Source organism: Haliotis rufescens, unplaced genomic scaffold (genome assembly GCF_023055435.1).
Source record: "Haliotis rufescens isolate VD_foot unplaced genomic scaffold, xgHalRufe1.0.p SCAF_6, whole genome shotgun sequence".
Taxonomy (NCBI): domain Eukaryota; kingdom Metazoa; phylum Mollusca; class Gastropoda; order Lepetellida; family Haliotidae; genus Haliotis; species Haliotis rufescens.
Genome location: NW_025964334.1, coordinates 9,338,509 through 9,450,145, shown reverse-complemented (window position 1 = coordinate 9,450,145; position 111,637 = coordinate 9,338,509). Strand labels below are relative to the sequence as shown.

At 41.3% G+C, this 111,637-nt stretch overlaps 4 protein-coding genes across 7 annotated transcripts; 2 read left to right on the top strand and 2 right to left on the bottom strand.

The window, feature by feature from the left end:
• Nucleotides 1-26,744: 26,744 nt before the first annotated feature.
• On the bottom strand, nt 26,745-57,682 carry LOC124151666 (tectonic-3-like). The gene is made up of 14 exons (XM_046524248.2): nt 57,411-57,682; nt 57,098-57,218; nt 47,945-48,051; nt 46,076-46,215; nt 44,849-44,951; nt 42,444-42,562; nt 38,831-38,912; nt 37,101-37,279; nt 35,740-35,865; nt 34,651-34,760; nt 32,930-33,073; nt 31,132-31,342; nt 30,598-30,738; nt 26,745-29,177 (listed from the first exon to the last, which is right to left on the bottom strand). The coding sequence occupies exons 1-14, from the start codon at nt 57,655-57,657 to the stop codon at nt 28,923-28,925; spliced, it is 2,085 nt and encodes a 694-aa protein (XP_046380204.2). The 5' UTR covers nt 57,658-57,682; the 3' UTR covers nt 26,745-28,922.
• Nucleotides 57,683-57,832: 150 nt separating this feature from the next.
• Nucleotides 57,833-66,891, top strand: LOC124151667 (putative transcriptional regulator cudA). 4 transcript variants are annotated; one of them, XM_046524249.2, is made up of 6 exons: nt 57,833-57,964; nt 59,787-59,920; nt 62,079-62,192; nt 64,190-64,378; nt 64,856-65,031; nt 65,449-66,891. In XM_046524249.2, exons 2-6 carry the CDS (start codon nt 59,816-59,818, stop codon nt 65,549-65,551), a joined length of 687 nt encoding a protein of 228 aa, XP_046380205.2. In that variant the 5' UTR covers nt 57,833-57,964; nt 59,787-59,815; the 3' UTR covers nt 65,552-66,891. The 4 variants fall into 4 exon arrangements, with proteins under 4 accessions (XP_046380205.2, XP_046380206.2, XP_048242350.1 ...); XM_046524250.2 differs by lacking the exon at nt 57,833-57,964 and adding an exon at nt 58,010-58,186; XM_048386393.1 differs by lacking the exon at nt 57,833-57,964 and adding an exon at nt 58,010-58,186 and having other exon boundaries at nt 64,856-65,039.
• Nucleotides 66,892-73,553: 6,662 nt separating this feature from the next.
• Nucleotides 73,554-94,268, bottom strand: LOC124151668 (2-hydroxyacyl-CoA lyase 2-like). The gene is made up of 16 exons (XM_046524253.2): nt 94,118-94,268; nt 92,044-92,097; nt 90,879-90,983; nt 88,926-89,004; nt 85,888-85,979; nt 84,791-84,929; nt 83,657-83,768; nt 82,576-82,676; nt 81,324-81,433; nt 81,013-81,136; nt 80,179-80,273; nt 79,627-79,781; nt 78,564-78,701; nt 75,971-76,145; nt 75,160-75,258; nt 73,554-74,330 (listed from the first exon to the last, which is right to left on the bottom strand). Exons 1-16 carry the CDS (start codon nt 94,256-94,258, stop codon nt 74,145-74,147), a joined length of 1,905 nt encoding a protein of 634 aa, XP_046380209.2. The 5' UTR covers nt 94,259-94,268; the 3' UTR covers nt 73,554-74,144.
• Nucleotides 94,269-94,441: 173 nt separating this feature from the next.
• LOC124151669 (sodium-dependent glucose transporter 1-like) lies at nt 94,442-100,920 on the top strand. The gene is made up of 4 exons (XM_046524254.2): nt 94,442-94,532; nt 95,441-95,590; nt 96,065-96,350; nt 97,571-100,920. The coding sequence occupies exons 2-4, from the start codon at nt 95,447-95,449 to the stop codon at nt 99,511-99,513; spliced, it is 2,373 nt and encodes a 790-aa protein (XP_046380210.2). The 5' UTR covers nt 94,442-94,532; nt 95,441-95,446; the 3' UTR covers nt 99,514-100,920.
• Nucleotides 100,921-111,637: the final 10,717 nt, after the last annotated feature.

The following is a 111,637-nucleotide window of genomic DNA, read 5'->3' as shown; positions in this document are numbered from 1 at the left end:
AGCATAAACCACGAAATTTATCTTTTAAGTCTGTTTTTTTCACCAAAATAATATTCTAATAAGATCCCCCAAAATAATATTCTAATAAGATCCCCTATCTCTAATTTTGAGAGCGCCCTGGGCGCTTATTACGTCAAATACGGTACCCAGTTTTTTTTAGAATCAGGTAGAATCGAACTCACACCCTTCCGATTGTTACCTGCACATGCTGGATGCACTGAAGAAAATTGTGTCCTTTCATCGAAAATATTTGCATATTTTGAAGCAGTGACCAAAAACATATCCTGACTAGAAAGAAAATCCCATGTCCCCAGAATTTTGAATGGCTGGTCCCTCCTTCATAGAATGCTATGGATCACTCATACTTTTATGGGTTGGGATGAATATTTTGATTTGCCTCAATGCTTTTATTTGTTTGAGTCGGTTGGTTTATTCAAATAATGTGACATAACCAACAGTTGCTTGCTGAGATGTATATTTAACTGAAGATATTTGAAGATTGTGTGACCAGAAAAGATTGTTCAGTGCACATGATGAAGTTGGAAAAGATTTATTCATGATAATGTGATGTCGCATGCTATGTACGTGTTGGCGACCTCTCAGGGGTGATCTGGATTTTATTGGTCAAGGCGTTCGCCGCGTGCACTGATCCATGTCAGCCATAGACGGGACATGAGCCTATCGACAACACCACATGGGCTACAAACACGATGGACGTTACACAATAATGCAAAACCCTGAACCAAGGCTTACTCCCCACGCATCTAAATTGAATCGTCCAACCTCAACAGGTGCACAGACAAAGAAAAACCTGTTGAAACAATGGACACAACCCACCCTAGTGGTGTAAATATCTATATGGGTGAACATGTTTTAAGTAAATCACATCACTAATACTGACAAATTGTTTAATTAAGTACCGGTAGTCCTGTTTGGTGTTAATACTGCCTTGCTATTGTCAGTTTCGGGACCAGTCTAATACTCCTTCTCAAGATAGGTATCAGTATACTTGAGTTATGGAAGATACAAAAAGTTTTTGCAGTCATCATGCTAGTGTTCATGACTGGTTAATGTGGGCTTGTTTGGACAGCTTTTTGCAGATTTAGCATCTGCTTCATGATAGACAGTAAGGAAGTAGTTATCACGCTGGGGTGTTTGGGGAAAATGGATACAGAATGAAGATATTAATAAATACATAGTCGTATCGTATACTCAGGTGGGAAATTGAATCAGGACCGCGGTGACGGCTGCAGTCAACACTCTGATCATTAGTCAGCTCTTGGTTGCACAGGACAGACAGGTAACCTAGTGGTTAAAGCGTTTGCTAGTCACGGCAAAGGCCTGGGTTTGATCCCCCACATGGGTACAATGTGTGAAGCCCATTTCTGGTGTGCCCTGCGGTAATATTGCTGAAATATTGCTAAAATTGGCATAAAACCCTACTTACTCTCTCTTGAATGCACAGATGACCAGTCGTTAAGGCTCCGCAAGTCGCCTCACATAGTTGAGTCCCCTAGGCATGCAGAGACCTGTGATCGTGGATTCGTATCATGGTTACCTGTGTAATGTTTCAAGGCTTGTGAAAATCCTTGCTTCTGAGTTTCACCAAAGTTGTAAGGTAAGACCTGCATCACTTTAGGATTTCCTCCCACATCAAGCTGACATGTCGTGATATAACTGAAATACTGTTCAAATCACTGTTGAACCGAACTCGGTCAGTCAGCTCTTTCAACCAGCATGGGATAAAAATGTGGACCTATTCTGCTTCAGACAGCCCAAGGGTAATTTTAGTGAAGATGGCGAAATTTGCTTGGCCATGCTAAAGAACTTACCAGGATCTTTTGTTCTGGTATCCATACATACAAGAAACACAATAAATATTTACTTAATGGAGTTAGACGAACATTGTGTTTTAGTTTGGATTAATTTAAGTGTAACAGATGAATTGATGGTGTTAACAGGAAACATTATGAAATATCACATGTCCAATATAACATGCAGAGAGGGTAAAACATTAAAATGGGATTTTAGTCTTCCTATGCTGATGATCACAAGTGTCGTTGGCAGAATGCGACATACAGTGAGACATTATGATATGGTTAGTATTCATGGTTGCACTGTGATCTTATTAATTATTATCATGTCAAGATTTAGAAATACAACAGTTGTTGCCGCCCCCTTTAGCTTTACTTCAGATCTTCTCTGCGGGACACAGCTAAAGGTTCTGGTTCAGTGGGTGTTTGTCACTTCGGTCCTTTGGAGCACAATCCCATTGCGATAGTGTACTCCCACCAATACTCTTTACATAAGAGTGCTGCTCAAGCTGCAATTACCTGAAGATTTACATAGATGACAGACCATGGATTTGTACTACTCTGTGACAGAACTTTATCACAATAAAGAGAAATATTTGCGAAAGCTATTGAATTCGGCAACATCCTTGCAACTGTGCAGAGTTGAACCTATGATTGTGGGTTCGAATCCCAAGTCGCCCGATCGTGTTTCTAGGTCTGTCAGCACCATAACCGTGCTCATGGGCTTCACCAAAGTGATTAATGTCTGAGCCAGCATCATTTCAGGCTTTCTTCCCACAATAAGTTGACATGCTCTGATATGACTTGAATACTGAGTCTTTTTTCAAGGTTACTGTAGTTTTGTCAAGGATGTGAATCTGAAACTGACGAGATTGTACACAAACTAGTTGGGGGATCTTTTTGAAAAAAAAAATGTATTCCAGAAAATACTAAAAATAATAATTTTGCTTCGGGTTTGGAAAAAAAATCAAAATAGGTATTGTACCAGGATGACTGCGGGCACATGCTGTAGTGGTTGACAGTGTACTGCTTCATGCTGTACTGGAGCTGTGGTAGCAGCCAGCATGGCTTGAATCAGTAGGGTTCAGCATGAACAACAGAATGGGCGGGCTCTGGTAGTTATTCCGTCATGTTGGACTTCCTTATGTTGACTCCTGCAAGATGGACTTTCATCCAACTTTGATTGTTTCTTTGTTACCCTTCCTGTATATTTTGCTGCTGGGATAAGTTATGGTTTATATTTATTGATGTACATTTGATTATTTTGAGGCATTGTTTCTTGAGCAATTTCTATGAATAAACCCATCCTTCACTGACTATGTTGTGTTGTAAATATACTCTTGAGAAAGAATACATAACTTTACTGCATCTGAACATGTGATGAGGGGCGGAGTGGGCAAGCGGTCAAAATTGCCAGGCTGGAAAGTTGCCAGGCTGGAAAGTGCCAGGTGCTGACCGGGTTGTTATTCAGCCTGTGGACCAACAATGTTTACAGGTCTTTGCAGTGTTAAAAAATTGTCACAAGCCTGTGTGTACAGTACATACAGTAAAATACGTTTATAAGGAACACACATATAACAAACTGACTCAATCTCATTAAAATCAGATCTTAGTTCTCGCTACCGCTAAACAAAGATCTGAGGACATCCCATTTGGGGTCATGTCAGAACGACCTTTCATCCGACCAATCAGAGCGTCGCTTACCAGACAGTGACAGTCGGAATGTGATTTCTCATCATGCAGCCTCGAAAACTTTAAAACGGGGTATTCCGAACGATACGGGCTTAAGACTGAATCTATACAATCTAGATCATATGTTAGCCATTCGAGAATGTTCTTTTGTTCAGGTTTCAAATTTTTAAGCAAGAATTTGTCAAAATGTTTCGAAGCGTAGTCGCCAATTTGAAATTAGTGCTGTAAAGCACGAGAAAGCTTCCTTCTGATTGGCTAATGTCGACTTTTTGTCAGTAATTCCATTGGTCGGTCAGAGTTTGCCAAAGGTCAGTCTGACGTGACCCGTAATGGGATGTCCTCAGATCTCTGTATATATGCTTATAACAAACTAAAATTAGTGGTCCCTTTCAATTTGTTATGACCGTAGTTTACTGTACACCCTGAGCACTCATAGGATCCCACACATTCAATGGCAGAAACACGAATATGTACATACACACGAAAGACAAGTGTCAAAGCGTGTGGTGTCATCCTGGGCAAGTGACTTTGTTCAAATGTGCCTCTGTTGATCCCGCAGGGAATGGGTATGAGGTGTAAAACCCCTTTGGCAGCTTGTGTTGTATACTTCCACTACCACATCTGGTTTTCCCTCAGGATTTGCCTATGCCTCTGACAGTCCGTAGGCTCAGAGATATGCCTCGCAAAAGGTGGTTCCCTCTTTGCAGTCCTTGAACTCGAGCTACTCGAGCTATCCCAGGCAATATACATGTGTGAAACGGGATTGTCGAGTGGACCCAAATAAACAGCAAAGTGGCAAGGAAAAGGATAAACTGTTCAGTATGTTTGTGTGTAGTGTAACACAAGAAAAAAGAATGAGCCCATTTCGATCAGATACTTAACACACCAAAGACAGTTATGCCAAGAAACCGGTAGAGGCTGCATGCCTAGACAACGGGAGCAGATCAAAACGGCCTCGAAAGGTAAAGTCAAAACGGCCTCAAAAGGTGAAGTCAAAACGGCCTCAAAAGGTAAAGTCAAAACGGCCACAAAAAAGTCACAATGGACACAGGAAATAAAAAAAAAAGACAAGCTCAAGTATTGTATCACATGAGTTGTAAAATATACATTGTATAACAGTTCATGACACCATATCCACACAGATCTCATTTCAGCAGTAACTCAACACTACACCAGTGATTACACAGTTCTATATCACAGTTCCATATCACATATACTGCTCACAAAAAGTAGGGGATATTGAAATTAAAATCAGTGGCACAAAGACATTAATATAGAGGCCTGCAAATAATTTATGTATGATTGAGGAAAAGCATAGGTCCATCTGAGCATGCCTCACAATGACCACCAGATGCCCTTGCATCCAGGAAAATTGCACCCAAACGTACCAGAGGGTGGGGATGAGAAATCACATCTTGTGTCACACGTGCAAATGACAAAATCCACGTGCCTCACGTGCAAAAGTGGGAGTTAACGTGGGTCTTGGACCAAGTTCATCCATCACTTCACAGGTTCACAGACATGCCACTGGGAATCTCATCTCCACACAGAGGGTACGAAACCGGCTCCATGCTGCAGAACTTCGAGCAAGGCGACCTTACACCACATTACCCCTAACAAACCGTCACAGACAAGCCCGGCGAGAGTGGGTCGTCGTCACCAGAGGTGGAGCAATGCCCGGTGGTCCCATGTGATGTTCAGTGATGAGTCGAGGTTCTCTTTAGACTTCAATGATGGCCGTCATCGTTTTCTGGCGTCGTCCTGGTGAGCTTCATCAGCCAGATGCCATGATTCCACATGATCGGTATGGGTGGGGTTCTGTTATAGTGTGGGGTGGAATCACGGTGACAGGCAGAACCGATCTCCGCATCTGCCAAGGAAGAGTTATGGGTGTTTACTATCGGGACAACATCATCACGCCACATGTCCTGCCATTTGCTCACCGTCACAGACAGGGTTTCATCTTCCAGGACGATAATGCCAGGGCTCACTGTGCGCACGTTGTCCTTAACCATTTGTGGCGGCACCAAATTGAAACTCTTCCATGGCCAGTGATGTCCCCCGACCTCTCCCCTATAGAGCATGTGTGGGATATGCTCGGAAGATGAGTGCAGAGGCGGCATCCCCCATGTCAAGACTTGCAACAACTGGGCATGGCACTCCAAGAGGAATGGGAGAGGATTCCCCAAGTTCACATTGGTCGCCTCATTAGGAGTATGAGACGCCCGTGTAATGCTTGTTTGGCTGCTAATGGTGGGCCAACCCGGTATTAACCCATTTATGACTTTTGGGTTTCTACCCCTCATGAACTTTCCAGTGTCTACAAAATGAAACTGCAGCTTTATCAAAGTCATTACTTTCAAAACTGTTTCTTAACATCCGTATTTCCACATTATTATTGTTTCCCAATGACAATTAAACATAATTCTGAAGCTTTTCGTCGTAACTTTTCAATATCCCCTACTTTGTGTGAGCAGTATATTAAACCCTTGGTCCATGGTTTGAAGTGCATATGTTAAGCAGCTCAGATGGTGTTATGTCACCTTACTTGTACAGTCTCCAGGCCCCAAAGATTTCTTCTGGCTGGTTTGTAGCATTCTTGTTTATGGGGCGACGGAACTTGCCAGCTTGCATCAGGAAGACCTGAAGGCCAAGGAAAGACGCCTCCTTGTGTAGGGCAGGGACCTGTATAAGCCAAGGGACTGTTCTGTATTCTTTGAGCTGATCCTTCTGTTCCAGCATGGAAATGTAAAACATATTCATTAATCAAATAATAGTATCTTGAAAATTAATTTTTTGGTTCATTAATAAATCAAATATCTTTCGCTTCTTGTCTGAGGTTACGTATCGTAGATCTAGCATTGTGGGGATAATGAGGTACATCGATGATGCAAGGTATTTATGTACATTTGTAAACACCTTTCACTCAAACTAACAAGATGTTCTCAGTAATTATTCCTCGATTAATCAGTGTTAACTCAGTTTATTGCCTATTACAGTGATTGACCGATTGGACTATCATGTAGGTACGATGTATTTACAGCAATCAAAACAAACAAAGCTTGTCAGTGTAGGTAATCTTCATTGTGTTACAACTGCAGACAGAAACTGCTCAGTCCTAACTGTTGATCATGTCCGGTCAAAATTTAAGAATGTCCGGACAGAAAAATTTAAATGTCCGGTAAGCAATATTTTAAACCTGACATTTGAGATTCCCAATCGGACATGTGCGGCGCATATGACGGTTTCCGGACCCCTGCTTGTGACTAATCAAATAATATTCTTATATCCTCACCTTCCACATTGATGTTGACCCTGATTGACGGGTTGAAGACTGACCAGCCTGAAACTGGAAAGATACTGCTGGAAAGCCACTGGTGTTCGAAGTAGCCTTACACTTGGTCGTCTTTGTCCTTAAACTGCAGTCAGTGTCAAATGTGTCCGGGTGCAATTCATCACATTTGGACTTGAGTGTTACTAGAAGGTGGGAGGGTGAGAGGTTTCAAAGAAATTTAATCTTCGCTTCCGTTGTTTGGGGTTGTAACCACTGTGCACTAGGTTCACTAAATGTATGGTTGTCCAGCAAATCTCAATAGCTTACTTCACAATGGTGATAAAATCAGGGATAGTGCAAAATGTCCAAAGGTGAGTAGCCCCCCAAATTCAGAAGATAACACACAAACAACCACTATGGCGACTACTCAATGGGACATGACGTACATTGCACTGAGAACTGTCCCAGTAGTTCTTAAAGATGGTCGTCGCAGGATAACAGTCAAGGCGCTTTTAGATGAAGCAGTACACAGACATATATAGACGAAGATGTAGCCGCGGAAGTTGGATTGCAAGGCCATTCTGAATGGTAGAAGGAATTTGGAATCAATAACTGTTGATTTTGGACTGGAAAGCATTGCTGATTCTGTTGATGTTTCAATGTCGGCTCTTACAACTACAAAGGTTACAGGCAAAAGGCACGTTGTAGATTGGAAGAAACATGGGGAAAAAATGGAAACATTTGAATCGGATCAAATTTCCAAAACTTGGTTCTCGTATTGTGGTAGATATTCTCTTTTGACTACCTTGACCTTCACATCGTTCTTATGAAGAGGTAAGTGGTTGTCAAGGGGAACCTGTTGCAAACCTGTCTCCACTTGGTTGGACATGCATAGGACATGTTCCTTGGGTTGGTGAAAATGAGACACGTTTTGCAAGTACATCTTTCACCGATAACAATGAAAGAGAATTACAGAATCTAAACGGTTTAGTGAACAAGTTTTGGAAAGTAGAAATCATTTCATGTAATCCAATGAATGAATTCAATGAAATTGAATTGTCTGCAATTGAAATTGTAAGGACACTTCTGTATAACAGTGGTTACTATGAAGTAGGTATACCATGGAGATATGAAAGGTTACCAGATAACTATAAGATTGCTTTCAATCGCTTTTAGCACTGAGAAGAAGGACAATCAGATTGCTGAAGCTTATGGTTCTGTTCTAGATCAGTATTTGAAGAAAGGTATCTTCTGCAGAGGTACAAGACAGTAAATGGTATCTACCTCATTTTCCAGTCGTACGTCCAGACAGGACTACAAACAAAGTATGCATGTTTTTTATGCTTCCACAAAGTGTCAGGGAGTTTCACTCAATGACATAATGCATCCAGGACCAAAATTGCAAAATGATTGATTCGTTTTAGGAAGCAACCAATCGCACTTGGTTGTGACATCGCTGAGAAGTGAAACCCGAAGACCGTCAATACCTCAGATTTCTATGGAGATCCATGAATTCAAATAAGAAACCACAAGTATATGAGTTTAATAGAGTGGTGTTTGGTTTAAACTGTTCACCATTCTTAGCACAATACATTTCTCAAGATTATGCAAAAGAGTGAGTGAGTGAGTTGGGTTTAACGCCGCTTTTAACAGTATTCCAGTTATATCACGGCGTGTCAGCTTAATGTGGGAGGAAAGCCCGAAGTGATGCAGGTCTGAAACTTTGAAATGACTAGCTGAAGTTGAAGAGTTATGTCATGTCCGAGTACCACACCGTGCTTAAGATTGTAATCTGAAAAATAAACAAAACATTTCATGTATTTGCCGATGCATATGGAGCAGCAATATATGCCGTCTATACTTACCAACGGGCCCGTGAAGATCCGGGGTAGAACAGGTCTTCAGCAACACATGCTTGCCGTAAAAGGCGACAAACGGGATCGGGTGGTTAGGCTCGCTGACTTGGTTGATGCATGTCATCGATCCCAATTGCTCATGATATTAATCACTGGATTGTCTGGTCCAGACTTAATTATTTACAGACCGCCGTCATATAGCTGGAATATTGCTGAGTGCGGCGTTAAACAACAAACCAACAAACCAACGTGGGGAAGTGCCGAGTCGGTTAGTTACATCCAAAAGCAAGTTGCTCCTCTACAATCTGTTAGCATTCCAAGAATGGAACTCACGGCGGCAATCCTTGGTGTCAAGTTGTTTGTTGCTTCAGCAAAGGGTAGGGATGACCACTTTAAACACCAAAGTTTGGTGTGATCGTATGAATGTTCTTTGTTGGATAAAAAGCCAGTGTAGAAATACACATCTTTTGTGGCCAATCGCATTGGTTACATCCAGGGAAATACCAATCCTTGTCAGTGGAAATTTGTTCCATCTTAATTAACCCTTGCGGACATACTTACCAGAGGCACGTCGTCAGAGAACCTAGTGGGTAGTGCATGGTGGATGGGACCAGAATTCCTGACTCTGAAAGAAATTCAGTGGCCAGAACAAATTGGTGGGTTTCACAGTGAGAGTACTTTACAGGTGCCCTACGTCACAGCGGTGATCTGGAGGTAGAGGAAATCGCAAATGCTGAAATGAGAATCATTAGTCAGATGCAAAAACAGAAGAGTATTCCGCACTGGAGAACAGTTACCAAGTAAAAGCAAACTCTTCGGACATTAGCCAGTAACTGATGAAGAAGGAATTATTAGAGCCAGTGGCAGGCTGAAATATGTTGATTGTTTGTCAGAGGCACGGATTCCAATAATCTTGCCACGAAAAAACTGGATGACAAGACTGATTGTCAAACATTACCACGAAGAAGGTAACCATGCTACAGGTACAAATCAGACTTCAGCAGCACTCTCCTCAAGATATTGGATCATCATTGCCCGTGAAGAGATTCATGCATCGGAGACAGAATGTGCATTTTGTCAGAGACAAAAGGCTAAACCAAAACCTCAGATCATGGCTCCAAAGTTAAGAGTACCAGTACGCTACTCAATGAGAGCATTTTCACAAGATGCAGTGGATTATGCAGGACCTTTTTAACAATCCAAGAAAGTTCGAAGAAAAGACAAAACCGATATTTGTGTCTTTTTATGTTTGTCAACAAGGGCCGTACACCTTGAAATGTCATATGGGCTAGATGGCGACTCTTTTCTGAATGCTTTCTTTCGCATGACAAATAGACGAGGGATACCAAAAGAGGTGGTATTAGACAATTTTGTAGGTGCAGTGAAGGAAATGCGAGACTTTGTCAACAAACTTGACATGACTGCTATAAATCTTCCTTAACAAATAGGGGAATCATTTCGAGAGTCAACCCTCCTCATGCACCACATTTCGGTGGTGTATTTGAATGCATGGTTAAATCGGCAAAAAGAGCTACCTTTGCCATTCTAGGTAAAGGAGATGTCACAGATGAAGAACTAACTACAGCATTTACTGCTGCAGAAGCACTCATCAGTTCTCGTCCACTTACGTATCAAAGTGGTAACAGTCAAGATGATGTACCCTTAACACCAAATCATCTTATGCACGGACAAGTTGGTGGAACGTTTGCGCCAGAGAATGTTGACACAATATCATTCAACCCCCAAAAGCGTTGGAGAAGAATACAAGAATTTGTCAGGCACTTCTGGATAAGGTGGTTGAGGTAGTTGTTGTCAACACTTCAAGTCAGTGGAGAAAAGCCAGTCGCAATATACAAGTGAATGATGTTGTGATCGTTGTAACACAAGAGTCACCACGTGGAAGTTGGCCTCTGGGGAGAATCGTCAATAATTACCCAGGCAAAGATGGATATGTTCGAGTGGTTCAAGTCAAAATGGGCAAGTCTATTCTGATCCGACAGGTGACAAAGGTGTCTTCTGGAGTGGAACTCGGAGGTTGGTTGGTTGGTTGGTTGGTTGGTTTTTTAACGCCGCACTCAGCAATATGACGGTATATAAATAATCGAGTCTGGACCAAACAATCCAGTGAGTAATATCATGAGCATCGATCCACGCAATTGGGATCGATGACCTGCATCAACCAAGTCAGCGAGCTTGACCACCCGATCCCGTTAGTCGCCTTTTACGAGAAGCATAGTCGCCTTTTACGAGAAGCATAGTCGCCTTTTACGGCAAGCATGGGTTGCTGAAGACCTAGTCTACCCCGGCTCTTCACGGGTCCCATTCGAAATGGGATACAGTGCAAGACTATTCTGAGGATATCGCAGGATGAGGAAGCACTGTCGTGAGGATGTTATATTCTACATTGAAATGTGTAATATAGTGTAATGATCTGATTCATTGATGTTTTCATAAATTCTGATGGACAGGAGTCAATCATCGAGGGGGGAAATGGCCTGAAGAACTGTTCATAGATTGTCTGGTGGTTCAAATACAAGGACATTGTAATCTACTTCCAGGAATGAACTTTACGGTACACATGATGTCAACGTGGGGAACGTTTAGGATATCTGTTCAGCGACTGTTTGTGTATATATTTGTCTTCAGGAAATGAACTGTGTCGCAAACGCATTCAGCTTCGCGGAAACAACATTAAAATGCACGCGCTTTGCCTGAATGTTTGTGTTATATAAGCATGTTGGTTGATCTCTAAAGGAGTCAAGCCTCAACCATTGTGGTGACTAGACATTAGAATGTATCATTCCACTGACGGGGTTTATCCTAGTGGGCATGACATATTGTTCATAGTTTAACCTTCAGTCATATTCGGACTGATTTCGTGACGGAAATACTATTTTCATTTGGTGTTCTGCCTTCAGTTGTTTGTATTGTAAATATGTAATTGTGGGATATTATAAGGCGAATTGAAAACTTTGGCATTTATTTTCATTCCACTGGGAAACATTGCGCAAACAAATAGACCGAGATATTTTCTTTTATGTTACTTACTTAGTGAACATAGGTGTAGCCATGGTGATGTACTAAGAGTGGTTTGCCTTTCTGTTCGTTTTGACTGTAGTTGGTTGGTTGGTTTGTTGTTTAACGCCGCACCCAGCAATATTCCAGCTATATGACGGCGGTCTGTAAATAATCGAGTCTGGAGACAATCCAGTGATTGATATCATGAGTATCGACCCACGCAATTGGGATCAATGACCTGCATCAACCAAGTCAGCGAGCCTGACCACCCGATCCCGTTAGTCGCCTTTTACGACAAGCATAGTCACCTTTTACGGCAAGCATAATGGGTTGCTGAAGACCTATTCTACCCCGGAATCTTCACGGGTCCGTTTTGACAGTAGGTTTGTGGCCATTTTTTACTTTTTGTTGGCCCTTTTTACTACAACCCAAGACAACGACATTAGTCATGGTCACAACATCACGATTAACTCTGTATTTGGCACTTAGAAAACCTGTTAACCAATACCCTGTTTAATGTATAATTTTTTGTCGTTCATTTCCAATGAAACTAAATAATGATCCTAATTATGTTGAGTACAAAAGAGAGTACTCTAGAACCCACCCCTAGGATGTGGATTTTATCGGTTTTGGGGTTATGAGGAAAGACGAACATCAAAATGTTTTCCATATGTATTGACAATGGACATAGTGTGGCGTTCCACCGATTTTAATACATAAATTACTGACCCGTGAAGATTCCGGGGTAGAAAAGGTCTTCAGCAACCTATGCTTGCCGTAAAAGGTGACTATGCTTGTCGTAAGAGGTGACTAACGGGATCGGGTGGTCAGGCTCGCTGACTTGGTTGATGCATGTCATGGTATCCCACTTGCATGGATTGATGCTCATGATATTAATCACTGGATTGTCTGGTCCAGACTCCATTATTTACAGACCGCCGTCATACAGGTGGGATATTGCTTAGTGCGGCGTTAAACAGTAAACCAACTTATGGATAGAGTATTTAGTATCAACTGTAACCGTTCAAGCACTTGAATATATGGTGTATGTCATACCCAGGAATACATGGGACCTAACTCTTCCACACCGACTTAAAGCGTTGTAAAATAGTATATTGCTGTCATCAGCGGTATATGATGTAAAATATGTAATCATCTGAAGTGTATTTTGCGATATTACCCGTTGTTAAAAACATCACAAGAGACGATATACTTATGCATAAAATAATTATACATGGACCTGTTCAAGCCGAAAAATCAGCTAACAAACTAAATAAACAAAGTGTTGAAATGAGGAAAACTGTTTATTTACATGAACATATGAATGATATAATGCATTTTGCTAAACTTTAACAGAAGGATGTCACATGTCAGCACAGAAACAGGTCTGCAAACATTAGTTCAGTTTGCTGGCCATCTCCATAAGTTTTGGCCTTAAAGTTGACTTCGTTGTCACATTATCAGTTTGTAAAAAGTCACGGAGCCCCGAATCTGACAGTTCACTCAAATTGACATCTTGGGTTAGTTGAGATGTAATTTCTTTAGTGATGTTTGACCTTTTACCCTGTCTCACTTCATTTATCGTATCTTCCCAATACACATGCTTCCTTTTGGTGTATTGGCGCTTTACTCGATTTAGATCGCTATATGGTTTTCTATTCGTTTCCTGACTTTCAGTGCCTCAACAGTTGCATCCCATTTATTTGATTTTTGCTGATGTAATTTTTTTATTTCATCATTAGTTTTTTTCAAGGGCCTGACAACTGAAGTCACGAATAGAGCCATAGCGGTCAACAAAACCAGGGACGTGATAAACCAAACAGTGAATTCTAGTATATGGCGTTACAAATTTGGTACAAATTCATTTTACAGCCAATTGAAATGAATAACTGAACCCAGTCTTTCGACAATGCTGAGGTACCTGGAGAACAAATTTTTGGAATAGATTTCCGAAAAGTTTTGCCAAAGGTTGATGATGATGCTCTTGGTGTCAGGATTTAATTTGCCTCTAAGAGATGCTGGAGATGCACTTCGCCATCAGTGGAACACAGACCTGAACACGTCCAAAACACGTCCAAAACACGTCCAAAGGACACGGTACAGAAAACCTGACTTCACGGTTTTTCAGACGTGCCTGAAATCATCTCTCTACATCTCGATAAAATGCAGATATCAGCAGTGGACAGGCATCTGGTTGGTGGAAGGACTGAATCAAATGACTTGGCAGATTTTCAGGCTCCCAGGTGCAGTCCTCTATTGACTAACCCTCCCACTGCACCAGATAGAGTACACCCTGAAAACAAAATATCGACTATTGAACATGTCAATGAATTACATTGATGTTCGCCAATACCATTTCATTTGCAAATACATATTTGTTTCGATTATATCAGTTCGGTGCAACGTCGAAAAATATATTTGGTTGTATTGTAAACCTTATGTTTGTTTGTTGTTTAACGCCGCACTCAGCAATATTCTAGCTATATGACGGCGGTCTCTGTAAAACGATCGAGCCTGGACCAGACAATCCAGTGATTGACAGCATGAGCATCGATCCACGCAATTGGGATCGATGACATGTATCAATCATGTCAGCGAGCCTGACCACCCGATCCCGATAGTCGCCTTTTACGGCAAGTATGGGTTGCTGATGACCTATTCTATCCCGGAATCTTCACGGGTCGTAAACCTTATGATCCTATCCCGAATATAAAGCCTTTAAAGTAACTGCCGTACAGTAATAAACCGTTTCATCAGTAACATATTTCACAACTAGTTAACTTTGGCTGAAATATTGCCAACGTGACTTTAATTAAACTCACTCACTCACAACTAGTAAATTGTTTCTTTGATTTTAAGCAGGAAATTGTTGCTTTACCCAACCATCTTCAACAACCTTGCAGTCATATTCGCGTCGATACTGAGTCTAGAGGGTAATAAATAAGGCAATGAAGCTGTGACGCTCCGAACGCATTCAGTCAAATATTGCAAAGCTGCTTTTTGGCTATAAGAAGTGATTTCGGTATGTTTACGGCAATTGTTACGAACTTTTTCTGACAAGTGATCCGCACGTTAACTAATTTCAGTAGGATTAGTTGAATAGCTGTATTTCAAATAGCTTAATTCATACACGATATGTCACGATAAATGGTATGTTGGTTGGTTGTTTAACGCCGCACTACGCAATATTCCAACTATACTCAACAACAAAAGTTCCTGACACAAATATTTTACTTTTTTTTCAAACAAGTAAAGTTTGGTTTTCAATATTGTAGTACATGTAAGGAATCAAGTCACAAAAACGCAACTGCTACAGAAAAGCATGCATTCGATGCAAAAGTTGACTTTTATGCAAGCCCCATGCATTTCGATCACTACCCAAGAATGGGTATAAAACATGTGCGTTAACGGGATTCCATATGCATTGTTTAGCCTCGTGCTGACAACCACTCAGAAAAACAACAAAATTACGAAATGCAACGCCTGTCCGAAAATGAGCGTCTGCGAGCCATTGGTATGCTTGAAGGAGGATCGAGTCAACGTGATGTTGCAAGACAATTTAACGTCCACAGAAACACCATTTGGTGTTTATGGCAACGTTGGCAACAGACGAATGCAGTCAGAGGCCATCCTCGGAGTGGCAGGCAACGCGTAACCAATAATCGACAAGACAACTGGATTCGAACAACACACCTACGAAATGATTCCAGCCAGCAACAGTGACTGCAAGAAGCATCCCTGGCCTTCGACGAATATCTTCACAAACCGTACGTCGTCGCCTCAGATGTGCAGGGATTGTCGCCAGAAGACCCGCCAGACGACCCGCCAGACGTCCCATTTTGACAGGAAACCACCGTCAAGCACGTCTACAGTGGTGCAGACAGCGTCTACGCTGGGCGGTCATGCAGTGGGGACAAGTTCTATTCACTGACGAGTCTCGTTTTCACCTCAGCCACAGCGATGGACGGATTCGAGTGTACCGACGTCGAGGTGAACGTTACGTCAATCATTGTTTCATGAAAGAAGATCGGTTCGGGGGCGGCAGCGTTATGGTATGGGGTGGGAGACAGCAAGACAGAGGAGCCGTTTGATAGTGGTCGAGGGAAATCTCAATGGACAGCGCTACCGCGACGAGATCATCGGCCATGTTGTTCTACCGTTTTTTTCGTCGTCATGGCCCAGGCATTACCTTTCAACATGACAACGCCCGGCCTCATATTACTCGACTTGTTCAAGATTCTCTTCAACAAAACAACGTGAAAGTCATCCCCTGGCCGGCTCGCTCCCCTGATCTCTCACAAATCGAGCACATGTGGGATGAGATGGATCGGCGCCCACAGACACTCTAAGAACTTCGAAACATGCTCCAGCAGATATGGACAGATATCCAACATGACTTTGTGCGACGCCTGGTCCATTCCATGAGACGAAGATGTGTTGCTTGCATCGCAACCAGAGGTGAACACACACGCTATTGATTTGTAAATTGACATTTTGGCATGTTGATGTTTTTTAAATGAAATCACACATTTTCTGAAGTCAGTATGGCAAATTAAACCATTTGAACACTTAGAGGAGTCTTTTATCTGTTGCAGACCAAAATTGTTTCAGATTTGGTAAAAAACATAACTTTGCATAAATCTTATTCAATGTCACAGGAACTTTTGTTGTTCAGTATATTTGTTAGTCTGTCAATGTTCTGACGTATCTAGCCTGACATTATGGTACGTCTTTAGAGGTATTATATTGTTCCGATTGCTTAGTATAATACTAATAACTTGAGAGCGGTAGACATTAAAATTGTAAAACGTATAAAGTACAAATTCACTTTAAGTTGACTTACCTTTTGAGTTTTCTTCCTTTGTATCTGTACATGTCGCTCCACACAGAACACTCCTGATTGGTTTGTTGTTTAACGCCGCACTCAGCAATATTCCAGCTATATGACGGCGGTCTGTAAATAATCGAGTCTGGACCAGACAATCAAGTTATTAATATCATGAGCATCGATCCACGCAATTTGGATCGATGACCTGCATCAACCAAGTCAACGAGCCTGACCACCCGATCCCGCTAGTCGCCTCTTGCGACAAGCATAGTCGTCTTCACGGGTCAGAACACTCCTGGAAAGGTAACAGTATTGGTAAAGCTGGAAGATCGGTCGCAGCTCAGTGGTTCCCCTTCATGTAGTTTCTGACCGCCTCCGTGGTCTAATGGTAGAGCGTCCGCCCGGAGAGCGGAACGTCCGGGGTTCGATCCCCAGCCGCGTCATACCAAAAGACGTAAAAAGATGGTACTTGTTGTTACCCTGTCTGGCGCTCGGCATTAAGGGGCTAAAACAAGGACTGGTCGGCTCGGAGTCAGTATACTGTGTCTGAGTGGGGTATTCATGTTAAACTGCGGCATGGTATCTCAGTGTGCTAGCACTATAAATCGGCATCACCCACACACACACACACACACACACACACACACACACAAGTGCAATAATCTTGGACGCGACGTTAAACCCCATTTCACCTCACCTCATGTAGTTTCTTCCAGTCCGTGTGATTGCGGCATTAAAATTATTCCTCTCTTTTGTTAAGTTATCATTAACTGAGCCTGTCTACACTACAACGTTTAAAGGAATATCTGAGAGGTTTATGGCGATGAACCTCGTGCTTTACGTGCGAAACTCATCAGTCACCGGTCTAGCACGTGCAAACTATGACACGGCTCACATCGAGGCGGAATCGATTCGACTTGCCGTTTGGAAAATATATTTATAATCGGTATGTTACATACATGTTACATAGTGAATGTTTTTAGCTTTGAAAGAATGTTTCTTTTATCAACGTTTTCTCAGATTTCAACCTTTGATAGACAGTTATGGACCTCCGAAAAGACTGACGTCATATCAGGTTTCCATATGCGCCGTTCAGCCCAATCTTACTGAAATCAAAATTGATTATTCCTCCCTGTGAAGAGAGGTGTCATCGGAGTAAAAGGTCTGGTTTTAATGAGATTGTGGTAACAAAAATAATTCCATATATAATTGTACTCATAGGATAGAGGGGGGGAGGGGGCACGGGTGGCCAAGTCGTCTAAGGCGCCGCGATTCGCTGTGCAGAGTTGCGTCCCCTGGACACGCCAGAAACCTATGATTATGGGTTCGAATCCCGGTTCATCCCGATTATGTTTCTAGGTTTGTCAGCACCATACCCGTGCTCGTGGGTTTCACCGAAGTGGTAAACGTCTGAGACCTGCATCACTTCGGGCTTTCCTCACACATTAAGTTGACACGCCGTGATATAACTGGAATACTGTTCAAAGCGGCGTAAAACCCAACTCACTCACTCATAGGTTAGAGAGAAGTCTAAAAAAGAAGTACAATTTCCTTTGTTTTAACACAACTTCATGTCACCCTTCTGTGACTCTAGCCCATTTTTAAATTGTGTTGTTGACTAATACTTTCTGCTTTTAAATATTCTCAACTAGTTTTAAATCAAATCTGTGATATTCTAGTTATTGTACTATCCATCGTTGACAGGTTTTTATTTAGTCTAAATATGTGTATTATTAATGTACTTCTTGTCACGATGTGGCTGAAATACTGCCGATGTGACGTTAAATCCTAACTCACTCAATCACTCACTCACAACTTCAGGTGCACATGCGTGAAACCACAGAAAAAAAATTCAAAGTTCTTATAAAATAAAATATGAAATAATTAATTCTGTTTGGTGAGGGGTTATCTCATTGTCACGCTTCATTGTATCTTCACTATAGAGTTGCTTGTTTGAAGGTAAGAAAAACCTAAAAGTTGATTATAAATCTGAACATCGGATTCCTATGGTCAAACTAAGAAAATATGTTTCACCAAACAAATGACAAACGGGTCACAAAAAATACGTATTTTGGAATAACATTTCATGTCCTCATACAGGAAAGTCACAACCCCCTTTAATGATAAATCATAGGTGGATTCAGAGCCCACCCCCTTTTGAAAACCAAATGTAGTATGTCGTAGGCAGTAAAATTTTGATATTTTGGCCCCCTCCCTTTAAAACTGCTGGATCCGATTTTGTAAATAACCGTCCCTTACAGGACTTGGGCCCTGTTCTTTAAGGCTTTTTGACTATGAGTGAGTGAGTTGGGTTTAACGCCGCTTTTAACAGTGTTCCAGTTATATCACGGCGTGTCAACTTAATGTGGGAGGAAAGCCCGAAGTGATGCAGGTCTCAGACGTTTACCACTTCGGTGAAACCCACGAGCACAGGTATGGTGCTGACAAACCTAGAAAAATAATCGGGGCGAACCTGGATTCGAACCCACAATCACAGGTTTCAGGCGTGCCCAAGAGACGCAACTCTGCCACCCGTGCACCCTTATTGACTATGGCCGCTATAAGCCCTAATGTTGCTTCACAACATCTTCCCGAGGCAAGAGAGTAAACTGACTTTAAAAGTGAAAACTGGACTGGAGTCAGTTAACTCTCTTGCCTCGGGGGGCGGTCGGGTAGCCTAGTGGTTAAAGCGTTCGCTCGTCACGCCGAAGACCCGGGTTCGATTCCCGACATGGGTACAATGTGTGAAGCCCATTTCTGGTGTCCCCCGCCGTGATATTGCTGGAATATTGCTAAAAGCGGCGTAAAACCATACTCGCTCGCTCTTGCCTCGGGAAGATGGCTTCATAAGTGCATTGACGTGCATCCCCAGCAACCAGGTTACCGAGTCTTGGGGGTGGCCAATTCGTCTAAGGCGCCTCGATTCGCTGTGCAGAGTTGCGTCCCTTGGGCACGCCAGAAACCTATGATTATGGGTTCGAATCCCGGTTCGCCCCAATTAATACTGGAATACTGTTAAAAGCGGCGTTAAACCCAACCCACTCACTCACTCTTACAGATGGGTATATGTAGTATATTCCTCTCACCCGTTAGAGTCGACGAATCGGGTGGTCGGACTCGCTGACTATGTTGATGCCTGTCGTTGTAACCTAATTGCTCAGATCGATGCTCATGTTGTCAATCACTTGATTCCCTGGTCCGGACTGGATTATTTACAGACCGCCATCACATAGCTGGAATATTGCCTAGTAAAACAACAAACAAACAAAGTTATTTCCACTTAAACGGTTTGCGAAGGAATCCCTGATTCCACAACAGCAACATATTGGTCTTCTTTTTGTATAAAGCGTTTATCATTTTCTGCCGACATATTTCTAAGGAAGACTCCAAACCATGCACAACACAATTATCTAGGGGTAGGGGCGGTCGGGTAGCCTGGTGGTTAAAGCGTTCGCTCGTCACGCCGAAGACCCGGGTTCGATTCCCGACATGGGTACAATGTGTGAAGCCCATTTCTGGTGTCCCCCGCCGTAATATTGCTGGAATACTGCTAAAAGCGGCGTAAAACCATACTCACTCACTCACTCACTCACGAAATAGGGGTACACATGTACTAACACGACACTACACACACTGGTGGGTTTAATTTAATTGCGTACAGTCTATAATTTGACTTACCGTAAACTACGCTTATAACGAACTCAAAGGGACCACTAATTTTAGTTTGTTATAACCGTAGTTCGTTATAAGTATATATACAGCATAACTACAGCAAATTTTAGGGGAAAAAAGTAAGTTCGTTATATCCGTCAGTTTGTTATAAGCGTGTTCGTTATAAACGTATATTACTGTAATTGTGTAAGATTTCAAGATGTGAAAAGGACAGATGATGTTAACCGAAAACGAAACGTATTCGACGCCATCATTTCAAAACATGCTGAAAATAAATAAATAAAATGAGCACAGAACATAAAAACGTTGTTTGCTGAATTTCACAAATACCGAGGCATTTCGAAGAATTATGCCGCGGAATCATTGAGATTGCAGATATGCCATGCATTAACTGACTGAATAAGGCTATTGGATTAACTTACAGTAAACTACAGTTATAACGTCCTCAAAGGGAGCTCGAATTCTAGTTCGTTATAACAGTAGTTCGTAATAAGCATGTATACAGTATATATGCAGCCATTTGTCCCTATGGTCCCTGGTATGGTGGCCTAACTTTAGTTATTGGTGACATATAGCCTGTTTTTTATTGTGTGTCGTCTGTCATAATCTGATCTTTTTATTGTTCTAAAACTAGTTTTAAAATTATAATCTGTGATATAATGCTGGTTGTTGTACTGTACTTCGATGACAGTTTTTAATATATAATATAAATGCATAACTTGTTCAAGTCACGATATGGCTGAAATATTGCCGATGTGACTTTAAATAATAACTCACTCACTACAGCCATTTGCCGAGTCAGTTCGTTATATCCGTCGGTTCGTTATAAGCGTGTTCGTTATAAGCGTAGTTTACTGTACATTATAAACCCTTTAGAGGGAACATAATAACATTCCGATACAAGTAAGTGCAGATAACAGCTGCTGTCACAATGCAGTGTCAATTTAAGTCGGGCGGGAATGCATTGCAATACGCCGTATATTGACGCTATTCCTCATATGACACATATACAGAAGTATGCATAGAGCCCTGACCAGCACTATTTGTGACTCCTACACTGATGCTGAGCTGTTAAAACACTCCCCTAAAACTAATCATACAAATAAACAGAATCACAAACCCAGATCACAGTGAATCAGCCATTATCAGTGGCACCGACACCTCGAGTGTTCAGCGTTAAAGTTCGTATTTATCTCGCCTGCGAATTGTTTGATTTCTGTCTAGGACCGGTTAATATATTGACATTTGGTGAACAACATTTATTCCACTGAGCAAGGCAATTCCACAAATCTATGCTATGTCGGTGTAATGGGGACAGAATGTGTTCGTGTTGACGCTGTTGAAGAACAAAGATGTTTCAGTCCAAACAATGATGTGTTTGTTGAAAGTTTAGAGCAGAATGTGATAATTTACTGTTTTATCTACGCCGTGTGTTTAATTTACTGACACACAACGATACAATACATTTGAGTTTGTGAGTGAGTATGTTTTTACGCCGTTTTAGAAAAATTGCAGCAATATTACGGCGGTGGACAACAGTGAGTGGGTGAGTATGATTTTACGCCGCTTTTAGCAATATTCCAGCAATGTCACAGCGAATGACACCAAAGTGAGTGAGTGAATATGATTTTACACCGCTTTTAGCAAAATTACAGCAATATCATGGAGGGACATTTGAGTGTGGTTTTATGCCGCTTTTAGCAACATTACGTACAGCAATATCACGGGGGGACATGTGAGTTTGGTTTGACGCCGCTTTCGGCAACATTACAGCACTTTGACGGCGGGGGACACCAGAGTGAGTGATTATGATCTTACGCCGCCTTAAGCAATATTCCAGCAATATCACGGGGGACATGTGAGTGTGGTTTAACGCCGCTTTTAGCAACATTTCAGCAATTTCACGGCGGGGGACACCAGAGTGAGTGAGTGTGGTTTTACGCAATATCACGGGGGACATGTGTGGTTTTACGCCGCTTTTAGCAACATTTCAGCAATGTCACGGCGGGGGACACCAGAGTGAGTGAATGTGGTTTAACACCGCTTTTAGCAACATTTCAGCAATGTCACGGCGGGGGACACCAGAGTGAGTGAGTGTGGTTTAACGCCGCTTTTAGCAACATTTCAGCAATTTCACGGCGGGGGACAGCAGTGAGTATGATTTTACGCCGCTTTTAGCAATATTCCAGCAATATCACGGGGGGCATGTGAGTGTTGTTTAACGCCGCTTTCAGCAACATTTCAACAATTTCACGGCGGGGGACACCAGAGTGAGTGAGTGTGCTTGCCGTAATTGGCGACTATGCTTGTCGTAAGAGGCGACTAACGGGATCGGGTGGTGAGGCTCGCTGACTTGGTTGAAGCATGTCATCTGCGACTGTACGTGGCTTTTCTCTCAAGGGGGTTGACGTAGCGTAAAATTATTGTCCCCCTATGAGAGTATGTAAGACCACATCATTCAAAGTATGTTTATTTCTACCTTAGTTTTAATCGTAGTATACTTGTAATCTTAATTGTTGGCTTAACTTTCACTCAATCACCAGTAGCCAGAGGGATGGTATAAATCCTGCTGGAGTTCCATGTTGGTAGCAAAAGTACCGTAAGTCCCCATGGTACCTAGTATGGTGACCTACCTTTGGTTGTTGGTGATCTTTAGCCCATTTTTAATTTGTATTGTTATGAATAGTTCAAATGTTTATAATGACATGCTAGTTTTAAATATACGTCTGTGATAATCTAGTTATTTTACTGTCCTTTGTAGACAGGTTTTATAGTTCAGTTTTGTATTTAATTAATTTATAACTTGATTTAGTCACGATATGGCTGAAATATTGCCGATGTGACTATAAACATTAACTCACTCACTCACTGAAGCATGTCATCGTATCCCAATTGGGTGGATCGATGTCAATCACTGGACTGTCTTGTCCAGACTTACAGACCGCCATCATATAGCTGGAATATTGCTGATTGCGGCGTTAAACAACAAACAAACAAACCTACGAGGGCAACATATCGGTGTTCATGAAAGAGATGAAGAGATTACCCGTTTATATTTATTTAATAAACATACAGCTGTATTACACATTGTGTAACACCAAAACGCGTGCTTATGTACTGTCGGAATAAGTTTCACGAACAAATATTGAAAGCTCTCAACATCCCTCGGCTTATTCGGCGACATTGCGTGTTGTGATGATAGATCACTGAGAGGAGCTTATGCACAGTCGGTGACCCCAGCAACCTTGTTGCTAGCTGACGTCACATGGCATTGTTTCCCCTATGGTTCTTGCAACAAAATTCCACAAATTACGTCATCTGGTATTGTGACGTAATTGTAAACTTTGTTGTGCAGGTCCTCGTTCCACAAGGCGATCGTACTGTAGCGCAACGACAGTCGTTAGTCAGTTAAAGTATGTGAGTTGCGATAGTCTTAGCCCTACGACAATTTTGTGAATTCTAAAGGTGGACCGTTGTATGATATTAAATTCATACGTTTCAACTTTTGACGTGTTTGAAGTAGTATTCTGTTAAACTCAATTGGACTATGCCGTGGATCGTGTAAGTGTCAGCCTATTCATACTCAACAGTATAATCCTAAAAATGTTATAAATGGCAAGTAATAAATAAAATACTAAACTCGCTTTTCACTCGTCAGATACCAGAACTATTCACTCGTTTCATAAAATTGGTATTACACGGGGGCTCGTTTAGTATTATATATAGATGTGTGCCCTCGGGTCAAATCACGTCATGAGACAACAGTGTATTGTTTCCGTCATCTGGACGGCATTGTTGACGTCTTTCGAATCTTATTGTGACGTGAGATCGGAATGACGTCATACTAGAAACGACGTCATAGCTGAAGGTTGCTGACATCATTCAACAAATTGTGGTTCCGCTGCTGTTGCGACTTGCTTTCCTTATAGGTAAACACTAAAATTGGTCTCTGTATGTAGACATCTTCTTCGGTAATAAAGAGAACATTATATTTTTGTTCACGTCATACTATGTTTACGACACTCGTGCCTAAATTCCGGTATTTCCATCACTCTCCCTCGGGAAATACCGCAGTATGGACACTCATATAATATCCTCTCTATATCAATCACTGGTTAACTCCTTCAAACTCGATTACAGGCCGCTGTCATATACGAGGAATGTTACCGAGCGCGGTGTCAAACAAAACAACAGAGGTTGGATGGAGACGGTTCTCTACAACACCAACATCCAGATCCATGTATATACTACTCAAAAGAAGTTAAAGAACACCGGGTTCTTCCATAATACTATAGTTAATCTGTCGTGCCATTTCTGTACATGAATTCCACACGCTATAGATGAAATAAATGCGAGAAAATCGAAGATTGAAATGGTTGGCGTTATTAGACATTGCTCAATCAACTCCTCAATGCCAAACCCTCACATCTGAGGGATACCAGGCGCCCAGATAAACACCACATCACCACAAGGGGTTGGATAGATGGCAACACAACGTTCTGGCGCGACAGGGGAATTCCACACAAACTTTGGATCATTTCTAGAAAGTTTAGCTTGGTTTGGACTGTAGGTAAATACACTGTAGATCTGCGATGGGTGTTTTGGTTTGGAGCGTCATTTTTTCAGACAGAGCAATTTGCTGATTTAATGGATCTGCTTGAATCATTAACCTTTGTGTAAATTTGTATGTGTGAAAGTCAGTTTAAGTCACTTTTGGGGAAGCTATATAGTCTCAATAGGGATTACATGTAGTTGGTTGAGCATATATATATACTACTCAAAATAAGTTAAACAACACAAGTTTTTTGCATATGACTATAGTTAATCTGACATGGCTAGTGGGTATTGCAACACCAATTGCATGTTGGCCTAGCTTCAAAGACAAATTTGTATATTGCATGATATCCCAAACAACGAAAACATTATGCACGAGGATCAGGTAATCAGACACTGTGACTTGGTTGATTGTGTGTCACGAGGATCAGGTAATCAGACTCTGTAACTTGGTTGATTGTATGTCACGAGGATCAGGTAATCAGACACTGTGACTTGGTTGATTGTGTGTCACGAGGATCAGATAATCAGTCTCTGTGACTTGGTTGATTGTGTGTCACGAGGATCAGGTAATCAGACACTGTGACTTGATTGATTGTGTGTCACGAGGATCAGGTAATCAGACACTGTGACTTGGTTGATTGTGTGTCACGAGGATCAGGTAATCAGTCTCTGTGACTTGGTTGATTGTGTGTCACGAGGATCAGGTAATCAGACACTGTGACTTGGTTGATTGTGTGTCACGAGGATCAGGTAATCAGTCTCTGTGACTTGGTTGATTGTGTGTCACGAGGATCAGGTAATCAGTCTCTGTGACTTGGTTGATTGTGTGTCACGAGGATCAGGTAATCAGTCTCTGTGACTTGGTTGATTGTGTGTCACGAGGATCAGGTAATCAGTCTCTGTGACTTGGTTGATTGTGTGTCACGAGGATCAGGTAATCAGACACTGTGACTTGGTTGATTGTGTGTCACGAGGATCAGGTAATCAGTCTCTGTGACTTGGTTGATTGTGTGTCACGAGGATCAGGTAATCAGACACTGTGACTTGGTTGATTGTGTGTCACGAGGATCAGGTAATCAGACACTGTGACTTGGTTGATTGTGTGTCACGAGGATCAGTTAATCAGACACTGTGACTTGGTTGATTGTGTGTCACGAGGATCAGGTAATCAGACACTGTGACTTGGTTGATTGTGTGTCACGAGGATCAGGTAATCAGACACTGTGACTTGGTTGATTGTGTGTCACGAGGATCAGGTAATCAGTCTCTGTGACTTGGTTGATTGTGTGTCACGAGGATCAGGTAATAAGACTGTGTGACTTGGTTGACTGTGTGTCACGAGGATCAGGTAATCAGTCTCTGTGACTTGGTTGACTGTATGTCATGATGGTCAGGTAATCAGTCTCTGTGACTTGGTTGACTGTGTGTCACGAGGATCAGGTAATCAGTCTCTGTGACTTGGTTGACTGTATGTCATGATGGTCAGGTAATCAGTCTCTGTGACTTGGTTGACTGTGTGTCACGAGGATCAGGTAATCAGTCTCTGTGACTTGGTTGATTGTGTGTCACGAGGATCAGGTAATAAGACTGTGTGACTTGGTTGACTGTGTGTCACGAGGATCAGGTAATCAGTCTCTGTGACTTGGTTGACTGTGTGTCACGAGGATCAGGTAATCAGACTCTGTAACTTGGTTGATTGTATGTCACGAGGATCAGGTAATCAGACTCTGTAACTTGGTTGATTGTATGTCACGAGGATCAGGTAATCAGTCTCTGTGACTTGGTTGATTGTGTGTCATGAGGATCCGGTAATCAGTCTCTGTGACTTGGTTGACTGTGTGTCACGAGGATGTGTGTGTCATGTACCCCGAACAATTCTCTCCTGTGTTTTGTGACTGTTCCACCCGCATGGTTCATTATCTACATCCTGCCATGACACAACTGGAACAACTGACACAACATTCACTTCAATATTCCTTCTTCTGTGACTACCGCATAGCGATATATGGACAAAAAGGAGAAAATCAATAATTAATGTAAAAAGTATATTTATTTAGAGATTACCTACATCCAAACACTTTCAGATGTATCCAACTTGGAGTTTGACAGATCACAATGCAGCTACTAGCACAGACATTCATCCAGCTCAAGACAAAGTCCGACCCAACAAATTGTTTTAGTTAAACAGTTTTCTATAATATCTCTATAGATACTTACTGCCAAAAGAAACTTGAATACCATATATGGTGATAAATAGGAATTACTCAAATTCAAGGGATATTATATACTGTTATGTTGTGTGAACCAATGCTAATGAACGCATCACATATGACATCACAGATCCATGACTCAAGATGCACCATTTAAATCGTGCAGGATTAGCGTGTAAAGTTTGAAAATAACATTCAGCATATCGTGATAAGAATAAAGACACTGTGGTAACACTTGACTGATTGTTAGTTTTGTCATGAAGTGGTACACATTGGAAAAATCTCTCGTTAACGTACATACTTCTCTATATGTTTCGCGTTTCTTTTGGCAGTGATTATATCCTAAACTATCCTAACTGTGTTCAATGCCTGATGCTCATGGTGGGCCCTTGCCCTGTCTCCCCAAAGACAAATGCATGTGTTCTGCCACTAACAACACGACAGCTCGTCATATCTTCGCTTTACCTGTGTATTATATACTACTCAAAAGAAGTTAAAGAACCCCTGATTCTTTCATATTACCTTAGTAATTACACAATACCATGAGACCAACTATAGTAATATGAAAGAATAGGGTGTTCTTTAACTTCTTTTGAGTAGTATATCTCCATTCTATTATGCGTGGAATTTCCAATATAATGCCTGATAACACAAGGACTTCTCTCCCCTATCTTAATACTCAGGGGGCGATCGGGTAGCCTAGTGGTTAAAGCGTTCGTTTGCCATGCTGAAGATCCGGGTTCGATTCCCAACATAGGTACAATGTGTGAAGCCCATTTCTGGTGTCCCCCGCCGTGATATTGCTGGAATATTGCTAAAAGCGGCGTAAAACCATACTCACTCATTCACTTAATAATCAGGAAAACCATTCTCTTGCTAAAAGATCATATATAACATTTATCTGATTTAGTTAAATGTATTGAGTGTCCACTCATACAAGCCCGCAATTTCTAAATAGAGAAGTGAGAAGGTCTCTTCAGACGAGTAAAAGATTACTGTATTCATAGTTATCAATAATAAAACTAGGATATCCCACCCTCTAAACTATCCAACTGAAAATATTGTTTACGCTTGATCACAAGCCCCTACAGTGTCTCTGTAAGTTTCCTCATGGTAATTCTCGTGGCTAAATCAATGGACGGAATGATGTGGTGAAAAAGTGAAAAATATATACATTGTACAACTTTTCTATATAAAAACAAGCATACATCCATATGTAATATCATAAAATACATATATACAAAACCAAAAATATATATAACAGCTGGAATGGAAGGATTTCTGATATCTATGAGTGAGTGAGTTAAAATTTAACGTCCCATCTGATATCTATGATTATAGTTGTAAGTGATGATGCACAAATGTAACAAAGTTTATTACATAGGCAGTTATCTCATCACAGTTTCTTACATACCGTATTCGACGTAATAAGCGCCCTGCTCTAATAAGCGCCCACGGCGACAATTGGTGATATATTGGCTAGTGAATAAGCCCAATTAGTAACCCATCCGATTGATCAGCGCTATACGGTAATTCAAAATAATCTAAATAGCATAGCTATTCTGTTCTACAATCATAATTTACTACTCAACTCCGGATAAGGATAATGTGCTAGCTCACACGGTATGACATTCGGGAGACAACGTTTACAAATGTTTACTTGCTTGCTTCAATGTCAGCTTTATGCCCAAATTATATCCTATTCCCATGGCAACATCTCCAATAAGTCTGATTTATCTCAGTTTGTATCATTGTTACCTAAACAATAATTTTAATCTGAAAAATGTAGCTTTCTGCCATAAAACACCCCTATGAATATATAAATACATACAGAGAGGCGAATTTGACATAGATTTTCATTACTTTATACTCAACATTCTGGTGCCCATATCATCATTTGAAATTATTTTATTTTTTGAAACATTGCCTGTGAAATATGAAAGCAAATCAAAAGAGCATCAAACAATCTTTCAATTTTATACACCTTATGATTCATAAATGTTACAATTTGATATATAGCCTACCTACTAAGACACTAACAAAACAGTACACTAACAATGTGACATCCCCCTGGTGTCTCTGTGATGCACTGTCCAGGAACGGGTAGAAGAAGTCATAGGGCACTTTGGCCAGGAAGACAGGTCTCTCTGCTTCGTAGGGGATGGCAGGCTGGGAGACGTCAATGAAGGAGACGGAGCTAGAGATCTCGATCCTCTGGGTGAGAGTGGATCCAGGCTGACAGTAGGGTCCCTCACACTGCAGGGCGAATACAGATCCGAGATTACAGGGGCAGTGTCAGTGTTTGTTTGTTTGTTGTTTACTGCCACATTCAGCAATATTCCAGCTATGTGACAGCTGTCTGTAAATAATCGAGTCTGAACCACACAATCCAGTGATTGACATCATCACCTCGTTACACACAATTTGGGATACAATGACTTGCATCAACCAAGTCTGCGAGCGTGACCATGCGTTCCCGTTAGTCACCTCTTACAACAAGGCTAGTCGCCTTTTACAGCAAGAATGGGTTGCTGAAGACCTATTCTACCCTGGATCTTCACGGGCTACAGTGTGAGTGAGTGAGTGAGTTGGATTTCACAGGTTCTGACATACCCTAGGCACATAACTATGCATACAGCACCTTAGATGACTTGTATTGTCTTAGTGCCAGAGGTAACACATTATGACCTTTGGAGTGAGTGAGTGAGTGAGTTGGGTTTCACAGGTTCTGACATACCCTAGGCACATAACTATGCACAGTGAATTACAGCACCTTAGATGACTTGTATTGTCTTAGTGCCAGAGGTAACACATTATGACGACCTTTGGAGTGAGTGAGTGAGTGAGTTGGGGTTAACGCCGCTTTTAACAGTATTCCAGTTATATCATGGCGTGTCAACTTAATGCAGGAGGTAAGTCCGAAGTGATGCAGGTTTCAGACTTTGGTGACACCCACGAGCACGGGTATGGTGCTGACAAACCTAGAAACATAATCAGGGTGAACTGGGATTCTAACCCACAATCATAGGTTTCTGGCTTGCCCAAGGGACGCAACTCTGCACAGCGAATCGCGGTGCCTTAGACGACTGGGCCACCCGTGGCCCCGCAACCATAATGGTATGTTTGAGCCATCTTCGAACTCTGTCCCCAATCGAATTTGATGAGAAACTGAATAATGCCCATGTGTTTGTACAAGTAACACAGCTTCATATGATATTATTTCAAAATCAGGAAGTGGCACCAGGAACTTATATTAACCATGCCTAATGCACTGTAATAGAAGAGATTTTATAAAAATTTAAAGTCATATCAGCAATATTTCTATACCAGTCACATTGTGACTTGAACAACTTTATATTAATATTATTTCTAAACATGCCATCAAAGGAGAGTATAATCACAAGTACATTTTCAAAGATTTAATTCAAACTAGTTGGAGAAAAATTAAAACAGAAAATTAGACGATACAAACTGTATGTCAGCAAGTTTAGCCGAAAAACAAAACAAACAATTATTCTACAATTAAAAGAGTACTATTAAAATAAAAGTAATTTTGAACACTGGATTAGGTGAAAAGAAACTAAGCAATATATTCATCCACGTCAGCTTCACTAGAAACACACCCCTCGCAATATTTTTTACTGACCAACAACAGCTGAAGAAAGTCCGGACTCACCCTGAAGAACACACTCTGTGGGGCGTCGTACAGGAAGGAGATGCCGATGATCTTTGGCTGTGGGTTGACGAGGGAGCCGACGTAGGCGTACAGCACCTGGATGTGCATCCCCAGTGACAGGAAGCAGTTGGAGCCGAGAGCCTGTGGAAGGATCAGTCAAGCACAAGCTTAAAACATTATTGTATTTACAGGAGCAAATACGTAGATTACATCAGAAACATAGATTATATTAACAGAAATAGAGACCCATGAAGATCCAGGTAGAGAATAGGTCTTCACCAACCAATGCTTGCCATAAAAGGTGACTATATCTGTCGTAAGAGATGACTAATGGGATTGGGTGGTCAGACTCGCTGACTTGGTTGATGCATGTCATTGTATCCCAACTGCTTAGATTGATGCTCATGATGTAAATCACTGGATTGTCTGGTCCAGACTTGATTATTTACAGACCGGCGTTAAACATCAAACAAACAAACAAACAAACAAACAAACATAAGAAATAGAGAAGACCCTGAGGGGACAACAACTTACAGCACTGAGAGGAGGTCGGTTCTGTACCAACACGGGAGTCCAGTCACCCACTTTCTTCACGTCCGAGTTGCCGAAGATGGCCACGTAGCGGTTAGTGGCGGGGTAGCCGCCTGTCGCGGGGTCGTACACCGGGGCTGTGCTGCCCTCCAGGGCATTGATGATGGCTTGTTGTATCATCTCACAGTTCGCCGACACGTTCACCATGGAAATCCTGGAACGAAGAACAGATCACAGTCACAAACAGAACACACAAGGAATTAAATGCATATTCTTCTGCTTATATGGTTAACAAGTCCCTCTAATAAAGGGAACAATCAGCCCCAGAAGGATTCAGACGATGAGACATTTCCTCTCGTACACAAACAAACAATTGCCTTGCTGTGCATTTAGCACCAAATGTTGACAGATTTCACTGAAATTCACAGGGAGAATCAAAACCTTACAAGGCAATATTATCTGGCAACAAAACAACAATAACAATAATTACAAAATTACACTATAATAATTCTGATTCTCATTTTCAATATGTTCAGTAACATTCAAAAAGATCTCAAATAGTGAGAAGGTTAATAGTTCATCGAAACAAAACTAACAGACATGATTTATTAACATTTCTGAATTTGTGCCTTGTTTTAGAAAGAGATGTCCTTGCAAGAAAGCGTCCTTGCTTTGAGCAAAGAAAGACACATTGTTGGTTATATTAATAAGAAATTGCTTGCAAAGGGTTGCTGAGGTTTTGTAAAGCACACAGAACACAAATCAGGTGAAATGAAGCAATGTTGGTGGCAGAGAGTTTCTGGGCTTCAGTCCTCCCTCACATTCAAACATAAGAAGTCTGCTTAAGTAGTGAGTGAGTTGGGTTTAACGCCGCTTTTAACAGTATTCCAGTTATATCGCGGCGTGTCAGCTTAATGTGGGAGGAAAGCCCGAAGTGATGCAGGTCTCGGACATTTATCATTTTGGTGAAACCCATGATCATGGGTATGGTGCTGACAAACCTAGAAACATAATCGGGGCGAACCGGGATTTGAACCCACAATCATAGGTTTCTGGCGTGCCTAAGGGATGCAAATCTGCACACCAAATCATGGCGCCTTAGACGACTGGGCCACCCATGCCCCCCCTACCTAAGCAAGAAACTTAGCTTGAAATAAGCATCTTTTCACCCAGCTCTATATACCAATTCTAAATAAATATGGTACATTGTTACAGCCCTAGAAACTTAAGGCTAAAAGAGCGAAATCCAGCTACTAGTATTCAATTTGTTTACCTAAGAACCAGGTGAGCTATAGAAAAACACATTTACATAACTCTATACAATTAACCCCCATCGCCTGATATCATCAATAATAACTGCTTGAAGCTCTCACAGTAACTGGTATATACTGAGTACCTATAACAGCGAAACTAACATGTTTAGCCCACTATAATGATAACATATAGCAAAACCCTTAAAAAGGACAAATTTGTACTAGTCGTTATCATACCTTAACTATTGGGCATGTTGGCAAGGACGACAGGACTAGTGCCAATTTCTAACGCTGTATAACATTACATTGTGAATACTTCACGGCCTGGACCCACCGAGACGGAAACCAGTGTGGGTTCTGACCAGATTACATCAGCAACATTTCATGTGCACATGAACTACAAGCTTGCTGAGAATTTGGGCAATGGTGTTTTGATGAAGGTCCTAAACATTCAATATTTAACAAAAGCAACATGACAAGGACACGTTCATCACTAGTTCCGAATGAATCAATGATGCTTATTGCCGTAGATGAAGAACATGACTGACTGTATGAAGCATCCCGAGCGTACATCATCCTTGAACTGGACCGAGACCCTGCCCTGGCTGGAGTCGGTGATGCAGTTGCCGTTTGCTGATCCTCGCACCATGGTCAGCCACTCGTCACGATTGGAGTTCAGAAGAATCTCCTGTCTGTGTCGGTCAAGGCAGGTAACTGGGATGTGACGGACTCAGGAGTGTATCCATCTCAGTGAGATCAGATCTTTTACTCAGATACCGTACCTCTCTGAGTGAAGACCTCCATAGCAGGACGCATCAGGTGAACTTTCAAATCAGCCAACTAATGTCTCAGTATGAGTGAGCAAAGCATTTAGACAAACATATCTGATTTCTTTATCTCAAAAGGGAGGTTAAATGTGGTTCTAAATGCAAAAATGCTTGAGATATCATATTGTCCTGGATATTTAATACATCCTGTTATTTGGGATTGAGTGAGTGAGTGAGTTGGGGTGAACGCCGCTTTTAACAGTATTCCAGTTATATCACGGCAGGTCAGCTTAATGTGGGAGGAAAGCCCCAAGTGATGCAGGTCTTAGACGTTTACCACTTCGGTGAAACCCACGAGCACAGGTATGGTGCTGACAAACCTAGAAACATAATCGGGTCGAACCGGGATTCGAACCCACAATCATAGGTTTCTGGCGCGCCCAAGGGACGCAACTCTGCACAGCGAATTGCGGCGCCTTAGACAACTGGTCCACCCGTGCCCCTATTTGTGATTGAAATTTCTGAATGAACGTGGTAAAGAAATGTAGCCAAAGTGTTTCAGATAGATGGTATCTGAATGACCCAAGAACTAGACCAAGAAACTTCATTTTATTTGGGTGGTCACAGTTTGTTCGGGGTTCATCTGACGTGGTCTTCCATGGAGGTGTCCTAGGATCTTCATGCAGCGAGTGAGTGAGTGAGTATGGTTTTATGCCGCTTTTAGCAATATTCCAGCAATATCACGGCGAGGGACACCAGAAATGGGCTTCACACATTGTACCCATGTTGGGAATCGAACCCTGGTCTTCGGTGTGACGAGCGAACGCTTTACCCACTAAGTTACCTGGTTGCCCCTCATGCAGAGAGGTATTGCATCGTAGATCAGTCAGCAATATGCCAGTTACGTGACGGCAGTTTGTAAATAATCAATTCTGGACCAGACAATCCAGTGATTGATATTACGCCCAACGATCAACATCATTGGGATATGATGACACGCAATCAATCAAGTCACCGAGTCTAACAACTGTATACATGAAGTTGCCTATTATGACCAGCATAGATGACAGGGGACCAATTCTAACCCAGAATCCCCAAGGGGACAAGAATCTACCCGTAACTCCCATTCATTGGACCAGCCAAAAAACACAGGAACAGATAACTAATTCAAAGGGTTATAACACATTGTCTTTAATGATTGTTGTTTAATGTGCATTCAGCAATATTCCAGCTATATGACGGCAACCTGTAAATAATTTAATCTGGACAAGACAATCCAGTTAAATACAACAATCCACGCGGTCGGGGTACAATGACACACAATCAGACAAGACTCTAAGCCCGACCACCTGATCCATTTGGTAGCTCTAACACTTTGTTCTTTAGTAATGTGCTATTGTTTAAAAGAGTGACTCCTGTGTTTAAGGCTCCAGGGACTTATTCTTACCGTGCCATTATGATTTCAATGATATACAATGAATTTCACACCAAGGAAAGGATACACTACATTTCCCTCTGCGTCAGTCTCGTTCAGCACTCCAGCCATGAGTGGCGCCCCCTGGATGTAGCCTGGATTGCCGCTCCGAACAAAGGGGGGACTGGCTTCGTTCATCTGACAAGAAAAGGAAGAGATAGATCAGGAATCCCTGCTGGAGGTCTCAAGTTGAAGAATCCATGTATCATTCAGCTCTTTGCTGTTGATAAATGTGCTGTAAAATATTAACATGATTGGAGCCACTTGAAAAAAAAAGACTTATTCTGTTCTTTTAGTTCTTGTGTAGGGATTTTTTTGGCATTTAGCTTTAAACATGCCTTTAAGATTTAGAACATATACTAGTAGATGAAGTTTCATACAATATAAAAAAATCATCATCATCATCATCATCATCAAGGGACAAATTCGAATCCAGAGTCCCCACCTGAATTTTGATGGAGAAAGGAGTGAGTGAACTGTGTTTAACACCACGTTTAACAATATTCCAGTTATATCATGGCTGTCAGCTTAATGTGGGAGGAAAGCCCGAAGTGATGCAGGTCTTACACGTTCACCACTTCGGTGAAACCTCAAGCACGGTTATGGTGCTGACAAACCGGGATTCGAACCCACAATCATAGGTTTCTGGCATACCCAAGGGATGCAACTCTGCACACCGAATTGCGGCGCCTTAGATGACTGGGCCACCCGTGCCACTTCGGTGAAACCCACGAGCACAGGTATGGTGCTGACAAACTTAGAAACATAATCGGGGCAAACCGGGATTCGAACCCACAATCATAAGTTTCTGGCATACCCAAGGGATGCAACTCTGCACACCAAATTGCGGCGCCTTAGATGACTGGGCCACCCGTGCCACTTCGGTGAAACCCACGAGCACAGGTATGGTGCTGACAAACTTAGAAACATAATCGGGGTGAACCGGGATTCGAACCCACAATCATAGGTTTCTGGCTTGCCCAAGGGACGCAACTCTGCACAGCGAATTGCGGTGCCTTAGACGTGCCCCTCATGGAATAAGGAAGCATTGTTGATGACACTGTTGGTACAACTTCTGCTGTACATCATGTTATAGATCGTGGCACAGTTTACCTACCCCTCTAAAGGAGGTTGAGAAGCTCTGAACGAAGTGCTGGTTTGTTGCAGGAATACTGGCCAATGTCAGCTGTGCAAAGACTGACACGATGCCCGATGTTCCATTGTGGATGACTCGATAGCTGACCTAGAGAAGACAAATATTTAGTAAATCGAAAACTGCTGGGATGTATCTACAGTCTTAAGTGTCCTGTGTTATCGGGGACTGTGTTTTATAAGGGAAGCGGATGACATGATATCTACAGTCTTAAGTGTCCTGTGTTATGGTGAGGTGAGGTGAGGTGAAATTGGGTTTAAAGTTGCGTCCAAGATTATTGCACTTATATAGCGACGTGCATGCACGTGTATGTGTGTGTGTGGCTGCTTGTACTAGTCCGGACTGATGCCGATATATAGTGCTAGCTCACTGAGATACCATGCCACAGTGTAACATGAATACCCCACTCAGACACAGTATACTGACTCCGAGCTGACCAGTCCTTGTTTTAGCCCCTTAATGTCGAGCGCCAGACAGGGTAACAACAAGTACCATCTTTTAACGTCTTTTGGTATGACGCGGCCAGGGTTCGAACCCCGGACCTTCCGCTCTCTGGGCGGACGCTCTACCACAAGACCACGGAGGCGGCCCTGTGTTATGGTGGACTGTGTTGAATAAGGCAGCGGATGACATGATAGGTGACCAACATAAACTTGACAATGTCAGTTACAAAAGAATGTCGGTCATGAAAGCCTTTTCGGGTCATGAAAGCCTTTTCAGCCAGTCTCAGCGATCTCATCCTCAATACTCCCATGCATTATATCTCATTCAGCCATGGACCCATTCACTGCCATACGTATGTGTTGAGTCTTGTTGGAATGACATGGCACTAAAGATAAACGTCCAATCAAATACACTGTTACTTGATGATCGAAGTAAGTGCCATGTTGTGTGCCATCTCAAATACAGTTGGGAATATCTCATAGGACACCGACAGCCCGGTTCATATTCAAGGATACATTTTTATCAGCTAAAACTGTTTTGATTTGATTAAATAAATCTCATTCCCAACATATTTGCTTCCAAGCCTTTGTTTTGTGTCACGTTCAAATGACACATCACTAAAAATAAACACTCTTTTATTTCATCATTGAAGCAAGTATTTTATTATCGGTACTAGACTCATCTTGTTTTCTGCCGATTCATATATGACTGGGAACGTTTGACAGGATAAGGATATCCCTACCCCTTTAGGAAAACAATTTTTCCATCTGAAAGATCATTTATCAAAGATGTTTGATTTGACAACATGCAATCGAAGGCTGAAAGTTGTATTAAACTGAAAATAACTTTTTAGCATAAAACGTGTGTATGAACGAACAAACCCTCGCAACAGCATTGTTACACTGCAGTGAGACAGCATCCCATGCAGGCACCGGGGGAGTGACGACACCACAAGGGGAGACAACTCCATTGGGATCCTCACACAGGATGGGGTCCAGCTCGACTGGCACAGTGAAGGAGTTGTTGTACAAGTCAGTCACTCCAGACAGGTCCACGGCAGCTGGAAGAAAATGAAATGCCAATAATCTATGAGGTGAGGTGAGGTGAGGTGAGGTGAGGTGAGGTGAGGTGAGGTGAGGTGAGGTGAAATGGGGAGTCCTTGTTTTATCCCCTTAATGTCAAGTGCCAGGCAGGGTAACAACAAGTAACATCTTTTAGTATGACTCGGCCCAGAAATCAAACCATTGAAATTGTTTTTTAGGAGTGAATGTTAACAACATCATTTAAGGAATAAACAACTCGTGGTTGTCGTTTATCGTAAAAAAAACCACAGGTTTATTCCCCCGTAGTGTTTTATTGAACGATAAACAACGACCACGAGTTGTTATTTCCTATCAGAGACATCATCATTATTTACAGCCTCTTTAAGGATGACGATAAAATATGCAAGCTTTAAAAATATTTACCCGTATATTAATAATGATGACTTCCTTGGCAATGTCAGACAAGACCATTTTATGCACAGGAGGATATTTCCTGCATATTCTCACAATCTTCCCTTCTATTACCTGTACCTTTTCTCCCAATACTTATTGTCATTTATCATTATTTTTTCATGTGATCATTTCTGTCATCGTGTTTATCTGTGTTGCCAAGCTACATCTATGGGGAACAACTCACTAGACAACCCACTCTCAAAAATAACGTTGTCCAATATATGACGTCCTCAAGTTGCGAGCGTATGTTTGATTCTCCAGAAATGATGTCATTTTAGAACAATGTTTTATCATGAAATAAACCATGCTTTATTCTTCATTATTCTTTGTGATTTATCATGTAGATATCTTATATATGTGCATAAGTGTAGACACATTGAAAGATTAGTCTGCAGCAACAATGGTTGACAATCAAAGCAGACAAAATATGACCAAACAGAAAAGAAAGCAGACACAGGTTTAAAAGGAAAAGCTAGCTGTTCTAGTATTGAATTTAATTACAACACATTCTGCGAATATGCCGGGAGGTTATTATTGTTTGTTTGTTTGTTTCTTGTTTAACGCTGCCCTCAGCAATATTCCATCTATATGACGGTGGTCTGAAAATAATCATTTTGATTGGGTGGTCCAAGGTTGCTGCGGGTTCACCTGACGCGGCCTTCTATGGAGGTGTCCTAGGATCTCCATGTAGTGAGGTACCGGTATTGTATTGGAGTAACAGAAAAGATCACTTAGCAATATGCCAGTGACATGATGGCAGTTTGTAAATAATCAATTCGGGACCAGACAATCCAGTGATTGACATCATGAGCATCGATCCACATAATTCGGATACGATGACATGCATCAACCAAGTCAGCGAGCCTGACCACCCGATCCTGTTAGTCGCCTCTTACGACAAACACAGTCACCTTTTACGGTAAGCATGGGTTGCTGAAGACCTATTCTATCCCGGAATCTTCACAGGTCTCCAGGAGGTCATTAAATGAGGAGTAATGTAATTTAGCAAGTGTATCATCTTGTTCAGATACAGACAAACAAATGTATCATGTATCGCATCGGCGCATGAAAAGTCCCGATGCACCGATGTACCGTTTCACCTGTACCACACATACCTGTGTTAAGTGACTGCAGGTATATTGTGTCGTTCCGAAGGGAATCATTCACTGGGGTGTACCTCTGGAACAGCGCTGGCGTCTGAAATGTAGGACATTAGTTAGTGGTTGGACGATACACCGATGCATCAGTGGATCGCGATATTTTACTTCTCGATACAAGTATCAATAACAGTTGTACACTAATTAAAAAGAATCGATTCTTAACTTAAATGTTTTCTTGAATATATTACACCAAACACTAATTACAAGTGAAAATGAGTAGTACTAGTGAAAATGAGTAGTGAAAATGTAAATATGTTCATCCATTGTGCCATACCTGACACTGCCAACTGTTAATCTGTTAATCTGTGCCAGGTATTTGGCAATCCTGTCCGTAAAAAAAACGGCTTACGCACCACAGATCAGTGTACATGCAAATATCACGATACGTATCGGATCGTGAACAAGGTATCGTGATACATATCGGATCGCACAGGTGGTGTATCGTCCCAGCCCTACAGTGTTCCTCCCAAACCATTAAATGCTACAGTTGGTCATTCATTGTGGTGGCACGTTGTCCTGTGTACAGTGCACAGAACACAAATCAGGTGAAGTTAGTGAGTGAGTGAGTTGGGTTTAACACTGCTTTTAACAGTATTCCAGTCATATCACGGCGTGTCAGCTTAATGAGGGAGGAAAGCCCGAAATGATGCAGGTCTCAGACATTTACCACTTCTGCGAAACCCCCGAGCACGGGTATGGTGCTGACAAACCTAGAAACATAATTGGGGCGAACCGGGATTCAAACCCACAATCACAGGTTTCTGGCGTGCCCAAGGGACGCAACTCTGCACAGCGAATCGCAGCGCCTTAGACGTCAGGTGAAGTTAAGCAACATTGGTCATAGAGGGTAGGTGGATGGGTGACTGTGTTTAACAACTTGACCCCTGAGAGTTTCTAGGCTTCAGTTCTGCCGCACAGTGATATGCCTCTGTTTACCAAGCTCAATTCACCAATTCTTTGGTACCATATTTTCTTGAGTACAATGCACATATTTTGCCAAACATTACAGCTCTGTGGAAGAGGTTACTTATAATACACCGAAAATATTAACATCAGCATGTAACACTGGAAATAACATATCAACTAGGACTTAAAAACATAAAAGAATTGGTTCTCAGGCAATGGTTTTGGAAAATATAGTGCGGGCAAGCGGTGTCATTTTTTGTTATTGTTGTTGTTCAAACTAGTATGTAACCAATAAACAAGTTTTGTACACAACAAACAATTGTGTACAATTAATCTGGGAAAGGGCCTCCCTCCATAAATGTATTCCTTGAGTAAAATACAGTATTTGACAACCTTTGGAATATTTAAGGATTTTGGTGGGTTTTTTTAAAAATGGAAATAAAAGTGAAACGTGTGGCGAACTTTATGATGATGCGGGCGGTGCCTCTCCGAAACGAATCCTACTCTCACTTGAAACTTGTTGCCTTGGAAACACAAAACATTTTTTTTAAACGTTCCTGAATAACAAGAGGCACCATTTCGGTAGATGCCTGATGTGTATTATACGTTTTACTAAACACAACATGAAAACCAAATGGTTTACGGGTTATGCTCTGGAAACAAAGGGTGACGAAACAGAGCCTATTTCTGTATGTCCCACCAAACTTTGGGTATACACAGTATATACATAACCTGGGCTGTATTGATGATGTATTCATGGGTGATGGAGGACAAAGTATATACAAAACCTGGGCAGTATTGATGATGTATTCATGGGTGATGGAGGAACACAGTATATACATAACCTGGGCAGTATTGATGATGTATTCATGGGTGATGGAGGACAAAGTATATACAAAACCTGGGCAGTATTGATGATGTATTCATGGGTGATGGAGGAACACAGTATATACATAACCTGGGCAGTATTGATGATGTATTCATGGGTGATGGAGGACAAAGTATATACAAAACCTGGGCAGTATTGATTATGTATTCATGGGTGATGGAGGAACACAGTATATACATAACCTGGGCAGTATTGATGATGTATTCATGGGTGATGGAGGACAAAGTATATACAAAACCTGGGCAGTATTGATGATGTATTCATGGGTGATGGAGGAACACAGTATATACATAACCTGGGCAGTATTGATGATGTATTCATGGGTGATGGAGGACAAAGTATATACAAAACCTGGGCAGTATTGATGATGTATTCATGGGTGATGGAGGAACACAGTATATACATAACCTGGGCAGTATTGATGATGTATTCATGGGTGATGGAGGACAAAGTATATACAAAACCTGGGCAGTATTGATGATGTATTCATGGGTGATGGAGGAACACAGTATATACATAACCTGGGCAGTATTGATGATGTATTCATGGGTGATGGAGGACAAAGTATATACAAAACCTGGGCAGTATTGATGATGTATTCATGGGTGATGGAGGAACAAAGTATATACAAAACCTGGGCAGTATTGATGATGTATTCATGGGTGATGAAGGGACACAGTACATACAAAACCTGGGCAGTATTGATGATGTATTCATGGGTGATGGAGGACAAAGTATATACAAAACCTGGGCAGTATTGATGATGTATTCATGGGTGATGGAGGAACAAAGTATATACATAACCTGGGCAGTATTGATGATGTATTCATGGGTGATGGAGGACAAAGTATATACAAAACCTGGGCAGTATTGATGATGTATTCATGGGTGATGGAGGAACACAGTATATACAAAACCTGGGCAGTATTGATGATGTATTCATGGGTGATGGAGGAACACAGTATACACAAAACCTGGGCAGTATTGATGATGTATTCATGGGTGATGGAGGAACACAGTATATACAAAACCTGGGCAGTATTGATGATGTATTCATGGGTGATGGAGGAACACAGTATATACAAAACCTTGGGCAGTATTGATGATGTATTCATGGGTGATGGAGGAACAAAGTATATACAAAATCTGGGCAGTATTGATGATGTATTCATGGGTGATGAAGGGACACAGTACATACAAAACCTGGGCAGTATTGATGATGTATTCATGGGTGATGGAGGAACACAGTATATACAAAACCTGGGCAGTATTGATGATGTATTCATGGGTGATGGAGGAACAAAGTATATACAAAACCTGGGCAGTATTGATGATGTATTCATGGGTGATGGAGGAACACAGTATATACAAAACCTGGGCAGTATTGATGATGTATTCATGGGTGATGGAGGACACAGTATATACAAAACCTGGGCAGTATTGATGATGTATTCATGGGTGATGGAGGACAAAGTATATACAAAACCTGGGCAGTATTGATGATGTATTCATGGGTGATGGAGGACACAGTATATACAAAACCTGGGCAGTATTGATGATGTATTCATGGGGGATGGAGGAACAAATTATATACAAAACCTGGGCAGTATTGATGATGTATTCGTGGGTGATGGAGGAACACAGTATATACAAAACCTGGGCAGTATTGATGATGTATTCATGGGTGATGGAGAAACGGAGTGTATATCAAACTTGTGCAGTCTTAATGATGCTACAGTTACCATGGTTACTGATCTGACAAATAAAGCTTACTGTGACAACCCTGAAGCCCTGGTAGAAGGTGTCGGCACTGAGTGCCATGACACTCGTACACTCCGTGGCCAGGGTAGACAAAAGACGCACACAGTCATGAGACTCGTCTTGTAGATAGGCTGAAACACAGACACATGACATCACAGCAGTCCTTTGGTAATGAGAAGACAACATTTCACATAAATATCTCTACATATTAGTAAACACGACACTCAACTCAATCGTACCTTTCCCACTGATAGCACTAGTGAATCCAAAATAATGCCAATATGTTGCACTTATAAACCACCTTCAACAGTTGAGGACGTAACATTTGCCATCGTGTTGAAATATGTTTACTTCTTTGAAACTGTGCAAACCGTCTCGCGTACAAGTGACTGGTCGACAAGCCGACAAAGGGAGGTAACCGATGCCTGACTAAAATGTTCAATCAGAACATCCGTCTTGTTACACTAAATGCGTCTGAATCAGAATGGTGCGTATAATATCTACCATATTTATTTAGCGCATAGTTTCGTGGTTAGAACAAGGAGGAAATGTATTTTGATCACGTATAAGGAAAACAATTTTGCAATGGGTAATATATTATTAGGTGGAAGTAAAATTGTTCAATACCTGCCCTAGTGATTAACAACAAGAGGTCTGGCACTGACCTAATTTGTATCCTTTGTTACAAGAAGAGTTACTAAAATTAAAGAGTGAGTTGAGTTAATTCCGGACATATCCTATAATATCCAAGGACATCAGGGGTATTGTTTTCAGTAATCTCATTGAGCATTATAATTATTGCTTTATGCTGATTCAATTGTTCATACAAATTGTTCCACTGCTTTCGTTTACGAAGCAGCCCATAGCAATGTGATATCATGTGAACACATTGTCGCGAATAGTCCAAGATGACATCATCCTTTGTCCACAGCATGCAAAACAGTTTTAGGTGACGGCGTTCCAACAACAGATCAACTGATCTGATGTCAATTGTTCCATTTTCTCATTTTCTACTTATGACGGCGGTCTCTGAATAATCGAGTCTGGACCAGACAATCCAGTGATTGACATCATGAGCATCGATCCACGCAATTGGGATCGATGACATGCATCAACATGCATCAACCAAGTCAGAGAGCCTGACCACCCGATCCCATTGGTCGCCTTTTACGACAAGCATAGTCGCCTTTTACGGCAAGCATGGGTTGCTGAAGACCTATTCTACCCCAGATCTTCACGGGTCTACTTACATGAATTGGTCTCTCAACAAATCAACAACCATGGTATTTGGTTTTATTCAGTAGGTAAGACGTTATAGAGAATAACCAACTAATAAATTACCAATTATCTGTCTCAAACGAACTAATGTTGAAAGTTCCTTGCCAAGGTCGCTGCGAAATTGCTGATGCGGCATTAAGCAGTGATCACTCACTCACTCATTGCCATGGCTTGGAACTTACAATATTAATACACTTGTATTCCTTGTAGTATTTTCGCTAAATAGTCTTCAATAATGACAGATACCATTCAGACAAATAGGCACTGATGCTTTAAGCACAGGCTGAAATTAAAATTGAAATCAGATCTTAAACAAAGATCTAAGGACGTCCCATTACGGGTCACATCAGAACAACCTTCAAGAGACTTTTGACTGACCAATGAAAAGACTAACAAGAAGTTGACAGTGGCCAATCAGAAAGCAGCTTTCACAAGCTTTACAGAACTAGTTTTCAACTGGCGACTTCCATTCCAGACTACTCTTGGAAGAACATTGACTCAAATTTTGTAAACTGAACAATGGAAAAGTGTAATAGATGCCCGAGATTTTTCGGCTATGTAAAGTCTCATCAGTTTGAAATGTTTATCCCATCTGCTGTACAGCTCATAGGGGGCACAGGTGGCCCAGTCGTCTAAGGCGCCGCGAGTCGCTGTGCAGAGTTGCGTCACTTGGGCATGCTAGAAACCTATGATTGTGGGTTCGAATCCCGGTTCGCCCCTATTATGTTTCTAGGTTTGCCAGCACCATTCCTGTGCTTGTGGGTTTCACCGAAGTGGTGAACGTCTGAGACCTGCATCACTTTCCTCCCACATTAAGCTGACACGCCGTGATATAACTGGAATAATGTTAAAAGCGGCGTTAATCCCAACTCACTCACTCACTGTACAGCTCATCACCCTCGGAATTCCCCGTGTTAACCATTTTGAGCTTGTATGACTAGAAAACACATCCCCACTGTCACTTTCCCGATCTGGTAAGCGGATGATTGGTCGGAAGAAAGTTCGTTCTGACGTGACATGTAAGGTATGACCTCAGATTTTTGCTTAGCTGTAGAGAGAAAAGATCTGATTTTAATGAGATTGGAGAAAGTTTCAAGTGTTGTGACAATACCCAGAGTTATCTCCCTTGGGGAACTCACCGACTGGGTTGCCATCAGCACAGAATGTTGACGACAACGACTTCGGCAGTCCTAGGTTCCCCTGTGCCTGGCTGGGGAACACTGTGTAGATTGAATCTCCCGACTGGAACAAAATAATTTTATGTAAGTGAACACAATCTTATGCCAAAGAAATAATATTTGACACAACACATACTTTTGAAAGTTTGTGCTAATGACCCTAAGCTTCAAAATGTTAATCAATTTCTAAAAAGAGTCATTAAATGATTTAATTGTGGCGAGTGTACGCCATCATGATGACCCCAGGACCCCTATTAATTTCTTACACTTGTCATCTCATCCATTCTTTGCTGGATGAACAGAGGCACATTTCGAACAGAGTCACCTGCCCAAGGAGAAGCTACATGTGTTACATGTGCTTCAGTGTGGGGCAGGACCAAAGGCCTAGAAACACCCAGGAGTCAAGCTGCCGAAACATGGTCCAACTATAGTCTGGAGTGAGTGAGTGAGTGAGTGAGTGAGTATGGTTTTACGCCGCTTTTAGCAATATTCCAGCAATATCACGGCGGGGGACACCAGAAATGGGCTTACACCATATGACACAGTTGAACCAATCAACTCAACTTGAAAGGTTGCACGGGAATCAGTGTTAGCGTTGGGCGTCTCAACGTGAGTGATTCCCGTGATTGGTTCAACTGTGTCATGTGACCCTGTGACGCAGGGGTAGCATTATGCAGATGGCTGTTTCAATGAATGCTCGTTCCACCTGTGACGAACAGGTCTGGTTGTTGATGAAATAAAGTGATAGCTAAATAGACAGATTTTTTATTCATGCACCGATTGTCTTTAAATGTAATATCCAGTTATGTACGACTGTTTAATAATCTCACACCAACTTTGACTGGAGTAGGTCCAATAGTTTTTCAGATATTGTAGTAAACGTCGGTACCTTAAATTACCTTCCAGACTATACTCTCCGAGACCAATCGTAGCTTAACTTCACCTGATTTGTGACCTGTGCGCTGGACCATTTTATAGGAATCATTATTCCCTTCATCCCCATTATCCAGAGTGTTATACATGGTATATCTCCACTGTAATGCGATAAATAACCCTAGACCAATTCACCACAATAAATAGCTGTTGAGTATCAGTTGGAATGACATGATGCTAAAATTAAACCCCAAAATTTCTCTTCCAGCTAGTTCATTTAATATCTTCTTTCAATGTATTCAACATTTGATTCACCTGGTAGTAGTCTGGGTAGGATGTTGGTACAGGGGAGGCCTCAGGCAGGAAGGAGAAACTTCCATAGTCGGCCACGTACTTGTTGAATGTGGCGTCGGTACTGACCAGGTTGGGGTTGTTGTAGAAGTTGCGCTGCGCCCCTGTAAACACCAACGACACAAGGATTGCCTCAGTCCTAAATACTAGCTACAGTTGAAAGGTCAACATGAAACTGAAGACATCCATGCAGCTCTGTTCATTCATTCATTCATTCATTCATTCATTCATTCATTCATTCATTCATTCATTCATTCATTCATTCATTCATTCATGTTGGTTTAATTAGTAGTGGGGCGATACACTTATTCATCGGTGGATCGCGATCTTTAACTTTTCGATACAAGTATCGATCACAGTCTAAAAAATATTGATTCTTACCTCAAATGTTTGCTTTAATAGCTGTTACACCAATCATTAACAAGCGTATAGTCGACGAAGTCATCTATATCCCCCGCCCATTTTAACACGTTATGGTCCGAAACCAGGTAACTGACCCAACATTTCTCTTAGCCCATGTCAAAAAAGCTGCAGTGGAAATTCTTAAATAAACATTTCTAAAACTACATAATATCGAATGGCACCAGTTCAGTGTGTGCTTTATAAATAGACATGCAATGTTTGGCAAGGAAATATTTAACAGTTTATTTGTTATACTCTATAAGTGAACCCACCCTATATCAAAACTTAAATCCAACTTGTTGTCATGAAAACATAAACAATAAAAATTTCTAAAAGTGCTAAGTATCAAAAGGCACCAGTTCAGTATGTGCCTGGTAGACATGCAAAGTTTTGTAAGAAAGTATTAAACTGGGTTTGAGCTCCGGAAATGAACACCACCCTTGTAGAACCTAAGTCCAACTTGTTCTACAAGGGTGGTAACGTAAAAAATAAAATAATTCAAAAATTCCTAAATAAGAAAAGGCACCAGTTCAGTATGTGTCTGGTAAACATGCAAAGTTTTGTAAGAAAGTATTTAACGGTTTTTGAGTTATGCTCCGGAATTGAACACTACCCTTATAGAACCTAAGTCCAACTTGTTGCCATGGAAACATAAAAAATAAAATTTTCTAAAATTCCTAAATAGCAAAAGGCACCAGTTCAGCATGAGTCTGATAGACATGCAAAGTTTTGTAGAGAAATATTAACGGTTTCTGAGTTATTCTGGAAACGATTTCGGGACGCACGGAACCCATTTCAGTATCCCCGCCAACTTCATTGGGGCAGGGAATAATTAGGAGTGAAAATAAGCAATGAAAAGGTAAATATTTTCATCCATTGCGATATACTTGTCACTGCAAACTGTAAATCATCTGTGTGCAAGGTATTTGGCCATTGTGTCTATGAAAATGATGGCTTACATGCCACAGATAAGAGTACATGCAAGTATCGTGATACATAACAGATCGTGAGTGAAATATTGTAATATGTATCAGACAACAGTTGGTGTATCGTCCCAGCCCTGGGCTTAATGCTCCACTGTACAGTATTTACACTGGCATGTCAGCTTGACTTTGGTATGATCACAGTAATCTGAATCAACAATCACAGGTTTCTGGCATGCCTAAGGGAAGCAACTCTGCAGACCAACTTTGCACCGCATTAGATGTCAAGGCCACCTGTGCCACCTGTGCCACCTTTAGTTATTTATGAGTAACACCATTATTGTGTTTACATAGCAGTGTTCATCCTTGCTGGGGAAAATGGGGTTTCATTATCTTATCAACTTTTGATAGGAATTATTTTATATCAATACCAAATCTGAAAGTTATAATCAACTGGACATTTTGCATGACAATCAGTCATTGTTCTAGAACATGTAATGATACTTACGATTATCAAAATAGATGCAGAAGAGTTTGTCTGAGGTGATGTTAGAGAAATATGGAGAATTTTCGAGGAGTATCACTTGTTCTTGAAGGCACAAGCGGTCATCAACACTATAAAAGAGAGTTGTTGATTTTCATATGCCACAAATATGCAATGCTCATCACGATAGAACAGACACACACATCAAACAAAATGCTTGTTTCAAGAAATGTTCAACATGTTCAATGGTTTACGAAATGGAAGGCTACATACTTAAAGGATAATGAGGTGAGGTGAAATGGGGTTTAACGTCGCGTCCAAGATTATTGCACTTATATAGCGATGTGCATGCACGTGTGTGTGTTTGTGTGGCTGCTTGTACTAGTCCGGACTGATGCTGATTTATAGTGGTAGCTCACTGAGATATCATGCCGCAGTTTAACATGAATACCCCACTCAGACACAGTATACTGACTCCGAGCCGACCAGTCCTTGCTTTAGCCCCTTAATGCCGAGCGCAAGACAGGGTAACAACAAGTACCATCTTTTAACGTTGTGGTATGACGCGGCCGGGGATCGAACCCCGGACCTTCCGCTCTCCGGGCGGACGCTCTACCACAAGACCACGGAGTAAAGGATAATGAATAGTGAGTGAACAGTACTCCAGTCATATCACAGCGTGTCAGCTTAATGTGGGAGAAAAGCCTGAAGTGATGCAGGTCTCAGATGTTTACCACTTTGGTGAAACCCAGAAGGATGGGTATGGTGCTGCCAAACCTGGAAACATTACCAGAGTGAACCAGGATTCGACCCCACAATCATAAGTTTAAGGTGGGACCAATGGACGAAAATCAGCACAAGAAGTTTAGGAGCCTCAGATGATTGGGCACCCATGCCTCCAAACAAATAGTAAGTCCTTGGGTGGAGAAAAAACTTGGTCACAGACAGGAGTACAAGGCCCTGCCCCCTTCTTTGTTGTTTTCTGCTGCACTCAACATATTCCATCACTCCAAGGGAAACCTGTATATATCAAGTCCTGGGTCCCGTTCCAAAAAGCGATCGTAGCCGTAAGACGATCGTAACTCCCATACTTTAACATAGACTTACGACAGTCTTAGCGCTAAGATCGCATAGTGGAACGGCGCCCTGGCCAGAAAAACCAGTGACTGATATTTTGAACAACTCCCCACGCTGCTGGTGTACGCTAACATGTTACCAACAAAGTTACCAAGTCTGACCACCTGATCCATTAAGTCGGTTCTTATGACCAGTAGGGTTGTAACGACTCACCAGTACCTACAATATCATCGATACTAAGGTACAGACAATACTTCATCGTCAGCTTGTGAGATCATGATATACAATATACAGAAACTGATAGAATTACCTCCCATAATGGCAGAAGTAGCAGAGCACAACTTGTAAGCATGGCGGAACACGAGGACATGGTAATAGAGGACGTGACTGCTTTTAAACTATTACATGTAATAACCATCCCTTCATTTAAAACTGTTTTGTTCTTGTTGTTTATGTTAACAAGGTTTCGTTTTTGAGATAATAATCCGTAAATTATTTAATCCAGAGGTTTCAGAGTTAAATTTCAGTGATTTCATCATTTTTAGTAAAATCTAAATATTTTTTACATTTGTATACTTATCCTGCATTACTCCGTATTGCATTTACTGCTGTCTTTGACAGAGAGACGAACTGTGTGAGATCCAGCTGCTGAAGAAAGTTGTTTCCATCTGTCCAGGAAGCAGCGCCCCCTCCCACACAGTCGGCACGTGACCCGGAAGACAAAACTCATAACTGCTTTAACATAACATCGGAAACTTCGTGGGGAGGAAGCGGAGCGCAGGGGGGGCACTTAGACTTCGTAATGCAGGATAAGTATACAAATGTAAAAAATATTTAGATTTTACTAAATTTTTTAACTTATTCTGCATTACTCCGTATTGCATCTTTATCGGACGGCACGGCCGGTGGGCATACCTTCAGACGTGAGCCAGAAGAAAAACCCTCGACAAAGGTCCTATGAAATCGCACCGCATGGACAAGAGATGACCGGAACACCAGCGACCATTCCTGTCAAAGGAAACGAGAGTCGATGCAAAAGAGGGAACCCGAAATAGGTGACAGAAATAGTATGAGGCGGGAATGCCAAAACTAGCACTGACCTAAGAGCGAATGCGGAACGCAGTAGAGCCCTCTAATCTGTGGTGACAAACACCAGAGAGTTCGACGGGCCCCACTCAGGGTAACGGAGAATCAGTGGCGTCGGGGGTTGGTGACCTGTTGAGCTACCACAAGGGGGGACCAAAGCCAAGAACGCCAGCGACATCTTCCAAGGCTACATCACGGAGGTAGTGGTTGGCGAAAACGGTGTCAGAACGCCAAAAACAGCCTTCCATGATAGATTTGAGGGAACAGTTACTGTGCAGAGCCATGGTAGACGCGACCGCCCGAATCTCGTGGGGGTTGTTAGCCTTGGGGGGGTCCAATCCGGCGACTTTATAAGCTACGAGGATGACCGCCCGGAGCCACAGGGAGATAGTATTCCGGCTGACCTCCGACAGCGACGAAGGGGAGACCGGTACGAAAAGACGTTTCCTAGACTTACGGCAGGATCGTCTAGATCGTCGCAGGAAAACCTTCAGGGCCCTAACTGGGCATAATAAAAGCTCCTCCACGTCGTCGGCACCCACAATCGACTAAGGTTCGAACCTGACCCGAGAGACGTCGAGGGTGTGGAGCTCACTAACCCGGGCGGCCGTAGCCAAGGCCAGTAGAAACACCGTCTTCTTCGTTAAGTCGTAAAAGGAAGACGTGTGGAGTGGTTCAAAGGGAGCCTCCCGAAGAGTCTTTAAGACCACATTCAGATCCCACGCAGGTGGTCTGAACTTGGCTTTCTGGTCGTCGAGACGAAACGAGCGCAGCATAGCCTGGAGTTCGGGAATTTTCGTCATTCTCCGGTCGTCCGGGATGGCAAGGACGGAGTTAATGGCGACCAGGTACGTGGAGATGGTAGAGCCTTTTAATCGACGCGTGCTGCGCAAGTACAGAAGAAACTCAGCCAGGAACTGCGGGGTACCGTCATCGGATCCTGATGCTTGTCAGAGCAGAACGCCTGGAATGAGGACCATTTATCATCATATAGTCCCCGTGTAGATGGACGATGGGCGAAAGCAATAGCCTTGGCTGCTCTAGTCGAATAGCCCTTGGCTCCTAGGGCTTTTTGCAGATGTGCCAGGCGTGCAGATGAAACCGAGCGGGACTTGGGTGGGGCAACCGACTGTGTGGGTGGAGCAGAAGGTTGGACCACGCTGGCAGTTCTAGAGGGTTGTCTCTGGCGACGTTTCGGAGGTCGACAAACCAACTTCTGGCCGGCCACCAAGGCGCGACCAAAATCAGTGTCAAGTGTCGAGTGGCCTGGATCTTTTGAAGAACCCTGGGAAGGAGAACCGGAGGCGGAAAAGCGTACGCGCTTAATCCCTCCCAGGGAACACTGAAGGCGTCGACTGCTACAGCGGCCGGATCCGGGACCGGCGAGATGTAAGTCGGCAGCTGGCAGTTCTGAGACGTGGCGAACAGATCGATGTTTGGAGTGGCGATCGTTTGACAAAGGACTGTGAAGATCTCTGGGTGGAGTCGCCATTCGGTGGGAGCCACCTTGTCCGGCCTGGACAGAGCGTCTGCCAGAACATTCTTGCAACCTGGAATGTGCTGAACAAGGAATTGCAAGTCTAAGCGGTCCACCAGGTCGAAGAATCGGAAGGTCTGGTTGAGCAGGGACTGAGAGTGGAGAATACCCTGATTCCTCAGACACCACACCACGGTGATGTTGTCCGTGGAGATGGTCAACTGGGCGTGACGGAGAATGCTCTGCCAGTGGGAGACGGCCAGTATGAGAGCTTCGAGTTCAAGGTTGTTGCTGTGCCAGTGGAGTCGATCTCCGGACCACAGCCCTGCAACTGTTTGAGTCCCCAGATGAGCCCCCTAACCCTGTTTGGATGCGTTGACGAACAGGTGGAGGGAGGGCTGTAGCGCGGTCAAGGAGACGCCGCCGCAGATGTTCGATTCCACCGTCCACCATCGGAGAAAGGGGTGGAGGTGGACCGGGAGGACGATGAGGGACTCCGGATCCTGCTGCCGGATAAAGGGTGCGAGAAACCGTTGAATTGGACGGAGTTGGAGGCGACCTCTGGCAGTCAGGTCTTGAGCCGACGTGAGGAGACCCAATAGAACCTGCCATTGGCGGAGAGTTCGAGCCTGTTGAAGGGCAGGGAAGAGATGAGCGAGGATTTTCAACCACCTGTCTCTGGGGACTTGAAGGAGGTCCTGATCCGTGAGAAACAGGCCCCCGATAAACTGCAGTCGGAACGATGGGGTCAGCTCCGACTTGGTCTGATTGACGATCCAACCCAACTGATTGAAGAGCCGCAGGGTAAAATCCCTGTGACGCAGTAGCAACGCCGAGTCCCGATTGTTGAGGAGACAATCGTCGATGTATGGATCGAAGTTGATGTTCCTCAGGTGTAGGTAGGCGGCGACCGGGCGGGTGATCCGTGTGAAAAGCCACGGGGCCGTTGAAATTCCAAATGGTAGGACCGCCCACTGGTAATGGGTACCATTGAAAAAGAACCTGAGGAAGCGCCGGTCGTTGGGGTAGATGGGTACATGAAGATAGGCGTCCTGGATGTCGAGGCTGATCAGGGAATCGCCAGCTGAGATTCTCGTCCTGAGCAGTCGCAACGTCGTCATGCGGAAGTAGGGAGGACGTTCCAGGTAGTGCCGGTTGAAAGTGGAGAGTTTGTGTATCATGCGCCAGCTGGTGGTCCCCTTCTTGGGCACCAGAAACACCGGAGAGTAAAATCCTGGGTGTCGAGCCGGGTCGTGTACGATCTCTATGGCCTCCTTCTGCAGTAGGGAAACGATGCTGTCGTAAAGGGGCCAAAGCTGGCGGGGTGAATAAGCGGCTGTTGACGGAGTAGACGTCAGAGGAGGCAGCGCAGACAATGGGAGCCGGTACCCCTGACGGAGGACGTCGGTGACGAACGGGTCCTCCAGTGTGGACCAGTTTCTCCAAAACCGGCCTAGTCTCCCACCCACAGGTGTGTCGGTGACCTGAACGGCTGGGGGTGGGAGGTCCCAGTCGTTGAGGTCCCGCCGGTCAACGCTTTGAGGTGGAATCGGCACCCTTGCCGGGGCGACGATCCCTTCGGGGTTGGTAAGTGCCACGGGCTCTACCACGACCACGCCCTGTCCCACGAAAGGGCGAGGTATGTTTGGAGACGACCTTGAGGGAGGAACGGCGTGGTTTATAGTTGCCTTTGGAGGACTTGGCCGCTGATTGGTGTGTTACATGCTCCAAGGCTCTGAGAGCAGTTTCATCCCTGGCGAAGCTGGAGACTCGGGTGTGGGTAGCGGAGATAGCACCATTAAAAAGGGTAGGACCCGACCAAGGTTGTCGTAGTAAGGAACGCTTGAATTCGGAATCCCAGTCCGTGGAAGTCAAGTAACCCAACCGTCGAGTAGTGGTGATCTCCGCAAGCGCAGCTCTCAGGTGATTGCGCATGTGATCGATCTGGCGAAGTTGGAATGTCATAACCGTGCGCAAGTGGTCGATCCTGTTAGGATTGGATTCAGCGAGATCCTGGTCAATGGCTCTGGCAGATGAGGCAAGTGTAGATAGTGGCTTCAAAGTACGGCGCAGTTCTGTTTCCACGAAAGCGAGTCGGGAGTCCGGCATACGTATGGTGACGGACTGGGAAGACCCGGTCATTCGATGTAAGTCCTCGTCAAGGATATGTGCACCGTCGGCCACGTCGAAGGAGTGGACGGGGAAATCTTCCCGCCGGAAACGCGGAGCCTTGAACGACGGCGTGAGGGACAACTTAGCGAAGTCCTCGTCCAACGCCGTAACCAGGTCAGTGAGCATTGGGTCGGGTGGTAGAGAAGTCGGATTAGACCAGATCGTCAACTTTTTATCCACATCGGAGCCCGGGGAGGGAGCGACGGAGGCCAGACGGTCCGCCAACCAATCAGCAACCTGTGAAAGGCCCAAGTGTGTATCAATCTCGGGAGATGGAGGGTCATAATTGGGGCGAAATGATCCTTCCGAGGAGGAGGAACGACGTCGTCGTCTATGTACAGGTGAGCGACTACGAGAGCGACTACGAGAGCGACGACGGGAACGAGCAGACTTGGACGAGTGCCGAGAAACAGTCGGAGGCGACGAGGTGTACAATGTTCGAGACCGAGAAGCACCCGATGTGGAGGGGGCCGCAGGAATCGAAGTAACAGTAGTCGGGGCCGTCAGCGTCGCAGGAGGCACCGTCGGCGCCGCTGAGGTGGGTTGAGCTTGCGCAAACAATGACTGCATCCAAGCTTGCATCCAAGATGGATCCATGAACGATGATGGAAGGGCATGTCCATAAGTAGGAGGCGCAGCACAAGTCAAAGGCGCCGAAGTAGTCAGAGGCGCCGTATACATTGAAGACATCAGTGGCGCCGGACCAAGAGGCGCCGGATACATCGGAGGCGCCGGACCAAGAGGCGCCGGATACATCAGAGGCGCCGGACCAAGAAGCGCCAGACCAAGAGGCGCCGGATACATCGGAGGCGCCGGACCAAGAGGCGCCGGAGTTGTCGTCGTAGATGGTAGAGGTGACAGGAAACCCGAAACGGGCGATGCTGCAGATGATGATGTCGAAGCAGACGACGGTAAGGGTGGTGTAGGAGACCGTGTACGGTCGGATGTCGTGCCATGAGAGGCAGACTCTACGTTGGATGACATGTTGGAGAGTCGACGCACACGCTGGGTGAATCGTTTCCGAGACACTCTTAGGTAGGCGGTGAAGGAGACTGGCGACAGGGGACTACAATAACTGCAACGCTCTGTGAGGGTACACGGGGTTGTACAGTCCAGGCAGCAGGGGTGGGGGTCCCGTCCAGATTTATTCCCGCGGCAGCAAGAGCAGCGAGACATACTGGAATTGAAGCAAAAAACATAACGATGTGTAAACACACAACGTGAAACATAATGTAACTCAACATAACTTATTCTTGTTACAAAGTTAATAAGAGCAAACAATTACGCTTCAAACACGCCAAAAACAATCATTAAACTTAATGTAAAACTCCAACCATAGAGCGAATTCAAGACACAAAACACGAAAGTACGTGGACACGTAGTGAATCGCAACAGGGCGGGAAAAAATGGCGGTAAACCAAAATGGCGGGAAACAACAATACGCTCGGAAAAACCGTGACGAGAGTCACAACCCGAGCGAGAAACGTTACCAATTAACAATATAATGAAGGCAAAGGTAATACAGCAGACTTTTGTCGTAGAAAAACGAAAGAAAGTCAGGACCAAGAAAGCTTTAATTCCACTGAGGGATACAGTTCACGTCCGATCCATGTGGTTGACAAAGCAGTTATGAGTTTTGACATGACGTCATGTCTTCCGGGTCACGTGCCGACTGTGTGGGAGGGGGCGCTGCTTCCTGGACAGATGGAAACAACTTTCTTCAGCAGCTGGATCTCACACAGTTCGTCTCTCTGTCAAAGACAGCAGTAAATGCAATACGGAGTAATGCAGGATAAGTTAAAAAATCTTACTATTTGTTGGTGTATCATGATACCAGTGGTATCGTCAGTCTGTATCGTGTTACGTATTGTATCGCAAGATACCTGGCGATACTCAGCTCTAATGAGGTGAGGTGAAATGGGGTTTAACGTCGCGTCCAAGATTATTGCACTTATATAGCGACGTGCATGCACGTGTATGGCTGCTTGTACTAGGCCGGACTGATGCCGATTTATAGTGCCAGCTCACTGAGATATCATGCCGCAGTTTAACATGAATACCCCACTCAGACACAGTATACTGACTCTGAGCCGACCAGTCCTTGTTTTAGCCCCTTAATGCTGAGCGCCAGACAGGGTAACAACAAGTACCATCTTTTAACTTCTTTTGGTATGACGCGGTCGGGGATCGAACCCCGGACCTTCCGCTCTCCAGTCGGACCCTCTACCATTAGACCACAGAGGCGGTCCAGCTCTAATGACTAGCATAAGTTGCTAGGAACCAATTCTAACCCGGACTTTCTACGAGGGTATTAATCATTATAGAATAGTGATACAAGTATAATACACTGGATTATCGAGGATGCATTAACCTGATAAATGGACCAGCAGATATAGAAACTGGCTAGTATTGATTACACGCCTTCAAAGAATATAAACTCTTTATAAAACCTTTTCACTGACATCTTGCTTGCGCAAATTGTTAATATGGATGTTAACCAACACTATATAGTACATAGCAAAGGTCTTTTTGAGTGAAAGTGAACAGATTTGATGACTAATTGTAGCAACATCATCTCAACATCATCTCAGAAGTGCTGCATTTAGAATTGGCCCTCTTTTAATTTGGGGATAAAATTTATGATTAGGTGCCATTTGAGTTTAACAACCAAGTGTAAGTGATCATGGTGAATTCAACCCAATCCCCAAAACAAGCAGATCTCTGTCAATTGAATAACACATAGAGAATATTATATGAGCAAATGTTAAACTGATTTTATGAAACAAGGATCAGAATTCTTGTATTTCCTTATATTCTTACAAGAGTTTCATAAAAATCAGTATGACACACATGCAAGTGTAATAATTTCTTTTCTTTTATTCCTTAATCCTTTTGAGCTCCCCTTTAGTAAAATGCACTGATCATGATTGCCTTTAAAGAAAACCACAATTGCCGAATGACAAAAATCATCAATTGTGATGTCTTTTCTTGTGTGACGTCATTCCGACTTTATGTCACAATAAGATTCAAATGATGTAAACAATACACTGATGCATGTGAAGTGATATTTGCACTGGTGCACATATGATGCTTATGAACATGGTTATTTCGAACCCCTTGGGTAATCATAAATATTTTCCACCAGGTACTTGTTAATAATAAGTTTTCACGCCACCTGTCTACATTCAAATTAAATGGCAATGTGATCATTAGGATCATCTATGATATTAACATGATAAACAGGCAATTTTGATACTGATAATCATCTATCAGTGTACAGTTTAAAATGCCAAAGCTGAAAGAACTCATTGTTTACCTTGGCACACTTTGAACACAATGAATTAAGTGACTGAGATATGAAGTACCTGTATGAAAACGGTAGACACTCGCTAAAAGATAGCCTATCATCAGCCGAGCAGTCTGCGTCACAACAACAGTTCACATCACAGGCATTACCGGTCAGGTCACAAGGACATGTTCCAATATCTGAAAGATCAAGAATGGAATACATGTGTATGAGATACAGCAGCTACTCGATAAATCGCAAAGGAAATTAAACAGTTAACGGACGCTATGGTAAAAAAAAAATATATGATAGCTTAGCATCTACTTATACAATCAATACTTCAAAAAGAGGACACAGAGAGAGAATTTAAAAGTAAGAATATCGTCAATGACCAGTGTTGGCGGGTATTTGCGTCGGTGGTTGCGTCGGCGCGGGCGTTGTGGTCGTTGTCGTGACTTGCGTTGTTGCCGGCGGAGTGGTCGTCGGTGCATCTGTTGTGTTTGAATCGGTTGACCCTGTTGCACCGGTGGTGGTTGATTGCGATGAAGCAAAAGATACCAAATAAATGAACGAAATGATAACAACGGTTAAACAATTTCTCAGCAACGAGCACCTGCTCGCATTCGAGTGAGCCGCCATGATGTAAACAACAACGGGGAGAATCATGGGAAATACCTGCACAAACACTTTTTTATTAAATTATTTATTTTCGATCAACAATTAGAGGATACGCTAATTTAGGAACATTTTATGTTTATTGGCATTATTTGTTCCCTGGAAAGCCACATCGTTCATATCCGTATCTAACATGTCTTCGGCGGAATAGCGACCGGCGTGCATGGTTTGAGTGTCTTGACTGTTTATGTTGCTTGACAAGTTCCGCATTGTATTTGCTGGATAGAAGATACATTGGTTGTGACATTGAAAGACGGCTTCTTTAATTAAGGTAATTGGGTATGAACTGCGTAATTGGAACGACATGACATGTTTATATTGACGTCTGCTCTGTTTTTCAAATACAGACGAGACTTAGGCCTAGCCCAGAAATGTTGTCAACAAAGCAGAAATATCTATCGTCAGCGAATTTGACAATATGTTTCAGTTAAGTTACTCTTCCAGAAGAAATAAATGTAAAGATGGTTTGTGCGTCTGAGCAAAGGATTCCGAGGTAGGTCTAATCCTTTTTATAGTGTCAGCTGATATAAACGGTTCGGATGCTGGTCACACACCACCATCACACATGGAGTTAATTATTATTCATTTGATGTAGGCAGGTTTATCTTACATGTCTAGAATGTCAGTTTGAAAATCCAAATCCACAAGTAATACTGGTATGAAATGGAAATAAAGAGTGTAATGCAGTTATAAGATTTTGGTTATTTTCATGGTTTTCGCCCATAATAAGCATGTTGAATGGAATTTAGTTGATATTAATTATGGTATATCCTGACGTACCCTAATTTAAACAGTTAAGATGGCATTGTTGATATATTGAGGGATGAGTCGGGAGTAGTGCACTTAACCAGGCACACTTTTTCAGATCCAATTAGCGCTGTGGGGGCTCAAACGCGCTTCGCCGGCTAACCGGCTTGGCTAATTAATGCGTTAATTAGCTGACGCTCTACCACTGGACCACGAGCGATATCACATGTAATCAGTGCTCGGTTAACGGGTCATTAGCACCCCATTAACAAACATGCATAATTCAGAAAACAATGAATTGCGCATGCGTTTGACGTCACTGTCCGCTCTCCCATTCATCTTTTCTTGAAACCACACCCGCCATTGTTTATGTCAACATGACCAACCAATCGGATTAACTGGATTAACGCTTGAAAAGTTAAGAAATTATGGCTAACCCTTGCCCAAAGCAAGCTAACCCTAAGGACTGAAAACGGGTGTTGGATCGTAAAGACGTGTAAGTTTCCCTTAGACCGAAAATGGGTATTGGATTTTGAAGCGAGAGTCACCAGAGCGTGAGGCACGGTAACGGTATAGCGAGACAGCAGTAGCACTATAGCGCGGTAATTGACTGGATGGTAGAGCTCAGGCTGCGCCCGGTAAACTGCATTGTTGCCGATGAGTCAATCATAACCTAAATTCTGCTTCAAACCAGTAGGTGTAGGTGATGCGACAAAATATCAATATGGCTACTTGAATATAGGGTACGCTTACTGGACGATAGTTTTAACTGTACACGTGACTAAATATTAAATTATGTACATAAACATCTTGTTGCAAATACTTTGCATTCCTTTCTATTGATTTTTTTATTTTTATTATTAACATGCAAAAACAAAAATAGCCTGGGCCTATAGAAGTATTAAATGTATTGTGAAATATTATCGAGAAGTTGGACCTCAATTCAGGTACAGTAGTGGGTAAACGTAAGGAGCTGCATCCAATGTGGAAAGCGGCAGTACTTATCTAGGTGATTTCTTGTGCCCAGTGTGCCAAGGTCAAGGTGAAATCCAATGGATTATTCCAGCGCAGGTTCGAATCCTTTTCACTGCTCCACTGTTTTGAAATGGGGTGGTAAGGAGCCTGCAAATATTACAACAAGAAATGCAACTACATGTGTATGGTATGCCTGTATCTTCTCTTGTCATGTGGTGTCTGATTTGTGTTTCATCTTGGTTGGTTGTCCTTTTCATATCTCTCACTTGGGGATGATCATGGTCTCGGGAATATTGCCAGAGTATGGTATGATATTAACAGTTGTATTTGATCTGTGTTTGAAGTGTTGAAATGTATTTTTGCACTTTCAGAATTGGTTGTGATTGCTGATCCCAGAACAATGCCAGCGTCAGACTTTGGCTGGTCCAATCGTGCACAGGTGTTTCAAGTTTTTGGCAATAAACGTAAACATGAGTGGACAGAGGCTGGGGACAGAGAAGTGCAGGTAATATTTCATGCAATCAGGGATTTGTCTAGGATTCTGAACTAAGTGACCTTGGTAGCCAATTTCAGGAAAAACTGCTATTTTGTTCAACTTTGGGATTTTTTGAAGTTCTTATTTTCTTAGTTTTAACTTTCAGATGTATTTTTGCATTGTATTTTGACATTGACATCCAATACAATAATGTGAAATAAAGCATTCTCTTTATTGGTCTTGTTATCAGTAAAGTACATGTCACCTTGCACAAGCCATCGCATAAGAGATAACTATAGTAACTATTAAACATGAATAGGAAAGACCAACCTAATAGTATAACTGCACTCTGCGTAAGACATGTAAGAAGCTAATGGATCCTGTTCAACATGTATGTCTTTACAGATCTTTATTTACTGATTGAATGCAGGCATCACATGTTCATGAACTCTACTGTAGTGAATAATCTCGCTTATTGTTATTTAGATTTCTATATCACTGTTGTGAGTTTATGTGACACATTGCACACTTGGGGCAGCACACAAGAATATATATATCATTGAGAGAGAGAGAGAGAGAGAGATATATATCTATCTCTCTCTTATATATATCTATCTCTCTCTCTCATATATATATATATATATACACACACACACACACACACAGTCGTTAATGTCTCCTCATTGGTGTAAAAATACCCATTGGACTGGACCAAGGGAGTAAAAATGTATTGAATACCCAAAGAAAACTATCAATACCCAATATGAATGATAACATGTGAGACAGTACTCAATGGCTAAAACAATAATCTGGAGTCCTGCTGACGTCAGACTTTGTGACATTGCTGATTGTGTGATCATACTCTGACCTGTGAAGATCCAGGGTAGAATAGGTCTTCAGCAACCCATGCTTGGCGTAAAAGGCAACTATGCTTGTTGTAAGAGGCGACTAATGGGATTGGGTGGTCAGACTCGCTGACTTGGTTGATGCATGCAGCAATAGAAACTAACAATTTTAGCCGACTAGTCCTAATTATGATCACATATAGCAAAACCCCTGAAAAGGGCAAATTTCTACTACTAGTCCTTAGGATACCTTAAGTATTGGGCAGTTTGGCAAGGACTATAGGACTAGTGCCAGTTTCTAACGCTATGCATGTCATCGATCTCAATTGCATGGATCGATGCTCATGATATCAATCACTGGATTGTTATGTCCAGTCTTGATTATTTACAGACCACCATCATATAGCTGGAATATTGCTGAGTGCGGCATTAAACAACAAACCAACCAACCAATCAAGTGACTGTTTACAATTACAGGCTGCCATGCTATGGCTGGAATGTTACATCCTGCAGGGTAATACAACAAAGAAACTAACAAACAAACACTAACTACACAGAATGTGTACTACTATGCCAGGCGCATTAGATTGTGCTACAGCGATAGAAACTGTTTTTGTCCTAATATAATACAATGGCCATGCAGCATTTCGGAGGCGTAAGTCAGCCAACAAGCTTAGCAGCTCTCGGAAGGTTAAGCCTTGACTAACCTAAAGCATACTACATTTAATCCTGAGGCGAATCACTGTCACATGCTGCATGTTTGGTCAGCTTGCAGTATCCTATACCTCATCACCAATGCCATGCTTCAGTGGCCAACGGACCATTCTCTAACTTGTACAGCATTGCAGACAGCCAAGCCACACATGACTGTGCTGCTGGCCAGCTCTTTATGGTAGCTGAGCTGCTGTGATCTAATTTGTGTTTACAGAACTGTGATTATTTGGGTATATATTAACATACAGTTAACTAATGTTGTAACAAAACCAAAGGGATCACTAATTTTAGTTGGTTATAACCGTAGTTGGTTATAAGCATATATACAGCATATATTCAATAAATGGCCGGGACCAAAAAATAAATTTGTTATATCTGTCAGTTCGTTATAAGCGTGTTCGTTATAAACATAGTTTACTGTACTTAACTCAGAGAATATATAAAACTTGTATAAACTCCCTATTAAAACCCATATCCTGCCAAAGGGCCTAGGTTAAAGGAATATATTTGATTTACCAATAGATCATGTAATAAAACAAAATCAACACGATCAGGTTGATAAGAGGCTGTGTTATTTATGTGTATGAAGGTAACTCTTACACAATGAGTATTTGGATCTATTGCTTCAGATGGAGGCGTCTTCGAAGAGGCAATGTCCTGAACCTACAGAATGTGGAGATGCCATGAATGAAATGTTGGAGATCAATCACAACTCCATCCTGCCCACAGACGCTCCTCAGCAGGTAAAGTACAGGTTTTTAAGTCTACCGGTAATTGTCGGAAATGAAATGTGTCCTGTTTAGTTGTGTCTTTGTATCTGGACAGTAAGGGTCATTCCTCATGCTGTCAAGCACTGGTTTGCCAGGTCCCAACTCAATTTTTTACTGGCTGTATTGTGATGAAACTAATTGCTGTACAAAACAACATACACCCGCCTGATTAGCTATGAACAGAACTCCACTTGTCTGTCTACCACACAGTTCACAGGGGATTGTCCATGTGTGGAGCTTGACCCCCCATCTCCGGCTAAATGCAGGATTCTAGGCTACTGCGAAGGGTGATTTAAATGTCACCTGTCAAGAATACTCTGACTGTAAACAACTCTGACCGGAAATAGGTCAACTGCCCTCATGCTAGCCATGCAGTGTCAGGTTGGTTTGCATGCTTGTACTTAGTGTTGCAACCCCTCGATCAGATGCCTGTAACTTACGTCAATGTGACCGAGTCACCAACTTCAGTAGATCTACGATACCTACATGTCGAGTTATGAGACACCGCCCTTTAGCATCACATCATAAGAATGGGAGCGCTTATACCATGTATACAGTGCCAAGGGGATGGAATCGATCACCTTACTTCTTAGGTACGATCCTTCAGACTAAAGAGTTTTATATTCTTCCCACAACTGTTACGTCGACATCCGATGACAACGCGGGGAGTAACGAGGCACCTCCCTTCATCACCACCTCGATGTAACAAAAGGATTGTTTATACATTGTACATTACAATCTTTCAGACCAAAATTTTATTTTTTATATTCAGCTTTGTCTACTCGATACAACTTTGACTTCCCACGACCGTTAAGTTGATGCCTTGGCGTTCGGTAGGGGAGCGCATTTATTTAGTCTTCATGGGATCTGGCATTGGTAGGCAGACGAGCACAACTTTCCATGTATAATCAAGGCTCAACATGATCAGAAACCCTTCTGAAGTTGACTATTCAACTTCACAGTCTCGTAGACAGCCTTATCTAAATCTGCTACCCTCTCTTCAGCAGCCACTTACACTTTGTCAGTGATCAATGACAGGCATCATGGGGTTGCTCATGTCAGCCAAGGATTTGATGAGCTGAAGTCGCCTTCTACCTGGGTCCGATCCAACATTGGAGCCTTACAATGTTACATAAGAATATATCCACGAACAACATCACAGTAGTTTTGATGTCTACGCTATCAGGGGATGACACTCTCACTCCCTCCTTTGACAGACGTTACAGTTCTTCCAATAGGTAGATCGGCAGGGCCTCCGCTTTTTTGTTCAGCACATTCCCGGATGTAGGAATGTTCCTGCAAACGCTCTCTATCTAGGTCAGGAAGGGAAGCGCTTTCCCAAGGTGTTTCCTCTCTTATGTCAGCACCTTGCTCATCCCAATATCGACCTCTTCGCTACTTGCCAGAACCTCCAGATCTCAACTTATGTCTCCCCGATCCCACAGGCATGGTGGATTGGCGCATTGAGCATCACTAGAGAAGGACTATGAGCAAATGATTTTCTGCCACCAGTACTTCTTCCCAAGGTGATGCAGAAGTTCAGGGCAACCAAGAGCCTTGCTCTGACTTTGATCGCGTCTTGGTGGCCAGTCAGGGGCTGGTTCATGGATCTCAAAGACATAACCACAGATGACCCCCCCCCCCGAGCTACCAGGTGGGCCCTCAGTGCCAAGGGTTATCTGGCAAGAAGCAGTGACAGCTATACATTTGGCTCACATACTGGCGTCTACTAGGGATATTTACGACAACAAGTGGCACTCCTTTGGGAGTTTCTGTAAGGTAAAACATCAGGACCCCACTACTGAATTAAATATGAGTCCTGATAACATACCTTAGAAATTTAAGAAAATAATATTTGTTATCATCATCATCATCATCATCATCATCATCATCATCATCATCGGTACTAGTACTAGTAGTAGTAGTAGCAGCAGTAGCAGCATACATGATATGACTATGTTGTTCTTCAGGATACGGCACCTGTTGATTGTGCAACCATGACTCAGGACCAAATACATCAACTACAGCATGCCCAACTTCAGCAACAAATACAAGAGCAGCAGCAGCAGCAACAGCAACAACAGCAGTATATGCAGCAACAACAGCAACATCTTCAGTCACAACAGATGCAGCAGGCGTTCAACCAAGAGATACAGCCGGTAAATATAATTGAATGATCAAATTTGTTAGCTCTACCTGTCATCAGCCTGTGCTTATGTTTATGGAGCTTCGATGAAACATGCTTTTGGGTGTTGTAGTTAACATGCATGAAAAGTCTTTGAAATTTGGTTACAGTGATTGTATAGGTCCCTTTTGGGATCCCAAGGTAGAATTGGTAACCCATTGTCATGCTTATAAAAAGAGTGAAAACAACTGTGTCTAGTGCTCTGTGATTTGGCAGATTGAACATGATTGTGTCTTGATGGAACATATTGTTTCTCATGTTTTCAGTCCGTTTTGCCTGATTCAGACTTGATTTTATACAGGCATCCATAATGTGTTTAGATAACTTAACTAACATTCAATCACTTCCTTGTAGTTACTTGAAGTTGAAGTAAAGGCTGTGTTCTTGTATTAAATTGATTGAAGCTTTACATTAATCCTGATGTTTCATGCCTCTTCCCTCCCTCTTGCAGCAGCAACAGCAGGAGGATCCCCATTCTCACAACACAATGGTTATGGACCTTTGTGATGAGACATACTCTAACGCACAGTTGGACACAGAAACACAGTCAATGTACAGCAACATGGACTCTGACTTTGTGCCAAATCTGCAGCAATATGGGTTAGCATTTTGTGGAGACTCGTGTTTGTAAGTTAGTGAGTGTCACGTAACTACATGCTTGTCTTTCTGTTTTCTTTGTCCGAGTTTTACCCCAGGATAGCTCTACAAATAATCAACAGTAGCTTGATAATTCTAATAACGGATTATTGATAGTTCTTTGTGGTTTGTAAACATGGTAAAGGGAGTAATAGTTATTGTAAAATGAGTATCCTGGATAAAACTCCATTGAATTTTGTTGAAAAGTTTGTAATCTTGTTTTGTATCTAATATGCTTCCATGCTCACTTGTTGAATATTCAGCAGATTCCCATTAGTGTCGTGAAGTACAATTCATTCTTTTACAACTGAATATTTTCATATCTGTCCTGCTAGCTAAATGTAGATACAGCATGCAGTTTGAGGTAAACCGGCAATAAGACTAAAAACCTATTCCTATTTTGTATAGAGGTGGAGAACGATACCCAGCATCAGGGAGAATCCGGTGCTACTGCAAGCAGTCTTGGGAAGGATTGATGGACATGAGGCCCTATGTGTCCGACTACTACTGAAAACACCTCCCTAGTCACCTATTGTACCTTCAAAGTCACATCCTGACACCAGTCTTTCTGTGTCTCACTCAAGGCAGTCCACCAAATGCATATTTAGGCCAGACCACTATTTTCACTTGTTCTACAGCAATATTCCAGCTTGTGGGTCACAAAAAGATATAATAAATAGGTTTAACAAGTCAGGTTGTTCTGGGAGTAGGGGTTGGGATTCTGTCCTAAGCTGATAGCTTTAAGATTGCAAAGATTACTAAGATTACTAAAATTACTAATGAGTAAAGAGGTGCAACCATCTTATTTAAATGTCAGTAACCAGGAAAATAAGGTCTGGCCTCTCCGTGATAAAGTGCTGCATCAATCAATGTAACAGCATTTACTTCAGAGACTAGTATTGTGACTTTTGAGAGCATATTGGTTTAAGATGTTTTCGATATTTGATTTCTTTTAACTGAGTCAAGTCAGTGTTGTATATTTTCCAAAGAGAGTGTTGAAACGTAATGAATCACAGTTAAAAGCACAGTTGTTTTTCTCACATAAGAGCTGGATTTACTGTTGTATTAGTCTGTGACAGATACTTCTTATCATTTGACTTTGAAGATCCTACACAACTGAAACTGTCACATAGTGAATGATGAAAGGCAAGAGTTAAATATGTTGTTGTAGAATCTCATACTGAAATAACTTTAGGTTTGAGCAAGGTAAATTTACTGGGACATATTATACAGGTGGTTAATTGAACGAGTGTATACCATTTGTTCTTGATTCCTGCACATAATTCATGTTTCTTTAAGAAAGTCATTTGTATTTTTTAAATGACCTGGTATATAAATTATTGGTATACCATTTCTTTATTCTAGAGACTTTGAATCTCCATGCAGCAGTTTTGTACCATTTAAAAAATGAACAAATCCTTTATTTTAGATATTCCACTAACCAATGGGTCATGAATGTGACCTGCACTGTTGCTATTGTTAGCTAATGTGTGACCGTGTACAGTGTTATGGCTTTAATATCAATGTTAGTGCCTTACTTGTTGACATAATCATAGATGCTTCAGAGAGAACAGAATATGTGCGTGCAATTGTATGATTGTTTTTTGAGGTACAGATTTAAATTATTTTGTTGTACAATTACATATGCATATAACCATGATAACTGTACTCAAAGATTATTTTCAGGGCCCTGTTCCACAAATTGATATTGCTATTACAGTCGTGACTCCTATACTTTGATAGTGTGGTAGTGGTAGATTGATTACACTTTGTGGAACGAGAGGACCTGGGCCATTTAGAGTCCTCTAATTTTGTTAATGGATCTCAAAAGAGTTGTCTCAAATTGTTTCAAATTGTTTCAACATCGTCATTAGGTGTACACGAATAGGAATTTGTGGTGGCAATTATACTACCTTGAACATAATCGTAAAAATGACATGGTATAAGTGAATTATCATTTTGGATATTTGTGTCCACTGTTTCTAGTGATATATATAAAACAACTTGAAAAAGGTTACCATGAAATTGTGCGGAACTGAATGTTGCCATGTATAAGTTTGTAATGTTCTCATGTGTATATTTATGACTTGTAGAACCTCTTATTTATTGAAATCATTGTCTCATAACCTGAAAGCTATCACTTTACCAGTCATTGCTTAGCCTGATCACATATACCGTATTCGACCTAATAGGCGCCCAGGGCGCTCTCCAAATTAGAAATAGGGGGCTCTTATTAGAATATTATTTTGGTGGAAAAAACAGCGTTGAAAGATAAATTTCGTGGTTTATGCTGACAGCCTGAAATGTTTATGTACAACATATATTTTTCCAGAATTTAATTGCCCATAATTAAGGGTGCATATAACACACGAATGCGTATTATACGCGAATAAATAAGTCTTGTGTACATTGATCAATCGGAAGGGATGCTAATTGGGATTGTTCACTAGCCAATATGTTAGCAATTATCGCCGTGGGCGCTTATTAGAGCGGGACGCTTATTACGTCGAATACGGTAGTTTCATTTCACAACTTTGTTTTTCATCAGACGTCATTTCTTTTACTGTTCAATTGGTTGATCACAAACATGTTCTCTTGCCTTACTGTTGTGTCACATATTGTGTGTGAAGACATGTCCATACTGTGACGGACCCCTCAACTAACTCAGCCACTAGTACTATAGACTGTAAACAATGAAAGATTCTCTGTATGAATAATTCTTCCCCCAAAATAGAGAAGTAACTAGTCCCATATTAAGGATGGACACCAGTTTCAGGCCTACTAAAGTATACGAACAGAGAGCTACCAAACTACGTAATATTTACACTTTGAATAGAAATAGCCACACAAATTACTAGTAAGACATAAAGTTTGCATCTTAATCAGAACCAGTCACATTTACAATGGAATCAAATAATAAATCATGCAGACCGTAACACGGTTGGTTGCAGTCTCCATTTAAACTGTGCAGGGTTCTTATAATGATGCAAAATTTATGGGATTGTGTCTTGTTCATAATTTGTGTGGCTTTTACTGTTTAAGGCATGTACATATTTAATAGTTTGATTGTTCTCTGCTGGTTTTCTTTGGTTTAAGTGAGATTTCTCACATGGTAATTATATATAGCACACATACACACAATGATTCGCTTCTTTGTCACAAAAGCAATTTTTTCTTCATAATGGTACCATATTTCTTTTGTATTCTACAGCGAGGGGTGATATACTCGGTTCAGTTTGAGATCTACAGTTTTGTTATTACTGTTGTAGTCTCTTCCATTGTTTGGAAGATGAGGTGAGCATGAAATTTGCTACTGTGCATGATTTTGCTCTATGTTCTTGCCATGGTGCTATTTGCCTAAATCTATAGGGTAATATCAAACTCTCAAAGCCTTTGGTCTAAAGAGGCTTTAGAGATCACAAAAATAACCATTCAGATATTGAATAACCTGATGCGAAAATTGCATAAGAACAAGTGCTGGTAAAAAATGTCATTGATATATAGATTATCATTATCACATGTGCGTACAGGTAAGATGTGAGGTGAAACGTGGTTTAGCGTCGCATTCAAGATTATTGTACATGTATAGAGACATGTTTGTCTGTGTTTGTCTGCTTGTACTTTTCCGGATGCATGACATTTTTGTAGTGCTAGCCAACTGAGATGCCATGTCACACTTTAACAAGGATATCCCACTCCAAGGTGACTAGTCCTTCTTTTATCCCCTTAATGCTGAACGCCAGGCAGGGTAACAACAAGTACTATCTTTGGGTACAAGTCTTTGGGTATGGTGCATCCGTGGATCAAAACACCAACCAGCCATAGAAATTGGCACTAGTCCTACAGCCCTTACCAAATTGTAAGTTTCTATCGCTGCCAACCTTCCACTCTCCTGGCAGACACTCATTCCACAGAGACGGTCCAGTAAGATGTGAAGCTGTGTGTAACAGGGAGACATATAAAGAATCTCACCCGAGTGTCTTTTGATATCAAATATATCAACATGAGTTGATAAAAGTGGAAAAACTCGGAGGCTTGTCGAGGTGTTAGAAGACACAAGAGTGAGATTTTATTTATCATCCAACATCATTCTTCCAACTTTTTAAGTTTGTAGACAGTAATAAGCAGTCTCTCAAGTGTTAAATGTACTGCTAACAGCTTCAATAGCAGAGCTCATTCGTCACCACTCACCCCTTTCCGTAACCTGGAAGAAGACTCGTCCCCCTATCGATGAATGTTATGTGCGAAAATACGACAAACCAATCAGAATGCGCGTATGATTTCAAGTTCTTCATCAAAGAATCCCTCAGAAATAATTTTTTATTTTACATATGTCTTGCATCTAAAAATATACCCAAGACACAGTTAAATTTGTTCAATCATACTGTATAATTCTGCATGTCCCGATGTGCTTTAAATTGCATCTGAAATATATTTAATATATGGGGAAATATATGTGAACCATTGCGCAGCGAGTTGACAATTGTTTTGGGTATGCCCGTTTGCGCTAAGACGGAACCCGGTCACAAAAATCGGCACGAGTCGCTATTCGGCTTGTCCCGGAATAACACGAGTTGGTCACGAATGTAGCAGAGCTATGAGTGATGTCATTTGATTGTGACGTCATGGTAACCAATGAGGTCACAATGGTCTGCAAAGCATTGTGATGCAATTTCATTGCAGCGATATCTACTATGTAGATATCGCTTGATCTCACCAGCCATATCTCCTGTGGGAGCCAGTTTTGGATGATAAAAAGCTGTAAACCAGAGGGTTATTTAATAAAAAATATTTTATTTCAAGGTTTACAATGGATTTTCTGGTCATGTGTGGAATGACACAAGTTTGGATAAGACATCTTGCAGATGTTTTTTAAGAATATTTTGTTTTTCAAGACAAATTGTGAGATAACATCTATTGATGAAGTGAATCGTTCCCTCATGTTTTTCAATGTCCAGTCATTTCCAGATTGATGTCTTAACAAACTAAAAATCAGTAATCTGAACTTTGATGGAGATTATTTTGGTTTCCTTAATCGTTGATTTGGTTCTAACATCAAACAAACTGATTGATATGCATGCCATGGTTTAGATATTGGTATACAATCACAAGGATGCTGAAGTATCACAGTATCTCATATAATGTTATATGCAATAAATCAGCAGAGCTGATAGTCTATGCAAACAAGCAGCATGGGCATGGTTTCATTCCTTGATGGAGTTTTTCAAGAAGGTTATAGTCTTGAAAGGTTGTATGTATTATTACAAAAAATTGTTTCGATCTTTGAGTTTTAGACTAAAATGTGTTTCAGGGGAAGACGTCCAGATCTTGTTGACATTACTATTACTGTCACAATTAATACTATTTTGCATGTTTTGTATCACTTTTTACAGTTGCTTACTGTACAGATAATTGTTGTATACAAAGAAATAGTTCAGTTTCTTCGTAGAATAAATCCTACTTTCACAATCAAGCGGAATATGCTACTAAAGAAAAAGTTAAGGGCCACCCAATTCTTTCATATTACTGAAGTTAGGATAAGATTTATGGATGAACAACTTCTTTATTACAATTAGGAGCGACGTTTCGGTGTAGGCTCGTTATCGACATCATGAACTTTAACCTACACCGAAACATCGTTCCTAATTGTAATAAAGAAGTTGTTCATCCATAAATCTTATCCTTAGTACTCCAACTTCTAAATGCCTCTCAAAGAAGTTAAAGTTAATCTGTCATGGCAAAGTAATATGAAACAATTGGATGGTCCTTAATTTTTTTATTAGTATAGTCAACAGTGTATACACTGTTGTTCAGCACTGAAAATAAAATGCCCCAAAATTGCAAGGAAGATTGACATACTTTGTCCTGATTATATATTGTGTGTAAGAATTGAAAAGTATAATTTATATTGCCATGTCTTGGACCAAAATGAGAAATATTCAGGAGACACCCATAGATATTCATTACAAGGTTGAGGTTCATTACCAAAAGGATTCAAGTTAGGGTAATTCTCATGTTCTCTCATTAAGGTGACAAGTACTCCGCTGCATCTTGCCCATTGATGCAGAATTCACCGTATTGCTTTTAGATGCAAAATTGTTTTTATAAGTGCTACATGACCAAGACCATATTCAGTGCCAACAAATAGCAGTTTGTGTACACAGGCAATGTTTATGCATACAGGTGAAGCCATGTATTGAAGCATATTGTGCATGTGTGAATGCACAAGGCAGGACAGATTAACTATTGTAATACAAAAGAATGAGGTGATCCGTAACTTTATTTTGGGAGTACCGTATTCGACGTAATAAGCGCCCAGGGCGCTCTCAAAATTAGAAATAGGGGGCTCTTATTAGAAATCTTTTGGTGGAAAAAACAAGTTGAAAGATAAATTTCGTGGTTTATGCTGACAGCCTGACTGTTTATATACGACAGATATATTTTTCCAGAATTTAATTGCCCATAATTAAGAGTGCATATAATACACGAATAAATAGGTCTTGTGTACATTGATCATCAGAAGGGGTGCTAATTGGGATTGTTCACTTGCCAATATATCAGCAAATATCGCTGTGGGCGCTTATTAGAACGGGGCGCTTATTACGTCGAATACGGTATATATATTGAGAGGGTGAACAAAAGATGAACTCTTCAGGAAAAAGGTGAGGTCTTCACACTGAAGCCCAATACATAATGATCAAACCACTTTCTCACCAGGCAGCAGCAGCAGGATCTAAGACGTTGCTGTGAATGTTGAATTTTGTTACTCTGACAGTTTTTGGCATTTGTTCATTACATATCAGTTTCATTGTTCCTTTGTCACTACATGCCAGTCTTAGTTTTGTCTGTTACATCTTCAGTGTTTCAGTGTTATATTTATGTTATGTGGTATGGCAGACATCCAGATGTACCCCACCTTTATTTTCACAGGTGTTTATTAAATACATTTTAAGCAAATCTGACTTTGTCATATTTTCATGAAGTGAGTGTACGGTTTTATGCCACTCTTGGCAACATTCCAGCAATATCACGGCAGGGGGGACACCAGAAGTGGGCTCACATTGGTGGGTGACACATTGTTCTCATGTTGGGAATCGAACTTTGGTCTTTGGCGTGATGAGTGAACGCTTTAACCTCTAGACTACCCCACCACCCCTATATTTGTTTTCAAGAAGATGGTGACAGTTTTGTTCAGCCTGGTATTCACAATAATATAGGGATAGACTTATTTTCTTCCCAAATCTAACTGAAGAACACCCACTTTTTTTCATATGACTGTAGTTCTTGTACTTAATCCATAATCATGATAATGTCATGGCAGATCAATCATAGTCATGAAAAAATTGGGTGTTCTTTAACTTCTTTTGAGTAGTATAGCTGACAAAACATATTAAGCCATACATCATTCCTTTGCCTTCTTGGCCAAAGTTATGGTTGAATCTTGAAGAATAGCTTGTCATCAGTTTGCTAAACAATGGACACAAAATATAATCTTTTAATACTTTATTGACAGTGGAAGTGTGTAGCTAATTGCGTATATAAAGGAAAACATGTTTCAGACATTGCATAGGAATGTTAAATAGCTCTTTCTTCACATGCTGGTATCAAATGATTTGTTTTGAAACTATACTACACAAAACAAGTTAAAGAACACCCACAATTGGAAGGCTGTGTGTTGCAATACACACCAGCCATGATTTCTTGAAATAAAATCGAGTGTTCTTTAACTTATTTTGGGTAGTATATATATTTTTATGTACACAATTTCTCGTTTAATACAAAAATATTAAAAAATAAATATACAATAAAACTGTTAACTGACGTGTCACAGCCATACTGACAAACAATAAGCACTCATAAGAAAAAAATTCAATTCAATGAAAACAAACTACAGGATCTCTATGCTGATGATTTCCAGAAAGTACTACTCCATATATTAGAATAAGACACAGGAATAGCCATCACAAAAGATATTCCCTTGATACATATCTTGAAAAGAACTAATGACTGATCTTGGTTGTGTTCAACTACTATGTAATGACCGCGGCTCTTGAATTTTGTGGCCTATCACACCAGCCTAATGTGCGAGGCAGAAAGACATAGTGTCACGGATTGTGGATATATACATTTTTGACACTTGCAAAATCCATGGTAACGGGTATGCTGTTGACAAACCAATGTTCAAAATTGGTTCACAATAGAATTGGAACCCATGATCAGAGTACAGGTGAGGTAGAAAGGGGTTCAAGATTACAGCACTCTTATAGTAATATGTATGTGTCTGTGTGTGTGTGTGTGTGTGTGTGTCTGTCTGTACTAGTCTGGACTAATGCCAGCCCACTGAGATACCTACCACTCTGACCATAAGGTAGAAGACTACTCTTTAGCCAATCATATTTCACAAAATGAAAGGCGGCTATGCTTGTTGTAAGAGGCGCCTACCGGGATCAGGTGGTAAGCCTCGCTGACTAGGTTGACGCATGTCATCGTATCCCCATTGTGTGGATCGCTGCTCATCATGTCAATCACTGGATTGTCTGGTCCAAACTTTATTATTTACAGACCACCGTTTTATAACTGGTATATTGCTGAGTGTGGCATTAAACAACAAAAACTAGTGAAATTGAAAATATTTTCTAACTCTATTGACACTTGTTCCTACTGGCTAAATTGTTTTTCATTTCTTTGTTTACAAATTCTGTTAAAATCCTGGGACTCGTTTCACAAAGCGATCTCAGAACTATGATTATCATAAGTCAGTGTTAAAGTATGGGACTTATGATCACTGTAGTGCTAAGATCGCTTTGTGCAAGAGGACCCCTGGATGGTCAGAGAAGGAAAATAGAAAAGAAACAGATTCTTTTCTGACCTACATAAAGTTATACGAACATGTTCGCAAGTCAATCTCGTCAGTCTTGCACTTTTAAGCACATTGAACCTATTTTTGCTTTGAACTATTTTACATCAAGTTTGCATTTGGAAAAGTAACAAAATAGGGTTTACAGATTTTTCTTGTTTCCACAAATTTTAGGGTTTGTAAACCAATTATTAACAAGAGTATCACCCAAATGACATTTTGTTCCCGGCTGTATGAATACTGAGCATTATACAGATATGCTGCCCTCGCGGAAGTTGGTCTTCCCGATGAGGGCGTTGATGAGCACGGTGTTGCCAGCCCTGTAGTCTTTGAGAGCTCTCTCCAACACTTCCTTGATGTTGTCCTCGTTTGTTCGGTCCAGACGATAGCCCTTCCCCCCGTAACCCTCGGCAACCACATCATAGTCGGAATACTGAAACAGGAAATAAGGTCCTGACCCCTCATTCAACTGCTAGTCTAAACTAAGACTACTTTTTTGGTCCCATTTCTTCCACATAAACCACCAGTCCAACAATGAGTGGACTGGACTAGTTGCCCTAATATATCGACCTATGAAAAGACAACTGAAGCAGATATTGCCTGTGGACATGGATAAACATGATAAACACAGGCAAACTAGGAAAATTTGTATTTTGGGGGGATCTTTTTTTTATAGACAGAGCAAAATACTATTTCTTACATAATGATTTTTGACATGCTCACAGATGACATCTTGACGGGGTTAACCTCTTTGGTCATATGGACATGGCATCTGACGTACCAGAAGGTCCATGGTTGGTATCCCATCATAGGACTCAGAAATATTATGGCCGCTACATTGGCATCCAACAAGGGACAAGGGACTGCTCAACAATCTGAGCAAAAGAAATCTCTGTTCCCTCTGGGGGTAGGGGGGTAGGGGGGTAGGAGGCACGGGTGGCCCAGTTGTCTAAGGCGCCGCGATTTGCAGTGCAGAGTTGCATCCCTTGGGTACGCCAGAAATCTATTATTGTAGGTTCGAATCCTGGTTCGCCCCAATAATGTTTCTAGATTTCTCAGCACCATACCTGTGCATGTGGGTTTCACCGAAGTGGTAAACGTATGAGACCTGCATCACTTTGGGCTTTCCACCTACATTAAGCTGACACACCATGATACAACTGGAATACTGTTAAAAGCAGCGTTAAACCCAACTCACTCACTCTGGGGAGTATGTAGCAGGGCATGGTTTCGAATCCCATCATACAGACAATGTTTCTTACCGCCAACTGACAGGCCACACTGCTCCCGAACATAGGCACTTGTTCCCTGGCGATCTGGGTCCAGCCAGCGTCATTCCCCACCAGGGCCAACACCGGGACCTGAGACAGAAATGCTACTGTATCACACAAAACACCATCATTAAACAACATGGACATGCTCATTTAGTTCAATTCCAAGAGTATAGACTATAATGTAATGTGAAAAGCAGTGCTTGTCATATGACAAAGCAATACATGGTGACCAGCCATTCGAATTCGAATTTTCAAAAACTAGTAAGTGTAACCTTAATTCACTTGTCCTTAGAATTTGTAGCTAGTTGATGTTTAGTGGCCTTACAAGTCTGATAATTACATTACAACAATGAGAAAAGAATTTGGCAGTCATCACTGTTTGTAACACTTCTGAAGACTGTTCCAGGAGATGGTCACTCCTTCTTCCTTCAATTTCAGAACAAATTTATTCTGACTTATACTAATTGCTTATCTCTCTCTCTCTTCAGAATAGTAGTGGAAACATCCTGTTCTGTTCCCAGAGAACAGAGAAAACATCTCACCCCAACGCACTGAGACCAGTAACGCATTACTCTTTTTTGTACCAACCGTGTAGTTGGGAAAAATATTCTGTTCTCATTAATCCATCAACTCTTCAGCACATGCGGGCACCCGACACACGTGTGTACAGAACTGCATTTGCGCAAGACTCAGAATTCTGTTGGGTGGATTAGTGCCCCTGACGTGTGCAGGATCTGCTGAGAGTGGGTTTGTACACTTTTCAAAGGGTATGGACAGGTAGCAGGTAACTAGTATTTACCTTATGTCTTGTAAATGTATCGACCTCAGCCACACTGTATCCCACAGTCCCATCTCCATAAATAACCCACACATCACTCTCGGGACGACACAGCTTGGCTCCCAGGGCAAACCCTCCTCCCACGCCCAGAGTCCCAAATGCTCCTGGGTCAAGCCAGTGGAGCGGGCCACGAGGTCTGAAAGGGGAGTGAATGCTCACAAAGTGTTTTTATTTAAGAAATAAATGACTTGTGGTCATTGTTTATCATACAATAAAACACCATTGGAGAATAAACCATGACGGGCAATTAACAACAACCACGAGTCGTTTATTTCTCATATGAGGTATGAACATTATGTACACCCTCTTTAAGGATGATGATGAAATGTGCACGCTTTAAAAATATTTACCCGTATTTTAATAATGATGACTCCCCATTTGAATCCGACTATGGCGTTGTTGGACAAGTCAATTTTATGCATAGGTGGGTATTTTCCGCATATTCTCACAATCAATGATGTCATGATGAAACAGTGTCAAGATGGAACATCCCCCGTGAATACACACAGCCTCTATGTCATGTGGTCGCTATTTGCAACCATTGAATCAAGTCATGGTCGGATTCCAGCGAGAGAGAAGCAAATATTTGCTCAGATCAATCAGCACTCAGAATACATCCCACAAACACATATTTCTCTTGCAACTTAAGCCATGACCTTGCAAAGGGTACGTTTCACACAAAGTTTATGCACAGAGTTGAGCTCATTTGACTTTGTTGGTCATAAATGGCCTTATTTCAATAGCAGACTAAAAAAGACACATGTGACTACTACAAAACAAGGTGGTCGTACATGTATGTAGTCATGGGTGATGGAGGAACGTAGCTGTAGCAGATACAAAACCTGTGAAGTGTTGATGAAGGGGAAGTGGGAATTACTAAATGATCAGCAAAGTGTGGACAAGGATGATGCGGCTACAAGGATTGTCACATGCTGTTGGGGTATGATGACACACCAGGACAGCCAGGTCACAACTCAGAGTTGGTTACTAGGGCTGGCTATCGATATAGATCAGAGAGGGAACTTTAACCAAATATGCAAGAAAGTCCTGAAATCAACATACCGTATTCGACGTAATAAGCTCCCCACTCTAATAAGCACTAATAATTTGCTAATATATTGGCAAGTGAACAATCCCAATTCCTTCCGATTGATCAATGTACACAAGACTTATTTATTCGTGTATAATACGCACTAGTGTGTTATATGCACCCTTAACTATGGGCAATTATTTTCTGGCAAAATATATCTATCATGTATAACACACACAGACTTTTCTTTTGTATCATTTCAGGCTGTCAGCATAAACCACGAAATTTATGATCTTTGACCAAAATTTTATTCTAATAAGAGCACCCCCATTTCTAATTTTGAGGGCACCCTGGGCGCTTATTACGTCGAATACGGTACATGTATTTCCTGCAACTGGTGAGCAGTTACATTTATGCATGGATTACTTTGTGAATATTTGGGATACAACAAAAACAGTTACTTTCTGTCTTTGACAATTGACATAATTGACAATGAGAAGAAAGTTTTGGTAAATCTGAACTATATTTCATCACAATAGTTTGTGTGAGTAATTATCGATGACAACAGTTTCATACTGATAATCGTTAATATTTCTCCCCATTGACGATAATTCCGATTATCAATCTTTTTAGCCAGCCCTGTTGGTTATACATGTACTAGGATTAGGATGTCAAACTAAAGTATCGCAGTAATTTTGTGGTGCCGTTCCACAAAGTGATCTTAGTATTACAACTATTGTAAGTCTAAGTTAAAGTATGGATGTATAGACTGTCTTAGCACTAAGACTGCTTTGTGGAATGTGGCCCTTATCTTCATTTCCCCTCTTGATGTAAGTGAGTGAATTTCCTTCAAAGTTGCAGTCTGCAGAATAGCAATCTTGTGAGCACTCGAGTCTGGACAAGACATATCAGTGACAGAATACTACAACCAATGATCCATTCTATCTAAGTACGACATGCACAAGCCACATGTAACCTTACAATCCTCACTTCAAGTCCCGCTAAAGGTGAGGTGTAATTGGGTTTAACGTCGCGTAAAGATTATTGCACTTATATAGCGATGTGCATGCACGTGTAGGTGTGTGTATGGCTGCTTGTACTAGTCCGGACTGATGCTGATTTATAGTGCTAGCTCACTGAGATACCATGCCGCAGTTTAACATGAATACCCAACTCAGACACAGTATACTGACTCCGAGCCAACCAGTCCTTGTTTTAGCCCCTTAATGCCAAGCGCCAGACAGGGTAACAACAAGCACAATCTTTTAATATCTTTTTGTATGACGCGGCCGGGGATCGAACCCTGGACCTTCCACTCTCTGGGCGGACGCTCTACCACAAGACCACGGAGGCGGTCTCAAGTCCCACTAAAGCACGAGAATCAAGAAGCATTGGGATCCATCTTACCCAAGGACAACTGGGACATATACTGTCACAACAAAACTTCTCTTCACATAACGGACACATCAGCATGAGAAATACACGCGGATGAATTCTGCTCAGTGCTACAGTGGAGCCACCTACCTGAGGATGTATGCTGCCGTGGCCACAAAGTCTCCGCCGTCCGCTACCAAGATGGCGTCGTCAGAGAGGACCTCTTCCACCGTCATCAACACCTTCAGGGGGTTCAAGTGGTTGTCTGGGATCTCCTCCGCCTTCTGCCTGGAATCCAGACAGTGAAACCAATGAGCTCACTTAGAAACAGGTGGTTTGAAGCGTTTAACCAGCACAGAAGTCACAAGCTTGATGACAAGTGATCTCTGTGGCACAGTTCATTCAGTTAAATAGTTCATGTACAAGAACATCTGACTCACGTACTCTGAAAACTGACATGGTTGTAACATTCCACTGTGCACCACGTCAGTTAACACTTAATACACCAGTCATGCTCCTGAATTAATGCATGACACATGATCTAAAGAATTTCCAAATCTTTTATCATTTATCAAATAAACCTACTACAGTAGAACATGGACATAACGAACTACAAGGGACCGAAGAAATCAGTTCTTTATATTCGTTGTTCGTTATATACGTTTTCGCTCGGAAACGTTCGCCATCTTGGCAAAAACAAAATACAATACAATTTTATACATGTTTCCTCCCGCATCTACCGGTGATTCAGTTAAAAAGCACCAAAATTTTAATGCAATGGTCGGACGAAATTGTATCGGAAGTTATTATTTGATCAGAATTAAGATTAACATAATGCAAGTTTAACTAGGTTGAATCGTCACGAGTAATTCTCAGAAACATTTTGCAGAATTTCAAACAGACAGACAGACAGACAAATTTATTCGGTACTTCAGGCCACCGGCCAATAATACAATGGAAATATACTGTATATATATTTGCATGCTGAGTAGATTTAATAATGATTTACCGTTCCACACTGTGTTTCCTTTCGATGTTCATGACTTGGGAGGGAAATTTACCTAAGCCTTTTATAATTTGTTCGTTTTCAGCTGACATAAGTCTTATAAAATTCTCAATAGAGGGAGGGGTAACGAGACGCTTGGGAAAAGAGTTTCTTCTTGCTCTTGAATACTGAATTTCAAACAAACTAGATACATGTCTCCGTACTTACTTGTTGGCTACCTCCTTCTCTTCATCCCGGTCTCTCAAGGTTTTCACCCAGTCAGGATCACACTTGTACCCTTTCATCCCCCGGGCAACGTCCACCATGAACGAGCCAACATCCCCCTGGACTGCCAGCGTCGGCTTCCAGAACATGTCCGAGTTCTACACAACACAAGCAGACATCAAGCTTAATTGCTGGATGTTTTCAAGTTTTAGAAGTGACGATAATAAAACTGATAATGAAGACCACTACATCTCATCTGGCTATGAAGGCAACAGTGTAAAATGTCAACAAGGACAGCCACTCAAAAGCTCTGATATTCAAACATTTTCTGCATAAATGTACTGAGGACTAACACTAAATCCTGCAGTTGTGAAAAAGCTATGGTGTCATCTAAAGATGAAACATACATGTCAAAGTTCAGCTTTGAAAGTCTTGTAGTATCTGAGGGTAAGACATTTACACAGCAAAACCTGCATATTAATAAAGAGAATTTAAGAGCATTGGCCCTGAGACCAATAAATGTAACAGCAATCTAAAAATGAAATCCAGGCTCACCTTGTAGAGTTGATCCTTGTCTCTATTCACAGCAATGATCTTTGAACGGCGGCTAAGAACACGTCCATAGCCAAGGCGAAAATCACAGATAGCACCTGCAAAGTTGAAAATCATTGTTAGTCTTGAATAATACCTCTCCCAGTTTACAAGGGCCACAGGATCCTATAAAGCAACTTAATAAAGGAATCTGTCCGAGCATAACCAGTTGCTGGGGACTCTCAGGTGCGTCTCCTCAATCAATGTCATTCTTCCTATGTTACATACCACCATCTTCCCCAGGCAAGGGACATAACTGACTGTTAAAGTTAAGTTTCCAGCCTTGCTGAACTAGGCTGCAATAATGGAGTGATATTTTGGCTGGACTAAAGAGTCTATGTATAGTCCAATAAAATTGCGTTAAAAAATTGACATTCGGTTTGTCAACTGCTATGCACATTTCGGTCGATTGTAGGATTTGTAAAGCATGTGTACCACCAACTCAACGCCAACAGATATTTTCCAAATCTCTCAATGCTTTAAATCAAGGTGCTCACGTGATTTGATGCACTTCTCGAAGTAAAACCCGTTTTATTACAATATGGATCTCTATAATCGATCTGATCGTCTTGACTGGGCGCCGCCATTTTGTGAAAAAGCAAATGCAAGTGATATGAGATGTGGAATCTTATTGGTCAAAGGAGGGACATAGAAGGGACATAACTCAAAACAGCCACTGCTGGCCAAAGGATCAAGCCCAGAAATTTCAGCCTAGTTCAGCAAGGGTGGAAACTGGACTTTTACAGCCAGTTAATGCCCTTGCCTTGGGAAGATGATACACCCACAGTTTGTGCCTACCTGCCAGGACGACCACGTCAGCCTCTCGGAGAGCATCCCTCCTGCGCTGACGGACCTGGATCTCACTCGACTTTCCCAGCAGCCCTCGGGACATCCCACCCAGGAAACAGGGGATCCCCAAACTCTGGAAAAATGCCAGATACATGTACACATATCTTAAACCACATGTTCTATACAAATATCATCCACATCAAGGGTGGATCCAGAATTTCTAAAAGGGAGGGGTCCAAATGTCAAAATCCTCTTTCAGATAATTTGACTGATGTGTGATGAGGAACACTTCCAGCCAATCATCAGCTGCAGGATCTCACCTCGATGGCCTTCCTCAGGTCCTCCACTGGGGTGGGAGGCAGGGTGGACTGACTTCCCAGCAGAATCACGGGCTTCTTGGCTCTGGACAACATCTCTATACTCTTTTGTACTGGAGACAAACACATTGAAAACACATAACATGATGAGGTATACTTGGGTGGAAGAGTGTGTGAACGTTGTTTAATGCTGGAGTCAGCAATGAGTGAATGAGTGAGTGAGTGAGTGAGTGAGTGAGTGAGTGAGTGAGTGGGTGGGTGGGTGGGTGGGTGGGTGAGTGAGTGAGTGAGTGAGTGAGTGAGTGGGTGGGTGGGTGGGTGAGTGAGTGAGTGAGTGGGTGGGTGGGTGGGTGGGTGAGTTGGTGGGTGAGTGAGTGAGTGAGTGGGTGGGTGGGTGGGTGGGTGAGTTGGTGGGTGGGTGAGTGAGTTGGTGGGTGGGTGAGTGAGTGAGTGAGAGAGAGAGAGAGTGAGAGAGAGAGTGAGTGAGTGAGTGAGTGACTTCCCAGCAGAATCACGGGCTTCTTGGCTCTGGACAACATCTCTATACTCTTTTGTACTGGAGACAAACACATTGAAAACACATAACATGATGAGGTATACTTGGGTGGAAGAGTGTGTGAATGTTGTTTAATGCTGGAGTCAGCAATGAGTGAATGAGTGAGTGAGTGAGTGAGTGAGTGAGTGAGTGAGTGGGTGGGTGGGTGGGTGAGTTAGTGGGTGAGTGAGTGAGTGAGTGAGTGAGTGAGTGAGTGAGTGAGTTGGTGGGTGACTGAGTGAGTTGGTGGGCGGGCAAGCGAGTGAGTGAGTGAGTGAGTGAGTGAGTGAGTGAGTGAGTGAGTGAGTGAGCGAGCGAGCGAGTGATTATTAATGGGTATTGTGAAATGAATGGGAATGTGTGGTCCTATTTAATTTGTTCTAAACATTATTAAATGGGTCCTGGTGATGGAAATCTTTTGGACTTTTCACTTTGTATAAATTCTTTTCTGAATATCTGATATGGACAGAACGCAAAGTACAAATTTTATCTGTGGTATGGATCCTGAAGTGAAGAAACTTTATTTAATATTATTGTCAGTAGTTTGAAAAGATGCAGTTTCTTATAAGATAGATATTATTACTGATTAAGTCATATCTAAGAATCTAAAGTTTGACATGTTACTGTGTGTTTTGGCACGACCTTCATATCTCTCATCAGGACCCTTAAACTTCAATACAGGAGTACCTGGCAGCCATGTATTAAAGGAACACAACCTACTCTGGGATCTAGTTGCCATGGGCCTCTCCACCTTCAAGGGAGTCATCTCCCTTTCTTCAAATGCTCCAGCAAACAGGTCATTAAGATGATTTTGTAAATACCTAAAATGATGGAAAATCAATTTTACAAAATAAACTCCATTGTTGTGCCACCACATTATCACTGGTGACATTTACATTTCAAACAATGCTACACTTGTATTCAAAAAGTACTTCAAAATATATTAAAATATTATAAAAACCTTTCAAATATGTCATTTGTACATCACATAGTAGGCAAGGAATAAAAAGATATATATTTAACAAAATACAATTTAAGAGTCATTGTACTTATATTGTCCATTATAATATCAATTTGGCAGTCAATAACAAGAAAATGAAATGATTGTTGTTCTTAACATTGTTTAATGCCATATTTAGCAATATTCCAGCTATATTTCACATTGGCCTTTAAAAAAACCCACACTCTTGGACCAGACAAACCAGTGATTGATAAGTGAGTGAGTTGTGTTTAATCACCGCTTTGAACAGAATTCAAGTTATAACATAGGGTGTCAGCTTAATGTGGGAGGAAAGCCCGAAGTGATGCAGGTTTCAGACCCAAGGACACGGGTATGGCTCTGACAACTAAGAAACATAATTGGGGCAACCTGGGATTCGAACCCACAATCAAAAGTTTCTGGCATGCCCAAGGGATGCAACTCTGCACAGCAAATTGCAGCTCATTAGATGACTGGGCCACCTGTGCCCCTTGATTTGATGGGCAATATCTCACACTGTCAAGTTTTTTTATTTTGTTTATTGTTTAACACAGCACACAGCTATACTCCAGCTATGTGATGGCAGTCAATAGATAATCAAGTTTGAACCAGACAGTCCAGTGATTGACAGCATAAGCATTTATCCACGCAATTAGGACATGATGAAGTCACTGAGCCTGACCACCCGATCCCGTTAGTCGCCTCTTATACCAAGCATGGGGTGCTGATGACCTATCCTAACCCAGTTGAAGTAAGACAACACGCCTAGGTTACTTGGAACTTGGAATTTGGAATCCCCATGAACTAGAAATGGAACCTCACCAGTTAATCACTTTCTGTACAAGTCCACCAGCCTTGTCCTTCATTCCGATCTCTTTCTTCACCATGGCGTAGGGATACAGTGTGTCAATGGGGAACTCGATAAACACTGGCCCTGGAGGACATTGTGACAAGAACTTTGTGTCATCAAATATGTTAAATTTATAACAGATTCGGTACGTGTTTATTACATAATTTGCAACCCCTTCCTACATTTTGTTTTGTTTTGTTCTGTATGTTATTTAACACTGTACTCAGCAATATTCCAGCTATATGACGGCAGTCTGTAAACAATCGAGTCTGGACCAGACAATCCAGTGATTGACATCATGAGCATCAATCCATGCAATTGGAATATGATGATATGCATCAACCTAACTTAAGTCAGCAAGCCTAACCACCAGATCCCATTAGTCGCCTCTTACGACAAGCATGGGTTGCTGAAGACCAGTTATAATCCAGATGCTCATGATTTCTTGCAACATTTAAGATATTCCAGGCTGTGCACTACTTTTTCTCATAATACTTCTTTGTCAACAGTTTGTCATCAACATTCCTCTTAAACATGTTCATAACATCACAAAATAAAGTATATAAACATAGTGCATAGTGTGCACTTCAGTATAATGTGCCTCAACCATTTTTGGGGTACAAGTTTTGTAGACAAGGGCTATTTCATATCTTGTGCGCAGTAAGAAACTACATTGTACCATTTTACTTGAATTTCCTGTTTTGCTAGGCATTGTTTAGTTTGCAGAGATTACTGTGTGTTTTTGTCTATTAAAATAAGACAGAAATAGCAATCAGCTGTACACAAATTTTCTCCCCAATCTACTGCTAACTTAGTTAGAAAATAATCCCAAGCCTCAGGCAGGGTAACTTTTGGTATGATGCAACCAGGTGTTCAAACCACCAATATTCCCCTTCATGGGGAAACGCTCTATGCACCACACCAGGGAAGCAAGCCATATGTGAAAGGAAAGCCCAATGAGCATGAATCAAGTTATAAGTCGTTACTATTTTGGTGAAGCCACACAATGGTGCTGCATATTTATTGGAAGAACATTGATTTAGTTGAAGGTGGGATTCAAACTCATGACCATTGGATCCTGACACTAAAAGGGAGACAACTCCTACCTGGAGTTCCAGACTGGGCCACCTGAAGTGCTTTCCGCACAGTGGGAACGATCTCTCGGATCTTCGTTATTGTCGCACAATATTTACACAAAGGTTTAAATAGAGACATCTGGTCTATATCTTGAAGAGCTCCACGACCCTGAAATTGTCAACATACCTACAATGAGACAAAACATGCTAAAACATGGAAAATGGAAGAGTACAAATTCATAAAATTGACACATGTATACCGTTTCGCCATATTGGAACTCTGACCAATAACCAATAATTTACATGTGAGTCCACATTTGCTCGTGTCCATTACACATGTTACACAGGAAACAGCAGCACCGACATGAATCCAATGGAGCATCAATGGGATCATTTGGGGCATAGGTAGTCTGTCTTACAGACCCTGATACAAATATATCAAATACAGCCCATGCAAGTCTAGATTACTGCAGTATCAAATGAAAAGAGTCTCTGGGCTCCCTTTTATTATATTTTTATTAAGATAATTGAACAACTGGTTTTTTTTCTGTATGGTATGTTCACTTCAGAGACTAGATGTTAGTCTAGGGGCATAGGGGTAGAGCCCTGTATTCTACCCACTTGTGTCAAACTTGGCATCATTGACCACTCCAATCAGTGAACTGTTGTTGGTTCAATTATTTTATTGCCTTTGAACTTCCTTAATGCCAGTCAACAGAATAAACATATATACTGTGTGTTGTTTTTAGGAAAACACTGTTTATTGTTAGTAAGGAAGTGTTTTACTCAGTGCTAATAAGTGGTGCTATTTGCTGTTTGATTGGATTAAGGTAAGGATATGTATTGGTGGGGGAGTTTGCATTGATTTTGAGTCGCATTTTTGGCTAAGGGTCAGCAGTCGTATTAATTTGGAGACACATTAATTCCAAGATTTACAGTACATATTTTATGTGAACAACAAACACTGGCATGTTTTCCAGATCTGGTTTTCCAGAACCAGTACCGTTTTCTATTTTGATCTGGAAACCTTATTGAAAGTATACATATTTGGAGCTGACATGTATGAGGAAGAGATTAGTATGTACATGACGTGCAGCCAAAAGGAGATGTAGAAGTGCTGTATGTACCTTTAACAGTGTGGCAGCAGCGCCACCTATGAGGAGAAGTGGCGACTCCGCCATCTGGGCATTCTTGACGGCAGTCACAGTATTGGTGAGGCCTGGAAAACAATCCACCCGATCATCATCATGTCTTCATGGCTCTTGATGCAAATAGTGTAGATCAGTTTATGTATTTACTTCCCGAAAGTGTGTTCGGTTTACTGCATCGTTATTACTCTTATATACACTACGTTCCTCCGTCATGAGTGAATACATACAGTTGCTTGGCAGTGCAGATGCTATTGGGGAAACCAGCAATTACTCAGACCAGTGAGCGCTACGATTACAACGTACAAACAGTGAGGGAAACCGGCGATTACTCAGACCAGCGAGTGCTACGATTACAATGTACAAACGGTGAGGGAAACCGGCGATTACTCAGACCAGCGAGTGCTACGATTACAATGTACAAACGGTGAGGGAAACCGGCGATTACTCCGACCAGCTAGCGCTACGATTACAACGTACAAACGGTGAGGGAAACCAGCGATTACTCAGACCAGCGAGTGCTACAATTACAACGAACAAACGGTGAGGGAAACCAGCGATTACTCAGACCAGCTAGCGCTACGATTACAACGTACAAACGGTGAGGGAAACCAGCGATTACTCAGACCAGCGAGTGCTACAATTACAACGTACAAACAGTGAGGGAAACAAGAGATTACTCAGACCAGCGAGTGCTACAATTACAACGTACAAACAGTGAGGGAAACAAGAGATTACTCAGACCAGCTAGCGCTACGATTACAACGTACAAACAGTGAGGGAAACCGGCGATTACTCAGACCAGTGACCGCTACGATTACAACGAACAAACGGTGAGGGAAACCGGCGATTACTCAGACCAGCGAGTGTTACGATTACAACGTACAAACGGTGAGGGAAACCAGCGATTACTCAGACCAGCTAGTGTTACGATTACAACGTACAAACGGTGAGGGAAACCAGCGATTACTCGGACCAGTGAGCGCTACGATTACAACGTACAAACAGTGAGGGAAACCAGCGATTACTCAGACCAGTGAGCGCTACGATTACAACGTACAAACGGTGAGGGAAACCAGCGATTACTCAGACCAGTGAGCGCTATGATGACAACGTACAAACGGTGAGGGAAACCAGCGATTACTCAGACCAGTGAGCGCTATGATGACAACGTACAAACGGTGAGGGAAACCAGCGATTACTCAGACCAGTGAGCGCTACAATTACAACGTACAAACGGTGAGGGAAACCAGCGATTACTCAGACCAGCGAGTGCTATGATGACAACGTACAAACGGTGAGGGAAACAAGAGATTACTCAGACCAGCTAGTGTTACGATTACAACATACAATTGGTGAGAGAAACCAGCGATTACTCAGACCAGTGAGCGCTACAATTACAACGTACAAACGGTGAGGGAAACCAGCGATTACTCAGACCAGCGAGTGCTACGATTACAATGTACAAACGGTGAGGGAAACAAGAGATTACTCAGACCAGCGAGTGCTACGATTACAACATACAATTGGTGAGGGAAACCAGCGATTACTCAGACCAGTGAGCGCTACGATTACAACGTACAAACGGTGAGGGAAACCAGCGATTACTCAGACCAGTGAGCGCTACGATTACAACATACAATTGGTGAGGGAAACCAGCGATTACTCAGACCAGTGAGCGCTACAATTACAACGTACAAACGGTGAGGGAAACCAGCGATTACTCAGACCAGCGAGTGCTATGATGACAACGTACAAAAGGTGAGGGAAACCAGCGATTACTCAGACCAGTGAGCGCTACAATTACAACGTACAAACGGTGAGGGAAACCAGCGATTACTCAGACCAGCGAGTGCTATGATGACAACGTACAAACGGTGAGGGAAACAAGAGATTACTCAGACCAGCTAGTGTTACGATTACAACATACAATTGGTGAGAGAAACCAGCGATTACTCAGACCAGTGAGCGCTACAATTACAACGTACAAACGGTGAGGGAAACCAGCGATTACTCAGACCAGCGAGTGCTACGATTACAATGTACAAACGGTGAGGGAAACAAGAGATTACTCAGACCAGCGAGTGCTACGATTACAACATACAATTGGTGAGGGAAACCAGCGATTACTCAGACCAGTGAGCGCTACGATTACAACGTACAAACGGTGAGGGAAACCAGCGATTACTCAGACCAGTGAGCGCTACGATTACAACATACAATTGGTGAGGGAAACCAGCGATTACTCAGACCAGTGAGCGCTACAATTACAACGTACAAACGGTGAGGGAAACCAGCGATTACTCAGACCAGCGAGTGCTACGATTACAATGTACAAACGGTGAGGGAAACAAGAGATTACTCAGACCAGCGAGTGCTACGATTACAACATACAATTGGTGAGGGAAACCAGCGATTACTCAGACCAGTGAGCGCTACGATTACAACGTACAAACGGTGAGGGAAACCAGCGATTACTCAGACCAGTGAGCGCTACGATTACAACATACAATTGGTGAGGGAAACCAGCGATTACTCAGACCAGTGAGCGCTACAATTACAACGTACAAACGGTGAGGGAAACCAGCGATTACTCAGACCAGCGAGTGCTACGATTACAATGTACAAACGGTGAGGAAAACAAGAGATTACTCAGACCAGCTAGTGTTACGATTACAACATACAATTGGTGAGGGAAACCAGCGATTACTCAGACCAGCTAGTGTTACAATTACAACGTACAAACGGTGAGGGAAACCAGCGATTACTCAGACCAGTGAGCGCTATGATGACAACGTACAAACAGTGAGGGAAACAAGAGATTACTCAGACAAGTGACCGCTACCATTACAACGTACGAACGGTGTACATACGAACTCTTTGTGAAACTGGCAGGGTTCATGCATGGACTAGGACAGGTCTGACTTCATTGAGTCGTAAGCTGTTGTCAATATGGCTACTATTAAAGCATACACATTTATGGGCTAAAACTGATCTGTGTGACTACTGTGAAGTACCTGGTCCTGCTGTTACCGCAGCCACTCCCACTGTCCCTGATAAACGGGCAACAGCGTCAGCCGCAAACACCGCCGTCACCTGCCCGATAAAACAACAACAGTACAATATTTCCTCTAATGAGAATAGGAGCTGATAAGGCTTATGTAATTTCCTTTTCACTTCGTATCACAAACACAAAATGCAATTTATGAAAACTAGTCAAACAAGTCACTGATTTTAGATCACTCAAATCAATCAACTTGAAGACCAATTCTAACCTGGAATCCTAAAAGTTTCGCAAATTAGATGCCTCTTACAGCTAGCATTGGGGTGGTGGGGACACATTCTACCCATGGGGTAACCAGCCCCCATTTTATCCGGTTAAAGCATGAGAAGAGTGACCTGGGATTTCCTACAGGGCATGTTCAGTCTAACTAATAGAAATAGGGGGCTCTTATTAGAATATCATTTTGGTGAGAGAAAAAACAGAGTTGAAAGATAAATTTCGTGGTTTATGCTGACAGCCTGAAATGTTTATATACGACAGATATATTTTTCCAGCATTTAATTGCCCATAATTGAGGGTGCATATTACACATGAGTGCATATTATACACGAATAAATAGGTCTTGTGTACATTGATCAATCGGAAGGGGTGCTAATTGGGATTGTTCACTAGCTCATATATTAGCAAATATCGCCGTGGGCGCTTATTAGAGTGGATGCTTATTACGTCGAATATGGTAACTATTAACGCCTATTCCGACTAGTACCTGTTCAGCCTTATCTTCAAGAATCATATCTTTTCCTTATATGAAGCGACCCATTTATTATAATTTATTGATCTAATAATTTATCTTCATTCAGTCTACTCTAGTTATCTAATTTGATCGTTTATACAAATATTTATTTATTTTTTTATTTGATATTACCATCTTCTTGTTTTATTTATTCACCTACTTCCTTTATCTTACTGTTATTATTTTTGAGAATATATTGCAATGTACCGTCAACTTTTCAATAATTTACCTAATTTACAATTGCCATTGTTACCATGGATACTACTCACGCCCAAGACCAATACTACTTGTTTCTGATATAACCACTTACACGAAAAAACCTGTTCACTGCTATCACTGCCGCTAACATATATTGACATGTACTATGCTCACTAAATACAAAAGTAAAAATGTTTAACGCTCTGCTACTTTATTGTGTATATATATAGAATACTAAACGGGCTCCCATGTAAAACCGATTTTATGAAACAGTGAATAGTTCTGGTATAAGTTTCATAAAATTTGTATTACAGGGGGGCGAGTTTAGTATTTTATTTATTACTTGACATTTATAAGTCTTTTCAGAATTTCACTGCCGTGTGTGAATAGGTGAATAGGCTGACACCTAAACGATCCACAGCATAATCCAATTGAGTTTAACAGAATAATACTTCAAACATGTCAAAAGTTGACACATATTAATTTAATACCATACAACGGCCCACCTTTAGAATTCAGGCGTCTGTTCCACAAAGTTATCGAAGCGCTAAGGTTATCGTAACTCACATACTTCAACCTACTCTTATGACTGTTGTTGCGCTACAGTACGATCGCCTTGTGGAACGAGGGCCTGCACCACAGAGTTTACAATCACGCCACAATACTCTATGACGTAAATTGTGGAATTTTGTTGCAAGATCCACTGGAAATACAATGCCAGGTGATGTCAGCCTAGCAACAGGGTTGCTGGGGTCATCGAGTGTGAATAAGCTCCTCTCAGTCATCTATCATCTCCACACGCAATGTTGTTGAATAAGCCATGGAATGTTGAGAGCTTTCAATATTTGTTTATGAAACGTGTTCCCGTAGTACATTAACACGAGTTTTAGTATAACACAATGTGTAGTACTAGTTATGTTTATTGATCTCTTCACGGGCAAATAATAAATGATTGTTAATATGTTTATATTATACCTCATGTCTTGTATCAACGACCCGTATTCCCAGCCTCTCACAGGCCACCAGTATGGGGGAAATATGGCCGCCGACCAGGGTAAACACATACTTCACTCCATGTTCCTGGAATAAACAAATAAACAGAGATAGAGTCACCAAGTTCTGTATTTTCTGGAATATCTGCAATATTAGATTAATATGATAGACTGACTGACTGAGTATGGTTTTACGCCGCTTTTAGCAATATTCCAGCAATATCACGGCGGGGGACACCAGAAATGGGCTTCACACATTGTACCCATGTCGGGAATCGAACCCGGGTCTTCGGCGTGACGAGCGAACGCTTTAACCACTAGGCTACCGGACCGCCCCTAATATGATAGAACAGTACTACAAGAATATTCAACCATAAATAACAAGTTTGACAAAAGCAGCATTCACATTTCATGAGTTACCTAAGCAGGACTAAACTGTACATATGCCTACATTGTGTTCTTGTTTTCTCCCCTCACTGCTGAGTGCCAAGTCAGGTATCAATAAGTGCCAACTTTTAACGTCTTTTGGTATGACGTACATGACTTGGTCAGGAATCGGACCACTGACCTTCTGCTCTCCGGGCAGACACTCTATCCACCATGTCCACTGGATTTGTTTTTTTCATATTTGTATAATGAAACAATCAGCAACAGGGGTCTGTGAGTGAGTGAGTGAGTATGGTTTTACGCCGCTTTTAGCAATATTCCAGCAATATCACGGCGTGGGACACCAGAAATGGGCTTCACACATTGTACCCATGTCAGGAATCGAACCCAGGTATTCGGCATGACAAGCGAGGGGTCTGTGAATAAACTGAATCCAAAGTCTCCTCTTATGACAAGCATAGGTTGCTGGGGACCTATATTCTTACCTGGAATCATCATGGGGATCTATACACCAGATTGTGCAGATGGGTTTTAGTGTTTGTAAGCGTAACGTAGTGTAGTGTTTGTAAGTGTAACCATGGCAATGTGGTCATGATGGTGTAGAGATTGTAAGTGTAGAGTAGTGTAGTGATTGTAAGTGTAACCATGGCAACATGGTCATGATGGTGTAGTGATTGTAAGTGTAACCATGGCAACATGGTCATGATGGTGTAGAGATTGCAAGTGTAACCATGGTAACATCATCATGATCATATATTTACCTTCAGAACATCTGCTACTATGTCTCCTCCATTTCTCTTGGTTTGTGCATCAACCTATAACATCATCATGATCATAAGTGAGACAAATAAACAACAGTTCAAAACAATATCACATGAATATGATACACACTAATCAAAAGAAATTAAAGACCACCTGATTCTTTCACATTACTATCATTAATCTGTCAGGTCATTACAGTATAGAGGCTTGAAAATTGGGAACAAGACAATATATGCTACAGTATATATGTATGCTATGACAGATTAACTATAGTAATATGAGTGAGTGAGTGAGTGAGTTTGGTTTTACGCCGCTTTTAGCAATATTCCAGCAATATCACGATGGGGGACACCAGAAATGGGCTTCACACATTGTACCCATGTAGGGAATCGAACCCGGGTCTGCGGCGTGACGATCGAATGCTTTAACCACTAGGCTACCCGACCGCCCCTATAGTAATATGAAAGAATAGGGTGTTCTTCAACTTCTTTTGAGTAGCATATATCTTTGGTTTCCTTATTTTCAGGCCTCTGTGTCCATTCATTGTCTCTGAAACGTCCTACATGTATATAAACACTATTCTGGGATAGAATGTTAGCATGAAAGTCAAGGTGGGTCCCCATATTCAAATACTATAGCAGCAAACCTCTTGATTTTGAAAACTGCTATGAGATATAAACATGTGGAATAGGTTGATTTAATCATAAATAAATTGCAAGTGAATCCATGTCATTTGATTGGCTAACCAAGCAGTCTGTGAAGATATTATTGTTGACATATATATCTATAAGAAGTGACTTCAATATCTTCTTGTGTTTATGGAGTTATAAACAAAACCATCTGGTGTGCACATTTTGCATACATCTGATACATGGATTTACATAGTATGCACACATGGTTTTACAATTATTTCAACACAAAATAATAATGAAAACAATTAAAGTGATGACTCTTTCCCCATCATAATTTTTTTAGTACTGAAAATTTCCTATCATTTGGGGGCCTAACCCTATGGATTGTAAAGGGATATTTGATCTGAAATGTGGTCCAAGGGCTGAGGATAGACCCTACCCATCTTCCCGAGGCAAGGGAGTTAACTGATGATAAAATGTCCAGTTTCCATCCTTGCCATACTAAGCTAGAATTTCAGAGTTATATTTTGACTGGACTAATGAGTCCACAAATAGTCCACTCAAAATCATGTAACGAATTTGACATCTGGCTCATCAAATGCTGCACAGATTTTGGTTGATTGCAGGATTTGCAACACATGTCCACCCTCAAATTGGAGTTGACAGATATTTTTCAAACCTTTTCATGTTTTTAATCAAGGTGCTCAAGTCATTTGATGCACTTTGCAAGGTAAAACCTGTTTTATTTCAATATAGATCTTGCTTATCGATCAGAACATCTTGACTGGGCGAATGAAGCAAATGAAAGTCATCATGAGTAATATGATATATGTGGAATCTGATTGTCAATAGACGGGACATAGAAGGTATGTAACTTGTAATAACCACTGGTAGCGCTACGATTGAGCCACGAAATTCCAGTCAAGTTCGGCAAGGTTGGAAAAAGGACTTTTACTGAACGTTAACTTCCTTGCCTTGGGAAAATGACTCAAACCTTAACACAACTAGCTAACCCTAAAGTTTGAAGAGGCATGAGAGGTCTGTGAAGCTAGAGCCACAGCCAGCAGCTGAGCTAATAAAGGCCATAAGAAAACAATACTGAATTATAAAGATCCAAAATATGTGGCTGTTTTTGTCAAATAATAATTTGGTTCTGCAAGTTTTGACAAGTGCCAAATAAGTTTTAACAGGTCAATAGATCAAACTAGTTTAACCACAACAGTTTTTATCTCAATGTTCAGTTTCATATCAATATCTGACCAAAGCAGCTAACTTTTGAAAAATCATGTAAGATGTAAGAAAACATTGCAATATTCAAAGAGACATGACATAGACAACATGTCTGATGGACACGGACAGCACTAAGGTACAAAGTTCACAATCTAAATATTCTCAATTCTATAAACAATTCCGTGATATCATGGATGGCTAAGAGGCACACCTTATGGAACCATTGATAGAAAATGCCAAAACGTTTCAGCAAGAAGACAACGCCGATTGTAGCAGCTGACAAGCTAACGGGAACTGCAAAATTTGTAAAATTCTTCTGCAAGTCTCCAAAGTAGCGATCCCATGACGCCATGTTGAATGAAATGGCCTTGACATTGCTGTACAAAGGTTAATATTTTGAATTTAAATGCACACAGACATATTTATATATATATAATGATAATAATATTTGTGTCGTAGTATTCAAAAGATATCAGTATTTAATTCGTGTCATTCACCTTAATGCAATATTCGATGTTAGTCCAGGAGCGAATATTTTAGGACCGTCGCTATTATTTCCGGTTGATGTGTCGCTGTAACTTGACAACTCAGAATATAATTGCTGCGAATCTATTTGGACGATTCAGGTACATACAGCGTCGATATCAAATTGATATTCAGTTTCATGGTTATCTTAAGTCACTAACACCTTCATAGGCGGCAAAAAATATAATATTCGCTATCAGTGTAATAAATATGCATCTGGTACGATGTTAAACTGTTTATGTCGTAATGTATCGAGCTTATTTGGCTGATTCATATTAGGCTGATTGATAAATAGTGTAAATAGAAAATAATTTCTAACCTGCATACCAATCCTATACAAGCTATATTAGCAAGTTGCCTCTGTCTGTTGCTTTGAGGTCGTTCATGGGTTTCACTAAGTGGTAAACGACTGAGACCTGCATCACGCAAACCCACCCACTCTGTGGCTTAGTGTAAACATGGTAAACAAGTCTTTTCAATCTAAAACAAACTTGAGTAACCCTACGATCTACACCTAGCTTTGTTGACAATTCTTTATTCCCATTCAAATATATGTTGAAATCTGATTTACAAACTACGCACAATAACATATTAGCTTCAGTATCTACTGTTTCCCCCCTTTGCCCTGGGGATTCTAAGTCAGACCAGGTCCCCAGTACCTCATCATGCTTGTGGTAAAAGAGGACTAACATATGGATAAAGTGGCACAGACCTGGGACTCGGGTAGGAGTGTGTCAGTGTACACTGTCAACTTGCATTGATGACATGGATTGTTCTCATGTTATTTTGCAATAAAGAGGGTTTGTGATCCTGGTGGATGATGATGATGATGCACAGACCTGGGACTCGGGTGAGAGTGTGTCAGTGTACACTGTCAACTTGCATTGATGACATGGATTGTTCTCATGTTATTTTGCAATAAAGAGGGTTTGTGATCCTGGTTGATGATGATGATGATGATTATTGCTGAGTGGCGATAAACAACACTCCATGTATTGTTTTATTGCAGGGAACTATGATGCGGGAGAGGGAGGATGAGGAGACTCTGTTTGACCAGGAGACTCTTCTCAGTACAGGATCGGTCAAATTCTCAGGACGGTCAGATTGGTGCCGCAAGTTCACCAAAACCATTGTTCTATCTGGGGCCTTCTTTGCTTTGGTATGCATCATGGTGGCTTCATATCATGCTTTTAGTAACCATTTAGAACCAACTAGTATGTATGTTTTTTCTTGGTCAGGCAGGGAAAGAAATTGTGATTTATTTCTTAGTAAGTGTGATTATCTGCCAAGGAGCCAACAATGTCTTTCACTATTATTTTGTCTCCAGATTCCTGTGTTTTTAGGGTCAGTAAATTTGCAACTAAGTAATATACAAGGAAAAGACTTACGTTTGTTGTTTTGATTGTGAGTTCCAGAAATGCCTTGATTCGGAATCTTTGGTTTGTGAAGCATCAATGATCTAAATCAATTCAGGTTTTACTCCCCACAAAAGTGGTTTGTTTTTCTGCAGAGTTGTAGAATTGTAAATCTTTAAAGTCATTTTGTACATATAAAAATATTAATAATTCTAAGAATGAAGGATCTATAATTGTTAGTCATTGATATTGTAACAGGTCTTGTTTCTAATCTCCAGGGTCTGTGTATAGCAATCCCTGGCCCGACTCTCCTTGACCTTGGTGCAAGGGTCAACACTGACACGGAGCACATGTCACTCATCTTCACTGCCCGATCTCTCGGCTACCTCATCGGCTCCGTCATTGGGGGCTTTCTGTTTGACCACTTTGACCAGCAGATCCTGCTGTTCTACTCGCTGTTCTTGACGGCGATCGCGACGACCGTCGCCCCGTGGTGCGTCTCACTGTCTGCACTGGCTATCATGATCTCATTCCAAGGCATCTCCATGGGCGTGCTGGATACAGGTGGGTCAATGTCTCCATCAGTTTACATTGTCAAAACACCCGTGAAGATTCGGGTTAGAATAGGTCTTCAGCAACCCATGCTTACCGTAAAAGGGGACTATGCTTGTCGTAAGAGGCAACTAAAGGGATCGGGTGGTCAGGCTAGCTGACTTGGTTGATGCATGTTATCGTATCCCAATTGTGTAGATTGATGCTCATGATGTCAATCAATGGTTTGTCTGGTCCAGAATCGCATATTTACAAAGCGCCATCATATAGCTGAATATTGCTGAGTGCGGCGTTACACAACAAACAAACAAAAAAAGAAGCAAAGACATTGTCAAAATAACTTACCAAAGGGGTAGCTTCTTAAAACCATGAGTTTATATTTAATCAGAGATCAAGCAGTAGTGAACTTCATTCAAACATTGATGAAACTTCTAATAAAAGTTACTGTGCAGTTATATACCCCTTTTGTACTGCTTTGTCTGTAAAAGAAACCCTAACATATACAAGAAAGTACGGATGGTCATGTTATGTTATCTTCTGTGCTTATCTGTGACTATTACTTACAGATTGGGGGGGGGGGGGGGGCATGGGTGGCCCAGTCGTCTAAGGCGCCGCGATTCGCTGTGCAGAGTTGCATGCCTTGGGCACGCCAGAAACCTATGATTGTGGGTTCGAATCCTGGTTCGCCCCGATTATGTTTCTAGGTTTGTCAGCACCATACCCATGCTCGTGGGTTTCACCAAAGTGGTAAACGTCTGAGACCTGCATCACTTCGGGCTTTCCTCCCACATTAAGCTGACACGCTGTGATATAACTGGAATAATGTTAAAAGCGGCGTTAAATCCAACTCACTCACTCACTCACTCATTTACAGATTGGCCTAAACGTTGATTAGGGGGTGCTTATTAGAGTGGGGCGATTATTACTGCAGATATGGGCTAGATGCCAGATCTCTACATTTTCTTGTTTTACAAGCTTACCATAGTTACAGATGAACCTAACTTTTTTCAAGTAAAAAGAGACAAAGGATGAGGCATGATAATGGCCGATTTTGCCCATTGAAATTTAAAATTTAAAATTATGGAAATATAGATATGAAATTTTTTACAATGTACAATTGGCTGACAACTAGTAATTCTTTCCAATGATATCTTCTGGGCATCAAATTGTGAATAACACACATAGATCTGAAAACACAGCATTTCTCCTAATTACGACTGCAATCCTTTCAGGTGGAAATGTCTTCTGTATCAAGATATGGGGAAAGAAGAGTGGGCCGTACATGCAGGTCGTTCACTTCGCGTTCGGCATGGGGGCCTTTGTGGCGCCACTTCTTGCACGACCATTCCTCCTCAACCAGGACCTTTTGGCAGCCACGAACCAGACCATCCCAAACAATGGACTCTCTTTGTTAACTAATGGACCTCATGCATCGCTGCTTCGGGCTGAGTTTGAGAACCCCCACGATAGATATTTACGAGATCTGACTGCCAATCTGAATGTATCAGACCAATCACTAAACAGTTCCACGACGACGATACCACTCTCTAATGAAACTTCTGCTTTCAACACCTCTGTATCCACGACAACCACGCAGGCAACAGAGAAACCGATGAAACCAAAACATATAATTTCATCTGAGTTCCAGAAAGACCATGCAGCAGGTGAGAATTTGAAAAATGTGAATATAGGGAGTGTTATCAGAGATCAAGGTGATCCACCACCTTTGATGGAAGATGAATCTACAACTCCAATAGCAGTGACGTCCCAGGGTGTTTCCAATCTAACATCTCATGGAAACATGTCGGCAAACGGTACAGGTGAAGATCAAAATGACACTGATATTTCGGGGTTGTCGACAACTATTTCACCATCTTCATCAGCATCAGCATCAGAAGCATCAGACTTGACGATATCGCCTGTTATAACTACCCAAAGCACCACCTCCACCACCACCACCACCACACCTCCACCTACTACTACTACTGCAAGTTCCACTACTACAAGTTCTACTTCTACTACAACCACCACTACTACTACCACTACTCCACCTACCCCTGCTCCAAGTATTCCAGCATCTGCAACCGTAAAACCTTCATCTGTTGCTCCTGCTGAACCCGCTCCCCTCACAACTACTCCCACTGCAGAAACTACAAATGTAAATGGTTCACAAACAGAATCTACGGTATCTGTGACAACAGAGAAAGCAAAGAAGCCTGCAACATTAGGCAGCAAAGTCGGTTCAGCCCTGAAGTTGTTAGTTAACATGTCGAAAATTCAGTTTGCGTATTTGATCATCGGAGTTCTTCTCATTTTGATTGCATTCATGTTCCTTGTTTTGTACTGCCAGGATCGGAACCGCCCTTCCATTTTCACACGTGACGAAGAGCATGATGGTAGCTATGGGAAGGAGTCCCAAGGCTACCGAATCACGATGCTTGTCATCCTTTTCTTCTTCTTCTTCATCTACGTCGGCATGGAGGTCACATTCGGAGGTCTCTTGTCCACATTTTCCTATGAAAAAATGCATTGGAATAAACCGAAGAGTGCTGTTTTGACATCTATATTCTGGGGCTCCCTAGCTGCTGGTAGAGGATTCGCCATCTTTATTGCGCGATGTTTTAAACCACCCTGCATGCTTGTAACAGATCTGGTGCTTTTGATTATCGGTTCCGTAATCTTATGTTTCGGCATAGGGAATATCCCTTACAACCTGTGGATCGGAACTCTGATAATCGGATTCGGAATGTCTTCGATTTTCCCAACTGGGGTCTCCTGGGCCGATCAGTACTTCCCTCTAACTGGAAAGTCTACCGCAGTGTTTGTTGTTGGCTCTGCCTTAGGGGAAATGTTGATCCCATTTCTAACAGGCTTGTTGTATGAGAAGAAAGAGAAGATGATGCTGATGTACATGATGCTAGCGCTGGGAATCTTGCTGGGCGCCATTTACATCGTCATGCAGTGTTTTGCTACAAGGCGCCGCAAGTTTTCAGCAACGGCTCGTAACGGTTTTGTGCCTTTGAAGGATGACGAAAACATCTCCATGGACACACTTGAGCAGAACTTTGAGGGATCTGGTCTCCTGGAGACGTCCCGACAACGTCCTGCTCGAAAACATCCCAAACCAGCAAACATGGAACTCGAGTACAGTCGACTTGTTGATATTGACGACTGATCTGTCAGTCAAGTTGTCGTCATTTGGAAGTGATATATACCTGTATATACATGTATACATATATGAGAGATTTATGAGAGTGTGGATGTTGGGAGAGAATGAAGCTTTGAATTTTTGTCCTGAGGTAAACTGTAAAATGTTTTTTAAATACTCATGTATTTGTGCCATAACTGATTTTGAAATTACCTTGTTACTAGTGGTCATGTTGAAGAAGGCTTTATTAAAATCTCAGTTGTTTTCATGTATTTGAAAATGTCTGTCCTTTTGAGATTTTTTCCCTTTAAGCCAGATTAGTTTATTTTTTTGTTTTATAGATTTCTTTCTTGGTTGGAAAAATATCCCAGGAATTGGAAATATTGTCTCACTGTGAGGCTATTTTATCTCCTGAAAAGTTACCACTAAAAGTCTTTTCACTACATGGCTTAAAAATTGTCAGTGTCATGTAAAATTATAACTTGCTCTCTCACTTCAAACATATGTTAAAAAAACATTTTTTAATTCAACCAGCATCGTTTATTTCAAAAGTATTTTTCGCTCTTAACAAACTTTAAGATGGGCTTGTCTGTAAACATGACAATTGATAATCTGGCTGGTGAACAAATATTGAAATCTAGAAAATGAAACATGCACTTTCTGCACACCTTTCAAAGATGCACTTTTATGTAAATAGTTCACAAATATGTGAAATGTTTTTGGCATCTGTGCAACAGTTAATTCCAAATATCACTGTTTGTGTTGTCATTGTACATGTTGCATGGTGGAAATTGACAGTTACGACTGAATGGACCTCAGTCATTACAAGCAAACCCTTGATGCAGAGGTCACAGATATTTAAACATTGACAGTACACAAGTTATATGTCTGTGTTTGCCGTTACCATGGTTACAATTAGAAATATCAAATGGCTAAAAAATCAAACATATTTTATCATACATCACTCATATGTTTTACCAAAAGTGGCGCTGGTGCTTAATGTGAGATAATATTGTTATAGTGCTGATTGAAGACCATTCACGTCATGTTACGTTGTGGTACGTCATGTTAGTTTATGTACATTATGATGATATCATAATCATCATAATTATCTACCCACCAATTCTTAGGCTAAATTAGTGCTGATATTAAGCATGTAAATAATTGTGTGCAAACTAGTGCTTGACAAATTGTACATCCATGCAATCATTTATATAGGGCTTAAAAAAATAAAAGAATTGGGTCTCAGGCAATGGTTTTTGAAAATATAGTGTGGGCGGGTGGTGTCTTTTTATCCCTTGCCGGGCCAGAAATGGCCGAAGGGGGATTATGTCGTGGCGCAGTCCGTCCGTCTGTCCGTCCCACAGAGGGTACTAAGCTTGTGAAATCAATTCCTCCTACAGTTTCCAGAGAATATCCCTGACACTCTACACACAAGATGTCGACATGTTGATGATACGCATATCGCAGTCCCGTTTTGTTTCGACCAATTTTGACAGAGTTACTGCCCCTATTTTACGGAGCTTCATTTGCCTTATTGTGAGAGAGGGTACTAAGCTTGTGAAATCAACTCCTCCTACAGTTTCCAGAGAATATCCCTGACACTCTACACACAAGATGTCGACATGTTGATGATACGCATATCGCAGTCCCGTTTTGTTTCAATTAATTTTGACAGAGTTACTGCCCCTGTTTTACGGAGCTTCATTTGACTCGTTAAAAAAATTCATGCGGGGGATGTTGTGCTCTCAGAGCACTCTTGTTTTGTTTGTTGTTGTTCAAACTAGTATGTAACCAATAAACAGTTGTGAACAATCAACCTGGGAAAGGGCCTCCCTACATAAATGTATTCCTTGATGAGTAAAATACTGGAATACAAGTTTGACTTGGAATATTTAAGGATTTTTTATATATATTTAAAAAAATATTGAAATAAAAAACGAAACATGCGGCAAACTTTATGATGATGCGGGCGGTGCCTGAGAACCAAGTATTGAATTTAGGGTTGATTGTAACTATGGTGATCTTTCGAAAGTTAGAAGCCTAGTTTGACATATCTACGTAGGAAGTCTTAACTCTTTAAGCCTTGTAGGCCACATACACAAATAAATTTTTTTGAAAAAATTTGTAGGAAGGTCAATTTTATAAATTGTCTTATATTTCAATTTCACAACCACTAGATGCCCTATTGTGACATGAAGAGTGTTTGTGAGGATAGGTTGATTAAAAAAGTGCAGCTACAGATTGAAAATAACTTGAAACCTTAACTGATGCTGTATCTGTAACTGGAACCACAATTAGCTTGCAAAAATATATATATTATTATGGGGTTCAGCTAATTTTTACGAGGGGCGGTCGGGTAGCCTAGTGGTTAAAGCTTTCTCTCGTTATGCCGAAGACCAAGGTTCGATTCCCGACATGGGTACAATGTGTGAAGCTCTTTTCTGGTGTCCCCTGCCGTGATATTGCTGGAATATTGCTAAAAGCGGCGTAAAACCATACTCACTCACTCACTCACTAATTTTTATGATCAGTCGGTAATGAGAAACAAAAGATTTTTATATGTGGCCTCAAGTTTTTGTGACTAATGTTGCATGTTTTTTGTATGATACTTGCAGCATGTGCAGGCAATGAATATTCAATTGGAATTGTAGCATTCTTTGTATCAAGCACTTACCAATGCTTGAACACTGTTAAAGTTGACAACTATGTGGGCCTTGTCAAAGTTTGATGAGGCTGAAAAATATGTTCATTTAATTTTATTTTGGCCTCAAATAGTGAAAACTAAATTTCAATGCCAATGAAAAATATATGACATCCCAGCAGTCATTTAATTCAGATAAATGATAGAATTCAAAGTGTCCTTATTGAAATAATTAACTCCAATATCTCAAGGAAACAAGGATATACCTCATGATATACCTCTGTAATTGATTTCATTGTAAAACAAAAATTGTCATACATCCAATCTCATTGAAATCAGATTTTTACAATACGATGTCTTTTGTATGAAGGTTAGACTAAACTTCCAGAGGAGATTTCACCAGGTGAATCCTGAGCGAACTGTGATTGTCCAATCAAATTAAAGGATGCATGTGTTCAGTTTTCTATAACGATTCAGCGGAGTGGTCGGGTAGCCTAGTGGTTAAACCGTCACACCAGAGACCCAAGTTCGATTCCCGACATGGGTACAATGTGTGAAGCACATTTCTGGTGATATTGCTGGAATATTGCTAAAAGCGGCGTAAAACCATACTCACTCACTATAACGATTCAGCATTACTTTACCAACTCGATTTGTTAATATTCACAACTATAATAGCACAGCTTTTATTATTTCCATTTGAAACTTAAATTTATGTTATTTTTTTGAGATACAGAAATTAGATGAGCTACTTTGAATGCTTTGCTCACTCGTTCTGAGAACTTAGAAGCCTTGACACTGTTTGGCTGATTAGACAGTTCACCTGATGTGACCTCCTCTGAATAGCTTTAAAAATCTGATTTTTAGAGATTGTCTTGCATCCATTTTTGAGCTTCATCAACCATTTGACAAGACTGCTGTAATGTTTAGAGTCACAAAGCACCATGGGTATATGTTATCGTTAGACTAACAGTGTATGTTCGTACCTTGCTGGTACATGTACTAGGAAATCTGTTTTCTGTTGTTGTTCCTCATCTCAAGCTGATTTTAAATTACCATCTTGCTCATAAATGAAAAAAAGGTTTTCATGTGAAACCACTTGCCTTGTGAATATATCATCGTGCCAACGTTTCCTCTTTCATAAAAAATACGGGGCACGGGTGGCCCAGTCGTCTAAGGCGCCGCGATTCGCTGTGCAGAGTTGCGTCCCTTGGACACGCCAGAAACCTGTGATTGTGGGTTCGAATCTCGGTTGTCCCCGATTATGTTTCTAGGTTTGTCAGCACCATACCCGTGCTCGTGGGTTTCACCGAAGTGGTAAACATCTGAGACATGCATCACTTTGGGCTTTCCTCCCACATTAAGCTGACACGCTGCGATATAACTGGAATACTGTTAAAAGCGGCGTTAAACCCAACTCACTCTCTCACTCACGACAGTATCTTAGTTTTGAGCCTCATTCAGATTGCTCAGCAGTCCAATCAAATTAAAACTAAGCTGGAGAAATTCTATGCTACTTCAGTTGTAAGAGAAGGCGATATCCGTTCTGAAATTAAGCAAAGCTTGCAAACCGGTCCAGGGTATTTATCAGTACAGAATGGAGATATAATACCCTGCATAACGGAGGATGCTACTCCTTCTGAAGCTAAGTATTGAGATGAGAAACAACGAACATAATATGGATTCCATATATGCTGCCATAGTCTTTTTTATGATTTGCCCCGGGGTTCGATTCCCATCATGGGTACAATGTATGAAGCCCATTTGTGGTGTCCCCTGCCGTGATATTGCCGGAATATTGCTAAAAGCAGTGTAGAACCATACTCACTCACTCATTTTATGATTTGCAGGAAATGATAAGAAAATGTGTCTGCTCTGTCCATTACTGAACTGTACTTATTGTATTGATTGTATTCATTGTACTCATCCCCTTATCTGTGATGTTTTTCAAATGAAAGATATTTTCATATTAAGATAATTATTTTCACCGACATATTCTATTGAAGATGTTCACTATTTTGTGTAGTTGAAACTTTGTGAATGTACATAATCACATTGTATCTTGAATAGAAATATATATCATGTATGCATAATATGTACAGTAATACAATTTTGTAATCAACTTGTATGACTATGAATGTTTGAGGTTTGATCCCGTCAGTACTGATTGGTTTGTTTACTCTACGTTCCCCCATCACGTGTGAATACAGACAGCTGTATTGTAGTAGAGTCTCTGTTTTGAACCAGTGAGCCAAGCCACTGCAGTCCAGTTCCCCCATCACGTGTGAATACAGACAGCTGTATTGTAGTAGAGTCACTGTTTTGAACCAGTGAGCCAAGACGCTGCAGTCCAGTTCCCCCATCACGTGTGAATACAGACAGCTGTATTGTAGTAGAGTCACTGTTTTGAACCAGTGAGCCAGGCCACTGCAGTCCAATGAGTGCTGAGTGCTCAGATTACAACACACACTATATCTCCTGCAACATGTGCTACAAACTTATGGGGCCCGGGCAGAATAGGTCTTCAGCAACCCATGCTTGCCGTAAAAGCAACTATGCTTGTCAGAAGAGGTGACAAACAGGATTAGGTGGTCAGGCTCGCTGACTTGGTTGATGCATGTTGTCGTATCCCAATTGGTGGATCGATGCTTATGTCAATCACTGGATTGTCTGGTCCAGACTCGATTATTTACAGACCTCCATCATATAGCTGGAATATTGCTTGGTGCGGTGTTAGACAAACAAACAAATATATCTTAACAACATTCAAATGTTTACAGGTCTGCAATATATACACGCAGTTTCCATGAGTTAGCAAAACTAGTAGCGGATGATGCAATCGAACCGAGTTACTTCCCTTTACCCAATGCATTCAGACAAACATTCATTTTAGAAACTCAACAATACCTACTGGAGATAAGCAGTTCTTTGTTTCACCCCCTGACTGCATTATTTCAAATGGTAAAACTTAGTCCAATAAGTTTCCTAAAATGTGTTCTGATTGATTTCTCAGTGGGCTACATGACATGTTTGCCATACTAGTGAGCAGGGTACATGGAAAATGATTGCTAACCCCTTAACCAATCAGAAGCTTGTATTTTTATGTAAGGTAAAGATATACGTCATTACTACACCACATAACAGCTGTATGTATTCCCCGTGATGGAGTAACATATGTGAAGAAACGACAGTGAGGTCTGACAAGCTGTGTCATTTGTTTCATGTTGGCACTGCATTTTTTGAACAACCTGAAAAAAGTAAAGCGTTGCCTATTTAATATTTCCATACAATGTAGCCATTTTGTTCACAATGTATTAACGCTTGTTTTTGTAACAAAGTGATTATCCAACAACAAGTTTCGCTACTGCACCAGAGCAATCATTATTTGACTGCTACTACATCTTCTGCTTTTAGCATCAAATCTTAAACTTAAGATATCTTATCTTTGAACATTGTTAAGATTAATATTAGCTAAGATCGTTTCGATCTAGACCCAGAACTTGCGGCCATCTTGTGGAACACAGTATTCTTGAACCAGCTGTTCACACATCGGTGGTGTCTTGACTATAACCATGATAACTGTACATGACATCAATGTCAAATGTAGATATTTTCAAATAATACATGGAAGATTGGTATTTAGAAGGGGTGGTACATATCTTTTTTTCAGGGGTATATGTGCCGACTGATGTAAACTAAATGTTTGTGTATCTACTTTTTGTTTTCAGGACATGCTCAAGTTTATAAAGTCTCATGATAATATATATTTTGGTACAAATACATATGATGCCCCCCAAAGAATATCATGTGTTTTGGTTAGGGCTAAAATGATATGACGACGCAGGTTTTTTGGGGGGGAGAGTATTTTTTAACCAACTCATTTAAATGATCCACCAGCACACAGTGTTCATATTCTAGAGGAAGAATGTCGGTTTGAGAATGCCTTTTATTTTTTACATGGGTCGTAAGAGGTTAGTAGACTGTTAGGGTGAAACGATAACGATACGTTTTTTACTGTATCGATACAAGATGATACTCTAAAATAAATGACTTACTACTCGTTTAATGACCCCCATGTTTGCCAGTCAGATATCTCAATATGTGTTGTAATTTGTGTTTCAAGTTCATTACTAAACATTACCTGCTATGAACATGTGTCTAAAGCTAGCTGTTCCATTTGAAACTGCTCTGAAATATTTATAGTCAAGAAGTTTCCACGCGATTTGTCGTAAATATGCGTATATGTATCGTATCGTGACTATGTGTATCGTTTCGCCCCAAGTAGACTGCACTTGACAAGCCCAAAAGGCCTACCCTCCCCAACACGTGACATGCATTGTGTGTCTTTACATCCATAAAGCAGGTTCGCGTTAAAAATCTGGAAAGTAAAAAAACGAAATTGAAATTGATGTGGGGCGGATCCAGAAACAATATACTTTTGTTTCGCCTTTAGGAGACAGTAAATATTTCTTGATCAAGCTATTGCACAGCCAATTGACCAAAATTTGTGAGTAGTCAACATGAATGCTGTAATACACAAGTGTGGGAATGGGAATGTCAGACCACGCATTTTGTATTTTTCATTTCAAAACGCAGCTGGTCTAAGAAATAAATTAAACGTAAAAATATTTATTTTTATTTTGTCTTCTGCTAGTTATATGGACACTCTTATACAATATAAAATGTTATATATAAATTCCATGTCTACATCACCAACAGTAATTCAAGAGGAGCTGCAGGTTTAATGGCACGGCAGAATGAATTTCATATTAATAAATAAATAAATAATCAACATTTATTTTAATTTTATTTCAACCAACCTTGTGTGCAAAAGATGGAATAAACATTTATTGTTTAATGTACATACTTCCATGATAATGCCTGTGTTTGTTTATTAATGATCATCAAACAAACTTTGCTAAAACCTTTTTAGACCAAACAATTTGTGAGGTAGAATTTTCGTCTTTGGTTGTGTTTGATTATTATGAAGAATGATGAACAAGATATTGTACAAATGCTGAAATATCGCTGACCTTGATGCTTTAATTCTGTTTTAGTGTCGAGTGATTCACTCGCTTGATGCTCTTGCCAATACTTGTTGAAATCCCACAAGATTGTCACACAGTAGGATCCACATGGTTTTGTGTATTCTTCCATTGTGTCCAGAATAGTGGAGTGGATTTGGCAACTCAGTGTTCCCAACTTTCCCAACATCTCCTTTGTTCAATATCAATAGTAGGAGCTACACCAGCATTTGAAATCCACCGAAATAGTATCCATCTTGTAAAGGTGCGTGGTATTACCGGTATATCGGTAAATTGAGGTTCATTCTTTGCATGATAAGTATCACAATATCATAAGGAAAAGAATTTATGGATGTCAACTTCTTTATCTGGAACACAACGCTTCGGAGTACATGCTTACTCCTTTATCAGGTGAATGTGAGGTGAAGTGAAATTGGGTTTAACGTCGCGTCCAAGATTATTGCACTTATATAGCGACATGCATGCACGTGTGTGTGTGTGTGTGGCTGCTTGTACTAGTCCGGACTGATGGCGATTTATAGTGTTAGCTCACGGAGATACCATGCCACAGTTTAACATGAATACCTTACACAGACACTGTATACTGACTCCGAGCCGACCAGTCCTTGTTTTAGCCCCTTAATGCTGAGCGCCGGACAGGGTAACAAGTATCAGGTGAATGAATGCCATGAGGCAGAGAGCATATATATGTACATGTAAGGACATAAGGGTATACAATACCCAGACACTTAAAGAAATACATGGAAGAATGGTGGTATGTAAGGAGTAAAAACTAGAAGGCGTGGTGTCTCAGTGGGCTGGCACTATATATTGGCATTAGTCCGGACAAGTACAAGCAGCCACACACACGTGAATGCATGTCGTATAAGTGCAATAATCTTGGACGTGACGTTAAACCCCATTTCACCTCACCTACTAAAGCTTTTCATGATAGCTATTTTTTTAAACAGTTTGGTATTGAATATGGTTTTCTTCTAGGTAGTGACATAAGCTTATATTTAACTTGGCCAATGGATCCATCAACTAAATATTCGAAATGAGTAAAGTTGAAATATTTTTCTGATACTGGTAGTTCAAATTTCAGTATGATAAAAGTCATAAAACACTTCAAAGTGTAGCCAGATCACAAAATAAAAGGTTTTAACAAATTTGTTAAGTGCAGATGGAGACTTATACTTGACATAGAATCTCATTCAATATTATGTTTCAAGAGTTACTTTATGGATATATCTATCAGTATTTATATCCTTTTAAGGTATACCTCATTTTGTGTCCATTGTTTGTTTGTATTTTTGCATAATTTGTTACCATAGTTACATAATTCATGATAAACATAAGCTGTTACTATGGTAACATAATCCATTGATGAGCATGTAAACATATAATTTGTTATCAGAACGGAGACTGATATCCCATGACAAAGAGGATTTGAAGTTCCGGAGAGGTATTCATCACAAGATGAATAGTTGGAGGGAATGTGAAATTTGAAATTACTTTCTCTCAGATGAAATCTAGTCATCAAAACATGTTTAAATATGCAGCTATTCACCTGTTTTAATACTTCCCAAACTCTACCATTTCAAGCTGCTGGAACACTATTTCCATGTCAATCATTCCAGATTAATTTTATTCATCATTTGATTTTTTTGTGTGAAAGAAGAGCTGGATCATTGAATGTAGGGGTTAAATGATCAAATGAATGATAAGGGACTGGTAATTTATTATAGGGTCCTAAAAAAATTACTTCTATTTTTTCAAAAAATGTTTTTATGAATTTGAACACTATTTTGGGACTGCTCATTTGTTAGGAGGGGGTAATGAAAAAATGTAACAAAAAAAGGGGGTGGGACCATCACCATCATCACCCCCCACCCCCCGATGCACACACTATAATAAACTTATATTTTACCCACTACCCTGTGTAAAAGAATAACACCATGAAGAGTCACATCAAGGAGAAACCTTAATTTGTATGTTGTAGTCTAGTGCTCACAAGAAAGTGCCAATATGCATGTATTCCTTGCTGTACTTACACATATCATTGTAGTCACAATCTTTCACTAGTTTTATTACGTTTTTTTCGTCAGTTATCGGTTGCCATGTTTGATAAATGAATGAGAAAAAAAAGTCTTATTTTTCAATCTGCTTTGTACAAAATGTAAAGCAATCTTGAAGTAAACAATATGTTGACAATGAACTGTTTGTGTTTTCTGGTTAGTCATGCAGCCTCATGTATATGGGGAATACTTTCATTTTTGCTGAATTTGATGCTTTGTTTTCGAAAAAGTGAGGCACTTCGACCTTGCATTATGTATATCTCATTTATAGTCCTGGGGAACATAAATGTTATATTTTGGATAACATGTCTTAGTAAAGTACAGATTCTAGTACTTTTGGGGGTTGAGTCCCATCTGGGATTCGAACCCACACTGCCAGAATGAGGCACCTAATTGCCAGCGCACAAAGTCGGCGATCTAACCCACTCAGACACTGAGGCTTCGTCAAAAATGAAAGACCGACAACTGGCAGTCTAGATTGCATACTTTGTGTACATTGACCAGTCATGTCAAGGGTCATGGTCATCCTTGAGGTCATAACCTGAAGAAAAGTTTGTTTAAACAACCTGGGCAGGATTCGCTGGAGGTCAATGAAACTTGGTAAATGTTATCCATAGGGTGGGGCCCAGATTGCGAAATGTCAAGACATACCTGCAAGGTCATTGTCACTGTGAAGGTCATTTGTAAAGTATGTTTGCCATTTTCACTAAAGGACGTTTTTTTCTTTTGAAAATCTTTTTATCAGGTCACGGTGACCTACTTTCAATATGCTATAGTGTTTTCGAAACCTGGACATCTCAGCTATATCACATCATCTTGTTCATCGACTTGTATGTTCAAAAGACTCGGTCAGAAGATCAGTGTTTTCCAACAATTACTTCAATCTCAGCTCCCTGGGGAGTATACAACCCAAGCTGCCAAGGCTTTGATTCATGTCACCATCTCATCCTACTGGGTACCCATTTGTTGCTGGGTGACTTGAAGTTCATTCTGCAGTAATGAGAGGCTGATGATGAAGGTTATGTTTTCTACATTGGGACGCTATGTGAACTTGGTGTTGCCTACCACAATAGGACTGGAATGTTGCTTAAAACAGCAAAAACCCTGTGGGGATTCCTGGTTTGTGAGTGAGTGAGTGAGTGTTAGTGAGTGTTAGTGAGTGTAGTTTTATGCCACTTTTAGGAATATTCCAGCAATATCACGGCAGGGGACACCAGAACGGGCTTCACACATTGTACCCATGTGGGGAATTGAACCCGGGCCTTCGACAGGCGAGCGAACGCTTTAACCACTAGGCTACACCACTGCCGAACCTGGTTAGAATTTGTCCCCAGCAACCTATGCTTTGATGAGGCCATAAAATAGATTGGTTGGTCAGATTGGTGCTTTGGTTGATTGTGCGTCATCGTAACCAAACAGCGTGAATAGTTGTTCACAACCACTGGATTGTCTCGACCAGACTCGATTATATACAGGTTGACATCTCACAGGCGGAATATTGCTGAATGTGTCGTTATCTAACAACCAAAAACAGAAGCAGCAAACTGAGAGTTGCTCATGGTCCATCCATCAAAACATCGTGATGAGCGAACTGCAGAAAGAATCAAAACAGTCACAGTGTTCATATTGTTTTATTTTCACAGCTAACAGAGAAATGAAGCTCAAATAAAAGGCATTCCTAAAATGTTCACATGTGGACGAACTCAGGATAATCATCATTTTGTTACAAATTCATTCATAAATAATATATAAATAGTAACCATGGTAACACATAAGAAAAATGTAAACATATAATAATGCAGTAAACATATGGACGGAATAATCAAACCTAGACGACACACTAAGAAAAATGCAAAAGCATCTAAACATAAGATTTATATGGGCAAAGGTAAGATCTATTTCATCTCTACATGAAATATTTGATTATGCAAAAAAAAATCAGGAAATTCTCAAATAATAAATGGGTTTCTTCAGATGTGTTTTTCCCTGTTCCACCAGTATATTTTTTTCAGTGACTTCATGATCAACATCTGAAATGTTGAAGTCATTCATAAAATTACACCAAATTCATCAATTTGATTAGAAACAAAATTATTAGAAAAAATAATTTTTTCAACATTTTTGTTGCAATATGTGAAATAAATCTTTTCTTTGTAAAATTAATTCACTCGGAACACAAAATAACATGACACAAACAAAACATGCAGCAAAAAACACTATCAGTCACATCATAGCAGCGATACAGCCAAGTCTACTGATACCAATATATTAACATGTCTCAGATGCAAATAATACTTCGTCATTGTCAACTCCGACCATCAAGGCTATTGATAATATTATGACGGTGCAAAGAATATGTTATGCAAACAAACATGTTTGAATGTTTGTGTAAAGAAAAAATATAT

Excerpts from the sequence above, each read along its gene's own strand:
- LOC124151667 (XM_046524249.2), top strand. The coding sequence starts at position 59,816 with ATGCCAGCGTCAGACTTTGGCTGGTCCAATCGTGCACAGGTGTTTCAA. Across the intron at positions 59,921-62,078 it reads CTGGGGACAGAGAAGTGCAG|ATGGAGGCGTCTTCGAAGAG; the intron begins GTAATATTTCAT and ends CTATTGCTTCAG. Across the intron at positions 65,032-65,448 it reads TTTTGTGGAGACTCGTGTTT|AGGTGGAGAACGATACCCAG; the intron begins GTAAGTTAGTGA and ends TATTTTGTATAG.
- LOC124151669 (XM_046524254.2), top strand. The coding sequence starts at position 95,447 with ATGATGCGGGAGAGGGAGGATGAGGAGACTCTGTTTGACCAGGAGACT. Across the intron at positions 95,591-96,064 it reads CTGGGGCCTTCTTTGCTTTG|GGTCTGTGTATAGCAATCCC; the intron begins GTATGCATCATG and ends TCTAATCTCCAG. Across the intron at positions 96,351-97,570 it reads CATGGGCGTGCTGGATACAG|GTGGAAATGTCTTCTGTATC; the intron begins GTGGGTCAATGT and ends CAATCCTTTCAG.
- LOC124151666 (XM_046524248.2), bottom strand. The coding sequence starts at position 57,657 with ATGGCGGCTCACTCGAATGCGAGCAGGTGCTCGTTGCTGAGAAATTGT. Across the intron at positions 42,563-44,848 it reads TGCTGATGGCAACCCAGTCG|CCTATCTACAAGACGAGTCT; the intron begins GTGAGTTCCCCA and ends TCTGTGTTTCAG. Across the intron at positions 35,866-37,100 it reads GTAACAATGCTGTTGCGAGG|GTCAGCTATCGAGTCATCCA; the intron begins GTTTGTTCGTTC and ends TGTCTTCTCTAG.
- LOC124151668 (XM_046524253.2), bottom strand. The coding sequence starts at position 94,258 with ATGGCGTCATGGGATCGCTACTTTGGAGACTTGCAGAAGAATTTTACA. Across the intron at positions 81,137-81,323 it reads ACCTGAGGAAGGCCATCGAG|AGTTTGGGGATCCCCTGTTT; the intron begins GTGAGATCCTGC and ends GCATTTTTCCAG. Across the intron at positions 76,146-78,563 it reads ACGGCAGCATACATCCTCAG|ACCTCGTGGCCCGCTCCACT; the intron begins GTAGGTGGCTCC and ends CTCCCCTTTCAG.